The sequence below is a fragment of the Eschrichtius robustus genome, chromosome 5 (genome assembly GCF_028021215.1).
Source record: "Eschrichtius robustus isolate mEscRob2 chromosome 5, mEscRob2.pri, whole genome shotgun sequence".
NCBI classification, from domain to species: Eukaryota; Metazoa; Chordata; class Mammalia; order Artiodactyla; family Eschrichtiidae; genus Eschrichtius; species Eschrichtius robustus.
This window is the reverse complement of record NC_090828.1, coordinates 70,113,328-70,257,506: the sequence shown is the minus strand read 5'-3', so window position 1 is coordinate 70,257,506 and position 144,179 is coordinate 70,113,328. Positions and strand designations below refer to the sequence as shown.

The 144,179-nt window shown below is 37.4% G+C and overlaps 2 protein-coding genes and 1 pseudogene across 4 annotated transcripts; 1 reads left to right on the top strand and 2 right to left on the bottom strand.

Annotated features, from left to right (window-relative positions):
* Positions 1–21,083: 21,083 nt before the first annotated feature.
* LOC137764905 (securin-like) lies at positions 21,084–21,705 on the top strand (annotated as a pseudogene).
* A 3,247-nt stretch (positions 21,706–24,952) lies between these two features.
* Positions 24,953–29,918, bottom strand: GCG (glucagon). Its single transcript, XM_068543964.1, has 4 exons — positions 29,827–29,918; positions 28,205–28,366; positions 26,427–26,564; positions 24,953–25,100 (listed from the first exon to the last, which is right to left on the bottom strand). The coding sequence occupies exons 1-4, from the start codon at positions 29,916–29,918 to the stop codon at positions 24,953–24,955; spliced, it is 540 nt and encodes a 179-aa protein (XP_068400065.1).
* Positions 29,919–46,867: 16,949 nt separating this feature from the next.
* FAP (fibroblast activation protein alpha) lies at positions 46,868–119,391 on the bottom strand. Of its 3 annotated transcripts, XM_068544997.1 has the most exons (27): positions 119,316–119,391; positions 117,860–118,041; positions 117,442–117,526; positions 101,811–101,909; positions 100,754–100,848; positions 99,765–99,839; positions 98,134–98,186; positions 94,726–94,798; positions 93,900–94,020; positions 92,845–92,999; positions 90,720–90,823; positions 88,430–88,565; positions 84,781–84,825; positions 78,653–78,757; positions 78,484–78,554; positions 75,645–75,698; positions 73,886–74,010; positions 69,955–70,002; positions 64,739–64,837; positions 64,198–64,267; positions 63,260–63,454; positions 57,741–57,795; positions 50,730–50,829; positions 49,604–49,668; positions 49,030–49,102; positions 48,694–48,767; positions 46,868–47,270 (listed from the first exon to the last, which is right to left on the bottom strand). In XM_068544997.1, exons 2-27 carry the CDS (start codon positions 117,863–117,865, stop codon positions 47,169–47,171), a joined length of 2,283 nt encoding a protein of 760 aa, XP_068401098.1. In that variant the 5' UTR covers positions 117,866–118,041; positions 119,316–119,391; the 3' UTR covers positions 46,868–47,168. The 3 variants fall into 3 exon arrangements, with proteins under 3 accessions (XP_068401098.1, XP_068401099.1, XP_068401100.1); XM_068544998.1 differs by lacking the exon at positions 119,316–119,391 and having other exon boundaries at positions 117,775–117,860; XM_068544999.1 differs by lacking the exons at positions 46,868–47,270; positions 48,694–48,767; positions 49,030–49,102; ... (1 more) ...; positions 50,730–50,829; positions 119,316–119,391 and adding an exon at positions 51,815–52,027 and having other exon boundaries at positions 117,860–118,125.
* Between the last annotated feature and the right edge of the window lie 24,788 nt (positions 119,392–144,179).

Sequence of the window (144,179 nt, the reverse complement as noted above, 5' to 3'; positions counted from 1 at the left end):
AAATTTGTTTATTAGTTCTAACAGTTTTTTAGTTGAGTCTTTAGGATTTTCTATATATAATATTATGTTTTCTGCAAATAGAGACAATTTTACTTCTTTCTTTCCAATCTGAATGACTTTTATATCTTTTTCTTGCATAATTGCTCTGGCTAGGACTTCCAATATGATGTTGAATAAACGTAGTGAGAGTGTGCATCCTCCAGGGATGATCACAAACATTTCCTAGATGTATATTAAATTAGAAGGCTGACCCTCAGGCAGCTGCTTTCAAAGTCTGCAGGTGGACCCCTTTTACAGAAAGACTGGGAAATGGGCATTTTTCCTTGCTCCCTCTGTGCTGAGCCCTGGAGAGATAGCTGCAGTGAGTGCTTGCCTGTCCCTTAAGAAGTGTTTCTTTGTTTGCTGTAGTCTTGAGGGTCTCAAGGACGCAAGCCTCATTGGCTTTCAGAGCTAGGTGTTTGGGGACGCATCTCTTGGGTGGGAGTCTTAAAAATTGGAGCACTAGATGTGGGGTCTAAATCATTCACTCCTCAGGGAGAAGCTGGGAGTTGGGAGTGCCCTCAGGATTGTATATGCTGTACGAGGGGTGAGGTTTATGGCGAGAGTGTGTCTCAGCCTTTCCTACCCAATTCAATGTTGGTATACGTCATTCACTCGATGTGTAGGGTTTCTGGATTTCTTTCAGAGGTAATTTCTCTGCGTGTAGCTATACTTTCTGCATGTCCATGGGAAGAGGGCAGTTCAGGAGCCTCCTATGTCATCATCTTGGTCGACCTCCTCCTTATTCTTTTATTTTAAATGAATTAAAATAAATATGTACAAATTTCTGTTTTAATTTTGAATATGTTGAATATTAATAGATATAACCTAAATAAACAAAAGCTCTTTGGCATAGTCAATAATTTTTAAAAGAGTAAAGGGGCCTTGAGACCAGAAAGTTTGAGACCCACTAATTTTTAACACTTACTAGAAGGTGAAGACCTGCTCTCAGTGAAAGGTTGAAAGGTTGGACCTGTACAAAAGAAGTCGAGGTGGAGAAGCTTTCTGGAGACTGTGACCTACAACTTGAGACAATGTCTCCACAGGAATAGAAGGGAACATATGGAGAAAAAGTATCACAAAGTAACTTTTTGAGCTATAGGAGGCTTCTTTGAATACTGAAAGAATATTTCTATGAAAAATTGGTCAATAAATCAATCTGTATGTATAGATATAAAGAAAATGATATACCTTTGCAATCTCCATGAAGTCTATTTGTTTTAAAGATTTAGAAGTTTTTTTTCTGATTGTGAAAGCAATACACGTTCGCTGTAGAAAATACAGAAAATTCTGAAAAGTGTTAAGAAAATATGAATTAGTTGCAATTCTACCTCTTAGACAGAATGAGTTGGCATATATTCTATTTCCTTCTGTCTCTATTTTTAAATTGTTATATGTATAATTTCAGATCTACTATATTTACTTAACCTTCTATTATGAGCATTTTCTCATTTGACAATCATTTGAAATCACTATATGTAGTGGAGCAAAATATTCCACTGAGATAATACAATAATTTATTTAGCCCATCTGCTACAGTTGTACATGAGGAGTTATTTTTCTCCTTTTATAAAGAATATTTGAATGTGTCCCTCTCTATGTAATCATTTATTCTGTACACACACACACACACACACACACACACATACACACACACACACTTGCACAGGCCAAGAACTCTGCATATGTTCTTATCTACATCACTGGTTCAAAAGCATTCGTTATACTTAAGGGAATAAATATTGCAAAGATGTAATCTCCTCCAAAATTAACTTCTAAATTTACTGTCAAAATTATTGTTAATTCCAATAAAAGTGCCAGTAATTTTTTAAAGACAGTGAAATGATTCCAAATTTCATGTGGATAAATTAATGGATTAAAAAGATTTTGAAATTGAAGACACAGTTGAAGAGTAATGGTGGTGATAAAAGATATTAAAATGTATTGTAAAACTAAAGTAATTAAAACAGCATGGTGTTGTAATAAGAATTGACAGGTAAAATAATAAAATTGCCTGGAAACATGTGTAGCACATATAGAAATTTAGTATATGATTAAAGATAGTATTACAAATAAGTAATGACGCAATGAACACTCAATAAATGGTACAAAAAAACTATCAACTCTTTGAAAAACAATAGACAAAAACAAAAAGCAAATCCCATTTCTAAAAAGCTAGTTTGAGATCAAATTAGAAGGAAAGATGTAGAATGCCATCTAGTGGTGAAATAGGTAACTGCATACATATTGCTTAACGTGGCATCTGTTGGCAGAAATTTAAAACAAAAAAGGGACCAAAGGGAGCAGAGGTACATGACAACAGGGCAGCTGTGCTGCAGCCACTTGGATGGGGAAGGAGGGCTTGTTCCCAGAACTGCAAGGGCTGCTTTGCAGATTTTCCCCAAGTTTCCTTACTACAACTTAGATGGATTGACTGAAAGCCTGGAGGCAGAGCCAGTATGGACATTGTTGCATACGTGGAGCTTGTATCTGGGGTCAATGAGGGGAACTGAAGCCTCCGTTAATTCCAGGAACTATGCAGCCACATGAGCCACAAGCTCAGAGCAAGCTCTGGACCTCCATCAAGCACCACAATCCAGAGAACAGGTTCTGGGAATGTGTTCTTATTCAAAACTATAATTACTGGCAGGTTCTACTCTCATATGTGAATTTCCAACCAGCACACTTTTACTCAAATTGTTCTTTTGTTTCATCGTGTTACTTTAAAAAAAGTATGGCAGGTTGGCATGCTTGTTTATGTGAATGTCTGCCACTGTAATTTCTTACATGTTAACTTAGGATCACTATATAGGATACTATTTATAATATTCTCCGAAACAGTAAAATCATCTTATCAGTATTGACAAAACTTTCTTTAAATTTGTGAAGTATGAGGTATAAGCCTTTTTATTAATGAATAATTCACTTCCCTCGAGTCTCCATTTGTTTCAAATTTCTCTTTGGTCAAGAGATGAGCTCCTAGATTAAAGATGAGCCTGGAAGTCCCCTCCATTGGCATTTAGGATTTAGACATGGAAGAACTGGATCAGTCTGAAAGCTTAAAATTCAGGAGCTTTTGGAGACCATTAATGAAACTGGAGGAACAGAAAGAGAAGTGGAAGGGATGAAGCTCAAAGAAGCAACAATAGGAGATGAATGAAGCTCCACTTTGCTCCCACTCCTGGCTCCGTAGCTCCCAACAAACATCTCTGCCCTTCGCTCAGCTTGGACGTTCAGTTCCTACTTGGATTCCTTATATTCCTAATATCCTTCAGAGGAACACTTCCTTTTGCTAAAACAAGTGTCAGTATGTTTTTCTGTCCCTTGGATTTAAAACTGTACCATATGGGACATCCCTGGTGGTTCCTGTGGGTAAGACCCTGCGCTCCCAGTGCAGAGGGCTCAGGTTCGCTCCCTGGTCAGGGAACTAGATCCCACATGTGTGCCGCAGCTAAGACCCGGCGCAGCCAAAAAAAAAAAAAAAAAAAAAAAAAAACACACACAACAACAACAAAAACTGTACCACACTAATGCTTTCGAAAGGACACACTTGATCTATATCTTTCAATGGTGGCTCATTACCATTGCATAAAAGTCCAAATTCTTCAGCATGGTTATGAGGCCTCTCATGATCCCTCAAGCCTCATCACTGACTTTCTCTTGTTCTCTCCTTTTCCCCATCCACCTTTCACCCTCCTCTGCTGCCCTCCAAGCTCCAGCCATACGCTAAGACTCTCATTTCCCATACCATGGCATTCTATCCGCCTCTCGGCCAGGCTCTTCCCTCTCCATGAAATACTCTCCACCACCCTCTCCCCCAGCAGCTCCCATTTATCCTTCAGATCCCAGCTTAGGCATCATTCCCTCCGGAAATCCTCGTAGGTCCCCTCAAACTGGGTTGGTTACTCCTCCTAAGTTTGCACCATGCCCCTAACCCCATTATAGCTTTTATCCCTTGACAGCAAAATGGCCTATTTATTTGTCTCCCCCAGGTGACTCTAAGTTCCATGAGGGAAGGACAGAGTTTACCTCACTGTTGCATCCTAATGCCTTGTACATAACCTGGAATACAGTCAACACTCAAATATTTGTTCAATGAACAAATGAACATACATAGAGAACTGTATCTGTTACTTCAGTGCGAAACACTGAGGCCCAAGTGAGCCGTGAAGCTTTTCAGAGCACAGTGTCCAATTGGTCTAATTTCTGCTCCGATGAGGTTCTGTACATTTTTCATAACATTTTAAAGAGCTACCGCTTCAGATTTCAAAACCAGACAAATACTTCTAACATATGCAACTTTCTCTTATGTTAAATGAAAGCTAAATGCACGTGAATCAATGTAAGGATTATCTGTATTTTGTGGACATGGGTGGTCCAGACACCCACGAGGAGATAAATAAATGTTTGAGGTGAGTCCTTCAATGATTTTTACAAACGATGCCAATTTGGCAAGCTTGGCCGGGCCCTACCAGTATGAGGAACCATGATTTTGGTATGATGTTGGGGAATTTGTGGCTTCCATCTGCTGGTTATCTCACAAAATGTGGAGCTGAGAAAAATCACATACTGATTAAATCATAGAATCCCACACTTGGAAGGGACTTCATGAGATGATCTGGGCCCGCCTCCTGAAGGTCAATGCATAAATCATCTTGTGCAGATGGCTGTTTATACTATTTTTAAAGCTCTTTAAGGATGGAGATTACACAGCTTCCCTTGGTAGTCTGATCTTCATGGTCAAGAACTTCCTTTTTTAAAAGCCCAGCTTCTCACTGCAGTTTGGCCCATTTCCTCTTTTTCTCAGCTCTCTGTGAATATGGAGAGTACAAGATCAACCTTTCCTGCTAAGTATCTCGGGCTCACACTCTATACACCCACAATTAATTATTAAGATTTATGCTACCCACCCCCCCAAGCTACACAGTTGCAATTCGTTTATTTTTCAGAAGACTTATTTTTTTCCCTCTACAATGATTTTTGTAATTAAGATTTTTCTCCTTAGAGTCTATTCTGTACCTCACTATATAAAACTGGTAATGGCATTTCTTCTCAAATCCAAATCAGCTGTAAATAAACAGCAAAGTTTTCTTCTTATCTTACCCCAGCATCGTATTTGCTGTTTAAATTACAGCATTTCCTTTTTGTTTCTGGCATAGATTATGTTCCACGATAAATCTCAAGCCTTTTACTGTCAAACTGCTATTTTTTATATGTCATATCTGTATAATTTGTCTTGGGTTTTGTGGTAGGCTAACGAATGTCCCCCCAAAGATGTCCACATCCTGATCCCCAGAACCTGTGACTATGTTACCTTACATGGAAAAGGGGACTTTGCAGATGCTATTAAATTAAAGGTCTTGAAAGGCAGAGGTTATCCTGGATTATCCAGTTGGACCCAAGGTAATCACAAGCGCGCTTATAAAAGGGAGATAGGAGGGTAAGGCGACAAAAAAGATATGACGGGAGCAGAGATTGGAGAGAGACACTTTGAAGACAGAGGAAGAGTCAGGAATGCAGAGGAATGCAGGCAGCCTTTAAGAAGTTGGAAGAAGCGAGGGAACAGAGTTTTCCCTAGAGCCCCTGGAAGGAGTGTGGCCCTGCCAATACCTGGATTTCAGCCTATTGAAACCCATTTTGGGCTTCTGAACTGCAGAAGTGTAAGATAATAAATTCACGTTGCAATGAGCAACTAAGTTTGAGGTAGTTTGTTACAGCAGCAGTAAGAAACTAATACAGCTTTATTCATGAAAATATCTGTGCTTGTCTTGAACTTCATGGTTTTACTTAGCAGACCACTTTTGGATTCATAACGGTTATTTAGTATTATGTTCCCACCACCCAAAGCCACAACAAAACTAGTGGGTATTTACTAGACTATTGATAACCTTAACTTCTTATTAACTGTTTTAAAATAATTTATGTAATAGAAGATTCCATTTATTAAAAGGGTTCTATGTGCCAGGGACTACAGCGTGAGCTTGGAATGTGCTGTCTCACTTAACGAGGTAGGGAATATTATCCTCATTTTATTCACCGATAGAGCTGACATTCAAGCCTCAGTGTGCCTCATTTTAAACCCATCTTCTCTCAACTCCACCACATTGACCTGCCACTGCTTTCTGCTCCATTTCTCTAGCTGGGGTATAAAATTGTTAAGAATGTGAAGCACCATGAATTTTCTAGGAAGATGTGTTACTCTAAATGTAACTTTCTTGAAAAAAAAAAAAGAAAAAGCTAGTTCCCTAGAAATGCCATGCGTTTGTTCCAGACGTCAGATAGAAATGATTTCAAACATCAAATGAAATGATAATTATTGGAAAAGTGAGAGGGATCACTCAAAAACATTAGAGGGGAAGGCAAGAACTCTCTCTGTCTTGGCAGGAACATGTGATTTCCCTGGGGAAACAGCATTTGTAAAGAGAAAAACTTCAGAATTAGTTTCAAGCAAAGTTATTGTTTAAACTCATATTCTGCCCTATGAAAGTCTCTGAACTCGTGTTGTTCTTCAGTCGTTGTTTTTGGTCACCTACATAATTTGACATGTTAGGTTATGAAGGGTGGTATTTTATCTCTGTGGCCTGTTCCTTCTCTTACTTCTCTCTGTTTGAAAGAGAAGAGAGTGCAATTTCATTTGAATAGCAACCTTCCCCAATTCTGCTTTCCATGTGGTCTGCCCAGGCTGGGAGGGAGGAGATACAAATTTCTTCTCAAGTCATCTCATCTTAACAAACCAACCAACAAATATTCAATCAACCAACAACCACTCCTTAGTTCTACTAACCAGCCCTCTCTCCTCCTTTTTCCATCTGAACAACTGGTAAGTTTTCTCCATTCTATATAAAACATTATGCAAAGATAGCATTAAATCCCACCCCTCTTCCAACCATACTGTTCCTATGTCCTTCTTATGTATAAACGTTACAGCTGTTCCTACCCTTTTCCTTTCGGGCAAAACTTGAAAGACCACAGTGGTTTATACTTGGGGTCTGCACCCCTCATTTTCTTGTCTCTTCTTAATCCACTATAATTCTGTTGCTCCATTACTCTTTGGTGGGACAAGTTTCAGTGGGTTCTCACGGGGTAGGGGTGGGTGTAGAATTCAGCTGGATATCTTTTCTATGTTCCAACTAAACCCACTGTTTTCTCTCCAGTTTCTGAAACCTGCTCCTCAGCCAGTATGTACCCTTTAGTGAAGAACACCACCTAGATGCCAAACCAGAAATCTAGAATGCAACTCTATTCTGTCTTCTTATATTCATGCCACCTCCTTAAGATTTTGCCTACATCTTCCTTTCTATTCACTATCAGTTCTTCAATTCAAGTTTTCATCATTTTTCAACTGAATTACTGAAATTCTCTTCAACCTGCTGCTTCCCTCTAATCTTTAAAGTTGTTTTATGAGATTCCAGTTCATTCTTGATAAAAGAAGAAAAAGGAAAACAGAAGGCATTGCTCATGTGTAGGAAACATAGATATCTGTGTCAAAAGCCAAAGACATCCAGAGCAATAAGATGGCCAAAGGAAGAATGGAAGAAAATAAGGAAAGAAATTGAAATTAGACAGAAGATGTGGGCTAAAATGTGAGGGTCGCAGTGACTGCTCTAAAATACATGTGAGCTAGTGTGCTCCTAAACACGCCTGTGTCCTGGAATATTACATCTAACTGGGCATGAGTAGATGAAATATAGTCTATGTATGCGTATATTATGCAGTGAGAGTTGTTAAGGTGATGAGAGGAGGTCAGTTTATAGAAGTGTAATCAGAATCACCAGCCATGGCTACAAAATAATAGATTATTGTTATTATTATTTATTTTTATCATTATTTTGTCTTTATGGGTATTTTATTGAGAAGTTGGAACACAATAGCCTTTCCTTCTCATTCTCTTTCCTTATCATCGTTTCATCTATAAGTTATTGTGATACTTTTAAGACATTTAAGAAAATATGAAGACTAGTGAACACCAATATACTCACCACCAACCCTAAAATATAAACTTCCAAATTCCATAACAATTGAAGTACTATGCTCAATCTCTGCTTCTTTCCCTTGACTCTTAACCAGAGGTAACCCACTATTTTAAATTAGTATTCTTTCATTCCCACATGTATTCACTTTTATGTCCAAATACAATGGCTCTCACTCACCTGATGTAGCATCTCAGCCACTCCACCCAATCGCTGAAGATAAAAACTTAGGAGTAATCCTTAATTCATCACTTTTTCTCATCTTGTGGAATAATGCTGTGGGCTCGTACACTGGGGAGTAACAATAATGCACATTTCTTCCCAAATCCATGTTCAGTGTGAGATTGGCCATAGTGGGGGTACTCACTCCATGAACACTGGCAATAACTACAAATCAGGTGTTGCCTCCTCATCCCCCTCCCACCCCCTGAGAATGGACCGTTAAACATTTACCAACATGTTACTGTTCATCTCAGAGGTGACAATTTTGGTTGTGAAGGAGATGCCAGTGGGGGTGGAAGGAATAACAGGGGAACAGGGTCTCTCATGGATGCATCAGGAGGGAAGAAAGGCTGTAATCTAGGACACTGAGCAGGGAACACAGCAGCCAGAAGTCCCTGACCTTGAGATCTAAGCAGGTCAAACTAGGGGTGTTTTGAGGAAGCACCTTATTATGGCTAGTATGGTTTCGAATACATTGTTTGGCTTGACATTGAGGTGAATGATGTTTAGTGCTGCCAGGCAGTTGGCAGGAGACTTACGGTTTTGCAAGTGTTTTGATAGAGGCATGGTTCTCGGGGCAAGCAGTTAGTTATTTCAGAAAAACAGTATTCTACAGGGTCCTCTAAGCTGACCAACTGGAGGCATTTTTGCAACTCAGCCTCCAGGCTGATAGTCATCACAACCATCTCCCTCCTGGTGGGGAGGTGATGCGGGGAAGGGTGGGATCCTAATGTCCAGTGAGGTTGAGGTGTGTTGACTGAGGTGCTGTCATCTCCAATGGTGAGCTCTTGGGCTGGGGTGACATCCTCTGAGGCGCTGGTGTCTTGGGGGTGGTGAAGGCCAACTTGGGGGAAGGTGACTTTCCTGGGTGGGACACATGAAGGAGTGGCTGGCTGGTGTCAAGTTCTAAGTATATACGCTAGAGGCCTATCTCAGGATGAGATTACAAGTACAGGATCTACTGCTAGTTGAGCAGACCTCAGTGAGCTCTGTAGGATCCTCAGGGGCACCTTGCAAAGGAGTGTGTGATGTCTATGACAGAGCTTTGTGTGGACGCCATCCATGATGCATGTAGCTTCTGGGCATATTGACAGGCTAATTGTAGGAACATTTTGTGGATGGCAGCTTTACAATCCAGAGATCGCCCTGTTAAGACTATATAGTAGAACCATTAGGGCACAAACCTGCCAGCCAGATGGGTCTGATTTGATTACACTGGGAGGCCGTTCTGCCTGGGATATCATTTGAAGCATGGTATAAGGTGGGAGCAGCTCATTTAAGTATGGCTTCCATTGGAGCCATTTAATGTAGAAGGAGGTGAGCTCTGAGTCAGAATCCACTCCTGGTGGCACACTGGCCAAAGCCCTTCCAACGGGGCCTGTCACTCAGCCATCCTCCTGTGCAGTTGTTCACCTGGCTGGTATTCCCACACATCTCCTGGGACAGGATTAGGCCTGCGGGGTCCACTAGCAAGTCTATCATCCAGGCTGTACACAATTAAGAGCAATAACCATAACAAAGGAGAGTATTTGCATTGGACTAGCTTGCTGGGGCCTCCTTCAGAGCAAGTAATCTGGATACTGATCAAAGGTAGAGTTGCTTTGGATCAGTAGGTTGTTTCCTCCTCCCCGAAGGTGCTGTAGTGACCTGGATTCCAGGGTTCCTTTATGGATTTCACTTCCTAATGTGACAGGCATCCATTAGGCAGAGGGCCTGTGTTCTTCTCTCTGAGACCCACACAGTTATTCGCTAGTGGCTTCTGGAGCTATAATTTCCATCTCTTGTAAACTTTTTGATGAATTTGGTTTACTTAACCAAATTTTATTACCTGAGTAGTGAGGAAGAGCCAGTGGCCTGAACTTCATGTCTGGTACTGGGCCATCATCTGGGCCAATGATATCTGTATAATCATGATTTCTAAACAGTTTTGTTCCCTTGGTTTCTCTGTTATAAGAGGGTCATATTGCACAATCCACCCTCAGTTGGGTTGCCAGTATGTGGAAGATGGCGAGATTATTGAAAAGTCAAAATGACAAGGGAAGCATTTATCTGTAAGCAGACTTGAATGACCTCCTCTCTGCTATGGAGGGAGTGAGAGTTCCCTGTAAGTACCAGTAGGGAAGTCTTTGGAGAAGACTGTCAGTGATGTGAGGGATTTGGAGACTTGGAGGCCAGGAGTTAAGTAGTATGAGAGCTTGGGGTAATAATTTTGTCTATTTGGGTGATCATTTATTGTTTAAAAGCTTGAGGAACATGTCTTTGAGTAGGCCATTGTACCTCTCTATAAGTCTGGTCACTTGGGGTCAGTAAGCTAGGTGGAAATTCCGTAAGATTCCATGTTCTGGATGGATCTTAGCTAGATGTAGGACATGACTGAACAGCTTGGGAAGTGAAATGGTACCTTGATCTGACTCTACAATGTCTGGTGGGTCAAAGTGAGTGAGTACCTGCTTAAGAAGGAGATTACATGATGGGAAGCAGCATTTCAGGAGGAAGCAGCCAGTAGGAGTCTGCCCCCTAATAGTGTCCCCTAACACTACGTTGCTTGTCCAACACATGGACCAGGGAGTTACAGCGGCTTTCGAGAAATATTATTTATGATGTCACACTTTCCTCAGGCAGTAAAGGTGAGTGATGAATCAGGAACAACCTTGTGACAATTTTGGAAGGACTATAACATCTACAAAGCCATAAAAAACCTTGACTTTGCTTGGAGTGAGGTTACGGCCATCACCATGAATGGGGTTTGGAAGAACCTTTGCCCACAGCTTGTTCATGATTTTTGTGGATTTAGGAAGGTGGATGACGAGTCCAAAGAGGTCTTCAGCAACTTAGTGACCCTCAGCAAGAAGCTGGAGCTAGATCTGCAAGAGGACGACTTCACTGAAATCCGTGCTGTGCAAGACGAGGAGCTTACTGATGAAGACCTGATGGAATTGGAGGCCCAGAGAAAGGACGAAGAGAGACAAGAGGAAGAAGAAGTAATTGAAGAACTGAAGAGATTCACAATGCAGGAAATGGCAAGGGGATTTTGTTTATTTGATGAGGCACTGTTAGTTCTTGAGGCACAGGACCCGAATGTAGAACAGTACATGAAGGTTGCAGCAGCCGTTCAGAATGCAATCCAGTGCTACCGTGTCATCTATGATGAGAAAAAAAGAGCTACTACCCAGACATCACTGGATCGTTTTTTCAGGAGGGCAGATAGGATTGAATCCAGCAAGGAACCAGACCCTGTGCCATCAACGTTCAGGCCTGAGTGAAATTGCAGCTTGCCCTCCGTCTCCTATTGCTGACGATCCTTCAGCTCTACCATCTCCCACCTCCCTTCCCTCCTCCAGTCAGTAACTCTTCTCGCCTGTTCACTCCATGCCAGCCCCTGTATGCCAGCTGTTGTTCTGTACTACTGTACTTTTCAAGGTACTGTACTGTAAGATTAAAAATGTTTTCTTTATTTTTTGTTTGTTTATTTTTTATGTATTATTTGGGTGAAAAGTATTATAAACCTATTACAGTACAGTACTATATAGCCGATTGTGTTAGTTGGGTACCTAGGCTAGCTTTGTTGGACTACGAACAAATTGGAGTTACGAACACACTCTCGGAACGGAACTCATTCGTATGTAGGGGACTTACTATAGCCACAGTGGTGGTGTCATACCTACTAGCTCCAGGAGAGGGCGGTGGCCGTCAAATAAAAATCAGTTGCCATAGCAGTAGGGTCTACCGCCCCAGGGAACACGCCCCCACCTGGGAGCCTCCCAGAGTTTTGTTTGAGAGCAAAGGGGGCAATTACCTGCCACCATTTTGTCTAGAACCGGGTGTGCCTATTTGCCCAGTCAGTCACTACCTGATGCCCTGATGTGATGTGGTCCCATTCTGCTAGTGGGTATGGTATCTCTGGAGGAATAGTTGTTTCCAGGGCTATGTCTGGTACTCTGGGGTGTGGCTCATGTGGGGCCTTGGAACAGGTGTGTAACTTGGATAAAGAGTCTGCAATGCTATTATAATGTGCTTCTGGTGTTTGTTTATGTGTCTGTGTGTGTGTGTGTGTGTGTGCGCGCGTGTGCAGAGATATATAAGTGACCACAATCGACATGTGTGAGCTGGCTATCTCCAGATAGAGGCATCCCAGAGAAGCTTTCCTTGAATCATGAAATTACCCTTTTGCCAGTGTCCAGGCCAGGCTGTGAACCCCCTGACGGCAGCCCAGGAGTCAGTAAAAATGCATGTCCTTAAGAGTCTCTCTCCTAGCAGTTTCAGAATTATTATATGAGGGTTCAGAACAGGCCTTCCCAAGATGTGCTACTTTGGCATGTGGATTATTTTGAGCTAAAGGCAGGGGAGACCCTATAGGCTCAAGAGAAACTACTGTCCCTCCCTTAACTACCTAGAAGAATTTAGATTGGAGATTTTCCCCAGTAAAAGAGTTATTATCAAGAATCTCTCATGCATGTGGGGTTCCTGCATGTATGAAATGAAATTTGATTTTCTTCTGTTAATCTAATGTTAATTTAATTTTAGACCAGCCAGAAGAAACTAGAAGAGCAAAGGAAAGTCTTTTTCTTCCCCAACAATTACGCTAATACTACTGGAAACAAACTTATCTTTATGAACTGAAACTCATTCTTCTTCTTTTTTAATGGCTATACAGTTCCCTATTTCATGGATGTATCTTGATTCATTCAACTAGTATCATATGGGTATTCAGGTTATTTCTAATTTTTTACAATGAATAATCAATATCCACAAAGAGTAACCTTGTACGTAAGTAGATTTTTATTTTATTTTTTTAATATATTTATTTATTTATTTTAAAAATAAATTTATTTATTTATTTTTGGCCGTGTTGGGTCTTTGTTGCTGTGCACGGGCTTTCTCTAGCTGCCATGAGCGGGGGCTACTCTTCGTTGTGGTGCGCAGGCTTCTCATTGTTGTGGCTTCTCTTACTGCGGAGCACGCGCTCTAGTCGTGCAGGCTTCAGTAGTTGTGGCAAGTGGGCTCAGTAGTTGTGGCTTGCGGGCTCTAGAGCGCAGGCTCAGTAGCTGTGGTGCACGGGTTTAGTTGCTCCGTGGCATGTGGGATCTTCCCCAGCCAGGGCACGAACCTGTGTCCCTTGCTTTGGCAGGCAGATTCTTAACCACTGTGCCACCAGGGAAGCCCTAGATTTTTATTTTTAAGTGTGTATCTTTAGGGTAAATTTCTAGAACTGGGGCTGCTGAGGAAAAGGGCAAATGTCTAAGTAGTTTTGGTATATTGTCAAATACTCCTCCAGAACGGGTAATGACATTTTGTATGCTCATCTGCAGCGTTTGAAAGGTTCTGTGTACCCACATCCTTGTCAACAGAGTGTATTGCCAAGCTTTTGAGTTAGAACTAATATCTTAATATAGTTTTATTTTGTTTTATTCATGTAGATTTTGCATATTTAAATTTATTTATTAAGGCACAATTTATACACAGTGAACTGCATAGATCTTAAGTGCACATTTTGCCGACGTCTGATAAACGTGCATTTCCACGTAACCCACATCTTAATCAAGAAATAGAACATTTCCGTCATTTTCATTTTCTAGGAAGCTCTCTGGTGTCCATTCTACTCAGAACTCCTCACCTCCCTCCCCAGAGGCAGCCATTAAGCTATTCTACCACCGTTGCTTAGTCTGTGCTGCTCTTAAGCTTCTTATAATAGAATCAAGTAGTATGTTCTATTTTGTATTTGGCTACTTTTGTGTAACATATTATTTGTGAGATTAATCATCTTGTTGCATGTATTATCATAATAATTTGTCCTTTTTATTGCTGTGTAATATTTCTTTGTATGAATATACCAGTTTTTCTGTCCATTCTTCTGTTGAGGGACATTTGGGTTTCCAATATTTCGGCTATTAGGAAAGCTACTAGAACATCTTTGTTCAAATCATATACATACAAATACACATTTTTTTAATGGCTATGCAGTTTGTCCATTTTGTCAAAGTAAGTTGATTCATTCAACCAGTATCCTATGGATAGATGTATGAGTATTTAAGTTGTTTATAATAACGTTTCTTTTGGTAATATATATAGGGTACATATATGTTTAACTTTATAACAAATTGCCAAACTGTTTTCCTGTGTGCTCATCTCATTTTAGACTATCATCCAGAATATAAGAGACTTCCAGTGCCATATCTTTGCCACCATTTAGGCTGCTGGTTTTTACAAATTTGATATAAATGTGTAATGCATTAATTCCATTTTATTAAAATTTTATATGCAGCATGTGTGGAGATGATAATTTTTTTTCTTTTTAGATCTCTTAATATGGTACATTACATTAACAGATTTTCTAATATAGAGCCCCCTTGATAATTTTGGAATAAATTTCATTTAATCATAGTGTATTAATATTTTTAATATGTGTTGAATTCTATTTGCTGGGATTTTTAGGATTTTAAAATCAACGTCATAAATGAAATAGCTCACAATTTTCTGGGTTTTTTCTTCTATCTTTATCAAGCTTAAGTATCAATGTTACACTCACTTTATAAAAAGAATTAGAACATTGGTCTTCTCCTTTTCTCCCCTTAGCCTCTGAAATAGGTTATGAAGTATCGTAATTACCAACTTCTTTGAAAGTTTGATAGAAGTTCCACGCAAAACCATCTGGACCCAGTGACTTTTTTAAAAAAATAAATTAATTTATTTAATTTATTTATTATTTTTGGCTGTGTTGGGTCTTTGTTTCTGCGTGCGGGCTTTCTCTAGTTGCGGCAATTGGAGGCTACTTTTCATTGCAGTGTGCAGGCTTCTCACTGCGGTGGCTTCTCTTGTTGAGAAGCACGGGCTCTAGGCACGCGGGCTTCAGTAGTTGCAACACATGGGCTCAGTAGTTGTGGTGCATGGGCTTAGTTGCTCCGTGTCATGTGGGATCTTCCCAGACCAGGGATCGAACCCGTGTCCCCTGCATTGGCAGGTGGGCTCTTAACCATTGCACCACCAGGGAAGTCCCTAGACCTGGTGACTTTTTATGAGATGATTCTTTGATATTTTTGTCCATTTCTTCTATGGAAATTGGTTTATTTAAGGTTTTTTTACCTCTACTAATGTCAATTTTTAAAATTACATTTTCTTTCAAACTTCATCACTCTCTTCTAGGTTTTCAAATACATTTTATTCTAATAAATCATAGACATTTTCAATAGTCTCATATTTGTTTTAATTTCATTTGTTTCAGTGGTTGTTTCCAAACTCATTTCATTTTATATATTGTTGTTTCTTCTTATTCCTTGTTTGTACTGTAATATTTCTTTTATATATTGCTAGATTAGATTCATCAATGTTTTATATAGGATTTTTTTACCTATGTTCAGTCAGATTGATCTATTGTGTTCCTTTTCTGTAAAATCTTTGTCAGATTTTTGTATCAAGGTTATCCTGGTCTCATAAAATGAGGTGGGAAATGTTTTATATTTGTTCCTTATTTTGAAGAATTTATGTAATATTGGTGTTTTTTCTTCCTTAAATGTTTAGAAGAATTCACCTGTTAAGCCATCTGGGCCTGGAGTCCTTTTCTGGAAAAGTTTTTAAAATAACAGATCCAATTTTCATAATAGACAGAGGACTATTAAGATTTTCCTATTATTTGTGTCTATTTAAGTAACATTTTAAAAAAGAATTTGTCCACTTTATCTAATTGTCAGATTTACCAGGCACAGAATTTTATGTACTATATACTTATTATCAATATATTGTCTGTAAGATCTTTAGAGATGTCCCCTTTTATTATAGGTATTGGTAATTTTTCCTCTTTTTGTCCTTGCCTAGTCTTGCTAGGGATTTATTAATTTTATTAATCTACTCAAAGAACTAACTTTTGGCCTTGTTAATTTTTAGTGCCAATTTTTATCAATTTCATTATTTTCTTCTAGTTTTTTTTAAAAAAATTCCTTTCTTTTACTTTCTGAAATTTGCTGTCCTTTTCCCCCCAGCTTTTGGAGGTAAAAGCTTAGGCTATTGATTTCCAAACTTTCTTCTTTCCTAACAAATACATTTAAAGCAATGTTTTATTCTTAAATACAGCTTTAGTTGTATCTTTCATTTGTATTTATCTTATTTTCATTATAGTACAGTTCAAAAGTATTTTTTGATTTCCTTTATGATGTCTTTGACTGATGGGTTATTTAGAAGTGATTGCCTAGTTTCAAGCAGTTGCGAATTTTTAAGCTATCTTTTGTTTTTGATTTTTAACTTAATTCCACTACGGTCTGAATGATTCCAATCTTCAAAATTTGTACAATTATTTGTATAATTAAGGTTGTCTTTGTGGCCGACAATGTGGTCAATTTTTGTGACTTTTCCATTCCATTTTGAAGAACATGTATCCTCTTTCATCAGAATTCATATTTCAATTTAGATCTATAAGATCTACCTTACTGATTATGTTGTTTAGGTCTCTGTATCCTAATTTTTTTCTTCTCTGACTCTATCTTGAGTTAAGAGAGGAGAGTTTAGATTTCTTTTTATCAGTGTATTTCTGACTATTGCTTCTTGAATCTCATGTAGTTTCTGCTTTATGAAAGTGGTTGATGTGTTATTGGGTGCATAAATATTAACAGCTTTTATAGATCTTCATTATGATTCAGAACACTCAGCATTTTAAAGTGTCCTTCTTTTCCTTAATATTTTTTTGCTGGAGTTTTAACTTTTGGTGCCAATAGTTCAACCCCTGCTTTCTTTTATATTTATATCTGCCTGGTTCATTCAACATGACTGCTTTATAATCTTATCCCCATTATTTAATCTTAGTTCTATAATTAAAGATATAAAATGCTTGTATGAGTCTTATCTAAATGTTCTACAGTAATCTTTGTTGGGTGTTTTACTTTTATCACATTGAATTCAGAGGGAGTCCAGGGTTTTGCAAACCTGCTTGGACTTAGGCCAATGAAACTTCAAACTACAAAGGTGGCACTCAGTAAAATGTGGCTTGGGCATCTCAACCCTGACTGTGGTAAGGCACCTTTTGATTCTAATTTCATACGTATATTCATTCTTTTACCTTTCCTTACTAATATAATCCTGTTTTGTATGGGCTGCAACATATTCATCTGAAAGACAAAATTCCCTAGCCTTCCTTGTAGCCAGGATGAGGTCATGAGACACATTTCTGGCCAAAAACAAAATCAAAATTCTTCTGGAGATTCCTGGGAATGTTTTGCTGTTTCAAAAATTGTGCATTCCCTTCCTGATTGTCAGTTCTCCTTCTAGATAGTTATTCTCATTTTCCTCCTCTTCTTCTTCCTCTTTATCCTCCTACCCATCCTTTTTTTCCTCTTTATCTTCCCTAAAACATGGACAGGAAACTGGGAGATGGATCAGTCATTTTTCAAATTTGAGGTGACTGTGAGAGGAAAGCCATTTGCTAATGATGGCAAAGCAGAAGGATAAAGAACAGGTGTTATTGCTGATATGCTTACTTTTGGACTTCCTGCTTCTGGACTTCTTGTTTTGTAAAAAATATATATCCCCCTATTTAGTTCAGTCTCTGTGATTGGGTTTGTATTACACACAGGTAAACATAATATGTAACTAATACATTCAACTTCATTTCTAGGCCTGCAGTCCCCATCCTTAGCTTTATTTCCCACCGCCGTCCCTTAGTTTGCCTTTTAAACCTAAGGGAAGATTAATCTCTGATTTTGACCTTTGGCATTATTTTGGGCTTGACTCACATTTGCTGTTTTATGCTTCCCTTTTCCATTCACTCCAGCGAGGTGTCAGTTTCCTTAGCTGCCTACCTCCTCTCTTTTGTATCCCTGGTTCTGAAGGCTGCTGCTTAACTGGAGTGGGCATGGAGGTGTTCTCAAGCTTTTGACTTGGTGTCACAAGAACACATATCTGTTTAGTTTCTAAACCGAACTTCAGTTCCAAATGGAGCCTGTTATGTCACCTGTGATACATTGGTATCAGAGTAAAGGCAACAATTTGCATAAAAGAAACCATGGTGGACATTGTAGAACAACCTTTTTTTTTTTTTAATAAATTTATTTACTTATTTATTATTTGTTTTTGGCTGCATTGTGCCTTTGTTGTGGCATGCGGGCTTTCTCTAGTCGTGGTAAGCGGGGGCTACTCTTCGTTTCGGTGCGCAGGCTTCTCATTGTGGTGTCTTCTCTTGTTGCGGAGCGTGGGATCCTCATTGCGGTGGCTTCTCTTGTTGCGGAGTGTGGGATCCTCATTGCGGTGGCTTCTCTTGTTGCGGAGCACGGGCTCTAGGCACGCGAGCTTCAGTAGTTGCAGCACGTGGGCTCAGTAGTTGTGGCTCGTGGGCTCTAGAGTGCAGGCTCAGTAGTTGTGGTGCACGGGTTTAGTTGCTCCGTGGCATGTGGGATCTTCCTGGACCAGGGATAAATCCCGTGTCCCCTGCACTGGGAGGCAGATTCTTAACCACTGCGCCAGCAGGGAAGTCCCATAGAATAGCCTTGAGCTTGTTAGCTCAGAACTGTGAAAAATACAGTACATTGATCTTATCAGTTGAATGCCTTAACAATCCACAAAGCCATCGCCTACCTAAAACGTCAAGCAAATATACGAACAAAAACCCTACTCAGAAAGAACTTGTGCAGCCTACGAGCCTTCCCCTTTCAGATGCTTTGGAGGAAAACATGTTAGTTTTGGTTCTGGAGAAGCTGACTGACATCATCTTGATACATACAAAGGTAACTTCTGCCCTGAGCAGCTCCATAATAATGATCTTAGGATGGATACTTCAGGATCCTATTATTACTGAGAACTCATTGTAAGACAAATACAGAGTTATAAACAAAGGCTTCTGAAAGCTATGGTGGTGATTAGGCACTTTTACTCTAATTTTTTCTCATGAAAAATTTAGGCCCAGGCAGCTTAAATTACCTGCTCAGGCTCCCACAGCTGGCACTAAACCTACTTAGATAATGCTAATCTTAAGTTTTCTATACAGATCAGGAAAAGCTTGTCATTATGTAAATGGGTGAGAGGATTATTACAGATATTACAGATATTACTCCTTTCGGTCAAAGTATATAAGTAATTTATAAACTTTAGAAACTTATTGGTTGGTAATTGGGAAATTCTGGCTTACAGGCACTTTAGAGATAGAGAAAGAGGATCCAACTCAAATTGATGTCAGCATCATTTTGGCATAATACATTCCTCCTTTCTGTCCCCTTTTTAACAACTAAAAACCAGCATCCATTTGTGAACAAAAGTACGTCTGTAGAGTTGTGGGATCGAGCACCATATGTCAAGGGACCTGGAAGGAGTCTCTCCCAACTGTGCATCTGGCAAAAGGAAGACAGACCTTTGTACAGTCTGCGAACCAGCAGGAGCTGGTGGACCTGCCCCGACACCCCTTGGCGGCAGTTGAGGAAAACCTGGAGAGTGTTGACTTGGGCAGCCATCCAAGATAAGAGAGACTTCGTAGAGGTCTAGCCTTCCTGAGGGGCTATTCCAACACTCCATTGGAGCAAAAACAAAAACAAAAAATAAAACCAAATTTGGATGCTTTGGAGAGGGTGAGAGGAACCACCCAGCTCTGTCCCTCCCCCAAGGTGACACAGCGCAGGGCTGAACTAACTGGTGACAACCTCTCTTGGGGGAGAAAAGGTGAGTGGTGAATGAGTGCCAGGCTACCCCAGCTGTGTGGGAAGCTACTGGAGAAACCCATTTCTCTCCAGCAGTACCCACAGTACTGAGGGGAGGACATCCATGACTGGAGGATGAGAGGAGATGAGGAGAGAGGCAGATAAGAATATCAAAGGGCATTAGAGAGTCCTGCTGACTGCTTTCAGGACTCCAAAGGAAGCCCACCTGCGAGAATGCCCCCCATCAGAACTGCAGGCATCCTCAATGCCCCAATTACTAAACACACACCTCGCCCCACTCTTCTGCTGGCTCCTTGTGTGGGCTCCCAAGTGTGGAAAATGGAGTGCGCTCAGAAGATCAGACCGAAGTCTGTGCGCAAGGGAGAAATCACAAACTTGAGCTGTAGCGCTACTTTTTGGAAAAAAGAGATAGGTTTTCAGCAGCTCACCTGGTGAGTAGTGAGAACCAGAGAAGGCATAAAAGCTTAAGAATTCTGCCACAAGAGGGAGCAAGAATTGTGGAGTTGGTGTATCCATACAAGGTCAGAGAAACCCCAGATATAATAGGACAAAGGATCAATGTATCTCACCTGACGGGAACTAGTAAAGATTTGTGGGTGATTCTGCTACTTCAAATGTAAAATCAGCAATGCAGAACTCCAAAAACATGAAGAATCAAGGAAATTTGTCATCATCAAAAGATAACAATAATCTCCAATTACCAAACTCAAAGACATGGAATTTTGCAATTTACTCAATGAAGAATTCAAAATAACTCAATGAGCTACAAGAAAACACAGTAAGACAATTTAACAAAATCAGGAAAACAATACATGAACAAAATGAGAAATTTAACAGAGATAGAAATCATAAAAAAGAACCAAACAGAAATTCTGGAGCTGAAGAATCTTATGAATGAAATGGAAAATGCAATAGAAAGCATCTATAGCAGAGTAGCTACCATAATTTGTTAACAAACTCATAATATAAAAAGACATAGCTTGTGATATAAAAAATATAAAAGTCAGGGAGTAGAAGTGTAGAGTTTTCATATGTGATTGAAGTTAAGTGGCTATCACATTAAAATGAACTGTTTTTTCCATAAGACGTTTTATGTAAGCCTCCTGGCAACCAGAAAACTAAAACCTAGAGTAGATTCACAAAAGATAAAGAAAAGGGAATCAGAGTGGAAAACCAAGAAAAGCAGTCAGAGCAGAAAAAAAGACTGAGTCTTGCTTAATCCAGAATGCCTACTCTGATCTTTGTTATTAAGGAAAATGGAGAACCAGGCATCCGTGTGGCTTCTAAGGAGAGACTGAGGCTGGGGTCTAGGACTTCAGTCAAAGTCTTAGATGGGAGATCTTGGTTTCAACATCACATGTTTGCAAAATGTTTGATTTTCCAACAGCCTTACCTAAAGCCACCAGAAAGTCTTTAGGAACTGTCAACAGAGCTACAAAAAAAGTCAGTAAAGACTAAGAGATGCCTCAGAGACAAACTTCTCTGCCAAAAAGATGACCAAAAGCACTGTTAAAGAAAAAGCTCTGTTCCTGCCTCAAATGATACCTATCGAGAAATAGAGACACATTTTCCCTTCAATCCTCTAGATTTTGAGGGTTTTGACCTGCCTTAAAAGCACCAAATTGGACACCTCCCCTTGAATGGAGTGTCTCTCATGATTCTCAGTGAGGAGAGGAAACTTGAAAAGCTATTATACCTTGGCCCCTCTTCACCTTTGAAGATTCCCTCTTCACCTTTGAAGATTCCCTCCTCATCAGGGGGAATCTAATCTGTTGCAGTTTCTTTCAAGCAATTTGTCAACTCTGGATGTTGAATTGCCACCTGTCTGCTCTGACTTAGATATTTAAATTTCTTATCACTTTATACTTTGTGTGTACTTTTGTATTAATAAGCAATTTTTTTGTTTAACAAGAAGAAAATGGAAAATCACTAATTTAAAATGGTAAGCAGATACAGAGGAAAAAAGAAACAATGGAATTACAAAACACCTAAAAAGCAACTAATAAATGACATTAATAAGGCCTAACATATCAATAATTACTCTAAATGTAAATGGAATAAATTCACCAACCAAAAGTCACAGAGTGTATAAAGGGATAAAAAAACAAGACCTAACCATATGCTGCCTATAGGAGGCTCACTTCAGCTTTAAGGACATACATAGGCTCAAAATGAAAGGATGGAAAAAGATAATCCTTGCAAGTGGAAACCAAAATAAAGTGGGTGTGGCTATACTTATAATAGACTTTAAGCCAATACAGTAACAAGAGACAAAGAAGGTCCTTATATAATAATTAAGGGGTCAATTTATCAAAAAGATATAACAATCATAAAAATATAGATACTCAACAGTGGAACAGCTGAATATATTAAGCAAATACTAACATACCTGAAGGGAAAAATAGACAACAATATAATGATAGCAGGGGACTTCAATATCCTACTTTCAGCAATGGATAGATCATCTAGACAGAAAATCAAGAAGGAAATGTTAGACTTGAACTATATATTAGACTAAAAGGACTTAACAGATATTTATAGAGCATTCCATCCAACAGCAGCAAAATACACATTCTTCTCAAGTGCACATAGAACATTCTCCAGGATAAGTCATATGACAGGTCACAGAATAAGTCTTAGTAGATTTAAGAAGATTGAAATCATACCAACTATCTTTTCTGATAACAATGATATGAAACTAGAAATCAACAACAAGAGGAAAGCTGGAAAGTTTATGAGCATGTGGAAACTAAACAACACACTCTTGAACAAACAATGGTTATCAGGACCTAGGGGGTGGGGAAGTTGTTATTAAAGGTTACACCTTTGCAACTAGAAGATGAGTGAGTTCTGGAGATCTGATGGGCAGTATAGGGATTATAGTCAATAATACAGTATTACATACTTCAAAATTGCTAGGAGACTAGATCTTAAATGTTCTCACTACAGAAAAGAAATGATAATTGTGTGACCTGACAGAGGAGATAGCTAAAGCTCTGGTGGTAATCATATGGCAATATATAAATGTAAATAGACATGTTCACCATAAACAAACACAATGTTATGTGTTTATTATATCTCAATAATAAAAGAGAGAAAGAGAGTTGGCAATACTGTCTCTATACAGCAAAGAAATGTCTCTGACACGGCAATCAGCATCAGACTGGCCCAAGATACTGGACACTGCAGGACAGGGAGATAAGAGTATAGGCTATGACAGAAAAATTTAAATGCCTGCAGGTGCCAGGCAAGTAAGATGTATAAATAAAGTGGACTGGGGAAAGTGGCTACCTGTGTACATTATCTGGTTGTGAATGTATAACATGCACAGGTGTGTGTGTGTGTGTGTGTGTGTGTGTGTGTGTGTGTAGGGGGCACAATAGTGAGCTGAAAAGCATGTGACCGTTCAGAAGAAGGCAGCTGGCTCTCAGCTTCAGAAGAGATTTGTTTTGTGGGTCTAATATTTCCTGAGGACCTAACTTTTCAAGAAATGTAAGAAGTCAACATTTTAATGTAAAATACCTTGATTTTTCAATGTTGGCTAAAAACGTTAAAGCACTGTGTAACAACTTAAAACATGAAACCACGGCTGGGCATCAGATTTGGCTTATGGGCTACCAGCTTAGGAAGCAGGGGTATTTGGAAGGAGTGGGAGCACAAAGAAGAGAGAAAACAGACCATGGTGAAGAAGCTTGACATTTTTATTTAGTCTATCTTTTATATATCGAAAGCTGAGCATTTTTATGACAAAAGTTTCAAGAAGAAAGTTCTCTTTCAGTTTCACAACTGTGGCTACCAGCCCTTCCCTTATTCTATTATTATAATGCAGATATGTTGTGATTGGAGTAATTTATATATACAGACTATATCATAGAACAACAGTTTCATTGCTAAGTGTAAGCAGGTTAGGGTACTTCATCCAAAATAAGAAGAAAATAAGAGAATTCTGCATATTTTTTATTTTAAAGCTGACATTTTAGCACTATTTTGACAATGGTTTATTTATTTATGATCTTTTGGTTACACAATATTAAAAGGAAATTCATTTATTGGCATGCAAAGCAATATGGCTTTAGAATACACCTCTTAAATTTACAGATCTTAAAATTTCAAACATCCCACATGGCTGGCAGGTGATGTTGTGAAGATGATCTTGAGTAATGACACACTTACTTCCTGGAGATTAAAAACAAAGAGAAAATGACTTAACGTAGTATAATACACAGATGATATAGTTAACTTATCCAGGAAATATTTCAATGATTTATTTTGATCAAAGTTATTTATGTCTTTTCATCTTATTGATCCCTTTGTCTTTTGGACTTTTCAAATATTTACATTTGAAGATGGCTTATCCTAAAGTGACCCTATCAAGAAACATAAAGTGGGGCTTCCCTGGTGGCACAGTGGTTAAGAATCCGCATGCCAATGCAGGGGACACGGGTTCGAGCCCTGGTCCAGGAAGATCCCACATGCCACGGAGCAACTAGGCCCGTGAGCCACAACTACTGAGCCTGCGCGTCTGGAGCCTGTGCTCCGCAACGGGAGAGGCCGCGACAGTGAGAGGCCCGCGCATCGCGATGAAGAGTGGCACCCGCTCGCCGCAACTGGAGAAAGCCCTCGCACAGAAACGAAGACCCAACACAGCCAAAAATAAATAAATAAATAAATAAATTTAAAAAAAAGAAATATAAAGTGTATGAATAATTATAAAAAAAAAGCAATTACAACCTACCAAGATAAGTGGTTAATTTTGGCATTTAAAGTTTTACTGCTATGCTTATTACATTAAGTATTTAATACCATATATACTGGTATTTTACTTTGTGCTAAAATTTCAACATACATAGCAATTTGCAATGTGTTCCGAATGCCTTGTCCCTTATTGACACTCAGGAAATGTGTTTGGAATAAATGAGTGAATGGATAAAATTGTAATGACAGAAAACAAATATAATAATGTACTCTTGAATGATTCATAATTTTGATTATATACCAAGAGAGTAAAGACTCTCTCCCCACATAGGAACAACCTGTAGCAGTATGATAATGTTTATGAAAGTGTTGAAGGTTTTCAGAATGAACTAAAATAAATCACCTGTCAGTAATTTTTGTCTGAAGCAACCAGTTTATAAAGTCTCGGGTGGCAAGATTATCGAGAACCGTGTTCATCTCATCAGAGAAAGAGCCATCGGCGTGTCTGCGGCGGAGTTCTTCAACGATGGTGACTTCCTCTGGGAAACTGAGAAAAAGAGAGGTAAAATCAGTACTTGGTTAAACATTTCAAATAAATGTTTATTGGTTGCCTATCACTGGTAACATGTGTAAGCATTACTGACAAAACCATATGTTTCTATTTACAGAGGGCTTATCACAAAAAGCCTCATAGAAACTTGCATATCAGAAAGGGAATTAGGTAGAATAGCACAGAGCTGGGACCTGAAACTAAGGCCTTTTCCATATTCCAGCTGCTTCAAAGATTTTAGTGTATTGCCAACACAGAAGTTATTATTGAGACTATTAATTTGTTTATAATTCATAAAAATATATTCTAGCCTGTAAAACTAGTGATTATCAAAACAGCCTTGCCAAGTGCTGTATTAAGGGATTAAACCTTAGTCTATATCAGATTTTCTCTTCGATTGATTTATTTAGCAGAATTTTTGGTATCCCTTTAAAACACTGTAAAATAGTCTCAAGTGTAAGTGACTATTTTCCCACTGATTTTGTAAATTTGATTGTTAATGTTTTAAAAATCAGCAGCGATACTAGTTCCCTTTTGCCTCGACAGCTCTTTAAAGTCTCACTAAAAATAAAAATAGAGTGGAACATGAATTTCCTGCTTCTCATAATTCAAATGTCAATCAAAATGATCACAAGAAAATGGGATGGTTCAGGGGTCTGTTTGGTGGTGGTAAAATCCAAGAAAGTACCTAAAGGTCTTGGGCGTATTTTCAGCTGTGATAATTTAATGGTTATCTTTATGACAGTCCCATAAAAAATGGGCACATTGTTAAATATATAGATGTTTCCACATATCTGTATTTTGAATGTCATTTCATTAAACGTCTTAAGTTTAATTCCTTTCAGTCTTTATCACATTTTTACCTCAATACTCACTAACACAATGCTTACTAACACATAAATTATGTAAATATTTAAAGTGAAACTAAGTTTTCTGCATTATTTCTTCTTTTCCCTTATCCCTAGTTTTCCTGGACAGTCCTAGTTTCAGCTTATTTTCCTGGTATAGTTATCAAAAGCACTCTGTTTATTCTCAAAAGTGTCCTGGACTGGCAAATTAATGCCCTAATTATAATACAACTATAATGGGGGATAAAAAAGTAACCTGTTTGACTCTATTATTAATACTTGCTAACAGAGATAAAACAGACGAGACTTTTGTAAATTGTCTCCCACCAACAGGAGTTATTTCTTTACTCTGTGAGACTATACTAATGGCTTCCGTAATGCAGATCCATATATAGATAACCGTATTCTAAGTTTTTCACATCAAGCAAAAAAAAAAAAAGAAGAAGAAAAGTTAAGTAAGAATGTACAGACTTACTCTCGCCTTCCTCGGCCTTTCACCAGCCAAGCAATGAATTCCTTGGCAGCTTGGCCTTCCAGATAAGAACTTACATCACTGGTAAAGGTCCCTTCAGCATGTCTCTCAAATTCATCATGACGTTTGGCAATGTTATTCCTGAAAGAAATGTGAAAGTTAAATTGAAGATCTGTCTCTTTAGCAATATGGTTCTCACCTATAAGCAAGCAGTGGCAGCTTTGGGTTCGGGATTCTGTGTGGCTTTGAGAGATGAGGGTGGGTAGAGGACTTGTCTGGAAGCTACATTAATTATCTGGAGTGAAGGTTGATGGGGGGCTAATAAAAATTATGGGAGGCTAAGCTCCCTCACTCCACCTAGTGACCCATTTTCACCTGCCCTGCTTATCTGTGCCATTGACTATTAAAGCAGCATTTTCTTCAGTCTCAATGTATGGGGACTATCCACTGTGCTATGCTACCTGCAAACAAAACAGCAGCTTGTCATTAGTACATACGGGGTCAGAGTTAGTTAACTGAATCATGGGAAAGCAAAGGAGCATCTCAAAATGTCATCAAAAGACCACATGATATTGGATTAAAGGAAATGTGTGATGGGCTGGCAGTGAGGAAAGCTAAGAAGATGACCCCGTATCACCCTCAAATGTGTACAGAGTGCTCTGTGGAGGTGGTTGACCAGATAGATGGTCAGTTGTTCCATCATATATTAGCCCTGGAAGGTTTCATCTTAAACACAACAGAAACTGCCTGGGAGCTAGGATTGTTTTACATTAGTTTACCAAGTCGTGGCATTCTCTTTCTAGAAATGAAGACAGTTGTTTGCATTTTTTCAAATATGTGATTTCTCCCATTTCACCAATGGCCCCATCTGTAATCCTTAACGAGGACTTCTCTCAGTGTCTTCTCTGACCATGACCGCCATCTTTCCTGTACTCTCCAGTTTAAGGATTTTTGGTCAACAGCTCTCTTTTATTCTTCCCGCTGGCTAGTTTCTCTCTGTCCCCCTTCTCCATTCTATCCAGACAAATTTATTCCCTTTTCCTGATTTTTAGATTCCTTCAGCTACTTTGTCTGCATAACTCCCTTCCCCTTGTGGGTCACCCTCCAAAGAAATTGTGAAATTCCACCATCCCTGTGAAACCCTTGCGGCTGATTTCGTCCAGTAGCCTGGATGCAGCAAAAAAACCCTCGAAACTGTCAAAGGAAGTCCAGCATTAAAATGTATGCCTTGCGATAGGCTTGTGTTCTTATATACCTTCTTCTCTCTTTATGCTGTGCAGCTAGGCTGTAATTTTAAATGTGTATCTTGGATTGTATTCTACAAGAAAAAGACTGCATCTGTTTCCATTCCTTACCATGACTAACTTGGCTAGAGGATACTTTGTGATCATAGTCATGAGTTTGAATCCTACAAGGGAATGTTGAATCTGCTCTTATCTTTTGGTCAGGGATTAGATTTCTAATCTTGCAGGTCCATAAAAGTCAGCTTTCAATTTTACAGGAAAATGGGCATGAGAGTGAATATTGCTAAGACCACAGTTGGGAAAATTTAAATTCTATGTCCCATTGGAGGGTGGGTAAGAGTTTTGGAGGGATGAGGGGTGGGACATTCAGAGGCACATTAGGAAGGATAACATCACCAACCTTGAAAATCATCAAAATTGAAAGAGCTTATGGGCACTATTTGATATGCACGATAACTTAAGAAAGTCAGGAGGAATTTTAGACATATTTAAGTAATACATTTGTGTGCAAATTTCTGATCAGGTTCAGACTCTTACTTATTCCTCTTGGTGTTCATCAACCACTGCACAAAATCCTGGGCACGCCTGGAGTCCAGATACTTGCTGTAGTCACTGGTGAACGTGCCCTGTGAGTGGCGCTTGTCTTCATTCATCTGATCTGGATCATTGAGCGGGTCGGTCTGGGGAGCTGGGAATGATCTGTGAAGAAGAGTGATTGGTGCAATTAAATCTCTCCTCAAGAGTAGATTCACTTGAGAAGCAGCTTCTCTACAAAATACAGAACCACATGAAGTTGGAAGGCAGGTTCCTTGAGTATTTCAGTTGGCAGTTCAGAAAGACCTTAATTTGCCATGGGAATCCCATGGTTTTACCAGAGTTGAATGCACTCCGATTTGGAATTCTAGCAATTGATTTTTCGACTGGCTTCTTTTTTCTGAAATAGGATTAAATAAATCTTTTTTTAACAATTTCATCTACTCGTAATTATGTTAATAATGCCAGAAGAGAGCAACGCCTTGAATATTTTAAAAGAGTGAAGAATACCAAACCGTTTTTTTTGGGGCAGCAGATTTATGTTCCGAATTCTGTTTTGCATATATTAGTATAAAAAAGTAGCTCCATTACCTGGCTATGTGGTAGCTAATGGTGAAGGAAAGACAATTAAAAATTCGAAGAAAGGCAAGAAAAAGCCCACTTGCTAATTTGAAACTGTGTAGTGGATAATCCACATGCCAGTAATCAACAGTTGGTTGGCACGGTTATGTGGGGAAATATTCAATATGATTAAAACTCAAAAATAGAAATGAGATACTATTTTTACCTATCAAATTAGCAAGGATTAAATACCGAGGAGGATATTGTGAGAGGAGTATTTCTATAATGCTGATGGGAGTGTGCATGTGTATGACTTTTCTGGAAAGCAAGTTGGCAAGATAAAAAACTTAAGCTCATTCAGATCCTTTGACATGATTATTTTACTACTAGAAATAAATCCTCAGAAAAATAGTAAGAAATGTAGGAAGAAATGTTATTTGCAGCATTCTTTGTGGGAAAATTTGAAGAACCCTTACATACTCAATAGAGCAGGAGTAGCTAAATAAATATTGTATATTTATGAGGTGAAATAGTATGTAGCCATTAAATACCATACACTTAATAGATATTTGTAATGATATAATAAAAATAAGCTAACAATACAATGCTAAGAGACAGAACATAATACAAAGCTGTAACTGATCGGGATATATTTATACACAGTACATGCATATTTTCTATAATGAACATGTATGACTTTTACAATTAGTAAGAAACAGTGTTAATTTTTAGAAAGGAATAAAAGAGGAAAAGTTGGTGTGAATAATTAAAATGACCTACTCTGCAGTGTGAGTAATGAATGAACGGGGAGTATTAGCTGAAGATTTCAAAGAGCTATAATTTCCCATGTAACATATTTTTCAACATTGCCCTCCCCTTCGGTTATGAAACAACATACTCTGATCTGTACTCTAGAAAAGCCTTTATCACAATGATACTTTAAACATTTGAAAATTCTGCAGAGTATTTACTCCAAATTACTGAGACCTATTTATTAATCACAGTTATCTCGGGCTGTATTCTAACCATAGTGCTATGTTAGTTCAAGTCTAAAGATTTAATACCTGGATTTCTCCTCTGTGTCCTGAAGGGAACGTTGCCAGCTGCCTTGGACCAGCATTACAAGCAATCCAGCCACAAAGTAAATGCTTTTCATTTTTGCTGCCTGTTGGAACACAGAGTCAAGGGAAAGAGACCCTCAACCATATTTAAACCAGTCAGACTAAATTAGTTCAATTTTGACTAAGTAAATATTATAAATAGAACAAAAAGCTAGTCATCAATTTTATTCTGATTATATTTCTAGTAATTTTAAATATTAGATTATATTTTTCCTGCAGTTCTTTTTTTTTTTTTGGTGGTTAGAAAGAATACAAAAGATGTGTAGCACTATGAAGCTTTTTCATTAGTGTAGGACACTTCTGTTAATGGTTAGAAGGCTCACTTCCAGACTTGAAATTAAAAATGTCCACGATAAACATTGAAAATACCCACTGTAGATGATATGCTACATATGGTTAGCCTGAATGGCGCCTTATCCGTAATGCCACCCTCTTCACTATCAGTCTGGCTTTCAATTAATAGTCCTTCACTTCCAAGCATTTACATTATACTGCATTTCAACCATCTTAAAGCAGCCTCAGGCTACAACTTGGCATACCAGCTGTCGGTTCAGATGTATTATTCATTTATATTTTAAATAGTGTAACTTGGTCTAGACTTTGTAATTATAAAGCGGCCAACAGATTTGAGGTATTTTAGGGTGCTTTGACCTGTTCTAAATTAAAGGGAAAAAAAATCATTTTATAGACAAGCAATTTGCAACAAGAACTAATGCTTCTGGCAACTTGAACAATCACAACTAAGAAACTAAGAGATCACTGTCATAAAGAAAATTAATGCTTGCTTCTGAAGTCTTGGAAGTCCCCTGGTTGTTTTATAATTGGACTGAGTCCAGGACGTGTCATTCACTGCTAGTGACACCCTAGACCAGGTTGTAGAATACCTCGCATCACAAGCAGATGCCTCATGAAGCCATGGGATGCCAAGGACATCATGATGCAGTGTGGATGGGCGGGGTGGGACCAACATGAATGTGGCCAGAATGTCCCCGCAGGACAAGCACCCCTATTTTCTGAATGAAAACCTCAAGTCCAGTGTTTGTCATGAACTTCCCTCTGCTACTTTCAACCGACCGTGTTTACTTTGAGAAGTGGGGATTTCAATCCAAGTTTGATCATGCTTATCCATAAAATATTTGAATGAGTATTTTTAGCAAATGGCATTTGGTTTGAAATAAGTATTTTATAAATATTATCATTTTAAACTATCAGTCTTTTCTTTAACATCTTAGCCATACTTACTCTCTGTCTTTGGCACTAAAACATGGAGACTGTAATACCTGCGTGATATTTTTTTTCCTTTGAAATGTTAACTCTTTTTAGATTAAGAGGTCAGTTAGACAAAGCAACACAATAGGCATTACATATTCATCCTTCTTCATTCATCAACATTCAATTACTAATTTGGCATTTTGCTGTGCTTCAGTTTATCTGGTTGGCAAACTTTGGAAACCTTGCCAAATATATAGGCAGGGTCTTCTGATTATAATTTTTAATGATAAATTTATGCTTTCAGAAACTTAAAAATTAAAGCAAGCATTTCTCTTTAGGATTACGTCATTGTTGGAAAGTCAATTGAGAACTGTAATTCCTTCCACACAATGTCCCTAACGGTTTTACAGTATCTTCTATGATGTCCTCTGGAGGCAGATATGGAGCAGGTGGTTTTCTGCCCCTGAGAGAGCTGGTAGAAGAAACAACCATACAGAAGAGAATGCTCGAAGTCCTCTCCAGGCAACAGAATGAGCTCTACTGAAAGAAGTAACTGATTTTTAAAATTGTATTTATTCATTGTGCAAAAGTCAACAGAATTGTGAAAAATTTAAGAATAAGGTTGTTTGAATACCACGACTTGAGAAAGCAAATATTTGCATTATTTTGGTATCAAAATCTTATTCAATAAGAGAAGACTTTCCAATTACTTCCCCACCCCTGCTTTAGGCAGCCTACAGAAAGAATCTGCAGTTTTATAAGAACCTTACATTTCCACTCAAATTTAAAAGGAGATATGGTACCAATAGTATTTCCTGAATAGAAAGTCTTTTAGAAAGATTAATCTTTGACCTAGGCAAGGTGACATACAGCGTATCCCTAAATATATTGGTGCTTTAGGCCAAATACTTTTAAAACTGGCTAGATCATTTCCTCTCACAGGTGTTAATTAGTGTGTGGAAAAGAAACCATACCACGTAATCATTTACCCATTGAGGATCTTCATAAAAGTGTTCTTTGTCCTTGAGAGCTTAAGTAGGTACTTTAGAACATCTGATTTTCTTTTTTAATGGTATTTACTATAATTTCATTTTGGAATGTAAACATTTTAGATATTTTGTTTATTACTATTGGTCCTCAATACATAGTAAGTAATTATTAATCTATGCTTTTACTCAGCTCCATCCACAGAATTCCCAGTAATCGATGATATTTGCTCTCTGCACAAAATATGCTATGTCCTATTTACAAAGAGCTGATTTCATGGACTTTGATTTTTTGATAGCCTTATCAGCCTTATTTGAATATTTGAATGATGATGTTAATTCTGCTCTTTTGGAAAACCATATGTTTTCATTGGTAAGGAGCAATTGCTGTTATAACCTCTCTAATGGACACATTTCTGCTGAATTTAAAAGACTCCTTCTGTTCACAATAGTACACACATTTATCAAATCCAAAGAAAAATATTTGTTTTTCAGAATGTTACCACTTATTTTTAAAATGCAGTTCTCATAACAGTTAAATCTTGTAGTTAAGTGCATTGATTTGAATCTTTGTTTTTCTTTCTATTTTGTATCTTTGCCTTGAATTATTTCTTCAACTCACTTTGCGGCTACAGTATGTTGAAGTTTATGTAAATGCATTTTATATCACTTTTTCATCTCAACTCTGCCCTGTGTATTATAGTAATAAAGTATAAGATGAAAAAACAGCACTATAATTCATAATACTTTGCCCCCTTATGAATACTTAACTGGACCCCAAACAAGATTTTCAGTCTTACAATCTGTCAGTATTAATCTTACCTTCTGACACCAGGAGGTGGGACAGAGCAGGTGGAGAGAGAGCGAGCCCTCTTTTTGGGACTTTGGTGTGCAGTGTCCTGAGCTCTGTAGTTCTGCACCGAAGCGCACTGCTTTTATATCCTCTCCAGTGTTGTTTAGCCTCACAGATATTACGCTGACAATATAAATTTTTCATCTGTGAATAATGGGTTTTTGTTACAAACAATTTCACTCGCTCACTCACTTTGCTCATCTGCATTCTACGTTTATATTGGGTGGGAAGTCAGAGACCAGGAAACTTTTTATTTACTCTTGTCTTTTTTTTTTTTTTTTTTTGCTGAGAATGATGGAAAGGGCAGCTTGGAGATTCACCTTTCACTCTTGATCAGGCATGAAAATCACTTAAGTACTCTAAAGTGAATTTTTATGCTGCAGACAAAAGAACGTGAAATTACATAGTCCGTGGCCAACCCACTTTGAGCATAGCCTTATTCGAGGGTCTTATAAGCCCCTCTTTGCTATTTAGTTACGATGAATTTATCTTAGTATAATAATCTATTCATCCTTTCATCTACCCAAATAATAAATCACTCACTCAAAACATACTTATTAAGAATCTTACACTATACGAAATTAATTTGTATTAATTACTGTATTTCTTACTGTATTATTTTGTTGGGGAAGTTTAAAGAATATCAGTTAAGACCTAATGTGTCCTGTTGTTAAAAATGGGATTCAGGAAGAAAGGATAAAGCAAAGTGAGGATTAAACATCCAAGATAGGTGATGGTAATAAGACAGGGTCTAGTATTTCGTTTTCCTTCTAATGGATATTTAAAGGCTAACTCTGCTGATAAGAGAGTTGGACACTGATTTACAAAAGAATGAGTTACTATGTATACTGTCATATTTACTGAGCTTTGTGATCTGCCACTTAGGACTTCAGTGACCTATGGGATTTAGCAGATATGAGTCTGGTCACCTTAGAGAAAGAGAAAAATGGGAAAGATCTGGACAGACAGCATGACGACAGTGTTGGTGTAATTAGATTTTAGTTTGGCTGCTATCAACAAGCTGTGTGGCCTCAGTCAAGTCACATACTCTCTTTATGCCTCAGCTTCCTGTTTGGAAATGAGAGTGTTCGTTAAATGACTCTTCTAAAATAAAAATTTGTTTTCATTTGACCAAATCATTGCAACGTGTGTTAACTAGATTCCAATATTCTAATATAATCGACTGCATGGTGAAACTTGCACAGAAGTAAATCATTGAGATAACTGTAGAAACATTCCCAATGAATTTAAACTGTTCACTTTGTGGATTGGACCCACTGTTGGATGTAGAGCTATTTAAAGGCCATAGAGATCAGTTCTCTGTGAAACTGGGGGACCTCAGGAAGAAGTATTTGTGCTGGTGATTACTGATGGTATGTCATTAATGTTAGCCTTGCTATTCAAAGTGTGGTCCAAGGACCAGCACCACTTGGGAGTTTGCCAGAAATGCAGACTCTCAGGCCCAAGCCCAGACTTAGTAAGTAATTTGCATTTTACCAAGATTCCCAGGCAATTCATATGCATATTAAAGTTTGAGAAGCACAACTGTGTAAAATACATATCTCATTTTCTTCACCTTCTCCCCGTGCTGGCTCGTGTTTTGACCTGAGGACGGCTTTCACCAGCAGAGGGGGTGAAAGAGCAGAGAACTGTGGCACACCTCGGGGCTGTCTGGATTAACAATTAACGCATGCTGTAATGATTTGAAAGTGTGGATTAGTTTACTATATGATCAAATTGTTCTTCCCTCTGGCCTCAATCCTCATGAGTATATTGGTTGTATTTTTATTAAATTGTTTGGCATTCAGTTCTATTTTTTTCCCTTTGCCTGTTTGAGTAGATGTTTCTTCCCCTCTTTCTCTGCCCCTGTCAGTCTGTCTGTCTGTCTTTCCTTTGCAGAGGCTACTTGTTTGTGGGAGCAGCCTGAAGAAGGGGGCTGTGCAATGACGTATATAAGGGCGTTAACGTGGCACCTGGCATCTCAGTAAATGCCCTCTCCCAATATATCACGAAAAAATTTCTTTTTTTCCCTCCACTCCGCTTGCTTTCTATTATTTCAGAAGTGACTATCTCGAGTTTTTTCAGGAAATTTCCTCTAGCGCCATCTCCAGCCCAACAACCCTGATTCTTGGGGGTCCCCAATACCATTAATGATAAGCGTTCTGAGAGTGCAGAAGCACTAAGAGTGCCACTGAATAAGGCACTGCTCTCCTCCCTTGGAAGGGGAAATCAGGCACCCTAACAGACATGGTGTCGTCAGAAATTAAGACAAACAACAAGTGCAACTTGGACTAGTGGATCTTCTTGCAATGACTGTCCCAGCATCAACATCCACCTGGCCTTCAGTTTCCATCATCGCACTCATTCAGTTATTTAGACGTGAGGCAGGGAAAGTGGTGGCCCTGCATTTATATAACTAGTATTAAAAAGCTTGTCTGGGAGCAGGGAAGTTCTGGGAGAAGTCATCTGGAGTTCTCCCATCAGGCTGTGTGGCGGCACCTGAGGTATGGCCACGTGATAGCTATGATATGCCTTCCGGAAAGGTCAATTTGACTCGATAAAGGTAATTTAAAACATGACTATTATATGGAGTGGAGTGCAAAAATGTGCATCAAATTTTAAGGTGAAATAAGTTCCTACTCAAAGCTCTCTTACTTTCTTTGCAGGGCCGCGTGCTTGGCTTAATGTCCTACTCTCACCATCTTGAAATTCTTAATAATTTTTGAACAAGGACTCCACATTTTTGTTTTTTACTTGGCCGCACAAATTAAGTAGCAGATTCTGCTTAGGACCTCACCTCACAAGATCCTAGGGTGCGGGGGTTTTGCACGTTTATTTTCCTCAGCTGTTCAGGAAACTTGAGTTGAAATGCTTGAGAATGGCAAAGATCCAGGTTCACAGTGCACTCTGGTAGCAAGACTATGGTCGAGGGGAACGCTCGTGCATTGCTGATGGGATTACAACATATCACAACACGTTCGGGGCACAATTTGGCAACATTAACAAAATTACAAATACCTATCACCCTTGGCCTAGTAAGGCTAAAGCACCATTCTGGAAATTTATCCCATCTATATTCCTACCTATATATGTAATGATGTAGGTAAAAGTTTCTTCATTGCAGCCTATGAATAGTAGTAACAGGTTGGACCCAATCCAAGGGGCCATGGATAGAGCAGTTTTTATAAAAAGAATGAGGAACCTATTTATTCGCCAATATGGAAAGTCTCTAAGATATGTTGTTAGGTGAAAATAGGAAGGTGTATTATGGATATACAGTAGGTTGCCTTCTGTGTTAGGAGAGGGAAGGGGACAAATGTATGTTTATTTACTCATCACTGTGTTTAAAAAAATTGGAAGAATGCACAAGAGATTAATAAAAGCGCTTACCTGTAGGAGGCAGTGTGGAGCTGTGGGCTAGACAGGAACAGAGTACAAAGAATACTTCTTAATATATATTTGTTATGCCGTCTGGAATTTTTTACCATTTCATTTCATTATTTATTCAAAACGCTTAAAAATGCAATTTAAAAAGGGATGAAAGCTTAAACTTTAAAGCTAACTGTACAGCTACACTTTGACCTAGTAATTCCACTTCTAGGTGTTTTACCCAAAAGAAATGAAAACGTATATCCACGAAAAGACACGTATAAAAATGTTCACAACAGCTTTATTTACAACAGCTACAAACTGGGAAGAACCAAACTATCCATCAGCAGAAGAAAAAATAGACAAATTGTGGTATGGAATTCATATAATGGAATCCTACTGAACAATAACAGATATTGGCAGCAATATGGATGAATTTCACAGATATGATGCTGAATCAAAGAAGGTGGACACAAAACACTGCATACAGTATGAATCCATTCATAGACGTTGCAGAAGCAAAGCTAAGGTTAAATAAAACGCAGAACTGTGGTTGTCTCTTGGAAGAGGAAGATAGTCTGGGGGTAACTTTCTGGGGAGGTGGAAATATTCCATATCGTGAAAGGGGTGTGTCTCACCAAGGCATGTCCAGTTGTCAAAATAGTGCAGCTAAGATTTGTGATTTCAATTTATGTAAATTTTAACTAAAAGAAAAAAATAGTAAAATTTAAATTGGTATGGAGAAGCATGGTAGAATATTGATAATCGTTGAAATTGACTGATGAGTTATTACAATGAGGTTTTATTACGTGATTCTACTCACTTTAGACATGTTTGAAATTTTCCAAACTAAAAAGTTAAATTAAAGCTATTATAAAATAAATGTGTGGGTGGGCCATTAGCACCAATTAATCAGTTACTCTGGAAGCTAAAGAGTTTGACCCTTCAGTTACCAAGGATGAGTTAGGTAACGTAAATGAAGTTCAGAGACACGCGGGGGCAACAAAGCTTGGAGGTAAATTGGTAGCGCAGGGCCAGGCCTGGGTAAATGGAAAAAAAACTTCAAGAAGACAGGGTGTGAGAACCACCGTTCAGAGGTAGTGGAATAGTGATCACAGCTCCTTCTCAATCATTTTCAAGGCCTGTCCCTAGGGTATGCCTCCGCCCTCATGCAAGACTTAATAGTGACCACTAACACTTTCCCGATGAGTTTGAGGTCCATTTTGGTTTCTTGGAGGTAATCCTCTCCATATGCATGTTATTCCTCTTCTCCATAACAAGGATCTTCTGAAAATAACCCACGAGCCTGCAAAAGATCACCCCTCCCCACCCCCAAAAATTGTCTATAGCATGTGAGAGAAAAGTTTACATTAACTCAGGTTTGTTTTTTTTCTAACTTGGTAGAAAAAAGTAGGGAGTCACTTAACAAAATCCTTTGAAACTTTAAAAATTGAGTACATATAAGGTAATGATCAGATGCCTTTCACATCTCCTGAGTGTCTTGATGAACACAGGGGTCCAGAGGCAATAAAAGAAGAACATCCAAGGCGAGTTCTGAGTTTGCCAAAGGATGTGAGATAGATTTTTCCTGAGAGATATTTAAGAAACAGGTCATGACCCTTTCATCTGGAATGATTCCAAAGAAGCCTGCTGGGTGAGGGGAAATTCCATAATGAGATCAGCGGACAGTTTTCCCACCCTGAGGCTCTGAGACCCTGTAGACAGCCCAGCTCACAAGTCTGAGGAGGGGACCGTGCGGCATCATGGCTTTGCATATGTTGATTTTATCTCTTGCTAGATCCCTGGTATAATGAGATGTTTAAAATTGTTCTAAGTTTCAGTTGTTATTTTTATTCATAAAGGGAACAAGAAAGAGAAAGAAAACAAAATCACATTGATACAAAATAATCATATCTCATCATTTATCATCAGAATATATATTTATATGTATAAATACATATATATCATTGAATACATGTGTTATGCTTCTATTTTTCGCATATTGTGACTATAAAAAACAAACCATATGTCATTACATTTATCCAACCTCTTGCTCATCTGGAAAGACTTTTTTCCCTCAAGCTTCTAAGAGTCTTGAATGTGAACCAATTAAAACATTGCAATTTCTCAAAGGCTTCCGTAAAAAGAAGTGAAATGATATAATCATAGACTGAAGGCTAATTTATAAAGCCCTCTAGGCTATTATCATATTTTTAAGTAGAATTTTATCTAATTTAAAACAATCCATTGTTTGACTATTTTATTCTTCAAACATAGAGAATTAATTTCTACAATTTCATTTCGTAATAAATCACCCCAAATAATTTATCTCTGAACTCAGAAACAGTTCTATGGCCTCAGTACTGTGTTCTAATCCTGACTCCTTCTGACTGAAAAGTAAATTGTTTCTTTGTTGGAACACTGTCAGAGGAAGTAAAGACTGAGTTTTCACTTCCGTTTGAATAAAAATCTTTTTATCCTCATAGAGCACACCACAGTATTAACTGTGAGCCCTGTCGAATGCTGAAGAAAGGTAGATTCTCCCTTTCTTCCTCATAAATCTAGTGCATGGTCAGAAGTATCCTCCTCCATAAACACTGATCAGCTAACTCTAGAAGTCCAAGTCTGGATGTTAGATCTTTTTCTCCACCGCTTCCTCTCAACACTAAGCATAATGCATAGCAAAAAAGGCAACTCACTGAATATCTTAAATTTGGCTTTGACTTATTAAGCAGCAATTTGCATCTAATGTTTTTCTGGACAGTTGTCCTACGTAAATGTATCATTTAGGACAGTTGACATTAATGAAAACAATCAAGTATAAATTATAATGTCAGGGCAACGTTTGACTCAGCACATGGATGAAAGCGTAAAGCCATTCATTTCAGTGGGTAGCACGTTATACCAACCACCCGATGAGGTGATTGCTTTTTTACATTTTCACCTGTGATTCATATATTGGTTTAGTTATAGGCAACCAATGTAGAAAATATTTGAGGAGCAAGTCCTCTAAGATAATTGAGATAGCTACCATTTATTAATGCCTCCAAAAAGCAAAACGCTCTGAATATATTATTGTTTCATCCTCGTAATATACAGTGAGTTAAATTTTTTTCCTCCATTTTACAAATAACGGGGCAGGGGCTTAGAACAGGCAATCAAGTTGCTTAAAGCCGCATCTGGATCTGAATCCAGATCATGCTGCCTTTCTAGAGGAAAGCTCTACAAAGCAGTGGTGGGAATCCCGGCAGAATCTCCTAACCTCCTCAGAATCTGCCTTGACTTCTGCCTGAATCCATTCACAGCGGCCAGATGGCTAAGATAGCAAGAGGACTAAAAAATAAACAATTGGCAATTCCAGGTATTTTATAGTTTAGCTTTTATTTTAAAAGTGTATGATTTTTGGTTTATTCACAGTGTTGTATAACCATCACCACTGTCTACTTCCAGAACCTTTTCATTACTCTCAAAAGAAACCCTGTACCATTAGCAGTTATTCCCCACTGCCCCTTTCCCAGCCCTTGACAACCACTGAAGTACTTTCTTTCTGTATATTTGCCTATTCTGTGCACATATCATATAAATGGAATTGCTCAATACATGCATGTAACTTCTTTTACTTAGCATAATATTTTCAAAGTTCATCAGTGTTGTAGCATGAATCAGTACATCATTGTGTTTTATGATTGCATACTATTCCATTATATGTATACATAACATTTTTGTTTATTCATCAATTGATGAACACTTGGTCTGTTTCCACTTTTGAGCTACTGTGAATAATGCTGCTATAAATAATTGTCTGGACTATGCTTTTAATTCCCTTAGGTAAAGTAGAATTCTAGAAGAATTCTAAAGAAGAATTCTAGAAGTAGAATTGATGGGTTATGTTTAGCTTATCAAGAGACTGCCAGAGTGCTTTCTAAAGTGACTGTGGAGATTCCATTTTTGAAGAATCAGATCCATGAGTTTTGGAGATGTCACCCAATTGACTTTTCACCCTTTCCAACAGCTACAGATTTCACTTTCTGATGAAGAAGCTGGAACATTGAAAGAACATAGGATTGAGAGCAGAGTAAGGGAATGAGACAGGTCTTGGCAAAAAGAGTTTGTTCTTATAGTTTTCTCTAGATTGATGTGAAAACAGAATGCGAGGAGCAAAGAAGGAGGCAGCCTGAGGTTGGGTATTGGAAAGAGTCATGTTGGAAGAACTGCTATACTGAGTGCGGTTGAGCAGGAAGTTGGAAGAACAGAATTTAAGAGGCAGACAAGCGAATATCTGGTATTTCAAAAGTCTGTTTTGAATGCTCATGAGGTGTAAGGTATGACTCAGGGGGTGAAGTCTATGGGTTTTCTCTCTTCCACAACCAGAGGTGTGATGCAGTGAATGACAAGTGGTTAAATAAGTATAACAAATTTTAATTTTTTCTTTAATTGAGAATAAAAATATTCCTTTTATTGGCAATGAGGATGGATCAAAATAAATATTTATAAAGCACCCAAGAGCCTAATTTCCTAAAATATACTCTTCTTTTAGATTAAAAACTTGAGTCTACTGATTCTAGAAAGGGTGCCATAATTATCATAGATTACTTATGCTGAAAATCTTTACAAATAGAGTTTTTAAAACTAGATTTTTAAAAAAATTATTAAGATTAAATTCACATAACAAAACCAAACTGTTTAAAGTGAACAATTCAGTGGTATTTAATACATTCACAATGTTGTGTAACCACCAACTCCATCTAGTACCAAAACATTTCAATCACTGCAAAAGAAAATATGCCTTCTCCATTAAGCAGTTTCTTCTCATCCTCAGGAAACTACCAATCTGTATTCTGTCTTGTGGACTTACTTATTCTGGATATTTCAAATACATGGAATCATACAGTAGCCTTTTGTGTCTGGGCGTCTTTCACTTAGCTTGTTTCCGAGCATCTATCACATTGTAGCATCTATCAGTACTTCTTTTTATGGCTGAATAATATTCTTTATATGTATATACCACAATTTGTTCATCCATTCACCCATTGATGGACGTTTGTGCTGTTTCCACCCTTTGACTATTGTGAATCAGTGCTGCTATGAACATGTATGCCTATACATGTATTTGTTTGAGAAACTGTTTTCAGTTCTTTTGGGTTACAACTAGAAGTGAATTGCTGGGTTGTATAGTAATTCTATACTCATTTCCTGAAAGGGTGAGATCTGTTTCCACTGTGAGATCACACATAAGGATTCTAGTTTCATAGGCCTTCCTATCGGCAAAATGTGGGAATACATTCAGCAAATGTTTATCAAGCTCCTTCTACCTTATTCCAAAGTCTGTCAAGGCCCTGGGTGCAGAGAGGTGAAAAGACAGATAGGGTCACTCCTTATAGAGAGCTTATATTTGAGTGGGAGAACTAAGTACCAAGCACATATCTAAATAAACATGCTTTATAGTGCTATCAAGTTATAAGTTGGTTATAAGTGCTATTAAGCAAACAAAATTAGATATTGCGGTTGGAAGTCTCTGCCCGTGGAAGAAGCAACATTAAATCCAGTGACCATTAAAGCTAGAGAAGTTCTCTCTAAAGTGGTGACACCTGGGCTGAGACCTCGATGGGCAAGGACAGAGCCAAATGAAAGTGTGAGAAATCCACATTCGAGGCCCTGAAACAGAAATAAGCTTGGTCTGCACAAAAAACCAGGAAGGAGACCAGTGGGGCTGGAGTTTGGAGGGCAGCGGGTGGAGGTAGAGCCAGAGAAGAAGGACCCGTGTGGTGCTTTGTAGGTTGTTTTGTGAAGCTGGGTGAGGGAACTGTCCGTGTCCTTCAAGCACACATTTCCTTGGTGGCCTGTCTTCCCCCAAGGTGTTTCCACTACTACTGTCAAATATTGACAATATTACTATTGTCAAATGATTCGTTCAGGGTCGATGAGTTTCCTCATCGTACTGGTTCTTCTTAAAAGGCCACATTGTTTCAGAAAAAGACAGAGATTCATTTTTAAGTGATGGATGATTCTGATACTTCTACTAAACTCACTGATATGGGCAAGAAATGATTGGCTTCAGATTAAACTATTAATTTCTTGAGAATTAATTTACTGAAAATGCCAACTAAAAAGTTGGTTTACTTTATGTATCTAGGCAGACCCCTACAAAATACTTACTATATGCCAGACACTATGAGCTCTATGAATAACAACTAATTTCAACCTCCAAATAATGCTATGGGATAGGAACTATTATTATTCCCCATTTCACATATAAGAAAACCGAAGCAGAAAGAATGTATGAACACTCACCAAAGTTACACAGCTAGTACGTTGCTGAGCTGGGATTGAAACCACGTAGTCTAGCTTTAGTATCTGTGCCCTTACCTGTTACAATCCACTGCCTTTAAAATAACTTATAATGAACATATTATATTTAAAAGAGCTGGCACGTGAGCGATCTTGTATTTCATTTGAAAGGGAGGCCTTTGCAATATTGCAAAGTATTGCTTTAATCTTCTAAAGAAAATGAGAGAGCAGCATTGTCTCCTGTCGGTGTATAAAAGTACTTGCATGTAGTAAAGCATCATCTCTTACAGCTGGAAATTTAGCGAAGTGTCAGTGTGATACAAGCAAATTTTATGACCTACCTAAAATTTTCTATTATGTCCATGAATATCTGAAAGGATGTTTCAATAACAAACTGAATCATGAGTGAATGAATAGTAGCTTTTTAGCAAATGAATAACGTTTATGTCCTTTTAAATGATTTGTTAAGACATTTATTTCAAAAATTCACCCTCTTTAACAATGAGAAAAATTCCTACCCCCAATAAATCATGGCTATGCTCCTGCCTTTGCTTGTCAATGACCAGTAATTATGAAAGTAGGAACATGAGTTGTCAAACCATGGCAGCATGACCTCGGCTTGATTATGCCTCCCTCTTATGAACGTGATATGGACTCTGTATAACCACAGAGCAAAGGCTGTACCGCTGCACCAACGAATATTTGTTAAATCATGTATTGTCAAAGCCATTTTTAAAGTGAGTACAGTAAGTAATGGGGTATTAATTTGAGGCCAATAGAATGAAATCATACTGCTCTAGCTTGCCAACGACATACCTGTGTGTCAAAAAGAAGTGTCTGTGACCAGCATGCTAGTATTGCGTGCCAATAATCTGAGCAGGTGGTCAGTAGAGACTTTTGCTAGGAGCCAGATCTTTTTCCCCATGAATAGCTTGGTAAGGTCCAGGCACTCATTTCTCCCTGAATTAGAAATTATTTCACTTCAGATTGCTAGGGTACCTGTTCATAAAGCCAAGGAAGTGTTTTTAGCAGTTCTTTCACAAGCAGAGAATGACTTACTGTGTTCAGAATTTTTTAATCTGTTTTATTAGATAAACTCAAAATATCTACTTTACTGGATACATTTAAAATATCTGTTAGGTGCCTTCTTTCTTCTTTACAAACAGGATAATTGAAAATGTTGTTTTGGTGGAATCTTCTCAGAAGACCACATAATCACCATTTAAATTAGCCCTACTTCATTTCACATTTGCTTATTTTACTGTTGTTTCCCAGAACTGTATTTTTTTTTTTTACAATTAGAACATCTGAATTTTAATTACATTACCATCAAGAAGCTCATTAAAGTCACTTAATTGGCAACATTTCAAAAAAAACCTTAGCTGGGTTTAATATATTTTAAAGAGTTACTGTCAAAGTATAATTTCACCATTACAAACAGCTTGGCAACAACATTTGCATAAAGATCTGTCAGTTTCTGAAAAATGCTCAAATGTTGGGAAAATCAGATTCGTTAAGTTGCCTTTACTGAAACAGTCTAGAAATGGAGAACTTGTCACATACATTCATCTTTGTAACCCCTGCAGTACCCAGAATACTGCCATGCACAGTTCAGGTTCTCAAAAAATGTTTCTTGAAGGAAATAAATCATACATTTTATACTTTGGAGAAGATTTTTTTAAAATTTAAACCTCAATCAAAATTCCCTCATCTGTGTTAAATTTAACAAGATACCCATTTTTTTGCTGCTTTTTTCTCATTCACTCTGACAAATATTTGATGATCATTTGGAATTTTGAAACCTTTAAAAATAGCTCTAAGGCCAGCATTGCAGGGTTGAAGTTTGAGGTTATTTTGAAATGGCATCATTTTTTATGGTTTTCCTCTTACACCTACTAGAATCTCACCCCCGGAGTACTGATGTCATTTGAACTTGCATTGTAGTTACTCACATTCATATCTCATCTTTACAAGCCTTAAGCTCTGCCCACAGATATGCATACTGTTTAACATACATGTCTTCTGCGGGGGAGGGTCACCTATAGTACCTGAGTCAGTGGCTTGCAATTGCATTTGTTGAATGAATGCATGAAAATCCCTAGTTTGCGATATGTGAAGGATGATTCTACCCTGCAGCATGAATTAGGATGTTGGGACAACCTCCTCCCCAAATCACATATGAAAGAATAAAATGTGGCAAAGGATAGTTATTATTATAATTCACTTCCTACAAATGGAAAAGGTAAGACGTTTAATTATCCCTTTTAGTTTCGTATTTTCTACTAAAATCTTTGTACTTTATGTACCTCTTATTTTCCAAGCCAAAAGAAAAATCTAGTAAAGCTGTACAAAATGTGAACGTTAAAAAAAAAAATTAAAAAACAACCCTGCCACTCTAGTTGCTGCCTTGCTCTGCACTATATCCTCAAAGCCTTGTCAGGTATACAGACAGCCTCAATAAATGGTTGTTGAATGGATGAATAAGTACATAAACACACACTGATAGTCCTGAGGAGCGCCTGAGGGGTCAGGGGAGGCTGCATCAACGGTGATGTAGAAAACCCGAGTCTTCCATGAAGACAGAGTCGTTCAATCATTCACTGGTTGGCGAGCTTCTACCATATGCTGTGTTCCAAGATATGGTCTGTGAAGATTCCTCTAGGATAGCACCAACGAATAGCACTTTCTGTGATGATGAAAATGTTCTACATAGAATATCTACAATGTTATTTTACAGACCATGGAGAATCCCTGGAAGTTTCTACTTGGGAAAATGACGCAGTTATATCTGTCTTGTAGGAGTTGCCTCTGCGGCAGTGGGAACCAAGGCCTGAGGCTGGAGACCACTTCTTGCACATTGATATTAAACACCAGATTTGCATATTCCTCAAAGGCAGAAGATAAGTCGGGGTAACAAGACTTCCTTATTATACAAATAATAATTACAAAATTGCCCTGCTGTCTCCCTTAACAGAGTGTTAGAAAAGGACTGTTGGCTCGTCTCCCCTTCCTAGCTGGAGAGAGCGAATGGGGCGAAAATTATGCAGAAATCTCCTGGGTTTGCTTCACAGGCCGCTCCATGTGGAACAGAAAAGGAGAGTAGTGCTTCCCTCTGACCCTGAGGGCATCAGCAGTTGTATAGATGTGCAGAGGAGGGGCTGTGGCCAGTCCTGAATCTGTGAGGGTGTTGCCCGGGCTCCCTGACCTCCACCAAGTACCCTTCCTGACAGGTGAGGTGGGTGGGTGGGACTCTGTGGCCTGAATGGGAGCATGATTTCAAAAAGTCATAGGAGAAAGAGTGCTGGACTGAGAAAGGTCTGAAAACTCTAGAAGAGTCTGTGGTGTATGGCCTTTGAGGTCCCTGCCTGCTGTAAGTTTCCATGCCTGGACTGGTTCTTCTAGTTATACAGCATGACAGAAGGTGTGAGGGTCTTCTACCTGACACTGGGAAGAATCAAACCAAGGATGGGGAAAAATCATCCAGGGCAACTGAATGCTGGGAACCATGTCAATGGAAAGTCCCCTCGGCAGTGGCTTCATGATACTTTCAGCATTCATTTAAGACATCTTCTGGTGACCTGGTGTGGATCTTCTTAATTCTGTGGCCATCACAGAGATGGCGTACTGCCTGTGTTTCTAATTGATGGGGACAGTTATTGACAGAGCATTGCCTTTGGGACTGCTGGCATTATGGCTCTTTTTTTTTTTTTTTTTCTTTTCCAAAATAAACCCTATAACATAGAACTAAAACCCCAGAATAATCTCACAGATGTAACATTTTCCTTCTCCAGCTGTTGATGTCCATTTTTATCTAATTTTTTGTTTTATTTAGTTTGCTGTGGCTTAGCAATCAGAAAACAGTTAACCATTACTCATTCTAAAAAGGGATCCAAAATAGGAACATTTCCAAATTTGAAGCATTTCTTAAAAGAGCCTGGATCCAAAATTCTGACTTTATCTTTATCAAATGCTTTTGGCAATGTTGAAGAAATCTTCTGGGAGAAATTTAATAAACATTTCTTGGAGGGACAGCACAGAGTGCAAACGTCAGGGTGCCTCTACACAGTGCATTGCCAACCTGATTTCTGAACAATGCTTTTGCACACTCTGAGCTGTGGTTTCCAGCATTTGGAGTTCTAATTACAAAAACCCAAAACTGCTTCTAGATTCTTCTCCTCCATGACCACCCTAGTATTATTCAAGCACTTGCCTAACATAAGCATTTCTTTCTCTGATAGAAACTGGAACCTGAAATTAATGCACACAGAGAAATTCATAGCATTTTAACTTCTGACTTTATTCTTTTTCCCTCAAACGAACAGGTGATAAAACACTGCCTGTGTCCAAAGCAAAAGGTATACCGCCTCCTTTTCTCTTCTTTCACAGAGTGCCAGAAAATGTAAACAATATTTAGGTTGAACTTCTGAGTCCTCTGAATTTTCTGTCAGCCTTCAGAACAACATTCGTTTGTTTGTTTATACCAACATTTAACAGCATAAAGAGTAAAACAAGCAAACAGTCTGAGGCATTTATAGGAAGTGTTCAGATTGTGATACAGTCTTGTATCTGCATCGTTTTTACTCTGACGAAGAAAAACATTGCTTTAGGAAGTGGGTCATGTGGGTGTATAAGTGCTTCGTAGACAGGCCGGATATGCCATGGTTCTGGTCTGAGTACCACTGAAACACAAAGGGAAGAAACCTATTTTATTCCTGCAGACACGCAATGCAACCAGCTTCGGCTTTTTGTGCTCTCAGGACCTGATAATTTTTCTAATATTATGGCTGGAATTCTACCTAAGAACACCTGCATAAATAAAATAGGTTACAGATAAACATTTAGAACAGGATGATTTAAAGCCTTTTCATTAACCTTCACTACTGTTTCATATTTTTCAAACTTCTATTTGAGATCTCAGTGGCTGAACTTCCACAGCGGCCAGCATCCTGGGTTCCAGAGCTGGGGTGTTAGGTCAGTTACTTTGCTTCTCTGGAGCTTGGTTTCCTCATTTGAAAAATGAGGGGGTTGGATTTGGTTTTCTCTAAGGCTCCTTCTAGCTCAAAAATTCCATGAAGCTAATTCCTATCTGTGGCAGAAAATTCACAATATATATAACTGTAAACACCCTCCATAGGAGTTAAAAATAGTATCATTAAAAAAAAAAAAACAGGGAGATGGTATTACAAATTTAAACTTTATTGCTGGACAGTTGCCAGTAAGATTATTGTTTTCACTGAATAAAGGTGGCTAGTGGTTATTGATGTAATGCTATATACTTATGAGTTGAATTTACTTTGGGAGTCACAATTTCAAAAATGGGTGAAAGGGGTAAAAAAAAAGATCAGAAAAATCTCGCCTCACCCTCTTTAAATTATTTTAAGAAACCAAATTTCCAAAAGATGGGGGTTTCCTTTTCTAGGTGCTTGGGCAACATAAGTAAGTGAGGGAGAATTTATGTTCCCTGAAGAGGGGGAACACTGGCCACCAGGAATTGTCTCCCTTGCTTTGGCTTTTGCCTTATTTTCCTCTCTGTTTCCATTTCCCATTCTTCATGCATCTGGATCTCACAGCTAGCTCATTTATTCATTTACTCAGTAAAAATATGACCTTCTGTGATGGGCCGGTCACACGCCAGGCACTGAGAACACAGAGATGGAAGGATTCTCTAATTGTGGAGCCGCGTGATTTCAGGGAGCCTCTAAGGTCTCACAACATTCTGCGATTGCTTCTTGCTAAATAAACAGAATCTTCTAGCTTCTTTGAGCCTCTCAGATTTTACAGGGACTCTACGCACATAGCTACACTTAATACGTAGGACCACAGAACTATTGGATGTTTGAGCTAGAAGATCCTCTAATCTTGTGGATGCCTTTATTTTATATATGACTCAACTGGGATCAGCAGAGGTGACATGGTTTGCCTAGTGTCCTTCAGGGAGTTCATGAAAAATCCAAGAGTTATTTGCTAATGTCCTGTCTACTCTACCTTACAGCCTCCTTGTCAGGTTTTAGTGTTAAAAAAAAAAAAAAAAAAAAAAAGAAGAGTCCTCCTTTTGGCTTAGGGTTCTAAGGCCATGAACATGAGTAAAACAAAATTATGTACCATTGCCTGGAAATCCACTTGTGCATTAACCAGAGCTTTAGCAATCTGTGCTGAGTTTTGAAAGTGCACATTATCTGCAACAAAGAGAGAGAGTTAAAGTGCTGTTAAATACCAGAAAGCACGGAGTGACAATGTACCGCCTGGAAATGAGCACCAACAATTATCTAGTCATGCAGTTGACATTGTCAGCAGTGAGTAATCACACTCGCTTCTGGAAATGTCCCTGACTCTTAGGTATTGACCCTGAGCACAGGCATAGGAGGATGCTTAATGTTTCTTAAACAAAGTGATGCTGGCTCAGTATTTTTATGTGTAAGAGTCTTGCTTAAACCTCACCATCTGCTGTTCCGTGGATGAGAAGATAGTCTACATTTCTGAAATATTCTGCTCTTGCCATCACAGTTGAATTCTGGAAAAGGGGAAAAATTAACATTTTAGTTGCTGCAAGTTCTAATAGAAGACTAGCTAAATCATTGTGCAATGGACTTAGCACCAATACTGAAATTATGTATTGCTTTGGTTGATAAATATTTAAGAGTCAGAGCAACACATTTTCATCGTCATTTGCATTACTTCCATCTGATTCTTAGTTTGAAAAACTGAAAGTTTATGTGTCATATGTTACATATGAGTGAGACCTTAGGCATAAATGATGCCCGCTCAAGCTGTGTAGGAGTAGGGGGTGGGGAGGAGGATGAGGAAAAGGGAAGTTAGGGAAAGAGGATGGGGAAAGAAAAAATAGAATCCAAAAGGAGTCAATTCCTTTTTAGTGAGGTGTTTTGCAGCTGACAAAAGATCATCATACTTGCTTTGGGGACCCAGCAAAACTGTAAACTCTGAATGACTGCTTTACAATTATTTAGCACGTTTGAAATAAATTAATGACCTAAATCAAACAGAAAATGCTTACTTTATAATGCTCGAGATTATCATCCTTTGTTGGGAGGCCCATGAACCGCTCTGTGTAGATAGATGCTGTAAAATATATGAGCATATGAGTATGTTGTTTGCATGTGATATGTGTCATTTCATTAACCAACCAGACCCCCCCCCCCACTCCGAGTTTGATAACTGCTCCTCAATTTCCCAGGTGGAGCTGCCGAGGAAGGTTCTTGCTTCCCTTTACTGTAACGCTCCACCCAAGTCATTCGCTCTGCAAGTTGCCTCAGTAGGGCTGGAGAAGCAATGCAGGAGAAGACTGTGGAAACAGGAGCAGCTAACGATAGAAAGGGCTGCTCTTAAGCTTTTTCACTTCTACCCAAAGTTCTTCAGTTGGGAGAATGTTGAGCTAGGAATGACCTCATTATATTTTAAAAGAAATCACAAATGCAGCCACCTCTAGTACCTTTATTGGTGTCTTAATTAATTTGGGATGGAACTATGTCCCCCAAGTCCTCCTCGAAAACACACACACACACACACACACGTTTTTCTCTGAATGGAGATTCCCTACAAGTCACAGTTGTCTCATTTCCACCACAACACAGGGAAGAGGATCTGATGAAAGCTAATTTTCGTGCATTTATTAGAGTTATTTCCAAATAATCATCCTGCATTGATGTTCATCATAAAAATAGGCACACACGGAAGGTGGACTTCTTGAACAAATTTTTCTTTCTTTGATTTCTAGAGCAATGTAACAGGCAGCTGCAAACTGTGGCGTGGCGGTGATTTGCTTGGTCCCGTCCTGACTTTCCCTAAGATGTGCTTAAAAGCTAGTTCAGCTGCACCTGTGTGTCTGTGAAAACATAGCGTTAACTCTGATTTTCCAGATTTGGTTCATCAGGGGGCACACGGCTTCTGGAAGAGAATAACTTACACTGGGTTTTGGAAGAGTCCTTCCGCGTCTTAAAATCGCTCTGATTATTGCAACGTGGTTATAATGAATCATATAAACAATCTCATTTATAGATTATATTTTTCCCAGTGATGCTGCGGTGAATTTTACTGCATAATTTGTTTTCCTAGCAACCTTAAATATAGAGTAATTATGTGTTAAATGTTTTCGCAGCAACATTTATGAAATGTTTCCATACCGTAATATTCCCAGCTGGAGACTGGAGCCACCGCTATTCCACATTTGAAAAGACCACTTCCTGAAGCAAGGGCCAGCGACGAAACATAACCTCCGTAGGACTATAGAGACATTGTTACAAGTCAGTCCCAGATTGACTCGCATAAACTCTCTAAGGTATTTGTAGAGCAATTCTACTCACAATAAGTGCTGATGGGAGCTGGGGAATATGGATAGGGTAGATTAAATGTCTATCTTGCACTCTTGGTAGCAAACTCCACCAGACATGACAACAGTGTCAGCTTAGTCAGTTACAAATACTTGGTGTGCTGATCCGAACATGGTGCGGGCAGTTTAAGAGATACAATAATTGCAATTTTTCTGCAAAATTCTTCCCCCCCACCCCCACCATGTTTTTCCAACCAGGACCTTGCTATGGCATAAACAGGATTTTTACTTTAAAAAAATGCACAAAAAAGAAGATCATTCCCCAAAAGTAAAAGCACGATACTTCCCACAAAGTGCAAAAAACTCCTGTGAGGCAGCACTTATGTCTGTATATTTACTCACTTATTTTCATCACAGAACAGCAAGGGAAGGACACAAGAACCTTTTGAGTAGTTTAAGACACGGCCAGAGTTTGTGTATAAGGTAGTGTTCCGTATTCTGTTTTGAGGATTTCTGGCATAGCAGCTCAAAGGAGGAAAAGCCACTGGTGTCTTTAAAAATCTTACATGCTCCCCTCCCCAACTTAATGGAAAAATAAAGTAATACAAAAGGGGATACAAATTGCAGAGTCTGGAGTAGGCTTAGCACTCATCAATTTTCTTCCCCAGGGAACTGGTAGGTGATTCAGAGATGTGACCCTCATAACAGAAGGAGATGTGTGCCTGTGTCACTTGGAAATTTGAACACTTTCCTAAAAATGAAGACATGAACAGAGCGTCACAGTAAAGCTCATCTCTCCCTGGAAGGCAGATTTGGTCTGTGTTAACCTGCTGGGAGAGAGATGCTTCCTCTAGGAACATGGATTAAGCAGTGTTCTGGGACATGGACCCTCCTCCCCCCTCCCCGCCACCCCAAGTGTGCGTGCTAGATTAGGAAGTGACTCTCGGTGCTTATTCTTACCCCAACACAGGAACGTCCTTACAAATCAAAAGAGGACAGTGTGACTCTCTAAGGGTGTGCCTTGCTTTTAGGACTTTATTGCCACAGACTTCTGGGAATCATTTGCCCTCCGGTCAGGAGAGATCGTATCATCCTTTGTTACAGAAAAGTCAGTCTTGAGAGAGGGTGAAAGAGAGAATGGGAGTGAGAGCCCTGCAGAACAAGGGAGAGACAGGAGACAGACGTGGTGAAATCAGGCAGCAGGTCAGTGGCCTGGGTCTAGTCTTAATCCGTGAAATACATGGCCTGAGGGAATAAGCTAAACCATCTTGCTGAATTCAATTGTTAGAGAAAGAATGCTAACTAACTAGTTTACATACAGTCTTATGTTTCCAACTCTGGGGAATCTTATTGAGGACCCTTGGCTACAAAACACAGACTAAAAGTGGCAGCTCCAATTATACCATGGCCTCCTTTCATTATACTTGCAGGAGAACTAAAATGTGTCTTAATAGAGGAAAAATATATTTTAAAATAGAAGGAACATGTGGGTTTAAAAATCATTTTGATAAGTGCAAATTCTCTATCAGGATCAAACTTTCACTTAAAACATAAAAATAATCTGTTTTGATTAGCAGGTTAGCAACAACTATTACTGAAACAAAAGATTTCTTCTTCCTTCTTAATTTTTGATTTAAACGAAAGTAGAGTAAGCTTGAGTCCTTTAGAAATATGATTACTGTTTATGGTTTTATTGGAAAAGTGTGATCACTGCAAATTATAATACTGGGTTCTGCTTCTCCTCTCCTATGCCCCAGAACAGAAAATAGCATGGAGTGACATTCGAAATCAAAGCATTTGCATATAGTAAAAAGGGTTTTGAACACTTCCGTCCAAAATCTTAGGAATTATAAAAATATTAATTTGTATCTATTCAGTGATTAGCTAATAGGGCAGTATGTAAATAAAATTGTCATGCTTTCAACATGAATACAAATTGCCTCTAGGAATTTGTAAAAGCAAACTAGTGTAGCAGCAGCACAATAAAAGAAGGTGTACTTGAAATTCTCAGGCAGCTTAGAAAAGCTGTTTCTATTGTAGAAATAAAGAGAAAAAAACCCACCCGAGCTGACTTTTTTCTGCTCTCCCATGGGTGGGGCTCCAAGGCAGAGTGGGTGGCTGCAGAAAGAAAAGAACCCACGGAGCAGATTGGCCATGAGAATTCTAGAATTTTGTCCTTTGCACTTAGATGCCTTGCCATTTTGTTTAAATGAAGGATATCTTTAAAAACATTCTTAGAAGGGCACAGAATTTTGAGGGATTTATGGAATAGTACTCTGATGGGAGCTATAATGCAGATTGGAACATTTCACCTACAGACAATAATAATAACTAGCTAATGTTTGTATGGCCAAGGTCATTGCAACAGTCTTTGTGGTCCCACAGGCTCTGTGTCCTTTCTCTCCCCCCTCCCACCTCCCCTTGCTCACTGGCTCTCTTGATGTTCTTTGAACTCTCCAAGCATAATCTAGCCCCAGGACTTCTGCAAATGCTGCCACCCTCTGCCTGGAATTCTCTATCCCCAGAAATTGGTATGGCTCACTCCCTCCCATTTGAAGTCTTAACTCAAAAAAAAAAAAAGCCTCACCTGTCCTTCTAATCTAAAATTGCTCCAATCCTGTATGATGCTCCTTGCTCCTTTCTTGCTTGGTTTTGCTTTTCTCCATTGCACTGATCATCGTTTAACATCCTATATATGTTATTTATTTATCTTCCTTATTGCCTTTCTCCCCAGCCATTCCCAACTCGATAAAGGTAGAGATTTTTGTCTGTCTGGTTAATGAATGTCTCCCTAGCACTGACAATACAATCAGAAACACAGTGGGAATGGAATAAATATTTGTTTAATATATGACTTTCCTATTAACTCATCTAACTCTCACACTGACTTGATGAGGAAATTATTGTTGCATTTCGTGATGAGGAAACTGAGGCTCAGGATAAATTTAGAGTAAGCGGTGGAGCTGGGACTCAACTGCAGGATGCCTGCCGACAAGACACTTCCTCTATATCCTTACATTAGGGCAACCTCTTTGGGAAGTTTTAAGTTCAGAGTCTAATATAGTTTCATTAGAGGTGCATTTGTCCTACTTTTACATCGTTGATCACACGTAGCAATTCAAATTGCTTATAATTAGTCACTGGAAGAGAAGGGAGCTAAGATTAAATCACGAACTAATGCTTATTCAACACCACCTGGCTAGGTCTATATTAACAAAGCAAAGCCCATAAATGAGGTTGTTATTCTAATAATTTAGGCAAAACCCCTGCTGCTCTTCAATTGTCAGAATAATTGCTTCAATTTTTCTTCATATAAATTAAGGTTGTTTAACCTCAGCACTATTGACTTTTTGGGCTGGATAATTCTTTTTTGTTGGGTGCTGTCCTGCGCATTGTGGGATATTTAACAGCATCTCTGGCCTCTACCCACTAGACGCTAGTAGCATTCCCCTAGTTCTGACAACCAACGGCGTCTCCAGACATTGCCAAATGTCCCCTAAGGGGCAAAATTGCCCAGGTCAGAACCAGTGTCATAACAGACACTTCCTAGGCATAGTGCTGTGTGCATAGTGGACGTCTAAGAGGAAGCTTAAAAACAGGCTACTGGACTTTAATTTGTGTGCCAGAAAAATGAAAGTGTAAGATAAAAAGATAAAAATGCCTTCTCTCCCCTTCTTAATCTGGATAATGGAGGGAAATGTAAGATTTGCAACTCATTGACCAATTGACCAAAGAAAAAAAATTGCGTGGCTAGCTTTAGAGTATTTCTCAGACCACTAAGGTATCTAATACTTCATAGAAACAGGTACTTACGGAACACAGTGATAGCTAAACAAACCCACATGGTCATTCTCAACGTCTTTCTCTTTCCCTTCTCCAATTTCCCATAGGTCTCTGCTTATTATACTATAAAAGAGCACTCAGAGCTATGACCTATTCCTGCCCCCTTCTTCACTGCCTAAATTCAGGCCCCTGGTATTTGTTGCCATTATCACTGCTCTCTTAGCCCTTTGGACCACTCTCTCCCCCAACATCAGGCTACTCTTCATTCTGCAGCCAGGAGTATCTTTCTAAGGCTCCAATTCCACTCCCTATTGACTTCAAGACCACCACTAAGAGAGGTACCCATGGAATCAAATACTTTTTGGTAATACTGTATTAAACAAAGTTTAACAGGATTCTTTACTATAGGGGCTATATACACTATTATATAGACTTCATAGTTTACCAAATTATTAGACCAGAGAACATTTCCCCCAAATTTCCTGATACTAACATGACACATTTGGGGGAACATTGACTTACAGGATTAAATTCAGTTTAAACAGCATCATAGATATGTGAGATGGCCAATATTGCGCTAAACATTTGAGAAACAAAGTTGAAGAAAGACAAAGTCCATTCCTTGATTCTTGTGAGAGCAAACAATGCACAAACAAGATAAAGCATGGCAGTTCCTATAAAAGTAGTATAAAGAGCTATTGGAGCACAAAAAGTCATATCTGAGTTGGGTCTTAAAGAACAAGTAGGAATTTTGTGTTTTGGAGAGAGGAAGACATGGGGAATGGGAGAAGAGGCCGGGCATTGCAGGTGTCGGAAACAGGACTGATCAACACACGGGAAAAAGGAAGCACAGAATAAGACAAATTATTCATAAAGTGTGGGGAGAAGTGGAAGGAGAGAGACTGGAAAAGTAGGTTGCAACCAGATTGCCAAGGGCCTTGCATGCAAGGAAATGTATTTGGGCACTAGGCTGAGGTCAACATGTAGCCCTAGAAAATATGTAAGCAAAAAGGCAACATGGTAAGAATCGTGTTTTGGAACAATAACTTCATTAGCAACATTGGAGTTTGTGAGACCGAAGCAAGGAGGCTAGTTAAGAAGCAACTGGAATAGTTAAACCTGTACCACCCAACCTATGGTCCACGTAAGTGGACCCTCAGGCTCCACCCTGGAGTACTGGTCGGGGGTGGGGGGGGGGTTGCCTGGAAACTGTTTTAACACGTTCTCCAGGTGATGCTTATGCAAGCTAAAGCTTGAGAAGCTCTGATTTAGGTTACATATAAAGAAACTTGAACTAAAGCAATGTCAGTGGGGATGATGAGAATAGACTCAAATGTTTGAAGGCAGAACTGATAGAATTTTACTAATCAACAGAGTATTGGAGTCAGGGAGCAGGGGAAGCTGAAAATAGCTCTGAACTTACTAATTTGGGTGACTAGGTGTGTGGTGAGGTCCTTATTGAAGATGAAGCCTTGTTTTAAAGTAGACTATAATACGTTTAACTTGGGCAAGTTAAGCTTGAGGCCTCTGTAAGACATTTGGGAAATAGGATCAGTAGCCATTTGAAACGTGGAGCTCAGAAGAGAGAGGAGGGGGCTGGTGGCAGGCATCACCATCTTTGAAACCACGTGGGTATCCCCAAGGAAGTGAAGAACAACAAGAATCAAGACCAGACCCAGAAAAACACTGACATTTAAGGAATGGAGTGTAATGATCACAGAAACATAGAAAAATAAGAAGAGAAACATGTCACAGAGACATGGATAAAGCTCACTCTCCTTCACATGATGAGTGGGTTTCTTAAATCATCCCACACACATGGTTCTCTACCAAACCACTTATACCTAGAATGTTCTAGAAGTGAAGTTAAAAGGTGGCTTTCGGTCATTTCAAAGCCTGAAGTGAAAGCAAAGTGAAACTCTAAGAGAAATGTTAATATTATATGTAAGTGTTCAGTTCGAAATGTGAATCTTTCAAGGGTTTACTTTAGGAAATTTCATAAAAATGGATGGTAAGAAAGGTCTTCTCTGAAATATTTCACTATAAAAAGATTTCATTTATTTCCACCCATTTGAATTCCATTCTGTTTAGATACTTAACATTTGATAGTTTTAAGAAGGACCAAATGGCTTGAAGTAACAACTTTCCACAAATTCATAACAGTTCTTCATCTGGTCACTGAACTGAGAGATGAGTGGAATCCTGCAGATTCCCTTCAATATTGGGTTTCATTCCCTCCATCTTGTGCAGGCCGCGCTCAGAGAAAACAGCCAAGAAAAACAACCCAAGCACAAATGGCTGCAAATTGACTTGCAAATGTACAAATTCAGACCAAAAAGTGAAACAGGAAATCTTCTTTGAAGGGTAATTATCATAATTTATAATGGGCAAATCTAAACTCTTTCCCATATTTCTCTAAACTTTCCAGTGACTTCATTGCCCGTGACTGATAAATGTTGCCACTTCCTTTTAATGTGTGTTTAAAAAACCTGTGCAGCTCTTCAAACGTGGGAAATTATCTCCATGATCTATAACTAGTAATAAATAATTATTTCTCTCCAGTTAGCACAAATTAACATTACGTCTGGTAGAAGAATTTGATTACAAGAAAAAAAAAAAAGAAAAGAATCAAAACAGCCAAGATATAAGTAGGATAGGCTAGGTCCTAGGAAATTTATATTGTGAAAGTTTCTATAATTTCAAACTTTATCTTAGCTTTTCATGAAAATGAAGTGATGACATATAAAAGAAAAGAAATATATTAACCCTAAAATAACAAAGGAAATTAAAGTTCTGATGAATATGGCTCAGTTCAGTATACTCTAATACCAGAAATTAAGTGAAAATGTGTCGATTATGAGCTAATTTGCTATACAGGGAAGAAACTAAATGATTGAAAAAAAAGGAACAAACACTTAAAGCCACCACTTTGAAGCCCAGATTATCCAAATTGACTGTTTCCATTGACAGATTAAATTATGTTGCAACATTAACATTTCATGAGAAACCTTATAGGCGAACACTTTAGAGAATGATGATTGCTGAACCAAATAACAGGCATAAAACATATAAAACAACTCACCCAGCCCCATATGGCTATTCTTTTTTCATCAATGAAACCCATTTCTATGAATTTTCTAAAGTAAAAGAAACAAATTTTTAGAATTTTAAGTGCGTACACATGACATTTACTTCATTACACAAGCATAGTTAATCCAAAGATTTAATAGAAACGCTACATTTTCTTTGTTTAAACACTTGCATAATAAGGCTGCATTTACAAATAGTTAAAAGAATATTATCATGCTTACTGCAAGGGATAAAAGGATCCTTTAGACTCTCTGGTACATCTATTGAGTAATACTTTCAGGGCTGTAAGGCCTCCTACCCTAACTGTGCTGGTGAGTTCCTTGGGACTCAGGTTAAGAGACGGGCTCATATTCAGCAAACGAGAATAGACTGGAAGGGGAAAATGTTTTTTAATGCAGTGAACAAGCAAATGGTTAACTCAGGTTCTAACACTACAGCCACATGTTTTTGAGTTTACTATTAAATGCACTTAAGATATTTTAAAGAAAAAAAAAAGAGACACTGGCTCATAGTAACACCAGAAGTAATAGCACCATGACTAGGGCCAAATTTCCAAATCTCCAGCTTTTGGGGAAAAGGGTTTCATTATTGCTGTTTTAAAATTTATTAATTTCTTATGATTCTGTTTGCTTAGATGTTAATGTAAAAGAATTTCAACCTAAAATGGGACTGAAGAATATAAATGAAAAATTGCACACATGTACCCTCAGGACTGAGAGACTGATTTCCATATATGCCTGATCTCCAGGAAACTGGTAATTTTGAAGTTTTCTTAAATGATAGGGAGTTGGTCAGGGGTTGCCTCATATCAACCTTGGGAAGTTTTGCTTATGGTTTCCAGAGGCGTGAACAAGAAATGACCCAAGTTGGGTTGGTTTCTCAAAATATGCTGACTTGAGCTTTGTTTGTAGGACGGGACTGCTTTTGTCTGCCCAGGGAGTAGTCAAAGCTGGTCTCTGTTTGTTTTGATTCTAATGGACTCTCACTGAACTCTCCCCTCTTTCATTCCCTCCCTATAAACACAGCCTTCCCCAAACCCTCAATGGATGGGCCTATAGCTTGCTACAGTTTGTGAGTCCAGAATTTCAATTCCTCTGCTATTCCTGAATAAACTCATTTTTTGACAATTTTGAGCTTGCCTTGTTTTAACCTTTTATGTAGGTTGACATGCATTATAGTCACTGTCTCATTTTTGGTCACATCCATCCATGGAAAAATATCCATCCCTCTCCCATTTCACACTTAGGTACCCTCAGTTCATCATGGTTTGGACAATTGTATGCATCTTTCAGGATATGAACATTATTCATTCAATTTCCCTCACAGGAGAGCCTCCATTTAAAAATGAGTTTGAAAATAAATCTATCCTTAGGAGCAAGGGACCATGCTGAAGGACAACCTTCAAAAAGTCCTGGGAAGCCCTCAGAAATCTAACTACGTCATTGGTACAAAAAGAGGGTGTTTTAGGCTAATTTATTCCATGCTTCCTTGATGGCTGGTGTTCTAGAGCAATTGTGATTTATTTGGGGAACGTTTTAATAAAAACTCAAGAAACTCTTAGAGAAGCAGAAGCAGTGGAAGAAAACAGCAAAGTGGATGAGCCATTCTAGAGGCCTGGATGGGACAGTGAAGGAAAAGAGGGGAAGAGACAAAAGTGACACTCATGACCCCAGAAAAATACTATTTTTTTGGCTGCCTTAAGTGACGTTAATGCCCTTTCTCATTCTTCTCTGGAACTAGGACCGAGTGATTTGCATTAGTTCAATAATGGAATTTCTTAAAGGGATTTCACAGCAACCATTTTGCTCGTTGCATGGATTCAAAATGCATGTTTCTGATGCATAGAGGAGTTGGGCAGATGCCCGGCACAAACAGATGGGAAGAAGCCCCGTCAGTCACAGCTTACTCGACACTGATTCTGAGGGACACTCAAGAGTCTACAGGGGAGAAACGCAGTAGCAAACGGAAAGTTGCTACCTGTGTTGATGCTTGGTCACAGTAAAGTAGAGAAAACGGGCAGCAAATTGTGGCATTTCGGCAATTCTCCCCCAAACTTCAAAAGCCAAGTGAAAGAAAAGAAGGTTCACTTTCTGTGTCAAAAAAATAATCTTGCTGCTAGTGCTTGAAGCCAGTTCTGAGCCATAAAATCAATCGTGATTTTATGATCTCCCAGAAGCTAGCAATCATATTGCCTTGCATCTGGGGTAAAAGCAAATAACAGGTGATACATGGGAACAGGAAATTCTTAACAGCTCCCTTCCTAGGTTTATTCCGAAAGGATGACATTTACAGGAAATGATAGTGCAATAGTTAACATGGAAATGAAACATTAACACTTACTGTGGAAGGACTAGGTTAAAGGTTAGCTAGATAATCTGAGACCAACAAGCCTCTATAAAATTTACCTCCAAATTCTGAAGACCTTCCAGGAGGGTTATCAGAGATACTGTTGACAATGTGGTTAAATCAACAAAATGTTAATAGCAAGTGAAAAAGCATTTTTTCTAATTTTGGAGGCTGGACTGGACTTCACAACTTTTCTCTCATAAAAATGCCCTAAATCTAAGGCCAGTTCGAAATCTTAGTAATCAATTACTATTATTCTATTTTGGAAATGTTCTTATTGATACCATGTATAACAGTATGATATATTTTTTTCTCGTATAATCCTTCTTTACCGCTAACCCTGAAGTTATATAAAATTTCAAAATTGTGGGAACGTCAAAAATGCCAAACCTACCCTAAATAAGCAGATTTGATCGTATAACTACTGAAATTTTAAGGGTCTCACGTATGAACCACTTGCAGAGGAGCCTGAAGAAAGCAGGTCTCAGTTTTACTTAAGCTTTGACCTCACAAGCATATCCTTTGGGGCTTTGTCTTATGTATAGACAAAATTTGTGCGGTTGTAGGGTCTCTCTTTTTTTCCGGCTTTGCTTTGCTTGGGTCTGTTTCTTGACCCTGACTAGTATTTACTGTGGTTTCCAAATATGTACTTATGATTTTTTTTGGTATATAAAAAATTGAGCCAGATTGCATTTCATAAGAGATCCCAGGGAAAAATTTCATTCTTTGAGGGGAGGTAATTTGAGGACTACCATAGAGGAATTACAATCCCAATTCCTCAAGTCAGACATTCAGTGTCTGATTCCTAAAACACTTCTCAGGAAGATATGTGATTGAATTATTTCTAGAATTATCACTATAAGTCTATTCTTTTAGCTTTTGTTTTCTCAAAGCATAGGGTTTCAAGGCTTCCCTTTCCCTTTTGCAGAATAATGGTTTCAAGCAAAGCCAAGGCCAGTCCCCACTGGCATCTCCACTGCTGTATATGTGCTTTGCCATACAGCTGCCTGTGTTCACTAAGGTGAATACAAAAAGTTCCATCTAATAGCCATGTTCCCTTGAGTGCATGTGGTTTATTCACTCTTCAAAAACTGTAAGTGCACTGAATGTTGAGATTGTAAATTGCACAATTTTATACAGAGTATTGTAATAGCATATACTAATATTTCATCTGTTCTTGAATGGCTGAGTCAATGAGTGAACATATGCCTGATCTATAGTAGGAAGACATTCTTCAGGTTCCATCCTAAAAATGGCTCAGAGAAGGTAAACGTAGCCAATTACCGCCTCTGGTCCATCTTCTTTTCCATTCTAAATGCCAAAGGCATTTATATTATTGTGAAAATCAATAGAATTTGTGGCTTCGTGTCCTATATGTTAGACTCCAGAAATAACAATTTTTGTTAAGGTCTATACATGGGTTTCATGTTTAAATTTTCATTTCATCCAAGGAAAAACATTAAGAAGCTATCAGTTCTATCTGTTCTGTTTCTTGAGGTCTTCCTCTTAAATTTGAATGCTGCATTTTTCGTGGTAAATAAATGCACAAAAATATAATGATGTATGATGTTAATGATGATTGTTTTTTAACCAGTGCCAAAGCAAACCACTTTTTAGCTCTACTAACTTTGGAAAGTTGAATTACAAACCATAATTTACATCTCTGTCTTTTGATGTTGTCCCAGGATTACATGTCCTTGGTGCTTATTGCATGGTTTAAATACAAATAAATGTGACCCGACCCACAATGCCAAAAACAATACCATGAAGAATTAAGTCTATAATGCTGACAATTGTGTTAATATTCTTAAGGCGTACCACAGTCTTTACATAAACGATTGAATCTCAGAGTTTTTCTTTGAACTATCTTTTCTATGACTCTCCATCAGGCCGAAGACTCCCTCAAAAAAGTTAAAATAGTGGAAAGGCCAAAAATCTGGATCAGTAAGAAAGACGGAGCCTCCTAGAAGTTAGGTGTGAATGATGCCTACAGATTGTATAGTGTTATTTAATAATTTATTTATCAAATTTTCTGATTTTACTCAAATAGACTTTGTTTTTAACTGAATGTTTTAGGTGTAAGTGTGTCTATTACTGTTCACAGAATGAAAGAAAAATTTGAAAGCATATGGGTTATGATTACTTTTCTATTTAAAAAAAATAATTACTTGTGAGTCTAAATTCTGCTTTGATTAGAGACAAAAAAATACAGAAAAGTGTTGTCTGGGCCTGGCGCCTTGTTGTTAAATATAATCTGTGTTGTGTGTGCTGCATTGAACTCAATAACTGCTAATGATATTAAGATGATAAAAGAAACATACTAATTAATTTTCTAAATTGCTCTTTGCTGTGAAACAGTGTTTGACCTTTAGACATCACTCATGCACATATATCCATGACTAAGAGTACAGTCAGCCTGTGTTAGCTTTTACATTTACAAACTACTATTCTCCAACTTCACCTACTCACATCATAATAACAGAAACCCAACAACTGTACAGAAATATCCAGAAGAATCCTGCACAGTGTTTCCAAATTAGGAACAATTTTGGTGACTCTATTCTTTTTGTTTCAGGAAGAGATGATTGAGCCATAAATTGTGGTTGAGAATGTAGTTGGGAAGAAGAACTCAGATTATAAATCTCTTTCCCCTAAATGTTTTTGTAAATTTCTATTATGTAAAAGAAATTTTTTGTCGAATGAAAATAGGAAAACACATTCTTGCTAAAATAGCTAGTTTAATTACGAAAGAATGCTAATATCTATAAGTATATAGTGCTGATGAAATCTTGAGCCATTTCTAAATTTATGAGGTAGAATCCACAAGGCTTGAGCAAATTCAGATGTCTGGCTTCCTACAGACCATCCCTAGAGTTATACAAATTTTTCTGCTAATTGTGAGCCATGGTAATGAAAGTCTGTTAGAATGACTGAAACATGGAAAGAGAGTGTTTATCATCTTTCACCATAAATCATTTTTCTTCTCTCTTCCGTGAATAATTTTTTCTTATATTGGGTAAAAATATCACTTTAAGGTTAATGATAGCTTTAGATGAAGTCAGGAAAATAGACAAAAAGATTTAAGACATTAAGGATGGAGAACCCCGAGAATGACTGCATGACTTTTGCTGACATCAGTTTCTGTTTGAATGAGAAGGCGCTCACCTGACAGCTGTGATCTGGTCCTCAACTTCATAAACACCCAGCTTTCGATACACTGCATACAGAAGTTTGTCACCTTGGAAAGCTGTTCCTCGACCATCCACCAAGGCAATGACTATCCCTTCCTTACTTGCAAGATACGATATCCAACTAATAGCGAATACAGACCTTACACTCTGACTGCAGGGACCACCATACCTAAAGAAAAAAGAAAAAGATAGAATCTCTGATTCCTTTGTGAAACTCAACTTCCCATCATGGCCAAGAATTGCCTTTAGTATTTCCCAGTACATTTGTATGATAAAATTTCAATAACAGTGGCATTAGAACTGGCTCAAAATCAAGAGAGGACCAGGCTTTTCCCAGAGGTTTGCTACAAGGAAGTTGTTTTGGGACACAGCCTCTCCTATTCCCCAAAACGGATACATCTAGGGTTGGCATTTCAAGGAATATGTGTGGGTTTTTCGTCATTTCTGCCACCTGCCACTTGCTAAAAGCAGGCATAAGATATACTAAAAAAAATGCATGGTGTTTTAAGCAAATTGTGTGTAGGTCAGCACTGATTTTGGGTGTGATTCCACAAAATGTATTCCATTCCCTTATTTCATTTCTAACTCAATTACATAAGATGTTAAGATGATTTACAATATTTTTTGGCTGCAATTTCTCTATCTCAAAGGTATTCTGACACATTAGGCAATTTGCCATACAAAGGAAATTCAAAACAGTAAATGCAAGCAAGTCCATCTAAAAATCTCAAAACTTTCTCAGGCTCTTTTAAATAGCCATATTTTATTTACTCTGATTAGTTGGGGAATATATAAAAACAGCATCAATAGGAACTGTTACAGAGGAGAATGGTTCATTCTATCTCACAAATGTGTATTTAATCCAACATATTTTCAGTAAATAGTTTTTAAACCAAAGAAAATATTACATACACTTGAATTAACAAGGGATACTTCTTTGATCTGTCAAACTGAGGAGGAAGAATCATCTTGTACCATAAAGCTTGAAAAACAAAAACAGAGAAAAATCTTCGTTCCACTACACTCATAGCATTATTTATTTTCTTTAATAACAATATATAACATAAAATCAATTTATAACTAGTAAATTGTTAAGAACAAAGACTATGTTTTACTTGATTTTTATTACATATTTTTGTCCAATTTACAAATTGCTAGAAATGTTGAACTATTATTTTTCTAGAAACACACATTTTAAAATTAAAATTAGATAAACTCTTTTAAAAAGTATCAGTGTTGAAATGGAGCTATAGAAAAGTATAAGATCAACCTATACACAAACATATGGAAGATATTTCATAAAAATTTAATGTGACAGTAAGATTTTTAAAATTAAGATCCTGTAATATTGTAGAGTTTGGATTATAATATATACCCGGCAATTTTGTTTTAAAAAAGCAAGATAAGTGTTCAGCTTCATATCTATTCATGAGAAATCTTTAAAAGATCTTACTAATATCATCCACTTCAAGTTTCTTAATTTCCTCTTTAGGCAGCTGGATATTTTTCAAAGCATTTTCCAATTCCTTATTTTCTTCCAGGATTTTAAGTTCTGAAAAAAACATAAAATGTTCATTTTTAATTAATAGAAATTCTATTGGAAAATTCTTTCTTAAAAAGTCTTTGGCTTTACTATGGATGAAACTGAAACTGTATAAGGATTGCTTAAGGAGTTTCGTATTGACAAGGATATTTTTAATCCAGCCTTTAAAGCAGGGATGAGCTTATGAAGGACATCAGTCATTGTCTCTTAAACGGACCCTGATGGCATCAAAATACATTTTGAGCAGAATCACAGAAGTAACAATGTTTATTCAGCCACATTTTCCTGTTTTTAACTTTTTTTTTATAACATGAAGCCATGACCTGAGTAGGTGACATTTAAAAAAAATTATTTTTACTGAAAAGGTGGTAGAAGCAAAATCTATATTGCTGAAACCTCAAATTTAAAATAATTAAGTATGTATTATAGTTACAAAGTTTGTTTTAAAATCTTCAATGTGTAAGGTCAAATATTAATTCTGTGATTTTTTTATATCTATTTCTTTCTTAAACTTTTCCTGCTGTACTTGCTTAATATAGGATATTCTTCCTTTTTTTTTTCTTTTTGTAATTGAATTACTGTGCATCCTATTCCTTCAAATCCTTTCTTTCAAGGTAGTTACATATCTTAAAAGAACAGCAGTATATACACACTATGATTTCTGTCTTTCACCTTAAAAGATCTCCTAAAAAACTGCTGTTTATCTTTGAGCTTAGTTATGTTTCACACTTTAATTTTTGTAACTGAACAAATATATTGATCTCCTGATGCTGTAGATCAGTGATACATTTGAATGGGTTCCTAGCAGTAGAGGACTTTTTGTAAGCTTTGTTTTGACCTGGATAGATATTAGGTATCGTCTAGAGAGAAGTTAGATTTTTGTATAGTAAGTGGAGTTTGTGGCTTTATTTTTTAAAAGAGGGTCTGGATGACTTCTGAGATATGTCAGTCCTGTGGTCTCCTTGTTTTTGTGCCTTTTTAAAAAAGTGGTCCTTGAAGATGGGGAGCTGGGGGTAGTACTTGTAACTACACTAAGTTTGCCAAACCACTTCCCTTGTAACTCTCAGTTTTCATATACTCATGGCATTTTGCTCCAAAGTGTTATATTTAATCTTAGAACAAGTATAGATGTTTTGGTACGAGTTGTATAAGATACATAATACATTTCATTTTAACTTTGGACAATCCATTAGGAAAGAGATACTTGTGGCAACTTAAAAGTTAAAACTAGAAAAAGGGATAGCAGGGGGAGGGGAGAAAGATAAATTAGGAGTTTGGGATTAACATATACACACAACTGTATATAAAATAGATAAACAACAAGGACCCTACTGTATAGCACAGAGAACTATATTCAATATATTATAATAACCTATAATGGAAAAGAATCTGAGAAAGAATATGTATATATGTATAGCTGAGTCACTTTGCTGTACGCTGAAACTAACGCAACATTGTAAATTAACTATAATTCAATTTAAAAAGTTAAAACAAAAAAGAAAATAAAATGAATACTCAGTTATAACTACAATGGAGCCAGCTCTTCCTTCTCCTTGTGTGGGTTCTGAGTGTGGAACTGTCAAGGATAAAGGGAATCTATGTGGAGTAAGCACAAAGAATGGCTGCAATATTTATTTATGTAGACCATGTTTATCATTCTGTAGACAGATACTGGAAGTCAGAGACAACACGCAGGTGTTGCCTCGTTGGGTTGACCTTGATTCCTTTTCTATTCTGTTCCTAGCTACTGAAATTTTCTGATTCATGACTTACTGAAATGACAAGTTGAATGGAAAATCTTATTAAAGCTTCTACAGTCCAGGGTTGCATTTTTACGGATAGTAAATGTGCAATTTTCCCACCCCTTGGAGGCAAAATGGAACTTCACAGGGCTGTGAGGAGAGGGAGGGGTGGCAATTGGACTTCTCTACGTGGCTCTGCGTTAGCAATGTATAATGTGGCAAGGAGTGCTACAGCCCAGACTGTACCTTTTGCCTTCTTTCACTCATCATTGTATACTCAGCACTCAGCATGCTCAGTACCAAGTGCATGATATGTAGTATGTGCTCTCCAAATGTTTGAAGACTCTTCATTACAATGAAATCAAGTGGTAAGAATGATGGATCATATATGAGATTTTTGTTTAAATCACATTAACTATGACATATTGTTCATTGATTAAATTATGTGAAGAATCTGCAGAAAATCTGATAAATAAGGTTATTCAATCAGTTAGGTAATTTTAATGAAGATCTGCTCTGCCCGAAGCAACTAAGCCTCAGCTGGGCCCTCCATGTCAAGTGCCAACTCTTCTGGGTTTTTATAGCATCTGGTTCAAGTACTATCTGTTATTTTCCAATGACTTTACCCCACTTTGCAGAGAAAATGAAGCCATTGCACTGTTTTCTACAAACTTTCATATAATTACATCGGTAATTTCCTCATTCTCTCTCATCACAATGCTGGAGATTAATCTCCTCACCTGTCTCTGTACTGCACTTTGCCCACCTTCTCAGCGACCTCCCTCCTTTATGCCTTCAACCCCTTTTGGTCTCCAAATTTCTTCCATCAGCATTCAACCATGCTCAAATGTTTGTGAGCTTTCAAAAACTAACTTAAACCTCTATCAATCTCTTCCAGTCATTATTCCACCTCTTTGCTCATCAGTCAGATCTACTGAAAATAGTCTCTTTTTAGTTATTTACCTCCTATGTAGACCTAAATTTGCTTCAGTCTGGCCTCTACCTCCACTGCTCCAAGGAAACTTCTCTGACCAAGCTAATAATGCTCATCCTTATTTCGCTAAGCTCATTGATTTAGAGCAGGTCTTGCTTCACTCTCTGAAGCACTTGACACAGATAAGCACTCTCTTTTTCTTGAGATCCTCTCTTCCCCTGCCTTTCATGACGCCATACTCTCAAGGTTGTCCTCCTTCCTGTTCCCCCTGGGTCTCCTTTACAGGTTCATTTTTCGCTTTCCATTTCTTGTGTTGGTATTCTGCACAGTTTTACTCTAGGCTCACTTTCCACTACCCTTGCCCACCCTCATTTTCCCCACTCTGCTGCATCATCCATTTCCATGGACTTAGTAACCTTAGTAACCATTCATTCCATAAATGAATGACTTCATGATGATTACCTTCAGTTCAAAGCAATCCTCCAACATCCAGATCCAAAACTATGTCACTCCAGGACAGCTCTTCTTAGTTATATGCCATCAGTACCTCAAACTCAACACTGGAAACAAAATTCATCATCTCTCCAAAATGTTCTCTCCACTGTGAATCCCATCTTTCAGTAAAAAGCATCAATACCAACCCACTTGAGCAAGCTAGACATCCAAACAGCATCAATCCCTCCTTTATATTTATGAGTCTTAAAGTCGATGTAGCTATCATTAGGAAACATTTCCTAAGCCCCCTACCCCAGATGAGGTGCCCTGCTTATATGTTTTTATGCTATCTCTATTTCCCCTATCTTAATACCTTACCCCACTGTCTTGTAACTGCCCATTCACACGTTTGCATTTCCCACTGATCTATAACCTCCTTGAGGATAGGGACCATTTCTAACCCAGTATCTGTTCATTTTAAGGATCTAGTATCTAGTACAGAGTCTGTTTTAATGTAATAGTGCTTAATAAATATCTATTGAATGAAAATTTGGGGCACGAAATGCAATGGAAAATGGCTGAGAAAACTAGAACTAAATAGAAGAAATAACATCTGCTCTAACAAGCAACTCCAAAACTTATTTGGGAATTTATTAAAAACACAGATTCCCTAGCCCAATATAAGACCTACTGAACTGGAATTTCTGGGGGTGGCCTGAGAATCTGTATTTATAATAAACCTCTCTGGAGAATTTCATCTTGAGGCAAGTTTGCAGAACTGTGCTGTAGAAGAATTTGCATTATGTTTTGAGAGTTAGAAAACATATAAATACATGACATATATGAGACTGACATGAACACTGTCCCTATTTTGTAAGTATTGGGTGAAGTAACAAGGCTTTGTAAGCAGTACAGAAATTTGTATCTGGCAGGAATATGAGAAGGATAGTAAGAAAGTAGAAACTCATTAAAAAAAAGGAAGCTGACCTTTATTTTGCGGTCATGATAAAATGCAAATTATACATTTATGGTGACTTCCATTAAAACCAAAACTTACAAGTTCCTAACTATTCTTGCTTTAAAATTTCTCTCACTGCAGGTTGAAATGAGAAATACAATCTATTATTCCTAAAAGTATTTCATTATTAGACACAAGGTAAAAAAAACCCCAAACTTCAAACTGAAACTAAATTCACAGTGTCATTATTACAATGCCTGTCCTGTCCTGAGCTCCTGAATCTACTCTGTTTTTCCTCATTGCCTTATTTTCACCTATACTTAGGCCATTGAGCTGGCAGCCAAACTAATTCCAAAGCAGAGTGCTGAAGTCCCTCGACTCCATCAACTTCAACCCTATAATGTTTAATAGTAAATCAAAAGATAACAGAGAACCGCAGGAAGAGTCTCAGGGCAGTTATACACTTTGATATCTCCGCTGAGAGCAAAAACGGTCATCTTTGAGCTGTGAACTATTTTGAACCAATATCACAAATGCGGGATGGAGGAGCTCTGTCTTGATAGAAATTGAAAATGGAAAGAGCCTCCAAATTTCAGGGCTCTCATACGTGGCAACAGTGTGATGTAGCTGTTAAAACAAAAAAGCTAGCGTGATAGTCACCCTCTGCTTCGAACTGGAGTTATATCTGGAACTCTTCTCCAGTTTGGGATGTTACCAAAAAACCAGGTCTTCTTATTTGGGAGGGAGATTGTTCTAAAAATCTTAAGGTTCCTTCCAATTCTAAGCTTCTGTGTTTTTGATAAGGGTGATTGGGGAAGACAGGATTAATCCCTCTTATATATTTGCATTAAGCCAGGTTCTTACTGCAAATAATTATTAAATTTCATATGATCAGGTTTGACTCAAAGAATAGGCTGATCTATATAATCATAAGCTATACAATAAGAGAATCCATCACTGTTCCCCTTGTTGGCGTGGGGAAACTGTCTTGCTTCCTCTAGTGTCATAAGAGTCCAGGATTTCTTAGGACAAGACAACAGCGTGGGAGAGAGAGTACCTTGATCAGTGTGGCCATCATGAAGGGTGGATATTGGGAGGCCTGGGCCTGTGCATAGGATGAAAACAAAAACATGGGTTAGTTTTAAAATAACATTTAGTTTTCAACAAGAACTTCTGGTAGTATTTGTGATTACTGTCAAGCTCAATTACCTCTTTTAATTCTGCAACTATTTTTTTTTCTCCCATAGAGAAGTAAGCATCACCTTTTAAGTTACATTGAAAGAACACATGAGACCAGAGCCCAATCAAAGGACAGACATAAGAGAAGAGTTGCCTGTGCACTTTTCCAAGAGCGATCCTAAATAATTAAGATCTAATTACACAAATGGGTCCCAGAAGCTGCAGTGATAAATGGCCTTCTGGGAAGATATGCTGTATGGGCCAGTTTTAGCTGTGTTTTTATTATCAAATAACCTTCTCCAGTACCTAGAATGTATTTTCAATCTGGCTTCTTGGTTTGATGTTCAGTTTATTTTGGTAAGTAGAACCCAGCATCTTTTTTTCTTTCATTTAATTACTATATGCAGAAATACATTTATATAGAAAATATTTCCTGTTCAAATATGCTGTGACGGGTCATATTCCCCACGAAACAGACCCAGAAGGAGTTTTGTGCACCAAAAGTTTATCTGGGGTGCGGTGTTGACCTCAGCCAACCCCACTGGGAGCTCTGGAGATGTATGGCCCACAGAGCTGTCTTGAATGGGGCCAACTGAGCTGGCTTTTAGACCCCAGAATGAAGTGGTAATTGGCTGTGGCCTGGGATGAGAGCAATCTCGGGGGTGGGAGTGGGGGGCCCAGCTGTGAGGTGTCAGCCAGCAGCCCTCTCAGCAGCTGGAGAAATGAGTGATTCAGACCTGAAGATGGGACGTCCGGGTGGCAAATCACTGTCCACCATATATTCCAACATGGAATTCAGGTTCTCGGTGCAGAAATTGGCCCTTTTAACAAAACCTACAAATATTAAACATGATCACTTACTGGAACTATAGAATAAATAATACCTGGAAATACATTTTTGAAGGGTAAATTTGCTCAGGCAGCCAAGGAGTTAAAAGCAACAAACATGGAGGTTGGGAGATGTTCATTTGCACTCCTGATGCTTCCTCCTCTGTGGCGGGAGTGCCATTAGAGCATCCTTGGTCCCAAGCAAGGAGAGGGGGAATGACCTATGTGGTAAGTCCTGAGAAAACCAGAGTATGAGTAGCTCCTTCTTCTACCTTGTTCCTGGCGTCTTTCAGCCTGCAGAGAACAGGACTGTTTTGATCTGTTCCAGTGCTGTAAGTGTGACAGTGGCCGGCCCCATGGGCGAAGCCAGTGGCTATCTAGTGGTACCCATATTTGTGTGAGTAATTGTAATTCTGGGGCACAGTATTAGGAAGCTTCACACCTTAGCCACATTTTCCAATTAACCTTTACAGGTAATAAAGCTAATATTGATTTCCTGCCTGACTCCTCAGTCTAACCTGAGAGCGAGGAGAAGCGATATTGTTTATTAGGCTCCCTCAAAAACCAGCAGTTCTTTACGGTGTGGAGTCTCATAATTTTACAGAATTTAATTTCAGAGGTTTTCATTTTGGTTAGCTTTTCTTCAACGTTATTAAAAGGGACAAATACACATTATATTTTTTGTTAGAATGTAAGGCCATGAGACATGAATCTGAATTTCTAGACTTTAGTCAATCAACATTGACCTTATGCAATTTTCATGTGTGTGCAGTTCCAATAGAGACAACTGGCATATATATCTCTTTTGCCCAAACTATGAGGCAAACTAATGACTAACTGCCCTTGACACAAGTGGTCTGAGGGTGTGATCCAAGTGGCATAAGCATCCTTTGCATTGCTTTTGTTCCATCAGCATCATCAGTATGATTTTACCTATTTCAAAATCCTATTATCTGGGATTTACTCACCACCCCTTTTGGAGAGTTTGAAGTTACATAATGAAGCTTTACTCTTAGTCCTAAAGGGAAAGATTTCAAGGTTTTTCCTATGATGGTGCAGTGACTCATTTTACTGGAGCTTCAAAAACACCAGACGATGTGATGCTTCCCACACAGTATATTTTTTGCTAAATGGGAAATTACCATACTGCCGAGGAAGAGTGAGTGTGGAAAAGTCAGGCGATTCAAGTTCTAGAAAGGAGTCTTTCACCAACTTTTGATGAGAGCTTAGTCTTTGATTCCTTACTCTTCAGGGGGCACTTAGGCTCAAGTAGATCTCAGGAAAACAAAGTGATATAAAAAGTGGTATAGTGCTTTCAAAAAGCATTAAAGCACTGTACAAATGCAGAATGCATATAAATATAAATGCATGTTTCTATGTGTAGGGTCACTGATGTCTTTATCAGTAAATATATCAGCATAAAAATGATGTTTTGGGTACACTTTGCAAAAGGCAGCAATGTTTTGATCTTCCCTAGAACCTATGTTCATTCTGCAAACCTTCAATGTCTATAATGCACTAATCATTCTTTTTGGACTTATGAATATAAAGATGAAAGGAAAGCAGATTCTACCTTCAGAGAGAAAATAGACAACCAGATGACTCAGGACAGTTAGTTCAATGATACTATGTGCCTGGCATGTAAGCTTTCAATATATGCTGCATAAACACATAGCTTGGGATGAAAAATGTTGCATATAACTTGAGAGGGACATTTAATGTATACCTTGAAATGCCATAACCACAATCAGCACATATGGTCATGAACAACAATCTTTTGACTTTTCAGAGATGCCACTGACCAAACCTTTTGTGAAAATGTTGTATTAAACTGACATCTTGTGCCATCTTGAAGGGAGCATTTGGATTAAAATGCTTACTCATTTCCAAGGCTGGGGCTGAGGTTTTGGGCCCAGGTGATTGGACTGAGGAAGTGGCATGTCAGGGTGGTCTTCCATCTGGGAAGTAAAGGAGACCTCAGGGTCCTCTACAGCTGAGCAGGGATCTCAATCAGTCAAAGATTCTATTTATTCTCTGAGCTGCCCACCGGAATATGTGGAGTTGATGCCAGAAACAGGAGAGTGGCATATGTTTTGTAATAACCCCCTTTGTTTTCTGTCCCCCCTCAACTCCCATGGAAACTCAGGGATTAATGGGAATAGGGGGGCGGTGTCGGGACAGAGAATGGAGGGGTAGATATTTTACAGATCAGTTTTCCTAATCCCCATGATGACTACCAAGGTCCTAATGTATCTCATTGATCTACTGATTGCCTAACCCAACTTTACTACGTGTCCAAGATATAGATGAAAGGTTACACATAAAATGAAATTATCTGGATAGAAATTGTTTGCTAAATGGACATATAGCCTAAACATCCAGGAAATGTCTAGTATATTTTATTACTTGTTTATTTTATACTTGAATGAATTACTTATCATGTTTCCCAAATTTAGAAAGAAGATACTAGGTGACAAAAGCTCATTTTCCATCTGCATTGAAGCTATAGGTCAAAGAATTGCTGGCCTCCAAGGCAAAGAGCTCAGGTTTCTTTCCCTGGCTATAGGAGACTGACATTTCTGCAGGTAAATGGGGCTGAAGTCCAGCAACCATTTTATCAGAGGACATTTCTTTTTATGATATTGTTTTGGCAATACAACATCATGGTGCTGTGGCACTTGGTGGGTAAGAGGTTGGGATTTACAGCCAAGGGACTCTTGCTCCCATCTGGCTCTCATGCTTACCAGCAGTGTGGACCTTTAACAAAAGGTCTGTTTCCTCAACTACAAAAAATGGAGATAATAATTCCTTCCTATCCTCCTTACATTTTTCCCCATAAGCATTAGATAAGATAACCTAGATAAGTTCCTCACATATAACAGGTGCTCAGTAACCTGTAGCTAAGGTTTGATCAGATAGTGATGACGAGGACAAAGAAAGTGGCAGAGGAGGGTAGAGAATGCGTTAGGTCCATTACCTACCGTAGCAGACGAGGACATAGTACTTGGCATAGTCGCTGAAACTTGCTGTGTAATATTGGCACCTTTTTCTCCTTAGATGGCAAGTAATGCACTTCTTGCTTGGAGGATAGCTTCCAATGCTAATTCTAGAGGAAAATGAAAATAAAACTAAGCTGAAATTTTGAGATTGTATTTATCAAAATGTACTACTCCATGTAAAATGACTAATTTACATATTGACATCAAACTCACTCTATTTTTCTGTTGCCAATATCGTTTAAAGTAAAGGGGGAATCACAGGATTTTGATCTGTCTGATTTTCAGTCCATCGTTGCCTGAATAGGCACAGACTTTGAGAGAGAAGCCCTCTGTGGTTTTCCTGCGGTGGGAGAAATATCTAACACCTCGAATGGGAGCCAAGTAGTCACTTCTCCTAACCATCACTTTCTTACACTTTACAAAGTGGTTGAGAATGCATAGTTCTTCCACGTCCCGTCTTTCTTCCTGTGTTCCCACGGCAAAAGATACAATGAAGATCTGACAGTATCACCAAAAAAAGGGGTCCCTGTCCTTATATATCTAGAAGGGGAAATTAGTAATTAGCCAATTGCAAATAAGAAACATGGTTCTATGTAGCTCCTGTGGCTTTCATTTTATTTGGCAGGAAATTTGGGCTCATGGAAGCTCTTCCTGGAAATGTTCCCTCCACACATTCCTACACAAGCCAACCTGTACTTACCAAGTTTGGGCCCACTCTCTGGGTGACTGGCTTTAACAAACTGCCTCCCAGACTTTACCCCAAACACTCAGAGTCTCATTTGGGGATGACCAGGTGGAATTATGCCAGGATGGAGGCACAGTTGGAGTCCTGCTGTGGTAGTAAGGTTACCTGTGGCCACTGCAGGGTTCCTTCCGCTGCTGCCCCTGACCTTGCCTTGGGCATGTTAGAGGGTGGCCAGAGCCATTGCTATCATCAGAGAGAGAGTCTTCTCAACAGATGAGAAGCCATGATCCAGGAGGGAACAGAGGAATGCAGCAGAGGGAAAAATTTCTTATTTTCTCAGCTACAGTTAGTAGTATTCATGTTCATATTTTGGTGTGATCTTGGAAAACATTAGGTAGGCAGTTAACAGTAAGGGGTCAAGGTCAGCATGCCCAGGTATAAATCCTGGCTCCAACAATATCACCAACCTCATAGAGTTGTTGTGGGGATTAAATGAAATTACATATGTAAAGCAGATAAAAATGTGCCTATCGCAGACCGCCAGCCCATGGTAGCTATTGTTTTTGTTTCCACATCCAGAAGGGGCTTTAAAGGGCACCATTCCAGTCACCAAGGGGGCCAGTGGACTAACTTAAACACTAATTTAGGGACAGAGTTGAATTCTTTCCAATCATAATAGGCTTATGACAAAGCGAGTCACATTAAAAGAAAGCACACATTATGGGAATAAATACAATGCCTGATACACAGTAGGAAAATGAATTTCCTCAATTACCTCTAAATTTAGTTGAAATGTTTAGTACCATGTTTATATCAGCATTAAAATTTCTTGATTTTTCTTTTTGAAAACAAACATTTTGAGTCAGCTAATATGTTGGGGGGTGTATATTTTTATACTGATGTGGTGTACAACAGTCTGAATATTTTATTTTAGTTCACAAATTAATTTTATTACATTTCAGCTTTTTAAAATATTCTATACATTCTGAGGACTCTGACAGATTTTTATTTAAATTTCAATATATAAAAATACTAGAATAAATTGATATAAATTACCTATAGATATTTCGTCTTCCAGGGTAGCCTTCAAATTCATTGCTAGAATAAAACCTGAAAATATATTCAGAAGTTATTAAATAAGCATTGATGACTAAATGGGGATAGAATTGTTAATACTAGTACTAATATAGTCCAATGTTCATTTATGAAACAATTAATTGGCACTTATGTACACAAATCCCTGCTGTTCATACCTCTGAATTTTGTGTTCTTACTCTGACTTTATAAATTATAATTCATATATAAATATATTTATAGCTACATAAAATATACTTATAAATATGTTTATAAATTATAAATTATAGGAGAAATATTAAATTATGTTGAGTACTCTTTTTTCTTGTATGTATATTATACTCTGATGCATTAGTTATGAGTCACACAAAATAAACTAGGATGTTTGATTAATATCAGCCCTTTCATTTCCATAATTAACAGCTTACTGATTTTTTTATGCTATACTATTTAATCTTGTCTACGATTCCGAACATCTTTAAAACTTAGTTTACAGAAGCACTGACAGTAGATAACTTTTCTATAAATCAGGAAACTCGTCCACCCAGGGATACCACACAAACGGCCATGTGAATTTACCCAGAAGCAGAACAAGTCACAAGAGAACACACTTGTTACTTAAGTATCTGGGTCCTAGTTTTAACCTGTTTTACTATAGCCACGAAGTGGGAAATCCAATTTAGTGGCATGATTTTCACTCCTCTGTGAGTTCATCTGAATATCACAAAGTAACTGACTTTTAATTTTTTATTTTTATTTTTAGGACGAGCTCTATTATTAGAGTGTTAAAAGTTTGGAATAACCTAGGTTTGGTTACTAATTTTTAATTCTCAGAACTTTTTATTAACCCAGGTACTTGTATATCCTCACTGAAATAAAAACCTTGTATGCTAACACATATATATGGAATCTAAGGAAAAAAAAAAAAAGGTCATGAAGAACCTAGTGGCAAGACGGGAATAAAGACACAGACCTACTAGAGAATGGACTTGAGGATATGGGGAGGGGGAGGGGTGAGATGTGACAGGGTGAGAGAGTGGCATGGACATATATACACTACCAAATGTAAAATAGATAGCTAGTGGGAAGCAGCCGCATAGCACAGGGAGATCAGCTCGGTGCTTTGTGACCACCTAGAGGGGTGGGATAGGGAGGGTGGGAGGGAGGGAGATGCAAGAGGGAAGAGATATGGGAACATATGTATACGTATAACTGATTCACTTTGTTATAAAGCAGAAACTAACACACCATTGTAAAGCAATTATACTCCAATAAAGATGTTTAAAAAAAAAAAAAAAAAAAAAAACCTTGTAATTCCCAGTAAAAGGAAAAAACAACAGAATACACCCCACTCCTAGTATTAATTTTACCTTTTAAACCAGCATTCTTCTAAATGTCTTTACTGACTTCACAGGACTCCAAACAACACTTATACTTGCCTTTCCCACATTACCTCAAACTACCTGTGAATAAACTATTCAGTAGCTTTTCCAAACAGCCTCCTGAAGTTTTCTTGTCATGTCAAAGTTTCCACAGTTGTCTTTATCTCTAACACTTAGAACAGAGTCTACTTTCCCTTTTTCCTTTTCCTTTTCCCTCACAGCCACTGACCCACCAGTGCTGTTCAGCCTCTCTCTTCACTGTCTGTCTACTCTTCCTTTCATTCATTTGACAGTAGTGTGCCAGGCACTATATGCCAAGTTCCAAAGATGCAAAAAAAGGAGGCATAGTTTTCCCTTGGAGTCCACATTTCATGGCCACTTTTCTAGTTCAGTCCTCTGTCACCTCAGGCCTAGATTATGACCATACCTGGGTCTTCCTGCTTTCAGTTTTCCCCTACCTCCTAAACATATTATTTCTGAACTGTCCCATTTGTTTTTATCTTGTCACTCCTCTTACACGGGCGGTTTTAATGGCTCCCCCATGTAATGTCCAAACTCCTTTGCCGACAGTTCAAAGAATTCCATGGATTAGCAATAGGTTTCTAAAGAGTTTTCATCCAGTGAGGCTGGACTAATGATCCCCCTCTTTTGCTCTTAGAATTCCAGCTAATGGCACGCAGGTTACAAGAGAGTACCCTGGATTTAGACTTTATTAAAAATAAGGGAAAGGAACTGCACATTCTTGATTAGAGATGTTTGATCATAAATGCTGATTTTAAGAAGATTTATTTAGACAGTACGCAGGATGGACTGAAAAGGAAAGACCTGGAAGGAAGAAGCCCCATGTTGAGGTTAATAATAAGAACCTTAGATTTAATGTGTTTTAGGTTTAAATCCTAGTTCTGCCACTATGTAGCTTTGGCCAAGTTAATTAAATTTCCAAGTATCAGTTTTCTCATCTGTAAAACTGGGATCATCATTTCTACTTTACAGTACATTGTACACAACAATCACTCAATAAATAATAGCTGTTATAGATAATAATCTTAAACTTATATAACAGTGAATCACTACAAGAACATTTCTATATCAAGGGGCTGTCATCATGGACTTCTGAATCTTGCTTATTGCTTCAAGTGCTGGGGGGAAATCTATCTTTAGAACCAGTTACTATTTTAAAATTTTTATACCTTTAATGTAATTATATACCAAGTACCAGAAGAGAAATAACCACCTACTAAATCTTCTTTCCAAAAGGAAATCATGTTGACTAGTTATTAAAGAATGTGCAATCTTAATGAAACCACAGTTGTCTGAACTAAACTATAGAATAAGTAACAAAAATGCTCTTAACTGAAAGAACTGGTGCCGTATCCTTTGTATGTCCATCAGTGCCAATTAAAACCTGAATGGTGCATCAAGCTTCATGCAATACTTACAGTGAATCCTGTGTTACTCTGAATATATTTATGGCCTCCCACTTGCCACTTGTAATTTGAATAGCATTTTCCTATAAAAAGACAAACATTATGTTGTGTGAAGCTGAGCGTTATTTGAGCAACCTCAAGTGAATGATCTTTGAGGAGATAAATCTTGGAAGGAACATACCACAGTGTCTTTGATATAGTGAATATGTTTGTAGCCATTCTTGTCGCTAAATATTTTGTAGTATGAAATGGCATCATAGCTGAAAGCTGGTGTTGAAACAAAGAACTGAAAGAAATGAACAGAGGTTATGTTCAGAAGACAAACCAAACTATAGATTCTTTAAAGCCATGTGTGGTTATAATTATCGGGACCAGAATGCCTTGCCTCCTCTCCTTCCGTCACTCACACCTGAAATTCCATTCTTTCAGATGGACAGCTTTTCTGGTGCTTCTAACAAGCACTTACATATTCCAACTACTACTTAATTGCTACTACATACCCGTGGGCTTATATTGTTTAGTTTGATTGAATTTCTATGTTCTGAGATTATGTGATTTGAAATAGAGTTAAACGAATCACTAATGAATGTTGATGTTTAACCAAGTCAATCTTCAAAATGTGGCTTTTGACCAAAGTGACCCTTCTGAAGCTCTTTTAACTCTTGATTTGTCTGATGTCAAGCACCTAATGCTAATGCTACAATAAAGACATTTTAAAGATTAAAATATCATGACCTGCTAGCCACAGTTTTTAATGGCAAGAAGAGACTTCTGGACTTGAGAGAAAAATGTAACGCACGACAAGCCAACAGGAGGATTACTCCTTGAACTCAGGGAGCAGAGCAGACCTCATTGCTCATCTCTGACCTCTTCCCAGGGCCCATGCTCTCCGCCTGCTGGGAATTTCGGATGACCTAAGGAGTCCCTGCCACAGGTCTAGTGTGACCTGAACAGAGCAAGCCACACCTCAGCATCCTGAAAGGTACAGATAACTAAAGTCCTGCAAATGTCCTCACACCAAATTTTAGCTAGTAATTTCTCCCTTAAAAAAAGAGACTCATTTTACATCTGTTGGTTTCCTTTTTTCCCGGTCATTGGGTTGGGGAAGGATGGTAATGTGATGAAAGTGTCCCATGAGGAAAGAGCTATTCCACATCACACGGAGCAGAGCAGAGTAGATATTCCTACAAGTTATCCCAAACCAGCTCTCTTAGCTGGAGTGCTTCCGCATGACAGCAAACCAAGACTTTCAGATTCTTTAAAACTGCCCAAGCAACAACAACCAAAAGACTACTGGTATCTTTTAGCTACAAACACCTATTTTGCTGATACCATCTTGCTGGGACCCACTTTTGAGCAAAAAGAAAGCAAAGGAAGTAGCTGTAGGCCTCTTTAATGATGGTCCTACCTGTGATTTGATACTTGATGCTTTTTGATAAAAGTCATGATTAGAATTTCATGTTAGTAAAATGCAACTTATTTGATGTGGTGTCGGTGGGGTCTAAATAGTGTTCCCCTAAATTCTTTTCAACCCAACCTCAGAAGATAACTGTTGTGGACTGAATGTTTGTGTGCCCCCAAAATTCATGTGTTGAAACCCAACCCCCCAGTAGGATAGCATTTGGTATTAGGAGGTGGGGCCTTTGGGAGGTAATTAGGATTAGATGAAGTCATAAGGTAGAACCCTCACGAATGGGATTAGTACCCTTACAAGAATCACCAGAGAGAGTGCTGCCTCCGCTCTGCTCTCCGCCATTGAGGATACAACAAGAAGTTGACGGTTTGCAACCCAGAAGAGAGCTCTCACCAGAACCTGACCCTGCTGGCGTACTCATCTCAGACTTCCAGCCTCCAGATATGTGAGAAATAATTTTCTGTTGTTTATAAGCCACTCAGTCTACGGTACGTTGTTATAGCAGCTCAAATGGACAAAGACAATGACCGTATTTGAAAATAGGGTCTTTGCAGATGTAATCAAGGTAAGAACTGAGATGCAATCATAGTGGATTAGAGTGGGCCCTATATCCAATGACTCGTGTCCTCATAAGAAGAGATGTGGACTCAGAGAGACCCAGGGAAGAAAGTCATATGAAGACGGAAGCAGGGATTGGAGCTGGTGGAGCTCTAGCCAAGGAAGTCCAAGGATTGCCAGGGGCCACCAGAAGCTGAAAGAGGTGAGGAAGGATTCTTCCCTGGAGACTTCAAAGTATGGCCCTGCTAACCCCTTGACTTTGGACTTCTAGCCTCCAGAATGATGAATTTTTGTTGTTTTAAGCCAAATCTGTGGTAATTTGTTACAGCAACTCTAGGGAACTAATATAGTGTCTTAAGTCTTATCTATTTGGCATAGAATTGATGTTTTTAACAAAATGTAAAATGGAATAATGAGAAACTGCTGTCTCCGTACGTGATTCCTTTATTAGTTTCATTAATAATAAGACCAGCCCTGGTAGGATTTTGTGTATTGAGACTCAGTGAAATTGAGAGCCAAGAGGCCCTGGAATAGGAAATTCTGATTTGCAATTTTGCCAATGGAATTTCATTAGCATAGGTCTGACAAATCACTGTTTCATTTTAGAATGAGGCTTTACCCTCTTAGCCAAATGATTACTTACTAGTAACCACTTTACAGTGTCTCCCTCTCCCCCCCCAAGATGAAAGACAAAAGCTGGCTCTCCATTGTCTTAACCACTACAGTGGAACTGGGGTCACAAAATATTATAAGGTGCCCTAGTAAAAAAATACTCTCTTTACATCTGCAGTTAGGGAACTCTAAAAAAAAGATTTACTTCTAGATTAAAACTGAAAACTTCATTTTCATTGAAAATAAAAAACAAGAGGGCAGAGTATTATGTTTTAAGATATTAGAATTGGGCAAACAGGAAGAATATTTTTGCTAGGCAAAGACTGTTATCTTCTCCCCTTTTATTGCAGACATCCAAGACAGCTGCTTTAGATGAGCAGGTAACTTGGGTGAGGTAAAGAGAGTGTGAAATATTTCCGCCTTCACCTTGCCAGAGTGAGGTCCATAATGCATCCTGAGTTAAGTCCCTCTCGAGGCAGGTCACGCCTGGGCCCTAGATAAGCCCATGTCACTAGGTGGGCCTCAGTTTTAACAAGGCCTCTTCACAGGTCCCTTTATCATGTTTAGATGTGCTGATAAATTCCTCACCTCTACGTGCAAAGCCACTTAAAACATTTTTCTTGGAAGGTAAGGTTATTTACCACCAGTTAATTTCTTGCCACAGTTGGTAAATAACCTGAGGAACTACTTATCTAAGGCTGGTGCCTAAACTGAGTCCACATGCAGTCAAAAGCACGGACTTTCAAGCATCAAGTAGAACATCCATTTTTCCGAGCCAAAGGATTTTGCCAGCCGCCTAAAGGAAGTGTGGCGTGTTGCTTAATTACTTTAAAATAATTTAAATGTGGCTTTGCAATCCAAGCATTATGTTTTCAGTGTTTGTTCTTCACATTTTAGTAATTAAATATTAGATTCTTTGATTAAATCTTCCTTTTTGTCTGTTCTCCACAGGGTTAAAAAATATATACATATTCAAAGTGAATTTGTTGTTGTTATTTTTCTAATCAAATGCCAAAGAAGAAGTTGGGGTACTTCCCCCAAATTAAGACACAATATCTCATGCAGGAGGAAAGGAAAGTGACAAGTAAAGTTCTCAAGAAACTATTTGCTAGTTCCGTGCCTGAAACTAACATGTCAACTACTTTTAGCAAGTCATTTAATCTCACATTTCTAATTCATAGGTGATCTCCAAAGGTCTTTTTCAGTTTAAATCTCTTTGATAAATACTAAAGGAACAACTCCTCTAAAATTGCTCTTTAAATTTATATTAATATGACTAGCCTGTACACCTTATCCAAAACCTTCATAAATATTATTTGAACAAATGTCTGAAAGACAAACATTTCTAGGTTATTTCTGGGCAATTTTATTAAACCACTGGTTTCATTATAGGTCAAAGGAAGCTATGCAGCATATTACCACACATGAGTTATGACTAAATAAAGTCATGAGTTCAAAAGATGTGTCAGAACTTATAAAATCTAATGACTGACCTCTTGAAAGCAGTTGCCTTGGGGAAGTGTGAACTTACTCTTGAAAGCTACCATTTCAAAAAAATTTGACAATTCCTCTTCTGATATTCAGAAAGTTTACTGACTATTGGATACATTTGAAGAGATTGAGATTAGTACACAAGAAAAATAATTTTCCCAATAGAATTCTAAAGCTACAGGTATTAAAATGATCTAGTGCAAAATCATATGTTGCAGATACATATTTCACTTATTCACTAGATTTATTTTGGCATGACTTTTGATTTAATGTGGAGACATCGTCTTCCCTCAAAGGACACATATGTGCTTCCACTGAGGGTATTTAAAACAATATTCTAAAGCTTTAGAAGGCAATTAATTAATTAATTCACCCATTCATCCAGCTATTGTTTGCTGAGATTGCAAGGCTGGTGCTATACAAACTATAAAAATTGATAAGATACAATTGTTTTCCTCGAGATGCTTATACATAGGAGATTTCAAAAGGTGCATTGTAAAATATTTCAGTGTGCTTTGAATGGTGGCACTATTTTCAGAATAAATGTGTATGGATTCTTAGATCATGTCTTTGATAAGGTTGTTGGTATCATTGTTTATCTATTTGTAAAATCACATCATTCATGTTACTTTATGGAATCTCTAGTTATACTATCTTCATGGAGAACACAGATAAAGGACATATTCAAGTATTCTTTCTTCCCTCATTCTTTACAGGAAATCTCTATAATGGCAGTAAACTCGTAAATTAATTTTTTCCCTTTCTTCAAGTTTTCAAATGCTGATCTAGGAATTATCTTTCTGGAAGGTGAGCTTCTGATTGACCAAGAATCCAAACAAATTAGAAAATCCTGTTCTTTCACTGACTACTTCTCATTTTTCCTGTGTTATTTAGTACAGCGTCGAAGAGTGAATTAAATAGGATTTTCAGGACTTCCCTGGTGGTCCAGTGGTTAAGACTCTGTGCTCTCAGTGCAGGGGGCCCAGGTTGCATGCTGCAACTAAGAGCCCGCATACTGCAGTGAAAAAGATCCTGTGTGCCACAACTAAGTCCCAGTGCAGCCAAATAAATAAATAAATATTAAAAATAAAATAAAATAGGATCTTCCTTTTTTTCTGAATTACACACTTATCCTTGTTACCTTGTTATTTTAGAATGCAATGTACATTTACTTATACAATTAATAAAGTAATAACTATTCTCTAGTTAATGAATAAAACTGAAGTATCTTTAACTGAAGACAGAAAGTAGATATATGTAAGCTAAAATTGCTGACTCCAGGAAAGTATGCGGAAAAGAATTTTTACTATCTGAAGATTTTTACTTCACTTCACATCCCATCTTAATTTAAAGTTTTACAAGACATCATCTTAGAATTGACTTCTGAATTCTTTATCATCCCTTGTCTTGGGTTAATGTGTTAAACTAGTTCTTAAGAATTTCTTTTTTCTATGTATGTGTCCAAATCTCAGAAGAAGTAGCCTTTTTATCCCACCCAAATGCTAGTTGAATTCAACCACATGTGTGTGGTAAATGGAGTATCCACACAGCATTCACTTATTATCTGTCCTATTTTGTATTCTTCATATAGGATATAAGATACAAGTGATATTTTCCTAAAACATGATTTATTTCTACACAAAAAATCCTTATAAATCACTGAATAAAACTATGCAAAAAAGTCCAGATATATGTGATCACAAACCATAACAGAACGCACACTTTCCAATTGGATACCACTTTACTTAAAAACTAGAATGAATATGCATATATATGAAATACATCTAATCATTTTAATTTATATAAAATTTAATAAGCGGTAGGTTGTCTCTAAACCAAGGATACCCAATGTAATTATTTTCCTTGGATTCAAATGGCTAATAATTATTCAGATTATTTTAAGCAAATCAGGGATTGTGTTCTCTTTTGAAAAATGATCTTTATTGTATTTTTAAAGAGGTAATATTAATTATGGTTACCAGAGAGTTGATTGAAAAAGTTAAGTTTGGAACATGAGGTATATGATTTGTTAGATTTGTTGATTTGAATAGAATTCTAAATATATACACATTAAAAATTGTCTGGCACAAAATTGCTGAAGGGATCACTACCTTTGTGTTTTTTACCTTGATATTTTTCTATAAAAGCAAGTAGTGCCAGTTTGGATACATTTCAAATACTCCTTTGATAGCTGAGAATTTCATTAAAAGATAAGGAAAAGATAGCAATCATACTCCACCATCCCATCCAGTTCTGCTTTCTTCTATATGTTCCTGGGTCTAAAAGAAAAAAAAGATCAAATAAATCATAGTGTTAGGAGGAGTTTTCCCTAAATATAATCTGGACATTTGAACAAGTTAAGCTGCCTGGTTGGAGTATATTATTGCTAGTCAACTAACTTCACACTTGAGTTTAAGATGACTATATTCAAAATCTAATACAACAACACCATTGCATACACAAGGATGATCTAAGGGCTGTATCTTATTTCAAACCATTCATAATTCTGGTTAAATTTTCCATAAGGCAGTGACTGGAATTATGACAATATCTATGGAGGCCTAGCACAAGCCAAACACTTGGTGTCATGTAGGTAAAAAGGCATTTCACAGTGGAGTTTAGGTTAATTTTTTTCTTTTCTCAATCTTATGAAGCAGCTAGAAATCTTAAAATTTGCACTGAATCTTATTTTGGTATATATTTTAGCATAGTACAATCAATCATTCATTGAACAAATATTTAATAAGCCTAAAAAAATGAATAGACTTTTCTAGACAATTAGAGGAAAAACATTCTAGATAGAACGAAAAGCATAGAGACAAGGCCAGCTTACAAAACCACAGGTGGCTCAGTATGGCTGAATGGAGGGTGACTGTGGGAAAGAGAAGATGAGAGAATGTAGAGGGATCAGCAAGATTGTAGAGAAAATTGTATTCCACCCTAGGAAACGTGGATTTCTCCTGTAGGTAAATCCTTTGAAAGACTTCAGAATCACAATTTGAAAAATATAATTGGGAACATGATACAGAGAATGGATTAAGTGGGTAAGATAGAGGGAAGCACAAAGATCCATTAGAAGGCTACTGTAATGTTGGAAAAAGGATGCTGAAGACCCAAATCTAGGTAGCGGCAGTGAGGGTGGAGCAGAGAAGATGTAGCCAGAGATACATAAAAGTTCAAATCCTTAGAATGAATTTGTAGGGCAAGTGGTAATTGAAAACCTCTAGTATTAGATAAAAATCACCTAGGAGAATAATAGGGAGTTGTGACAGAGACTGTAGGATAATTAGCAACCATTTCCTGTTTTTGCTAGGACTTCAGGTAGGCTACATTTTCCAGGCCCCCTTCCAGTTGGATGTGGTCATGTGATAAGTTCTAACCCGGGGTATGTGAGCAGAAGTGACTCATGCTGTTTCTACACTTAATCTATAAAACCCTCTCATACATGATCCTCCATTCTTTTTCCATCCGCCCTCTCCCGCCCCCACCCCCACCCCGCGGGATGTTGATGACCAGGTTTGAATAACCTTGAATACCCTTAGAAGCCACTAGATGAAGATAGCAGAAATGTCATCAACCTGTGTTCCTGAATGACTCCGTGAAGCAGGGCACCCCATCCCATACCCTCACCATTCCCCACTTACCTGGACTCACTATTAGATGGTTACATGAATGTGCAAAAAATTTCTATTGTATTAACCCACTGAATTTTTGGAGGGGTTTTGTTGTTATTGTTATAGCAGTTAGCCTATCTTGCAAATACATTAACTTGGAAAATAATAAGATTTCTAGAGAAGTCAGAAGAGGAAGAGCTGGAAAGGAAAAGAACAGTCAGTAAAGTAGAAAGAGAACCACGAGAGAGTACTGTCAAAAAAAGCAAGGGAATAATAAATTTTAAAAACACAGTTTGGATTTTCTCTTACAAGGATAGGCCAGTGTCTCAGAGAGAACAAGTTAAGACAAGACTTAATAAAGTAAAACTTTTTTGATTCATTATTTCTAGCTATTAAGATAAAATTAATTTTAATTCCCTTTTCAGAGAAGAAAGAATACTATGATGTTTCTCCCCCAAACTACAAATTTCTTAATAAATCTTATTAATCTAGTTATATTAAGCAATTATTGCCAGTTTCCTTTGCCTCTTTGTTTTGGGTATGACTCCCAACATGAATAAAGTGTTGCCAAGTCACTTAACCTTAAATGTTATTTGTTTTCAAAACAAAACACACACACACACACCCCGGTCATGAGTATGGTTACTGGAAAATTCAACCCTGTTTTTCTTAAATCTGAAAATATGTTCCAGGAACTTACCAGACTATTTTGAAACAGAGGTTGTTTTGAAATTCTAAGGTTATTCAAACCTGGTATTCTAAACTTAATCACTGATTTTGGCCATAAAACTAAAGCTTATATTCCAGGGAATTCCACATCTCATTGAATGAGCATCTTATATGTTCTGTCAGTTTGGATTAAGTTGTCTCAGACTTGATAAATTAGAATTTCAAATTCCAAAGCAATCACAGTTTTAAATGCCTAGTTTTAAGAGCTAAAAATTGTATCTAAATGACCAATCTTATAGTTTTAAACTAGCAAAATTAAAGCAATAATTCCTAGTATCTAGATTCAATGAAAACGTTAAAGATATATTCACCCAAAGCTGACTAATAAGACCAATGGCTTTTAATTAACTAGAACAATCAAGTTTATTCTTTTTTTTTTTTTTTTGCCTATGATACTGCATTAAAGCCAAAAAATCTTTCTGCTTTGTATATCAAACTATAAATAAGATAAAAATCAGCTCTAGCATATTCCATCAAAATTAGTCAAGCTTCTTATAGACACAGTAGTGATTTAAAAATATTTTTAGCCTGAGTAATGTTGACTATTATAGTCCTGATATACTTCCAAACAGATTCATATGACTTTTTTCTTGCAAAACATAATGTCCTAATTTCTAGATGGAATTTAGTGTTTTACTTTGATTGCTTTGTGCTTTTTTTCTTCCTTTATAAAATAGGTTTATTCTATATTTGGTTTAATGAAACATTTCTTCATAATTAGATGTCTCATGAAACGTACCCATAAAATTTCCTATTTAAAGAAAACATTTTGTGTTTCTTAGTCTCTAATATGAGTACTTATGAACAGGCTTATTTTGAAGCTTTTCGATTGGTGAAGTAGTTTTCTGACTCATTAATTCAACAGATTATGTTTAGATTTGAGCAATAAAAACAATTAAAACTCAACAATAAATCTGTGCCTAGTTTTTAAGTTTTTTCTCCCTAAAATTAGCACAGTATTTGAGCACTCTTCTAAGATAACAGATAGCAAGATAATTTGATCTGTTTCATGTCATTCTTAGTTATCTACTTTTGATTTTCAAATGGGAGTATTTGGCTTTCCTTTGATCATATTTGTTTACTTTGGAGTTTTTATTTTTCAGTTTTGACATTGAATAGAACATGTTACCATTTGCATTTTTTCTCTAATTCTTTTGAATAGGACACATCTATTTCCTTAATGGACCCATCTTATCTTTTCATCTTCATTATTTTGCCTTTTTTGACTGCCAATCTTAAAATCTTAAAAGGATGGATTTCTATACTAATTCAAAACCAGATACCTGATTTTCCCAGTATTACACTGTTTCATTTAGTCTTTTTCTCTATTCAGTTTCAATGCTAAAGTCTTTCAAGAAAACAAAAGGTATCTTATTTATTTAATAAAAATAATGAACCTTTTAAAAGAGAGTGTTTTTTTGCAATCGGGAGTTGAATGCAATAATTCTGCTTTATAATTTAAAATGTTAGCTATGAATAAGTCACCACTCTTGTACTTTCATCTTCAGAAACACACCTCTGTGGTTTTAATACAACTTACCTTTGGACAGCTCCATGTCTTCCAGTCTTCCCTGAAATCACATATAGATAAGACTGAAACATTCTGGATTCTTTTCAGCCACTGCAAACATATTCGCTCGTCAGTAACCCATGTAAGCCAACTGAAATAATAATCACTGCAAACAAATCAAAACAGACAGTCACAACCATAAATCAATATCACATTCAAATAATTTCTTAATTTGTGCATTCTAAAGGATGTATTTTATTACTCTGAAATATTTATTCCATAGATAAGGAAGGCAAAACATTCCTTTCTCTGCAGAGAAAGTTTAAATATACCTGCTGACTTTTAAAGAATATCTATAAGAGAGTTCATTCATCTAATAGAATTATTTTACACTTGAGTTTTCTCCCAGGTGGGATTTTTATATCTCAGGAAAAAATGTAAGACAGAAGGCCAAAGCTACTGGTCAATCTAGAGGAGAAAAAGCATTAAACTGGCTATTTTCCCATAGCTAAACTCAACTTTTCACTTCTTAACTAGTTGAAAGAGAGCTATGTGGGTAAAAGATAGGCAGGCTTGTGTTGGAAGCCGAGTTTTAGCTGTGGCCATGGTCAGGGGTTGAAATTCGGGTTAATAAAATGGAGATGATGTATGCAAAGTAACTCAAACAGTGCTTGGCACAAAGTGGATGTCAATGAAAGGCAGCAATGGTTACTTGGCTCTGAGGGTGAACTTGTAGTTAAGAGAACAACAATGTAAATGAACCACAGAATGTTGGACATTAATATAAAAGGAATCACAGAGCTAGAAGGGGTCTCTGGCTCAGATTCTGGCTTTATCTCCTACTATTTATACTACCTTAGGCTAATTACTTAACATATCCATGCCTCTGTTTCTATATAAAATGGGAATAATAATCGTACCAATTTTAAAGCTTTCTGTAAAGATCTACTGAGAACGCTTAAAGCGCTTACAAACTATGCTCACTACATAGTGAGTGCTCAAAAAAATGTTAGCGGGCTTCCCTGGTGGCGCAGTGGTTGAGAATCTGCCTGCCAATGCAGGGGACACGGGTTCGAGCCCTGGTCTGGGAAGATCCCACATGCCGCGGAGCAACTAGGCCCGGGAGCCACAACTACTGAGCCTGTGCGTCTGGAGCCTGTGCTCCGCGACAAGAGAGGCCGCGATAGAGAGAGGCCCGCGCACCGCGATGAAGAGTGGCCCCCGCTTGCCACAACTGGAGAAAGCCCTCGCACAGAAACGAAGACCCAACACAGCCAAAAATAAATAAATAAATAAAAATAAATGTACTAAAAAAAAAAAAAAAAGTTAGCTATTGCTATTGTATTGTTAGTATTTTACAGATGCTTAAACAAGCCTCATGACTCCTTACATGATGCTCTTCCTATCATTCTGCTTGCATCCTAAGGAGAATGACACATTAAAAAACCAGATGTATTCAGTCACGTTTTCATCAACTAGATTAGGGTGGGGAATAATGGATAATTTAAAAAATTAAAGCCATTTTTGATTATCTGAGAGTGGATTCATCTTGGCAAAGCCCAGCAGAGGCCTCTGATGAAGTTTTTTTCCTATTAGTGATCAATCATCTGGCCCCGGCTGACTTTCCTTCCCGAGGCAGGAGGAGAGGAGTCAAGCCTTGGCCTGATAGGGTGTGGGAAGGGGTAAGGAGGACCACCAGGCAGGGCTTGGGGACCCCTCCCCTTTACCCACTTCAACCTGAATGACCAGGACTAATCAGACAAGATGTACATAGGGCACCATGCTGGGGAAGTGAGAATGCTTCTGTCCCCGTCTGCCTGCAGTTAATCCCAAAACAGATAATTCTACAACCAGACCGTTTCGAATAGACTGCATCCTAGTGAAAAACGCTAATAGTTGGAGAGGGTTGGCGTGTCTTCTCCTGTTCGTCATACACGTGTGATAAGCATGATCTACAAACCCTGGGAGAAAGTAGGTCAGAATTGAAAGAAGCCAGGGTGGGGGTATATATGAATTTTACTACCTCTCTGTTTGTCTCTAGCTTACACTCACACATCCAGAAGTAGCACTTAGACTGACCACCATGGTCATCTTTACACGTGTGAAAAGGGCTAATATTTTCAAATCAATTTAAGAAACTTATTTGTGAATTTCAGTTTTTGTTATATATTTAGCTGGGCATGCTAATTTTATGTATGTATTTATTTTTGCTGTAGCATATACATCATAAACTCATTAGAAAAGAAATGTAAACCTTGATGCAGGAATTTCAGTGTTAAAATTCAGTTTGAGAAGTGGGAAGCAACGGAGATTAATATACCTTGAGGCTATCATTGCTGGAATTGGCACTTCTCTGGGACCTACATGCTCAGGATAAGTGCCATCAACAATAAAGATCCGAACAATGGGGTTCTTAGCTCCAGCCTGTGAAGAAAATGGAGATATATAAGCTCATAAAATTCTAATTATCACCAACATTTTAAAGACAGTTTAGGAATTTAGGTATATTTTTATAAGCTAACAATGTTAGGTATATTATTGTTGAAAACATTCTAATTAGAACATGACCACGAATTTCACTGCAGTGCAATTACAAATATTGTGCAACCAGAGTGAAAACACATAGTCTAAGTGATCAGTGAGGGAGCTTTGATTCATAGGGAACAACATTTGGGCTATAAAAATGCAGTTCCGTAAGTGATATTCTCTTTTCTGACTTTTAAGACAGATATTTCCCATTATTATTGTTATTAGGATAATTATAATAATATTTCTTCATATGCCAAGGGGAGTGCTGAGGGGGATTGATTTTGGGAAGGGAGGGGAAAGAATAGATAATGAAAGATACCTTTTGCTTTTACCCTGTAATTTGGTCTAGGACAATTACCAGACAGTCTCCTAGCTGGTTACATTATTACTGCTATCAATACTCCCAAATTAGGAAAATTCCACCTCAAAATAAAGTGTCATGGGATTTACGCTGTTCTTGCTTTGTGCTTTACGTGCTAGTATATGCCCTAGATTTACATGACAGTATAGTTCATGCCCAGACATCTTCTTAGAGTTCTGTTATTTTACCACAGAAAAAGAGAATCTTATAACTGTCAAACAATTTAAATCCACAGAATTTAGATATATAGCCATAAATGGCTCCATGCTGTTTGGCTTTATCTAAGAAATTGTCCAGGCTCTCCTCACACCTTCCTGTTTCACTCTGAGGTTTAGGTGGGGCTTTCTGCTTCTTTCGAGTTGTCTCACTTCTCAGTTCAGTGTCAGATGTTTCAGCAACTTCAGCCTTCAAAGAAACATGAGAATTTGGGTCCTGACTTCTCTGTCAGTGTGAGTTACTACTCAGTTCTGGATTTCTTCATCTCTTCCTGCACCCTACAACCTTCTAAAGATCCAAGTTCTTTTACATCTTTTGGGTTCCAAGTATCATACCTCTCACTTCCAAACATCTCAGCTTTCAGACTTTATATACAACCCCTGAGGGGTCTGTTACCTAAGCACTCATCTCCTACCCATTGCCTTTTCTCAAAAGACTTTTAACATAAATTTTAGACTATCTGGAATTTCTATTTCTCTCGCTATGGCCACTTTGACTTGCTTTGGAATCCACTTGTGTGTATGCATATCCATCCCGTCTTTGTCACATATAGGGACCCATTGGCTCCATCTATGACAGTGTTCCCCTTGGCAAGGGAAAACAATAGTGACTTAAGAACAAAGAGCTAAATTCTAAAATCACTTCCACTCCTTGTGCAAGAGGAGAATTTATGATTTGATGCCCTTTCAGATTTCCTGTCTAAATTAAATTAGGATACGACGTTTCTCCACCATGACCTGGCCATTCTTCTTTTGCATACAGGTTGACTCTCTTGAGACATGGGACTGCATGTGAAGTATGTAAGCTAAGGATTCTAGTATATTTATATGAGAAACTTAGGGCTTATACCATGTCTAATTCCCTCAAAGAAGGACCTAGGCTCATAAACTTAACCTACCATGTATGTCCAGAAAAGACCATAACTCAGGCTTACTTCGACCCGACAGGAACACCACATTCAACATTTTAATTTCTCATTCAACTTTGAATTTACATGAGAATTCAAGAGGGAATTGCAAAACAGAACTTTACCCGAATTTGGAGCATGAAATATGAAAAAAATTAAAATTAAGTTAAGCTTGTTTTTCCTCCATGATCTAGACCATATGTTTTTCAAAGATTCTGCAATGGATTTTGCAAAGACTACTTCATCCAGCCCAACCAGATGTCCAAAGCAACAGATGTCCACATAAATAATAGAGCACAGTACAATGTTTGCCTTACAATGCACAAGGATAAGAAGCTCTCCAAACTTGTTGATCCCACCTCTATTCATGGTATTGGTTGCTCATTTTGACACCAGGGAAGTGGAAGCATCTGCTAAAAGTATTCCACATACCTTTGGGTATGGAATATTTATTGTTCTAGGATATTGTTCATCGCCATAATAGGAATAGGCAATAACTGGTATCTCTGTATCATTAAATTCTGCATATGCCAAAAATTTTCCATTAGGAGACCACCAGAGAGCATATTTTGTAGCAAGCATTTCCTCTGAAAAATAAACACTACCATATTAATTACTATGACAGTGTACTGTTAAAATCATCATAAATACTTCAAAATACATTGTATATAGCCATTTATTAACTGAAATAATTTATTTAATGTGGATGTGACATATGCCATGCTTTGGCTATCAAAAGATAAATGATCTAGGTTTAGAGGAATAGTTTAACTTAATACCCCATATCAAACATCAATTAGTCTTCTGGGGAATTGACATTAATCAGAAATGTAATTTTTAAAATAAATAGTAAACATCTCAACAATAATTAATTTTCCCTTTTGGGGCCGCTTCTGATTTTTACAGTCATCTAAAGTAGCCAAAACAAGGAGAACTGTACTTATACTACAGAGTGACATAAATTTGAAAGTTGACTTTCTCTCCTGGGAATATTTTTTAAAAAACCAGTTAATTCAGTTATATACATTTTTAATAAAGGCAAGGACTAGAAGACCTTTTAAAGTCCAGTTAATTCCTAGATACTACATGACCCAGAAAGAGGACAAAATTCATGAACGCATCAAGAACCGAGAATATTTTCCTGCAAAATAATACAGACAGTTGTTTAGTTTTGGAAAAAAGGTTTATTTTGCAAGAAAAAAACAAACCCGAGAAAATGTACTAACACAGCATCTAAGGACCATATACTTCTTGGAATATAAATTATTACTACTACTTTATAATGCTCATGAAAATAAATTCTACAAGTCAGATGACAAGATTTTGTTCTTTCAGAATTTGCACGTCCTGTTCATAACCTGATAACAGCTTTCAGAAATGCCACCATTCATCTCAGTAACATACCACTCATCTAAACGTTACTAAACGTGTGCAATTATTTTCAATTAAAAGCCTAACGGCAGCAATAAAAAAAGAATACAGCGTACCTTCATAAACCCAGTCTGGGATTCCATTAAATATTTTATTTTCTTTTCCATTATATGTTATTTGAAAAGGTGGGTCTTCTGGTCTTTGTTTCAGATAGATATTGTTTTGATAGACATATGCCTAGAAGTGGTGGTAAGTTAGTTAACAAGGAGAAATTTCATAAGAAATACAATAAAACCTGCATATTTGTGTTAATTATTCACCTAATACTTTTAAAAAGAGTGATAATCCAGATGCAAAAAGCTTCATAACTAAGATATCATTTTAATAGGTCAAGAAACCCCAACGAACTTACGTTAACATTATGATTTTTAACATAACATAAAAATTATGATTTTAAAGTCTATATATTCAATAGAGAATAAAGTCTACTATTATATTCGTTGCCTTTATTACCTAAATAAATAATTGTGTATATTGACAGAAAGTCAAATAAATCTCTGAATATTAATAGCTAGCCAGATCTAATCTTTATTTAGAGTCCTTAAATAAGAGCTTGGACAAAATTTCATGTTGTCTGAAGCTAGTCTGGGAAACTTGTGAAAACCATATTTTTCCTGAGCTTTCTGGCACAACGCATTCTGGCTGAGTATAAGGATAAAGTTTTTGACTGCGATATTTAAAGAAGTCTATCCATGAGCTTGAGATTTTACGGAATTCTCAGATGGGTTTCAATTTATCAAAACTCTTCCCGTTTTTAACCACTTAAAATAGTCATAAATGTATTTTTTTTTTCTTTCAGGCATGGAAATTTAACAAAGGCCAAAATCAAATGGCTCCTCTTTTATTTGAATGATTAAACACTTCTATAATTTAAACATTTACTAATTTACTCCCAACAGGCGACCAGCATAAATACTGAATTGGACGAGGAAGCTCATTTCTTCTTATAAACTCTCTAGAAGAAAAGAAAGAAAATAAATAAATACACTTTGCTGTTCAATGCAAATAACGGGTATAAAAAGAAAAAAATAAACAAACAATAAACATAAAGCATCATCGTTTCTGCTTCTTCAAACCTAATGGAAAAAATGTGACAACATGGGACAGAGGACATGGGGTAGTAGTTGGAATTCTTCACTAGTTACTTACAGGTCATTTAACTTCTGACCTTTTATATTGAGGTGAGTGGATTAAAGGGTTATAGACTGAAAAAGTGGGAATACCTCCAGAAATTACCTAATGGAACCCCCCTCATCTTATAGAAAGTAAACTTGAGGTTAGAGAAATGATACGACTCTTTAAACATCATATTGCTAGCTCTTGGAAGACCCCTCATTAAACTCAAGCCTTTTAACCCTCAGGACTGTAAAATGTGTACACACCAGGCTGAGATGGTTGCTGAAGTGCCTTCCAGCTCTGAAATTCTATAATTGTGCTGAAGTTTAATATGTACTCTTCCACATTTTCATTCACAACCGCCATCTCTGTGAATGCATATGCATTTCAAATTTTTGAAAATAAGATGCCATTTGACAATCTCCCCAGGGATCTGACTTGAAATCAGAAAAGGAAAGGAACATCTGATCTCAAGCTAAACTGAAAAAACAGATCATATACTGGGCAGTATGCCTTAAGCTTGAAAGTCCTCCACTCCACCCATGGGGAAATTTCAAATATATTATTGACCAAAAATCTCACTTTGATGCTTAGAGTTGCCCTGCAAATACTCAATCGACTGACTTGCACTGTGGAGTTTCTACAGTTCTTCGGCAAGAATGTGTTCAGATTTTTATAAGTGTTAAAGAGTTGTAGGATGCCGTGCTTAAGTTTTGACTATTATTTTCTTGAAGACTGTATGAATAGTTTCATCAAGAATGCTTTTGTGGAGATGCAAAACAAGACCTGCCTCCAAAGTATACTGTGAGGAGCCTGAAGGAAGACTCCTTGTCTCCCCCCTCCAAAAAATATCTCTCCAACTTGGACCTAACATATGCTTGATATTTCTACTTTTCCCATTCTTCTAAATTTTGGACACCTGTGAAGACTTGCAACGCACGTTACCTTGATTTAACTTATTAGGTCATGAAGTATGAGGCCTAGCGACCAATGAGGGAAATGGCACTAGACAGATCAGCTTTGATAGGAGAAAGAGTGATGGCCCCGGAGGAAGGAGACTATTGGTGCTGCAGTGGGAATCCTGATTGCTGGAGGGCAGTTTATGAGCACCAGGCCCCTGGGAAGTCTGGAACAGATCAACATATGAGGGCACAGGCAAAAGAATGTCCCAGAAGAGAAGACATTCATCCCTGGTTTACAATTCTCTCTCAAACCAGTGTCCACATTACCTTTGACATTGTAACACTGCCTTAGGTTTCCATATACCAAGGAATCATCTATGCAAGCATGCAGACAGCACCAAGCTGAAAATCTCAGTGCACAGTTTCTTCGTGGCAGGCAGGTCACCACAGCTGCCATTGTCTGTGTTTTACAGTATGAGAGAAAGCGGAGGAGCGTGCTTTACAAAGGCTGTCATCCCCTCAGTAATCCTTCCCTTGCTTGAAATCAGAATTATCTTCATTTTCTCTATGGTAGATTTTTTATAAACCTTTTGGAGGCACATAGAAGACTTGGAATGAGTGATATTCAGTCTTGCCTTGAATCTCAACAAATTTGTCATTCTTCACTCCTTAAATTATGGTATATTTACCTGATAAAAAACCAATCTGGCAAATTAGATAGTTGTGCAAGAAAAAAACAAACAAAATAGTGGTTTGATTAAATTCACTGTACAAAAGCTAAATATTTAAAATGATTCTAGGCCATAAAGCTTATACAAACCATGATTGAAATATTAGTATTGTCATCTCCTTTTGGAGTGCTGTTTAATTTGGTGAACCTCAACATAGGTAGGATGTGGAGAATTTCAAAATGAATAAAAGAAAAACAAAGAAATGATTAAAGCCTTAAGAAATTCTACTGAAAGAGTAAGGTTTCCACTTCACTAGTCTAAATGTTTCTTGAGAATAGGGTTGGCACCTCAAGCTCATTTGTGTCTCCCCACATATGCTTTTCACATAGTAGGTGCTCAATAAACACTTCTTGAATTTGGTAACAATGTGGATATAGAGAAAAAGACTCAGAGTGCATTAGATGGATTTAGAGTCTACGTTACATAGCAGTTCCTATTTCTTAATTTGACAGTTTAAGAAGATCAGGGTTATTCTTTTCTGAACATTTAAAAGAAGTAGAAAGATAAAGTTTTTTTAAATTTTTGTGTTCTTACTAGACAAAAGGGGAAATAGACCATAAGATTTTTCAGTACCTCTTCAAGCCATACAATTATTTTCACTTTTATATAACAGCAAATAGGATATCACATTAAGATGAGTAATTTAACCAATTCATTGTCCATACTTAGTCAGAAAGATTTTTCTAAAGTGCAAATCTGATCATGTCATTTCCCATTTAAAACCGTTCAGTGATTCCCTATTGTCATCAGAATGAGATCTAAACTCTTCTTAATGGTTTCCTCATTATTATTTGGCCCATGATTTCTGGCCTCAACTCCTTCCCAAACTTACACCACCTCCTACTAGTAAGCATGCCCTCCTCCAATTTCAACTCAACTGACCTACTTTGAGTTTCCCAAACACTTCGTGCTTTCATTTCCCTTTGGGCCTTTACATGTTGTTCTTTCTGCCAGGAATTCTCTCCCTCAGCTCTTTGCCTACCTACTCATTCATTTAATTTTTTTTCTTTTAAACTGTAAATATTTCAAATAATTAAACATAAAGATAAAGAAAATAATATAATAGATGACAATTTAGCATCTAAATTTAAAAGATATTATCATTTTACATTTTAAAAAACAATTCGTTTAAAATTAATTAAATTTAAATTAAATGCTGCATCTCCCTCCCTTCTGCTTCCTTGCAATGAAGGAGCCCCCTCTCCCCAACATTGTGTATCATTCCCATGCATTTTTGGTACTTTTATAAATATGTGTACTTTTATAAATTATATATTTATAATTTGGTGTTCAAAGGTAGGAAAAGTAAAACTATAGAGTGTATAAAAATGTAAGATATTAGTCAAATAAAAAGAGGTGAATATTCCAAAGGAGTATTTCTTTGAATTTCTTAAGTTGTATAGGTATACATATATTGTAAAGAAGTAAGAAATTAAGACCAGAAACAAGAGAACACAGTCTTAATCTCAAATCAGAGTCTGGAGTGAAAAAGTCTCTATATGAGACTTAAGTAGTGTTAATAAAAAGACATGAAGTTTTACCCATTTGTAAGACGGTAGATGTGATACGTTGCTGTGTAAGAGTATCTCCAAAGCTGTCAGGAAGAAGAGGCAAAGACAAATCATGATTCTTAAAAAGCTCAGGTCAATAATGTATAATCATAGGTCACTCAATTCAAGCTTCAGAATTATAAAAGGACTATTTTCACAAGGCACTAGGAAAGACATGTTTCAATTCTAAATGAGTCTCATTTAGAGAGTTTTACTGGGGACTTTTGTGCTGTTCGTCCAAATTCCAGAACTAATCTCAGCAGTGATTCAACCCTCACTCCATAAAAAGCATATCCAAAGACATTTCTTAACATAAAAAGCTTTTCTCTGACACACTCTACCCTAAAAAATGTTCCCTTTATGCTTTACCTTGATTGAAGTAAAACCACTATAATTTCCAAGTCCCATAAAGATTACCCTGCACCTGGGTAATTATTATGATAATAACCCTTTAAAATTGGGTGAAGAGAAGTTATTCGACATATAGTTTTGTTGCAAAATGCTTGCTTTTCTTTGAGCATAGTTTTTTAAAATAGTAGAGACTGAAAAAATAAATAAGAGATATATAGCGTATAATTCCTCCAGAAAAAAACTGCTCGTTTCTCATTAAGTTTATTTGTGCTGTGGTTAGTGAATAAAGCAAGTATTATTTTGGATTTTGTTTCCTAAAGGGCTTTCAAACTTTTGGCAAAGAAGCTCCAGTGGATTGAAACATATCTTTCTGAAGATTGCAGGTGACCAAGACCTGGTCCGTTGGAAAATAATCTGCTGTCTGAACAATGGGGGAGGGGCAAGCTTGACTTTTCATTCTGTGTATTAAGGGAGCTTTGCATCTCAAGTAGAATATGAAAAATGGCAGTTAAAACAAAAGGTTCTTGATCTAAGAGTAACTATTAGAAGTTGAATTTGATAGTAAATTCTTCTTCCCTTTTACCAGCATAAGTAGAAAAAATAAGGTGATTATCTTCCATCCACAACTTCATTCAGGAGGGGGAAATTAAGTAAGGCTAAATAGTCCAGCTATGTGGGATTCTCCTACACTAGGCTACCAGGGTTAATTTATATATATATATATATATATATATATATATATATATATATATATATATATATATATATATATATATATATATGTAAATATATTAATATACTGACTGTGGAGAAAAGGGAACCCTCTTGCACTGTTGGTGGGAATGTAAATTGATACAGCCACTATGGAGAACAGTACAGAGGTTCCTTAAAAAGCAAGTGAATTAAATAAGGTATATCTTGATTTTTCCATTTTCAATAATAATAAATATCAACAAGGTTAAAATATGTGAGAATTGACTAATGATTTATGATACCAAATAACTTTTTTCTGATGAATATCAGTGCCCCCAAAATAAGTTTTTCCCTTAAGATGAAAGTAGTTTCTACTACTTGATGATAACCAGACAAGAATGTCAAATTCTGAATTATTTGTATATGTTTCTGCTATGCTTTGGGGGCTCAGCTAGAATTGCATCAATTTCTTGAATATTTAGAGATAAAGACAGACCCTTGCTTCCTCTTACTTTTATAAACCAATCTGTGGGCTAGTAGGAGATACAATCAGATAAACCCAATTAAATAGTCAATACCTTTGAATAATCACTTTCTAGATATGCAAATTGTCGATCAGGTGATAAACCATAATTTGAAGCATTCACACTTTTCTGAAATTATGAAGAAGTTGATTAGAATACAGAAAAAATAACAGAGCCATATAAATTTGTAGTTCTAAAAGAATATTGTATCATCCATATACTCCCACATAAACATTCAAAGCAATGTTTTAAAAGTTTAAGTAGTACCTACTGTATACAAAGAAATTTACTACACATTAGGGGATGAGGATGTGATAAATAGGATATACTTTGTGATTTCAAGAAGCTTATAATAGTAAACTTCTAAATAAATAACGTTACAATTCAGAAAATTTTATAAAAGAGATATAGCATTGCAAAAGCGTTAAATAGCAAGTGACTGAATGCAAATGATAAGATGGTTTGTTGCACAGAGAAGGAGAAATATCAGCTGAGCTTGACTGTAAACAATTACCAGGCTCTTGAAGGTAGAGAAAGTAGGAGGTCTGAGAGTCCAGGAGGACAGAAGAACATGTGCCTATATATCATAGGACCAGTCACTGAGCCTTTATTAGGTACTGTCCTAAGCACTTTCAAATGTTACTTCATTTAATTCTTATACTAACCCAAAGAAGTATTATTATTCCTACTTTACAGAGGAAGAACCTGAGGCATGGTGAGGATGGAATAATGTGGAATCTTACCCAAGGCTCCATAACTAGTAAATGACAGAGCCAGGATTTGAACCTCAGTTTGCCTGACTCTAAGAACTGAGTTTGTACATTTTATCTCATAGGATACCTGTTCCACAGAGGAAGAAAAATGCTAGGTGATTTGAGCAGGCAAGGACAGTAATCTAGTGTGACTAGAAAAGAGAATGGGAAGATAACTGTGGTGGAGGATGGAGCTGAGAAGGCAGGTTGGGTCCAGATCAGGTGCTCAGTGTTCAGACTCTGTTCTTTGGGCAGAGGTTTCTGAGGAGGAAGATGATGGAGGATACATACCATGGTGGCATTACTCAAAATAGTGTATGATTCTCCTGTTTCAATATTATAAAATACTATATTATTATCTGTAGATTGACGAAGATATTCTTGTCCTTGAAACAAGAAGGAAAACAAAACTTGAAATGAGCTCCCTTAACAGGAAATACATTTATAACAAAGAGAAACCTCTCTTATTTCACATACTGACTTTCTTTTTCCTCTCTGTCTGGTACATATCGCCTTGTCAAATTTAAAATATGATAGTAAGTTGATGGTGGAAGGGAGGAAAGGGTTGTTTTTCTGCATTACACAAAAATGCCATATTTGCTAGTAGGAGCCTTATTCTAACCAGTTCAGGGTGCTTAGGAGTAAATTTGGATTTTCTCTGTGTTACAAAGAGAATAAACCAGTTTAAAATTGTATGTTTCTTCTGCAATAAAAAAATATATATTCCATTTAGGCTGTGTTCGACTTAGTTTAAAACCTATTTTATATGCTTTTATTTTCTAAAGAGAAAATGAAAATATTCCATTTTATTTAGTGGCACTTTAGATATAAATTATATATAATATAAACAATTTAGTTGCTCTTACCACTTGTTTGATTAGACTCATTTGACAACATACTATTTTGAAAAACTATATGTAAATATCAATTTTATGAACCTTAAAGTATTTGTCTTCAAGTTAGGATTTGTTCATTTCTCAGATTATCTAGATTAACAATGCAATTTTTCTTTTGGTAAAATTCTCATGACTTCTTCTAAATAGGTGCTTATTTCCCATTCTGAAAAGCTATATCATATAATCAGCTTATTCTAACAATGCATTCTCAGATTTTACTGTTCTGCTAAAGCTACTACTGTTTTGGCATCATTACTATTGGGCAAACCCTGTCTAAATAGTTCTGTGAAAAAATGTTTTGTTGGCCACTTGACTTATCTAAATCATTGCTGATTTTATCCATTTCAACTAAGATGGCTTATGTTACCATAGAGAATTGTTGGCAATAAAAATAAAAACCAAAAATCAGACATTTAAAAAAACCCCAAGAGGTAAAGAAATAATTCACTTACCTGAAATCCAGTTTGGAAAAAATGTTTTATAAGAAAATGTCCCATTTAAAATATCCTTCAGTGTGAGTGCTCTTGTTGTACTTCCTTCAGATTTATGAACTTTGGGGGAGGAGGAAACATATTATTACTTAAAAGAAGATGAATAACTCAAACGTCTCTCATCTGTTATTCCTCATATAATGAAAAGATCTGCCATTGCTAAATCCTTGTTTAACTCTTGTCTTAATAGCTCTGAGTATTATTTCCTTTTTGATAGACAAGCTAATGAGGCTTAGAGAAGTAGTTTGGTTGCCTGGAAAGGAACACTGGTGGGAAAATCTCGAGGAGTGTGAAGGGGACCATGCTGAGCAGCAGGGACATTATTCTTCAGACAGTGAAGAATTTTCAGAGGTTTTTAAGAAGGAAGATGAGATGAGGTTCCAATAACTCTAGGTCTTGAAAAGCTGGGATTGCAGACCATGCAGGTTTGACTAAAAACTTAGCCTTTTAAGCAGTTCATTGTAGTTCCTCACATATGCTAGGTTTGGATTTCTACTGATTTATCAGTGATATATTTTAGCATCCCAATTGGTCAGATGACATCATCCAGAATCCTTACCTTCAGACATCTCAAGAGAGGCATTAATGAAGGTAGATAATTTCTTATCCTGGCTAGGGGTTTTTATAAAGAGAAAATGGACCAGAAGAAAAGAAAACCACATCATCTATACAAATGATCTTGAAAATTCCAAGAGTAGAGGTTTTCCATATAAAAACTAACCTAAAGTAGCTCACAAACCACAAGCAAATTTCACCTGTATTTGAACCCTCCAAAACAATTTTATGTTTCAAACATGATTTCCATTATCAGAACAAATTCATTATAGAGCCCTGAAACAGTCAGATATACCAGAAACTGTGGCAACCAACTTCCAATCCTTCTTCAATCCATATTCCTGTTCTCCATCCCTCCCACCTTACCCCTTCTCCAGGCCATCACTTACAGAACCAAAACTTAGAAAAGTGTCCTATACCTTGAATAGCATATATGAATCTGGTATTTGTTCATGTAAAAATAAAACTGTCAAAGATGAGCTTAAATTTATATCTTCCTGCTAAACACTTCCACAGCTTTCTATGACTCTTAAGATAAAGACCAAAAATGTTAGTCTGGACTATAGGCCCTAGCTGGTCTGGAATGGTCTACCTCTCCAGCCCCTTCTTGCTCCACTCTCACTACTTTGTAGACTCCAAACATGCTGGGCTTTTTGTTTCTCAAATACTAATTTCTTTCTCCAGGGCTACTGAAACTCTTCCCACCCTCTCCCTTCTCCTTATAACTTTTCTTCAGCCTTTAGTGCTTAATATAAGTGCCACTTTCTCTGGGAAGCCCTTCCTGATCCCCTGGTTTAGGTCTGGTTCCCTTGTTATACATTACCATAGGCCAGGTTCCCTTTTTAAAGAACATTTGTCTTGGTTTGTAACCTTGTATGTATTTGAGCGATTATTTTATTCATATTTCTTCACCTCCCACTGTATTCTCAAAACAGTCCATAAGGCCAGAGACCATGTCTAAGTTTTGCTCACCACCACATCCCTAGTGTCTAGCACATAATAGGCATTTAATAAATACTTGTTGAATGAATGAATACATGAAATGAAGGATTGATGGGTGGATGGATGAGATTTGTGCCCTCTTCTTTACAGAATGGTTCTACTACTAATTTCCTATATGACTTTATAAGTTAATCTCTGGCATCACAGCTTGCTCATCTATAATATAAAGGACTGGACTAGAAAATGCTGATAATACCTTCCAATTTTACTACATTAGGTTTTGAAATTTGAGACACAACATGCTCTATTAACCTTATAGTCACATAAATGTACTGCCATGTGATAAGGTCAAATTGACCAACTGGATAATAGCATCTTCTGCAGTTTTAACTGATTCACACTGATGTATGTATGCTCCACACTTTTGATTAGGACCATGAGTTATTTTCTTAATTTACTAAAAATTATCCTGGTAGCTATAAGAACATAAATGGCTGATGAACCCCTATGCAACGAGGCACTAAATACTTAATAACATTAGATTATTCTAATAATCATCTTTGTACAGGTTCTTTGCATCCTAAGTAAGGTTGTACATGCCATACAATTATTCATAATGAAAGTGCTTCTATTTAATTAAATGGTCTTGTGCAAAATTCATACCACTGATTTTATAATTCCCATTCTATGAAAAAAATACTACCATTTTACTGCAACAGCATTAGTATAATTGCTAAGTATTTTAATTCAATTTTATTTAACTCTCTTAAGAGCAAATTGCTATCTGTTTCTAATATAGTCAAGGGGAAATTCTAACACTATTTACAATGGAAATTATTTTCCTTTTGAGATATATTTAATTTGTATCCTCACAACCCTGAACATATAGATGAAAAAAATTGTAATTTACAGAATTCCTTTATTGTGAATACCAAGAAACTAGGTAATTGTTTTTCTTTAAACTTTTTTCAATATTAATTCAATAAATGAACATAATCTTGGTGATATCTTTTTTTGTCTACCATAAATAATGGTTTGATTATGGCTAATGACTTATATAACAGTTTTTCCTACTTAAGTATCCTTGCATATAATTTTCCTTACTTGCAATTATGTTTAATTGAGAAATTCTTAGCTATAACTAATCTTCATTTTTATAGAAGGTTAAATTAAGTGAGCTAATTCAACTGAAACGTTTAGCTCTATGCTTGGCAGTCAATAAATGTTAGCTTTTGTTTTTGTCATAGCTTATCAGTAGTCTCCAAATAAATATTTTTGATCATTGTTTCTCCAACTAATTTGACCACTGGGACTTTTTTTTTTAATATCTACTAAAATCACAGTATGGGTAATGCAGTTTCAGATTAAGCTATTAGTATATATAATTAAGGTTAACTTTTATTCTAATACAATGGAATTCATCAGTTATACTTAGAACATCTTGGTCATCCTAGGACTCCATAAGTGAAATAGTCCAATTATGATCATAAATAGGGTTAGTACTAATATCCCACATACGGATAAATAAAATTTATAAAAAACAAGAGTTTCAAATTATTTTAAAAATTCCTACTCATTTTCCTCTTTTAACATTAATAATCATGCTGATCCTTATCAGATTTCCCAAAAAGATTTCAAGGGTTAGTTATTTACTCTTTTTCACCTCTAATTTAGATTATCCTCAAAAGTTACATGAGATTATATTACTTCCCAGTTAGTCATTTATTTTAAATGGGTGCATAGTAGCTATAAATACCAATGATCTATATAGAGAACTTAACATATGTCATATTATAACTCAATATCTATAAAGCAATTTAAATATATAGTAATTGTACTACTAATTACTGTAATGATAATAAGCCCCACCAGCACCAATGAAGTGATAAGGGCATATACAGAACACATCTAGAAGAGCCAGCTGTCTTTATGCGGAAATAGGCTTGTGGCACAGATTTGGGGTAGGTGATTATTCCTAACCTCACATGGGCTCAGAAGGTGTGATTATCCTGGCGTCAGGCTGGACTCAGAGTGATACCATATCAAATGGGGAGAATTTAAATTAGGCATTCTTTTCTTCCTGCTGAAAATGACCACATGTTCATAAATGCAATAGAGTAATGTATCTGCTCTAAGACGATGCTTTAGGTCACATATTAAGGGTTATAAGACATGTACTTAGAATTTCCAATCCAAGTTCTGGTTCTTTGTACCAGCCAGGACAGTGCTCGGCATACAGTGGAAGCATGATAAATATTTGTTGAATGAAAAAATAAATCAGCTGGACAGATTTTATTTTAGTTTGTTTTCACTAATTCTCCCCCAAAGATACACCTGCCCTTACTCTTTATCCTCCTATCCATGTTGTAAATTTCATGTATAATTCTACCTGGACATGCCATCATTTAAATATGTATCAAAATTTTGTCCTTGGAGTTAGCTGGAGTGCTTGTTTGAAAAGCAAGATTCCTAGTCCTTATCTCAAATCTACTGCTTCAGAATCTCTGGGGATAAGGCCCTGAGTTTCCGTTTTTACCAAGCCCCACAGGTGATTCTTCTGCAAAGAATTCAAATTTAGTGATTTCACTGAATCTATTGTACTTGGTTCAATGTTCTCCTGTGCCTGTCGGTGGAATTGCTCCTTGCTTATAAACCCCTGGTAGGTGGATGGGTCAGGCCTGCATAGCAATTCACGCTTCATGGACAGACTCCCCACAGCTAATGTTAATCACGGCTTTCAAGGAATGTTAATGGTCGCCTGTAACGTTTATGTCCCTAGTCAGTCCTCTTGCTCACTGTCTAGATGGACTCTTCTTTAGGTACATTCCCTCCGCTGATCCTTGAGCAGTGGAGAAAGGGCAAAGGGACTGATTCTGCCCCAGATTAGATTTAAACAAGATAACAGGGAAAGCACTGGTAGGGGAAGGGGTTATTGTTTTCTAGTGTTTTGAATGTGTGTGTGTGTATGTATGCATGTGTGTGTGTGTTTCTGTGTGAATCAGTATAAAATGCATCTCTATGGCATCAATCACACTAAACAAGTTCTAGTCACCTGAAAAGTATTCCACTAATAATTACTGAATGAATACGTGGATTTTCATGCCTTTTTCCAAATAATGTTTTAATGTTGAATTATAATCTTTTGATTATTTTGGAAGTTTCGTTTTGGCATCTATAATTTTTAAACTCTAAGTAGCTGAGCAGAAGTAGAAAAGAATTCTGAGAGCATCTCTCTCTTCCATACGTAACTGACACTCACGTAACACTTAATTCTTGATAATGCCCCTATAGTCAATTTGGCCCATCTTTAGCACAGTTATTTATACACTGCAAAACACTCCGATTTACTATAGTTTAATTATTTGCGTTTTCAACGTTTTAAAGCACAGCTGGAAATAATTTCAATTATGAATCCAAGAAATGACAATTCACAGAAATGATTCCCAAGTAAATAATGATTCACTATTCTCCTAATTCTTTCTTAAAACTTTGTATTTATTCTTTATTAGGGTTCTATTTCTATTTCTGCCATTTAATTTTCTAGTCCTAGAAAATTGCAAATAAGTATCAGAACAGAGACATCTGATGTCAGCTCTAATATTCATCATAAATTAAATGAGAAAATATGGTTTATTAAGTGCGCACACAAACGGCTGGCAGGTCTTTTTGTTCTCACTTTCATACTTGTTTTGGAACTGATGCTTATGAAGCCACCTCAATGAAAGTGACATGGGCTCCCAGGCACACTGCACCTGTCTCTCTGCTGGCTCTGCAAAGATGCTGTCCTCAAATAGGCAATGTCTCCAGCCATTGCATCTGCTCATGTTTGTTTTTGGAGTGAGCACCACAGGGGCAAATGTCGGAGATACTTGGTTGGGAAATAAACTATTTAAAACTAATATTATATTTGGGCAAAGACTGACAACTTTGAAAAAAATGGAACTGAGGTAGCTTTAGACCAGTAATAAGTGTTATAATTTACTAAGTTCTAATAAGTACCAAGCACTCTGCATGCATGGTCCCGTGAAATACTCACAGCAACTCTCTAAGTACTATTATTAACACCATTTTACAGATTAGGAAATGGAAATTAGAGAGTTAAAGTAACTTGCCTAATACATAACAGAGCTGGGGTTTAAATCCAGCTCCATCTAATTTTAGAGACTGGGCACTTTACCACTACCTTTTGATTTAAAGTGAAAGCATACGTGTAATAAAACAAGACAAAACAAACACAAAAATAAGGTCAAGAACCAAGCAACACACAAGGGGGGTTGAATAATTATACCTCAAAATGAACGTTAAGAGAAAATGAGACAATTTGAGTTTTGTCAAAGCAAAGAGGTCGCTATAAGCTTTCAATGTCTCACTGAAGAATGTAGTAGCTCTCAGTTCTGAAAGAATTTCCCATGGTTCTCTCTACAGACAACACTGATCAACATATGTTATTCAAAGGTATTGTCAGGTTTAAGTTCATTTTGTGTACTATGTTATTGTTGTGCTATGTTAATTAGGGCTATTTTTTTCGTGATCTCTGAAGCAGTAAAGGTCATAGGGTATGGTCAACATAATGCACAAGAACATGGTAGTAAATGCCAAATATTTTGGTGACCCTGAAGATGAAAATAAACCTTATCTATATCTGAAGGCCCACTCAGTCTCCTTTGCCAGCTCATCTTCCTCTAATCTCTGCTTTAAATTGTGGTGTGGCTTATATTAGTTTTACTTGGGACCTCAGAAAGTGTCACCTTCCTCTACCATTTAATTCTCCCAGGGTTTCTATCACATATTCTTAGCTGGCTCACACCCACCCCCACTGCCACCCCTCACCCCTCACTGGATTTCTTCTCTGAGATCCAGACGATATATTAAACTTCCTCTTTAACACCTCCACCTGCATATCTCACAGGCACTTCAAAATCAGTATGTCTAATAGGTAACTAATGAGAACCTACTGTATAGCACAGGGAATTCTACTCAGTGCTCTCTGGTGACCTAAATGGAAGGAAATCTAAAAAAGAGTGGATAGATGTATATGTATAACTGATTCACGTTGCTGTACAGCAAAACTAACACAACACTGTAAAGCAACTATACTCCGATAAAAATTAATTTTAAAAAATCAGCATGTCTAAAGCTAAGAAAAAAGGAATTCCATGCTGTCCCTCCAGGTTTCTCCAAGTCAATGCGACTATCGTCCATGTAGTTCCTCAATTCAAATACCTGGGAGTTTTCCTTGACCTCCCTCTTCTTTTACTGTCTTTGTCCAGCACCCAGGTTTGACAATTCTATCTCCAAAATCTCTCTCAACTCTCTGCACTTCTACTGAACCTCCAAGGCCAAGCCATTTCTCACTAGGTAGGCTGTAATGGATACCTATTTGCTACACCTGTAATTTCATTCCTAGTATTTCATTGTGGTTTTGAAATACATTTTCCTGATGACTAATGATGTTGAGTCTCTTTTCATGAGCTTATTGGTCACTTTTATATCTTCTTTGGGGGAAATGTCTATCCTTTGTCTATTTTTTGAATTTGCTTATTTGCCTTTTATTATTGATTTGTAAGAGCTTTTTAAAAAAGTATTCTGGATGCAAGTCACATATCAGATGTATGTATGTGCAAACATTTTCCCCCCATTTTGTGGGTAGTCTTTTCACTTCCTTGATGATAGCCTTTGCAACCGAAGTGTTAAATTTCAAAGAAGTCCAATTTATGTATTTTTTCCTTTGTTGCTTGTGCATTGGGTCGTATCTAAGAAACCACTGCCTAATCCAAGGACAAGAAGATTTATTCCTAGGTTTTGTTTTTAAGTGTTTTATAGTTTTAGCTCTTACATTTAGGTCTTTGATACATTTTGAGTTAACTTTTACGTATGGTGTGAGGAAGTGGGTCCAACATCATTTTTTGCATGTTGATATCCAGTTGTCCATTTGTTGAAAAGACTTTCTCCATTAAATGGCTATGGCATCCTTATTGAAAATCAGTTAACCATAAATGTAAGGCTTTTAGACTTATTTCTGGGCTCTCAGTTATATTTGATTGATCTATATGTCTATCCTTTTTTAAAAATTAATTAATTAATTAATTAATTAATTTTTGGCTGTGTTGGGTTTTTGTTGCTACGCTCAGGCTTTCTCTAGTTGCGGCGAGTGGGGGCTTCTCTTGTTGCAGAGCACGGGCTCTAGGCGCATGGGTTTCAGTAGTTGTGATACGCGAGCTCAGTAGTTGTGGCTCGCAGGCTCTGGAGCGCAGGCTCAGTAGTTGTGGTGCACAGGCTTAGCTGCTCCATGGCATGTGGGATCTTCCCAGACCAGGGCTCAAACCTGTGTTCCCTGCACTGGCAGGTGGATTCTTAACCACTGCGCCACCAGGGAAGTCCCTATATGTCTATCCTTATGCCAGTATCACACGGTTTTGATTATGTAAGCTTTGTAGTAAGTTTTGAAATAAGGAAGTGTGATTTCTCCAACTTTGTTCTTCATTTTCAATATAGCTATTATGGATCCCTTGCATTTCCATACAAATTTTGGAATCAGCTTGTCGATTTCTGCAAAAAAAAAAAGTCATCTGGGATTTGGATAGGGATTGCATTTAATCTGCAGATAAATTTGGGGAGTATTGCCATCTTAAACATACTGTTTTCTGATCTATAAATATAGGATCTCTTTCCATTTATTTATATCTTTTTTGTATTGTTTATTGGTAATGTATAGAAATCCAATTGATTTTTTATATATTGATCTTGTGTTTTGCAAATTTTCTCAACTTGTTTATTAGTCCCAATATTTTTTAGTGAGTTCCTTAGGATTTTCTATAAACAATGTCATCTGCAAATAGAGATAATTTTACTTTTTCCTTTCCAGTCTGGATACTTTTTATTTCTTTTCCTTATCTAATTGCCCTGGTTACAACCACCAATAAAATATTAAACAGAAGTAAGAGCAGGCATGCTGTCTTGTTCTTGATCTTAGGGGAAGAGCACTGAATCTTTCACCAGTGTGATGTTAGCTGTGAGGTTTTTGTGGATGCCCTTTATCAGATAGAGGAAATTCCTCCTATTTCTAGTCTGCTGAGTGTTTTTACAATGAGAGGGTGCTCTGTTTTGTTAAATACTTTTTCTGTGTCTATTGAAATGACCATGTAGTGTTTGTCCTTTTTTCTATTAATATAGCTTATTATAGTAATTGATTTTTGGATATTAAACCTTGCATTCTTGGGATAAACCTCACTTGGTCTTGGTGAATAGTCCTTTTTATACATTGCTGGATTTGGCTTGTTAGTATTATGTTGAGGGTTTTTCCATTTATATTCATAATAAATATTGGTCTGTAACTACTATTGGTCTGTAACTTCTTTTCTTGTAATGTTTTTGAATATTTTTGGTATCACAGCAATACTGGCCTTACAGCATGAGTTGAGAAGTGTTCTCCTTTAGTTTTTGGAAGAGTTTGTGAAGGATTGGTAATAATTCTTAAAAAGTTTGGTAGAGTTTACCAGTGAAGTCAGCTGTGCTTGGGGTTTTCTTTGCAGGAAGTTAAAAATCACTAAATCAATTTCTTCAGTTGTTATAGTTCTATTCAGGTTTTCTATTTATTCTTGAGTGAATTGTGGTAGTTCGTATCTTTCTAGAAATTTGTTCTTTTCTTCTAAGTTATCTGATTTTTTGACAGTCTTTCTATCCTGTTCCTTTGAGTCCTATCATATCAGTTTTTCTACCAAGTATAAAAACCATAATCAGTTTCAAAAAAAATTTTAATTTAGATGCTAAGCAACCCTATTTATTTATTATTAGCAGGAATAAAGGTTAATAAAGATTATAAATTATTCTGTTTTTACTACATAATTTTTGTTAATTCACAAGGATACTGAAATGAAAAATAAATTCTTCGCTCTCTATATAATAACCAATAAGTAAGTAAAAGACTGATTAGTATTGATTATCCCATGGAAATATTATTTTAATTTATGCCTAACATGTTGCTAGATTTTAAGGCTCAGTTTGACTGTCTCTGGTTCTTAAGAACCTTTAGCCTTGATTCTACCTCCCCTATTTGAGCTTTAGAACATGTTTTTCTCAAGGTCTATATATGACTAGATATTCTTGTGTAAGTTGTAACAATTCGCTTTGGAAATCAGAGACAGGTAAACTCCTCTGCATAATGGGAGTCATCCAAAGACTTGGATTATTTTCTAAATTATTTAGAATTTGACAAAACTCAAAGAATTTCCCAAGATTCATCATCTGTGATTTTAAAATCCAAGTGCAAAGTAGAGAAATATAATCTGCAAGGTTGATGTGTTTACACTCAACTCAAAAGCTCTGTTATGTCCATGAACTTTCTGAAACTTTTCCTCAGCACTTTAGACTTCCCCATATTTCCTCCAAAAGAACAGTGAATAAATAAGCTTAAAACTCTTAAGATATTTGAGGGAATCTGTTTCACAGTTCTGAATGTTGATACTGGGAAAATTTTAAGCCTTAAAAACATATTCACATCTCCTTTGATGATAATTTGGTCTCACAAATATCTTATTTTATAAAAAGTGATTGTTGAGGTTATAATAGTAGTAATAGTAACAATAATGATAATAATAATAACAATGGTTTCTGCCTAAAATGTAGACATTCTAAATGATATTTATTCTTATAAAATATTGATTTATATTCTGTCTAAATCATCTGTGACTTCAGATATCTTCTGAAATAAATTATATAAGGAATTACTTACCTAAGTAAGCAATCACTATAAATTTTATATATGTGTGTACAGTCATAAGTACATATGTACATATGTATTTTCCTGTGTTCATTTGTTTACATAATTTTGGCCTCACAGCTATCAATCTCCTTCTGATTCCCTGAACTTCCCAAATATACTTTCCTGCTTCAGAGCCTTTGTATCTTCTTTTCGCTCTGCATTGAGGGTCTAGCCCCCAGCTTGTGTCCTTCCGTCCTTAAGGTCTTGGCTCAAATATCATCTCAGAGAAGCCTTCCTTGACCACTTCTGTTATGAACTGAATTGTGTCCCCCCAAAATACATAAATTGAAGCTCTAACCCTCAATGGAACTGTATTTGTAGATAGGTCCTTTAACAAGGTAATTAAGATTACATAAGACCATAATGGTGGAGCCCTAATCTGATAGAACTGGTGGTGCCCTTATTGGAAGAGGAAGAGACACCAGGAGTGCACATGCACAGAGGAAAAGCCATATGAGGACAAAACAAGAAGGCAGCCATCTACAAGCCAAGGAGAGAAGCCTCCAGAAAAACTAAACCTGACTATACCTTGATCTTGGACTTCCAGCCTCCAGAACTGTGAGAATATAAATTTCTGTTGTTTAAGCCACCCAGTCTGTGATATTTTGTCATGGCAGCCCTAGATGTCTAACACAGCCTCCACTCCAGTTGTTTTCTGTAGCACTTTTACGAATGTGAAATACTCTATTAATTCACTTACTTACTTGTTTATTATCAGACTGTCCTTTCCTAAGGCCAGAGACCTTGTCATTCATACCTTATACCTGTGCCTGGTATTTAGAAGGTGCTCAATAAATAATTCGTTGAACAAATAACCAAAGTATCCAGGATTACAGTGGACTGGGCATTGTGGATATGGATAACTAGGGATGCTAATCTCTGTTTTCTCATATTTAGTAGATAGCTATTTTTAATCTCAGGAAGAATACTATAGCTTCTTCAGTCCAAAGGTTAAAAATCCAAGTGTTTATAGGAGTCAAGCAGATGTTGTAAGTGAATATGGTACCTTGTGTAAATAAAATAGAAAGTATTGTCTGTTTTCTATTTTCTAGCGGGGTATGTAGCAAACTGGAGAATTCATTGTCAATCTAAAGACAACTGCTTCTCAGCCGACTATTACCTTGGGCCCAATGTTGCCAGATCTAATATTTAAAAAGAAGCCAAAAGTGTACATTTTTATGTGAAATCTTCTGATTTTAAAAAGTTGACAACTAATACAAATTTGTATAAAACACTGCAGGCCAAAACCACCACCAACAACAACAACGAAAAAAAACAATAAAAGAAAAAGTGTGCAAAGGTAGACAGGAGGACTTCAGGGAGATCTGAGGCTAGGCTAACGATGGTTCTCCTTTCACAGCAGGTACTAGAGGCTCTGCCCAGGAGAACTTGGATTTCTCCACACTACATAATCTCCCTCTTCTTTCTCTCTCACTCAGTCTTATTCTGCACCCTCACCCACCTCAGCTTCCTTTATCATATCTCTTCCTTTCTTCAGTCTTGCTTTTGCCTCAGAGCTGCCAGTATCCTTTATGAGGGCCTTGCACACAAAATTTCTGAAAAAATATTTGTTTTTGATCCAAGGAGGTGGGGGATAGGAACAGGGATGCTGCCCAGGGATAAGTACTCCCTACTCTCAGACTTAAGAAGAGCATTGTTGAAATCAAAATACATCACACAGAAGGCCTAGTTGCCATCTTTGTGTGCTAGGATGGAGAGCACAATAAAATGGTAGCTACCATTTATTAAGCTGCTACAAAATGTTAGAAATCTTAGAAAAAAATTGTTAGTGTTTATTGAGTGCTTGCTTTATTGAGTGCTTGCTTATCACCATGTAGGGAACTCTATACTCAGTAGAAATCAAGAAAAGTGCAGATAGCTCCCACAATTCCTTTCACAAAGGTCCAGGAATTCAGAAACTATAAATCATGAAGCAAGGCCATACAGAATTTACTTGCAAAATTCTGTAGCTTCTGTTACTTTCCAATTCTAGTTTTTTGTTTGTTTGGTTTTTGTTTTGTCACCTCTGTATATCTCTTGAAACAAAAAGTCCTGTGTTTATCCTTGGGGTTGGCAAAAATGAGGAAAAGGTGAGGAGCTTAGTTTCCACTCTTGGTTTGGTTGCATCTCTACACAGGAAGAGGAGTGATGCTTGGGAAGAAGAATCTCAAGAGGAAAAAATAGAGCTAGGAGAAGAGAAAGGGAATCGGTTGAAGGAGTAGGCTGAGGCCAAGGAGGATGGCCTGGGTCTAAGGGGTGGAAACTCATATGTGTTTCCCATTTGGTGAAAATAAAAATGGGAAAACTTGGCAGTTCCAAACAAAGTTGTCTGTTATTTTTATTATTATGTGAGTGAGCTAAACGAATCGTTCTCATTTCACCATTCCATTGCCCTATTTGTTCCTAAAATCCTGCCTAATTCCTCCAAAGCTCTTTTCATCCAGAGATTGGTGTTCCTGGGACCTGCTCCCTCCTTGGAAAAGCCCCTCTCTCTTCTTTCACTTAGACTCAGTGGTTTAAGTGAGCCAGTGGTCTAAGTGAACTCCTGATCTCATATTGGCGGTGATGACTGAGCATCCATACTGGGTTCTTACCATGCTTTCAGAGGACAGTCTAAATTGCAGTACCTTTGTTTCCCCAACTAGCACAATGATGGGCAGGTGGAACTCAGTTGAGTGGGACTAACTAGTGGGACTTCATTTGTTAATATATCAATAAATGAATGAGTGTTTCATAAGAGGGTCTTTAAGTTTCTCAAAGGAAGACTGTTCTTATGCTAGCACATAAATCCTGGGTTAGGAATACGAGGGCACTTAAGGCAAATGTGAGGTAATCGGATTTCTGATGAAGTGTGAAAAGAAGGCTAAAGAGAAGCTTATTTGGCTCTGAATTTTCCATTCTTCCTTCCCCTTTCTCCTTCCCTTCTCCTGCCTTGCCACCTCAGATCCTCCCTCACCAGCCACTGGGCAGATGTGAGACTGAGAACTGGACCTGAAGTTCCACACTGGGGATGGCTGAGGAGCAGGGTGTGAGGAGAAAAGAGGGAAGTCATCAGGGCACACTTCACATCAGGGCTGCCTGGACCACTGACACGAGGCAAGAAGAGTTTCAACCCTGGTCCTGCTCAGGAAAGTAGATAAATGAATAGTCCCCTGTACAATTTACTTAAGTGACATTCTGGTAAGTTCTTCAGCAAATTTAGAATAGAAAAAGAATGGTATTATGGAAAAAAATAGTTCTCAGCTTTTTTTTGATTTTCTGTTGCTGAAAGAGTACTAAAATTTCATCTGGGACTTCCCTGGCAGTGCAGTGGTTAAGAATCTGCCTGCCAATGCAGGGGACACGGGTTCGATCCCTGGTCCGGGAAGATCCCACATGCCGTGGAGCAACTAAGCCCGTGTGCCACAACTACTGAGCCTGCACTCTAGAGCCCGCAAGCCACAAATACTGAAGCCCGCGTGCCTAGAGCCCGTGCGCCGCAACAAGAGAAGCCACCGCAATGAGAAGCCCTCGCACCACAAGGAAGAGTAACCCCCGCTCGCTGCAACCAGAGAAAGCCCACGCGCAGCGAAAAAAACCCAATGCAGCCTTAAATAAATAAATAAATAAATATTAAATTACTTCAAAAAAACTTATAATAAATAAATAATAAAATTTCATCTGAAGCTTAAACTGATTATTTCACTCTATCTGAAAATTACTTTGCTCTGAGAATCTCCCGTTGGTTGAAACAGAAAACCAGCTTATAAAGAACATAGGACTTTTATAATATATGTAGATTATAACATATATCTATGTTAAACTTGGGGAGAGGGTAAGCATTGGGATTATATATAATTAGACAAATATCTACGAGTGTGTATACTTATATACTATAACTGTAGTATATTTCTTATTAGAAATTATGACTCTAACTCCAAAGTGCAAATGCAACCCATCCTTGCCTGTAGACAAGGTGCAGGCTCACCATAAAATCCACACACTTTTGTTCTCAGAACATTTGTTTCTGATGCAGCAAAGTGTCCATTTCAAGTATTGGGGGGTTTTCTTTAAAATTCAGGAACTAATTTTGAATGTATTAACATCCAAAGTGTCAATAGGAACTAATTTACTACCTGACAATTGCTGGTGTGAGGAAAATATGGCCCCCAAACGAGGAAAGACAACAGCCTGAAAATAATTTTAACCTGAAAAAAATATAAAGAATGTGAACTCAGTCTGTCTCAACAGCCTCAGAATAATCTTGTGCTAGCAGAGAGGAATGAGGACTGAAAATCAACACTGAAGATACAAAAACATTGCCTTCATTTTATTGGTTAACCTCTTCTTTTTGTAATTCTGTGAAAATCCCATGAGCATTTTGAATTTTTCAAAATATTTGTCTATATTTCATTTTTTAAAGCAACAAATCATTCAGGACTCATACTTTCTTTAGCTAAAGGCTGGTCATTGATCTTCCTTTACTGTCAGTTAGCTTTTAACCAAAGATATTTTCCACTTTAGCTATCATAAGATTTTAATATTTGCTGGTACAAACTTTTTTCCTTTCCCTAGACCCCAAGGCAGAAGACCTGTTATTATTGTACGTTTTTCCTGTTTTAGAACTTGAGCTTCTTTTCAGAGTTTCATAAAAATCTATTTCTCTAATATCACTGAAATATTTATAGACAAGAGTCTTAATTTAAATCCAAACTAGCCCCCAAAATCAGTCTCCCAAGTTTTAGCAAAGTGAGATCAATCTTAATCTAAGCTTTTCTAAAAAAGATAAATTTATAACTAAACATAACACTTGCTTAATAATATTTAGTCTTCTAACTTGATTTTCTTGGCTACTGCATCTAGAACAACAATTTCACTTTTTCTATGCAGCTATTCTCGAGATCTCTATTCTTGACTGCCTCCCTAAATTTTTGGAAAGACTCATAATAAAAATTTCCATAGGTTCTGTTTTAACTTTTCCATTCTTACTCATCTTTACTTTCCATGAGGCAATCCAATAACGAAAGCAATGTTAGTTAAAAATATTGTCTCTAAAGGCCTGTCAAAGCTTGGAATTTAGCACATACTTTGCAGAGATGTAGGGGTGATATAGAAGAGCACTCAGGTTTTTCTATTGCTGAAATACTACTGGAAACCTCTTCCTACCCAAGCCTTAAATTCCTCAGTATTTCTGGTTGCTCAACAACATATCTGGGAGCTTCTAAGTCTTCTTAGAAATAACAGATTTACTTTGGAAAATAAGCACTTAGGAAATGTTCGATCACTTGTGACCAAGCACTAGTGCATTTTCCGAACTATTCTAGGCAGACAGAGCAAATTAGAGAAAATTCTTACCTCTTGAAGGACGTAAGACAATGCACATCACCAATAAGGCAAGCACAGCAGAAGTGGCAACTCCAAGTACAATTTTTAACCATGTCTACATAAAATAAAGAAAATTAGGCATATAAATGGTTTCTGCTAAATAGTAGAATTGGCAAGCTTTTGTTTACACCTAAATCCCCTTTCTCCCTCCCCATAAAGCTTTTGATTGTCTTCCACTGATCTGGCTATAATTGCTGGAATTCTTCCAGCTCTGCAAGGAGAAATGTTTCTACAGTATATTTAGAACAAATTTCCCAATCCCAGCCCACTCCAGGAAGTACATACTTATGTACAAATCCTCACCTTCTATACGATAGAAAACTCTGATCGCGCTCAATTCAGCCAGCCCCCATGCTTTTAGCAAGTATCTGAGGCTGCATATACTAACCTTCATTTTTTCCAGATGTTTTTGAAAGTTAGCTAATTCTGACTTCAGAGCGTGGGTCACCGGATCTGTGAAAACCGTTGAAAGAAGTAAGTCTGTCTTCGTAGTTGGAAGCCGAAGCTAGGGCAAGGGTTTTTTTTTCTTTCCACAGACTTTTGAATACCGTGCCAAATTTCAAAAGATTTCTGTAAAATCAGAAACAGATTTTGGGGGCGTTCTTGGCCTTGAAATGAACTGTGAGTGGCTCAAGGGAGGTTTTATAGCGTTCTCATCCTTGTAAATTCTACACCAACATCTGCTTACGTTGCCACACGGAAGTGTTTTTTTTAAATTATTTTTTACAAGTTTAGGTTTTTGTTTCATTTTCTTCTAGAAATCACTTACAGATCACATTGGCAAGTCATTGGGTTTTGGATAACCTTTCTATTTGCAACCAAAAGAAGAATTTAGAATAATATAAATTCCAGGTGTGCACAGTACACATATATCTCATTTTTAGCAGAGGAAGAAAATTAAAGTCACATAAGATTTTGTGAGAAAGACACCACATTATTGCAATTTCTTTTCTTCCTCTGGGAGATTATGAGGTACTGCAGACAGAAATGTTTTTCTTTCAGCACAATTTCTTTGTCCATATAGCACCATATGCACTTTCAGTAAATACAGAAGTTTAAAAATTCAACTGTCTAAACCCACGACTGCTTTACTTTAAAGAAATAAAATGCCATCTGGTGAAATTTAGGATGGGTTAGGTGTGTATGCACAGGCCAGAAAGATGGAAAGATCAGTAAGAATAATTTACCAGCAGACCTTTGAAAGAATGAAAATGGCTTTGCAAAAGTGATATTTTTGCTTCCCTCTCAGAATAGCTTCTGAGAGAGGAGAACAGTTAGTAATTATAAAGCCTTTAAAATAAATAAAAAAGCATTTGAAAAGAGAAGTAAGTTGTATGTACAGTTTCATTTTGGCTAAATTTACATAAATCCAAAGCAATCGGTCAACTTGACATCAGTAAAATGGTAGTCTGAATTAAAACACACACACACACACACACACACACACACACACACACACCAGTTTCTTGGAGTATATTGGCTGGTTCAATGCAATTCATTTGGATAGATTCTGTTGTTCCACATAAATACAGTTGTTAACCTACTGTCTTTTAGTTCTTCCACTAATGGTTTTCTTCTTTGGACATTTGTAATGGTCTCAACCTGACTAAAACAAACTTCATGGTGAGCTTTCATGGATTTTTCATGAAAAGTAATGAGGAAATGTTCCTGAAATCTTTTGCTGTTTGCTTTATTCAACTGGTCTGATTACCATGGGAGGCTTTCTCCAGCACAGAGCAGGACGGTGGCTTATGAACTTCCTCTTAGACATTCTCCAGACATCCCTCCCTGAATTCCAGCCTTATGAAAATTCTGTTGAGGAAAATGAGTCATTAAGCACTTACTGGCAGAGAGATGTGACCACCCTGAGTTGGAGAGGAGCCCCTCCGTCCTTTCCAGTTGATGGGGCCAGCTCTTTACAAACTGAAGCAATCATTAAGATAAACATCCAAATTATGCTATATGCTTGTAGGCATCTCCGTGTGATTGTGAGATCCTCAAATCCAAGATAAAAGCCACCAGCCAGGTCCCAAGTCAGCTGCTCCCATGTGGGTCCTCTTGGATTGATTGCCTTCTTTGGAAAATTCATGCAACGTGTTCTCAGAAGTTCTGTCCCAGCCTGCCAAAGCCCCAAAGTCCACAAGTACTTTTTAGTGAGTTATTCCCACGACTTTACATCTTGAAGAGAAACTGACTATAATACATGATTAGGGCGTGATTAAAATGGTTGCTCTTGGCTTTAGCAATTAAAAATGCACTGACGTGCGACTGGTTTGAGTACCACTTAGGACTGCAGTCAAGTGTAGGTGTCTGCAAGAAAATCATTTTGACTGGATCTAAGGAGAAATCAGGGTGCTTTAAGAGGGAGAAATTTAAATTGAAACTGTTAGTGAGAAGGAAAATTCTAGTCTAAAACACATTTCTTTAGTTTTGTTTGTTTTTTCCTTGGATGGTTGGGTGATTCAAACTGCAGCTTCTGGAAAATTCTGACCGGTTTGAATGGTTTCAAGAAAAATGAGACTGACTGCAGAAATAAAGATGTCAAGGTTTTTTCCATCTGATTCCATGAGTTAGGGATACATTGCTTATAACAGAACTGCAAATGTCCATCCCTTTGAGATAATGTGTAAGTGCTCTAATTTTCATCCAAACAAGTACTCCCACAAAAAAATTTAGATTCTTTTAATATTATAACATCTTCGATGACTTTTTCTCCTTTTAGAGTCAAAATGAAAATGCTTATACTAACATTTTTTAAACATTGAGGAAACTGACTACTATTCTTATTTTATACAGTTAGTTAATATCTAGTCAACATTTTTGTTGGGAAAACAAATATAAATAAGCCACAGTCTGCATCTTCAGGAAGCTTACATTCTTCTACAAGCTTGGCAAGTAAGTCCTTACATATCTGATTCTTTTCCCTCTCTGGAGCTCTTGCTGAGAATGAGCCTGAAGCTAGGTTTGTGCTTAGTAGAAAATAACTTACTTTTCTGGGTTTGTTGACTGCTGCACGGACTCAGAGGAGAGACAGAAAGTAAACATGGCTCATGTTTGTGATTCTTAATTCAAGTCCTATTTTTGCCAAGACTGGGACTTTTCTCAGAAAGCAACTCTGGATCTATTCATTGCTGCAAAAATAGAAAGTATGACTTTGGCCTGTAAACAATTAAGAGCAAGAATTAGGATAGTAGTGGCTCAAGTGAGCTTTTTCCAGAGATGGACCTTATAAGGCTTAATTTAGAATATGATTGCATTTTAGTAAGCCCACTGGATAAGTTAACTATAACATAATTCCTTAGCTTGCTAAGAGAGCTTTCTAGAACTATTTAGTAATAGCCACTGTGTGTCTGCCAAAAATGATTTTGATTTAGATGTTTTCCCAGAAAATACGTTCAGCTATATATTCCTACAGTGTGAAGGTTAAGATGATGCTGAAAGCATAAATAAGGATGTTGTATTTTTAATTGGGGGTAGGGAAATAAAGAAAGAGACATGCATTCATTAACCAAAAGCTAAAATAGATTATTTAAGGTTGAGTGATACTCTAAAATAAAAATTTGCTCCAAAGAAGGCCATGCCTGCCCATTTGATTCCTCAGATTTGGTAAAAATTTCCTGTCAACTGTTTTATACAAAGTGCTTTAATACATTTCATTTAACTCATACCAAAACTCATTTTAAGGATTACGAAATGGAGCCCTGAAAAATTAGGTAACTTGCCCAAGATTCCAACAGGAACCAATGTTACTATGTTATATTGCTTCTTTGTGATAATTCCTGAAGCGGATTCCAAAGGAATAAATATGTTTTTAAAAATAAATAAATAAAAATTTTAATTAACATCTCATTGATTTTCTTTTGAAAGACATCTTAAGGGGGTGATGGTAAAATAATTACAGCTAAAATATGCATAATCCTCACATCTTCAGAGGACATTGTTACACATGACTCAAAAGACCACAGTCTTACTCTGCAGGGACTGTGTCCAAAATGTTAACTTGGTTAGAGTTTTATTAGAATTGAGGTCTAATAATCAGAGCAGTAGTTATATAGTACCTGGGGTTAGAAGGTCTTCCTCCAGGGACTTGTTTAAATTAAGGGATTCATCAGAATACCCAACATCAAAGATATTTGAGACCTAAGCTAAGAAAAGCTAAGATTGGGACTTCCCTGGTGGCGCAGTGGTTAAGAATCTGCCTTCCAATGCAAGGGATGCTGGTTCGATCCCTGGTCAGGGAACTAGATCCCACATGCATGCTGCAACTAAGAGTTCGCATGCCACAACTGAGGACGGCACGACCCGCAACTAAGACCTGGCACAACCTAAATAAATAAATAAAATAACTAATAATAATAATAATAAAAAGAAGAGCTAAGATTGTCAAAGCTCATAGTAACTATCGCATAGTTGTAGATCTGGAAGACGTGACATAACAGCATCAATGAAAAACGATACAGCTTAAACTACTTTTGAATCTGATCTGTTTTCTAAAACCCCAGTTGTTACAAGAGGGAGAATATGAAGCAACATGCCTCCTAGTTTGTAACTGATACCTACTTTCTTAATAGATGTTATAATTAGATGCCAGTGGTTTACTATCCTCTAATAATTAGCGCAAGTTCTCCTTAGTGGCCCAGAGAGTTAACAGTCAAGTTGGATTAGAAAAGAAACAGCAGGGAAACAACCTGTTTCTTTGGGTGTTTTGATGCAGTTTAAAAATGCAAATATTGGACTTCCCTGGTGGCGCACTTGTTAAGAATCCGCCTGCCAATGCAGGGGACATGGGCTCGAGACCTGGTCCAGGAAGATCCCATAAGCAGTGGAGCAACTAAGCCCGTGTGCCACAACTACTGAGCCTGCGCTCTAGAGCCCGCAAGCTGCAACTACTGAGTCCGTGTGCTGCAACTACTGAAGCCTGCGTGCCTAGAGCCTGTGCTTTGCAACAAGAGAAGCCACCACAATAAGAAGCCTGCACACCACAACGAAGAGTAGCCCCCCTTCACCGCAACTAGAGAAAGCCTGCACGCAGCAATGAAGACCCAACACAGCCAAAAATAAATAAAATAAAATAAATAAATATAAAAAAATAAAAAATAAAAATGCAAATATTACATTTCCTTAGAAGTAGTTAATCAATAGACTTGATCATATTAAATAGTTTAAATGGAATGTGTAAGCGTTTTATATACTTTGATAAAACTTATTAAAGACACTGCTATTTCACTAGTATTTTAGAGTAGAGAACATTACTACTAATAGCTAATGTTTATTGAACACTTTTATTAATCCTGACCTTTTTCTAAGCACGGTAGCTGTACTCTCTCATTTCATCTTCAGAACATTAGTACCACTATGATCTTCATTTGAAACATAAGGACATGGACGCACAGAAAATTTAAGTAACTCCCTCACAGTCATATAGCTTACGACTATGTGTTCATGAGTGATGTGGGCAGTAGCAATGGCACATGAACCCAAACAGTCTTATTCTATAACACGATTTGATTGGTCCATGTTTAAGTTTCTGCCAGGAGGGTGTATATAGGTATAGTGATGGGATGTGTAATCGAGACTGGATCTAGGAGGAGGTAAAGCAGGAGGAAGATATTAGATGGGCTAATAAGCTGGATATCTTGATGAGGCCAGTGATAGAATAGGAAGTAAAGAAGTTGTTCCCAGAAAGGAGCAGGTTTCAGTTTAAGATTTCAGTTCAAAGTGCTGACGAGGTCTAGGGTGTGGATACAGAAGTAGTGACTGAGGAGGAGGAAAGAAGTGAAGGTACCTAGAGATATAAATAGTTGTCAAAACAGTGAGAGGCAAGGGAGTCATTTGAGATGTATATCTGGGAACTTAATTTACCTCAAATTATGGCAATACTTGTGGAGGGGGAAGAAATACACTGACTCACATTCTAAACTCTTTATAAAAGAGTTGGAGAGATTCCCAGATCAAACTGGTAGAATGAACATGTACATCAATTTCTTTGCCTTCTGAAACACCATTAAACTGATTGCAAAAGGAAGACAAGGATAAGGCATGTAACAATGGAGAGATGGAGAGAGTATCACCAGTGGATAAAGCAGAGCAGAAATAGCAACTCCCTGGGACACATCTAGAAAGAAACCTGCATGGAACAGTTCCAGAATTGAAATGGCATTTACCACTGAGGGTAGGAGAGAGAAATGGTGCTGGACAAAAGGAGGCTAGTTAGATATCCATATACGGACTCTTCATCTCTGGATGCAAAGCAATCTGCAGCTGAGCATTTACCCCAGGCAAAAAACAAAAGATTAAATTTTAAGAGATATTAAACTACTGTTGTGGAGTACCAGAGGAGCCAGCTGGGAGTCAGTGCAACAAAGTAAATTCAGTCCTCCAGCTCAAGGGCTTCCTGACCTCTTATCCTTAAACAAAACCCACCAGCTGACAAGCCCCACCTGCATACCAGGGTCTCTCCATTCTTCCCTCATTCTTATGTCTGCTACAAAAACCAAGAATCAGTAAACAAGGATAATATTTTTTTTTAAAAAAAGAAGAATCCAAACCTTAAAACATGAAAGAAAAGTAAAGACACTAAGAAGGACAAGTAGGAAAAAAAAAAAAGACACTCAAGAAAAATAGAAAAAAATGACCAGGAAGATAATTATGAGAACAGAGGACAACCTTTAAAAAAGCTTGAAAAAAAAAAAAAAAAAAAAAAAAAAGCTTGAATTCAGCGATCCCATTTCTGGCTCATATCCAAAGGAAGTGAAGACAGGATATTAAAGAGATATCTGCCCTCCCATGTTCATTGCAGCATTATTCACAATAGCCAAAATATGGAAACAACCTAAGTGTCCATCAATAGATGAGTAGATAAGGAATTCTGGTATACATATACAATGGAATATTATTCAGCCATGAGAAAGAAGGGATCCTGCCATTTGTAACAACATGGATGGATCTGGGAGGCATTATGCGAGGTGAAATAAACTAGACAAAGAAAGACAAATATGTCATGTTAACATTTACATATAAAATCTTAAAAAAAATGTCAAACTCATAAACACAGAGTAGAAAAGTGGTTGCTGGGGGAAATAGGGGGAGCTTGGTAAAGGGTACAAACTTTCAGCTATAAGCTGAATAAGGTCTGAGGATCTAATGTAAAGCATGGTGATTACAGGTGATAACACTGTATTGTACAAACAAAAGTTGCTAAGAGAGAAGAACTTAAATATTCTTACAAAAAATGTGAGGTGATGAATGTATTAATTAACTCAAGGGGGGGTTCCTTTCATAATGTATATGTATATCACCACGATTTATACCTTAAATATCTTGCAATTTTACTTGTCAATTATACCCCAATAAAGGTAAAATTTAAAAAAAATTAAAAAGCTTGAATTAGTATCCTCACTGTGATTCAATAAGATATTGCCACAATTTAGACAACAGGTTATGATAAAGTAATATTTAAAAAAACTCTTACATATTGAAAATACGACTGCCAAATTTTTAAAAATCGATATAGGTTTTGGGAAATGAAATTGAAGAAACCTCTCAGAACAGAAAGACGAAGATGGATAATATGATGAAAAAGGTAAGACACATAGAATATAAACTCAGAAAGTCCAACATCCAATTAGTAGGAGTTTGAGAAAGAAATGTCAAAGAAAGCAGAGGGAAAAGTATTATTATAGAATGAAGGCAAGAGAATTTCCCAAAGATGAAGAAGAAAATACATCTTCTGGGCCTACAAAATGCCCAGGGCAAAATATGAGAAAAAACTCATACAAAGACATATAACTGTGAACTTCTAAAATATTAATTACAAAAAGAAAATTCTAAATTCTTCCAGAGAGAAAAAATTGCCTGCAAAAGAAGCAAGATATAGACTGACCACAAATTTACCATCTGCCAACTAGATGCTGCAGAACAAAGGTATAATGTTTTTAAAGTTCTGAGAGAAAATGCTTGTCATGCTAGAATCTACTTAGTCAAGATAGGAGTCAAATATGAGGGCAAAATAAAGATAGTTTCAGATGTATGAAAACTCAGAAAGCTTACACCCCAGATATCCTTTCTTAGGAAGGAACTTGAGGGTGTATTTCAGCAAAATGAGGCATTAAAGTACTGAAGTCATCATTCAGGGGAGAGAAAAGCTGAGCCAAGAAAGAAAGAATCTGGTCTTTGAAAACCCGATGCTAGCATTGTGTGAACCCCTGTCTCCAGTCTTTTCTTAAGACAGATCTATTCCTTTGCATAACTATTTTTTTCTAAGTTTGAATTGTTTTTCATGCCACTTGTAAATAGGAGTCCCAATAGTCACACAACTGATGGAAGTAATTGATGGTATGTAAAAGTAGGATCTTAGAAACATTCTCAACTAAGCAGCATGAGAAGTTCTGTTAGACCCACAGAGAAAGAAACGTAATCCTGCTAAACTACTTAGCTCAAAAGCAATACTTACCTAGTCACAATAGTTTGAGTGTTTATTGGTTTTACATTTTTACAATTCATGTGGACAAATCACAAAAGACTATTTTGTAGTCAGAAATTATTGATCAAAATGATTTATTTATTATTTATATGTTAATAAAATTAAATGTATAGCTAACAAAGTCGGAAAGTGGAAGGGGGGTGAAGAAACACGGATAGATGGACAGGAAAACACATGCCCTCATCTCCCAAAGCAGGCAGTCAAGAGATCTCATCCATGATGAACAGAATAAGAATTGGAAGTACACATAACTGTCCCTGCCATGTCATCTCCAAATGGTATTGAGGGCACAGTGTAGGAAGGGAATATTTACCTTAGTAGAAATATAGAGCCACCTGATTTTTCATATTGTTTCAGAAAGTTTAAAAGATAAATCTGAAAATTCATATGATGAATTAGCAGGTCTTCTTCACTAAGTAGTCTCATACGGTAGGTGACATTTGTGGATTTGCCTGGGTAAACTGCCTGTTTCTACCATTTACCTATTTTTTTCTATTGTGCTATGGAGCAAATGTGTCTGGCAGATGGTGTAGGGAAAGATTATGATAGCAAAGTAAGATTTATGGATGAGAAAATAGGAAAGGCATTACCAACATGGGCTCAAGTTTTTGCTTGTGTCACCTTCTCAATGAGGCTGAATCACTCCCTTAAAATTGACCCCTTCAACCTCCAGTTTTTCTTAGCTTACTCTTCTTTTTTTCCATAGATTTTGCCACTTCCCAATATCCTGGAATATGTATGTATGTATTATTTTTACTGCTTATTCCTCTTTACCACACATACTATCTCCATTTTTGGCTTGTTTCACTCATATAGCCCAAGGACATAGGAACAATTCTTGGTGTAAAGTAAGTGCTTAATAAATATTGTTATCTGAATGAATGCATGAAGAAGAATATAGAGGATTTGGTGCTCACTGGCTGCTCACTGTGGGCCCAAGCTAGATATGGCTCAAAGAGAGCACCTCCAGGTGTGACCAGTAAAGGGCCAAGCTCATGATTATTAAACAATCAGATATTAACAACTGTTATCTTAACAATTATCGCTTAATACTTGTGTTACTATTTCAGGGTGCCTTTCAACATGAATTGCAGTTTAGTTCATTATAACATGGAGAATTAGTAATAGGAGATTTTACTGCAGATATTCAGTTATTTTTTCCTGAGAAATGAGGAAAGATTACCAACTATGTATGAGAAGTATCTGTTTTATGGATTAGTAAAGTGAGAATTAGTTGAACTTCATGTCTACTTCCTTTTGACATTCTAATTAGTGAAATTTCAATTAATACGTAATCTAATCAATTCTGTGTTCCACTCTGATAATTTTTCTAATGTTGACCTGAAATAAATAGACTGCCAGATATTTCTCCAGCAAAGAGGGGTTTATTCGGGATCAGCAGAGAATTGCTATTTGGGGTCTGTGACCATGATGAGCCAAGTGCAAGTTCCCCTGCATAGCAAGCGAAGGAGAATGCTTTATAGGGAGGAAAAGGAAGTTGAGAGGGCTGTAGTAAACAAAGAGTCCATAGCTTTTCATTGGCTGAGTCCTCGCCAGGAAAGAAGAGTACTTTTTCTTCTTCTTGTTGGGCTCTGCTATCCTTGAAGGGCGTGAGAGCTCCCTCTTCTGGTCTCCCAATTGTATTGAGGTTTCTGTTTATTCATATTTTACATCTCCCCCTTTTGATCAAGATCTTTCTCTGAGGGACTCCCCTAGCAGTCCAGTGGTTAGGACTTCGAGCTTCCACTGCAGGGGGCACAGGTTCTGTTCCTAGTCAGGGATATATCGCATGGCACAGCCAAAAAAAAATCTTTCTCTGAATGCATTGCTTATCAACAGTTAGGTTTTCTGGTTTCAGTGACCTTTTATCTTTTACTGTCAGGAAGGACATTTCCTAGGTATAATATCTTATATATCATACCTAGTGTCCAGATTAGAAAACTATTAAGGTCACATTAGAGAAACAAGGGGGAGTAGGAAGGAGAACTCCCAGGCATTTTTTATCTCAAGTCCATATGCTATCAAGATCATAGACACTGGAGATCATCTGAAGCATTATGTCATCATCAAAGTTTTGGCAACAAACTTCCAACATGCCTAGTCTGGATATTTTAGGAAAGCTGTCTTATCAGATGTCATCTACTTCAATTCTCTGAAATCTTTACTTTTAGGTCACCAGATGATGATCTAGTCAGTGTTTGGTTCTTTCTTTAGGTGTGTCTTGTGAATCCAAAAGTCTATTCCTTGGAGTTTGACAGCACAAGGGTTGGTTAGTAGTACCTGATAGGGGCCTTTTGAGAAAGGTTGAAGAGAGGTATTCTGGAAGTGCCTTTTCCAGTAGATGAATCTCCAGGTTGCAAGGTATGATGCTTAAGGTCTTCATCTCCCAAGGGCACACTGTGAAATTTTTGCTCTACCAAAGCATGATTATTTTTATTAAAAGCAACTAGGCCTTTGCAATATTAGAATATATCTCCTTTTAACAGTCGTGTGTCAAAAAAAGCAGGAGCCAAGTTCACTGGGCATCCCGTGACTGTATCAAAGGGTGAGAATTTGTAAGTTCCGAAAGGGGTGGATCTGAGATTTAGAAGGACCAATGGCAATGCTTTTGGCCAAGGTATTTGGAGGGCTTTGACCAATTCTGCCAATTGAGTTTTTTTAATAATGTCGTTAATGCATTCAGCTAAACCAGAGGATTGGGGGTAGTAATCATGGAAAGATGTCCAGATCAGACTTCAGGATTTGTGAGGAATTAGGCCTCTCAGTAAAAGCCCAAGGCATTACTGTGCAGGTGAATTATTTTTCTTCTCAAGTGAAGGCAAAAATGTATTGGCTAGCTTCACCAACTGTAATACTAGAGAATGCGCTGCATAATCAGTTACAGTAAAGAATTTACTTCTGGTGGGAATGGATGTTAGTAATGTATGAGAGTTAGAAAAACAGGGTGTCAAGGGATAGCACTGTTGTTTATTGCTTGGAGGTCCTGGACAAACCTCCACCTTTGGCCCTTAATTTTTCTCACAGGTAAGAAAATGGGGCTAGTATGAGGGTTAATGAGGCCTTGAGCCTTGTAATCTTTTGTTATGGGCTTTCTGCCTTATAGGATTTCTTTACTTATAGGGTATTGATAATTTGGGGAAGAGGTCTTGAGGATTCTATTTGAAACTTGATGGGAGGTGCACTGTGAATTTTGCCAACTTCAGTTGGAGATTTTGCTCATAAGGAAAGTGGTAGCTGATTCAATAGGGACAAAAGATCAGTGTTTTCAGAAACAGCTCTAGTACCTTCAGGGACTGGACAAATAAATAATGTCAAAGGGTTATTTAATTCACCTGGTTGATTATTTTGATGACTACTATCAAATCTCAGAATTATTTTCCACTTTTGGGAGAAAGAAATTCCAGCATGATACTTCTCTAAGAAGTCTTAGCCTAATAAATGAATAAGGAGGAAAGGGGGTGTATCTCTCAAAGGGTCTAAACAAAAGGGAATAAGTTCAGAGACAGGAACCTCTTAAGGTTCATTAGAGATCCCCACTATTTGTACTGTTTTAGTACTCCAAGACAGGGGCTGCTTTGTTGTAGTGGGGCTGAGCACCAAGAGTGTGGTTCCGATGTCATTTAGGACTGGAAGAGAGTCATCCTCAGTCTAGACAAATGTTTCTCCAAGCCAGTGAAGAAGATTGAGAAGAGCCCCTGTAGTTCCTCGGAGCCATGTCATTGAGAATCAGGAGGACATTGGAAAGGCTGGTTAGAAGGCTGAAGGTGCCTGAAGTGCTTAAATTTGTAATAATCTCTTTTTCAATGTCCTGGCTCTTTATAACAGTAGAAGAAACTAGGAAGGTTTTGTTTTGTTTAGGACCCTTCATTTGCTGCAGTTGAAGAATTTTGGCCATATTTTTTTGAGGTGACTCATCTGGAGTTTGAGAGAGCTGGTTTGCCAGATTAACTAAATCTGGAATAGGCGTAGTTTCCCATTCCATTCTGGTCCTTTTCACTAGAAGGGAAAGGTCACAGTTCAGCTCATTAATAAGCATAAAGTTAAAAGCTACCTGGGTAGAATCAGCATCTGAAAAAAAAGCCAGAATTTTCTTTAAATATAATCTGAAGTCGATTGTAAGAATCATGAACAGATTCATCAGATTCTGTGTGCAAACTTGAAATTTGTTCTAACCAACAGGCTTTGGAAAAGCCCTAAGAATGACTCCATGAAGTTGCCTGCTGATTGCTTGAGCCTGATCAAATAATAAGTTAGGGGGTTGGTCTCCCATTTGTAATTTTAGAGATCTTTCAGGATTTCCCCAATTAGTGGTTTTCATCCAATGCTGGGCTTGACCTTCACTGACAAACTTATGAACTAGCTGATAAAGTCAGAAAAACCAGGTCAACAAGTTTGAATGACTATATTAAATTCCTCAGCAAATCTGTGAGGATCTTCAGTTACTTTGGAAAAATCTTTGGCTATGGCTCGCAGTTCAGCTTTGATTCAGGGGATATAAGAAATGAAAGGTTTAGCCTCTGAACCCACAGAAGGCTTAATTTAAAAAGGACAATTTCTGACAAGTTCAGAGGAAAAGGGAGTGGGAAGAGTTTCAGAAAAGGGGAAGTCTGGCAAGAGAATGAGTATAAGGGAACTGAGGGTATAGAGGAGACGTGGGTGGTGTAGAAGGAAAGGAGGAAGATGGTGCTGGTGACTGGTGCCTCAGTTAATCTTAAAAATCTTATTTTGCAGAGAAGCAATTTTAGACTCCTGATAATGTTGAGAAGCCTTAAAATACCAATTGAAATAAGCATTCCACTAAGCTCTGGAAATTTTTGAGCTATTGCAGTCCAATTCAGTTTTAAGGATATTAAATTTAGAGATTCCAAAAGTTCTTCATAATGGCCATTGATATTCTAAATTCCCTTTGGTCAGGTTGGTCTATTTTCTTAGAAATGAACATGAGGAAAAAGCACACTTTGTAAACATAAAATTGACCAGAGACCTTGTAGGGGGACACCCTCAAAATATTTAGATAACTGGGATCCTATTCTCAGAAGTTTTTCTCTCGAGTAGAGAACAATTTTCAAACAGCTTAAACAGCTTATAGTACAAACAGCTCAATTCAAACAGCTTGCAAGCAGTACCAGCCAATTCTAAGGAAACAGCTTGGTCCCAGAAGAGTGAGGCCAAAGGCTTTTTCAGCCAGTTTCCAGAGAATAGCCCCTTCCAAATGAATAGGCCAAAGGCTGAAAACCAGCAGTTTCAGAGAAGCAGACCCTGTTCCCAAAGGAATTGGCCGAAGGCTTTTTTAGCCAGCTTCAGTTGAAACAGACTGATCTCAAAATCAAACCAAAGTGCCAAAAAGGTACTCATATACAGAACAAGGCTTTAACCAGAAAGACAAGACCTTAAAATAGATCTCAAATAAATCCCGGAGAGCTTCAAATGCAAAGGGGATGTGAGTTCTGATCCAGGAGAAAGAAGTGCTTTCAAACTCCAGGGATGGCAAGAAAGCAGTGAGTGACAATGGCCTCTATTGTGGGTACTGCACCTGTTTGCTAACCAACCCCAGAGCTATTGGAGGTCTTCTCTGGTCCCAGTACAGGTCAACATTTTGGTAGCTGGAAATATTTTATTTGGAGATAAATAGACTGCCAGATATTTCTATCTGGCAGTCTATTTATCTCCAAATAAAATATTTCCAGCTACCAAATGAACCAAATAAAATATTTCCAGCTACCTGAATGAACCAAAGATAGGTTCATTCAGGATCAGTAGACAACTGTAATTCAGGATCTGCAACAATGTAAGCCACATGCAAGTCCCCGCACAGCAAAAGAAGAACTCTTTTACAGAGGGGAAAAGGAAGTTGGGAGGGCTCTAGTAAACAAAGAGTCCGTGGCTTTTCATTGGCCGAGCCCTTGTCAGGAAAGAAGAGAAGGCTTTCTTCTTCCAGCTAGGCTCCGCTATCCTCCAGGGCATGAGAGCTCCCCCTTGTGGTTCCCCAACTGTACTTAATTGAGGTTTCTGTTTATTACTTTTTTTACATCAGCAACTTGTAGTTTAAAATATATACATATAATAGTATCAGAATATTATAATTAATTATAAGAGCAATCATTTGATCAAATTCTAGAGATAGAGAAAAAAGTCTGAGGGGTTCATGTGCCACATTTGTGGGACTTTAAAAACGTTTTTTTATTGAGGTATAGTTGATGTACAATATTATATAAGTTTCAGGTGTACAACACAGTGATTCACAATTATTAAAGGTTATGCTCCATTTATAGTTATCATAAAATATTGGCTACATTCCCTGTGCTGTTCCATGCTCATGGTGGATGATTTGGTGTAACAATCAATTTGAATGGCAAGGCTTAGCTGATGTGGTCAAGGAGTTGTATGGGAGCCTGTAGGATCCAAAAAGACTGTGGGCTGTCTGGACCATCTGGTGGCTAAGGGATTGTGCTTTTCCTCTAATTGGCACAAACTCTGGTGCAGCAAATTCTCCCTTTCTTGCTGCCTCCTCAGAGCTCATACTGATGAACTGTCACAGGGGAGGAAGTTGTGAAGAAGGATGAAGGAAACAGCAGGCAGGAGAGAGGAAAAGCAGATGGTGGACTCTGTGGAAACACTCAGTCCGGTCAGGCATGAATTTGCTGTCCTATAATGTGATGCCACAACTGGTTACACTGAGGCATGAGCGCAAAGCCACAATTTCTCTCTTGGCGAACACTGAAGGTCAGAGAAATTACTTTTGTTGTGATACGGAGGCATGGCCTTTTATTCTGTTGTTACCCTGTTCCTACTGTAATAGGAAAAAGGAACAACAACATTGCCTTCTCCCGTATAAACTCCCATTTCCTGATGGAAGGTAAAAGAAGAAAATCCCCTTTGTTGAAAACAGGAGGGGCCATGCTTGACTGCATGAGGACTTGCTCTAGTTTGCTTTTATTCAAATAAAATATCCAGTGTGCGTTACTAGATATTTTCAAACGTATTCTTACAGCCCGAAGTACTAGTTATGCCAGAATCTCCTTATCCCTATGATTCACACAATTTGTCCCTCGCTAAATGTAGGGTCCCTCCTTTGAAAAATCCATAGTCACTGACCTCTGGGTGCCATTACAGTATCAGCCTAGTGGTAAGCCTAATATTTCATAGAAGCACAGAGACTTCTATGGTTTCAGTATTTCTAACATGGTCATATCTTAGTTATAGACGAGATAAAAATACCCAGAAAAAAATATTTTTTCATAATACTTCAGGAAAATATCCACTTGCTCTAAAATTCTTTTCTACTACCCCTCTGAATGTTTCCAGGACCAAAGAGGCAGCAAGGTTTTTGAGGAAAAGACACATTGTCGACCTTGTGTAAGAGTTTATCCAATCTTGAATTTGGGGGCTAGAAAAGATTTGCAGGACACAAAACACTTTTAATCATTATTTTGCTACACTCTATTTAACAATTAGGTAATAGAATACTCCAGACATTAAACCAGTCACAAAAACTTTGGTAAGAGAAAAAAATCAGATGGAGAATCAAGAACTAAGTACCTCATCCTATTTAGAGGACTTGAGGTAGAGGGGCGGGGAGGGGAAAATGATGGGAATGATGCCTTCCTTCTTCCACTTCCCTAGATCATAATGGTCTTCGCTGTAACAATAATCTGTTGATTATGACTTGGTGAGATCTGGAAGAAAGCCATCCGAAGTGCTGTGCAGAACAAACTGTCATTAACCTGGATGAGTGTGTGTGTGCATGTGTGTGTAAGACAGAGATATGAAGTCATCCAAGAAGGCTAAAGGAGGAATAGTAACAGCCAACAATCTCCAGGAGAATAAAATCAGATGTTTGCGAGTCACAGATCTCCGTGTGGCAGACAAGCCCACGTTTTAAGACAAGGGGGATCTTGATTTCCCCCTTCAACAGGATTGATTTCCCCTTTCTCATGCTTTGACCCAGTGCTGATTCATCCCAGTTTTGACCATACCCTTTACTCAGTTGTCAATTTGGCCTTTGGGAGACAAAAGATACAGGAAAAAAAATAAAGATAATGGAAGTGAATAGACATATAGAGAGGAAGGGTCAGAGAGGGCTCTGGCCTTGTTCACCTGAAGGTAAGTCTAGTTTAGTACACGGATGTCAATCAAAGCGTGCCTCCTGCTTTTTCCTCCCTTCACTTCAAACAGTGCCTATAATCTTGCTTTTGTAGAATAAAGATTACTTTATCTTCTCTCTTCACCTGTGTTCCCTGGAAACAGATTCTGAGATGGAGAGATGCAAGCAGGGTTTGTTTTAGGGGTGAGATCGAGAGCAGAAAGATCTCTCAGCAGATCCACCAGTAGGCAAGTGAAGAGGGCAGGATGGGGCAGTGGGAGAGGCTGGCCAGAAGTGCAATTGCAAAGGAAGCCTCATTATATGGGGACCTCAGGAGCTTGGATGGCCCTTCACAGTGGTCCCAAATGAAGTAAGGGAGGAGAGACTTGTGTTCCCTCATTCATCAGTCACTGGGTTCAGGCCACCCCAAAAGGGCATAACCTTAGGGGAGAATGTTCCCAGGGCCTAGGGTAGTACCAAGTGAGGGAGGCAGCCATGGGCTCTCGGGAGCCATATTCCCAGGGCTGGGCTTGGGGGTATCCCTGCTCTGAAGAGGGGATCTGAGCAGAGAACTATGGTGTCCATTATGTTCTCTCACAAGTAATTGTTTTACCAGCTATAAAAATATGCAAAACCAGGAAGATAAGACTTTGGAGAATTAAGAGAAAATAAGAGAATTCAAAGTTGGATAGTAACTTGCAAGGAGAAGATCGGAACTTCACGTTTAAACTGAATTTTATCCATGTCCTTCTTAAAAAATAAAATGTCTAAAATGACACTATCCACTATAGTGACAACTAGCCACATGTGTCGATTGAGCCCTTGAAATATGGCAAGTCCAAATCGAGATGTACTAGAAGTGTAAAATACACACAACATTTTGGAGACTTAGTAGGAAAAAAATAATGTGAAATATCTTATTAATAATTTTTACATTGATAACATCAATATAATATTTTTACTGTACTGAGTTAAATAAAATGTTATTAAAATTAATCTCACCTGTTTAACTTTTCAATGCAGCTATTGGCAAATTTTAAATTAATTATGTGTATCATATGTGTATTGGACAGAGCTGGTCCAGAATAACCTGAAATCCTGACAAAGTGTCATGATCTCAAAGTCACAGCCTAAGACAGAGAAGCACTGGAAAGGGCCACAGAATGGGGAGTGCAGAAACCATCTTCCCCCGTTATCAGAAATTCATTTCCCACAGCCGCATAGCACAGGGAGATGAGCTCGGTGCTTCGTGACCACCTAGAGGGGTGGGATAGGGAGGGTGGGAGGGAGACGCAAGAGGGAGGGGATATGGGGATATATGTATATGTGTAGCTGATTCACTGTGTTATACAGCAGAAACTAACACACCATTGTAAAGCAATTATACTCCGATAAAGATGTTAAAAAGTAAATAAATAAATAGATTAAATAAATAAACAAATAAAAGAAATTCATTTCCCTGGCCTTACTAAAACGGGAACCCCAAAGCGCCTTATTTAGCTCTTGAGAGACCAAGATAGCACCTGGGTCATATAACCCGTTGGGCCTCACTTGTAGAGTGGGAATGGATGGAGGAAGTAAGCAAGATTCATTATGCCGGAACCAGAGCCTCTGGCAAGTAAAAGGTTTTGCTTTATTCACAAACCAACAGATTCTGACTCATTTCAAACCTTTTCCTCAGGACAAAGGAAGTGTATCTACCACAGCTCAGTGACCAGTTTGGGTGGACCAGGGAACAGCTGGAGCCCAGTGAGCAAGCTCCTGGATGTAGTGAAGCAATTACTCCATATGCCAGGAACACGACCACATGTGGCACTAGATGACGACCAAACAGAACTGAGTCACACCGGGAGCAAAAATAAGGTAATGTAAAGAAGTGACTTGTATTTGTTTCTGTCACCAACTGTGCAGCCCTTTTGTACTGATCTTGTTGATTGCCATCAATTCTGTGCCAGCCGTGTTTTCCCCAGCTCGTGATTTTATTTCAACATCATCCAGAACCACTCATTTCTCTCCCTCTCACTGCCAAAGACCGGGTCCAGATTTTCATCACCTCAGCCCGAATGACTGCAACCAGCTCCTTCCTTAATCTTTCTCCTTCCAAGTTTTCTCTCTTCAGTATGATTTAGCCTGTTAACTCCTTGTAGACCATCTTTTCTAAAACACGTCACTCCACTGCGCAAAAAACTAGAATGACTTCATTTGTATTGGTCACCCAGTCAAACCCAAGCTCAGTCTGGCATTCCAATAGATGTGCAAAACACATTCATTTCTCTTCTTCCTTCTTCCTCATTACCTCCGTTTGTAATGTATTTCCTACTCCTTCCCTTTTAAAATTATTTTAAAGAACTATGAACATCTATTATACACAAGGCATTATTCAAATTCCTTATTTGCTCTAATTCAGAAGCTTTTCTCAATCCCTGGCTTTTCAGAACTCTACAATACCTATAATTTGTATACCACACAATTGTTGTATACTCATATTTTTCCTGATAATTTTGTGCCTATAATCTTTGAACTCTCAACCTATTTGTTAACTCCCCAAGGTCAGAGATTGCTCCTTATACTTCAAATCAGGAAAGGACATTAATATTTATTGAACGCCTTCTTTGTGTCAGTCACTGTAAAATGTGTTCAACATTTGTTATCTGCAATTTCTCTGTATCCACTTTTCCTTGTATGTGTGCTTTCCCTTCACTGTTTCCGTATTTCCCTGCCAGACTGCCCCAGTGCCTGACGCCAAATAACACCGACTCAAGTAAGAAGCAGATTTACTGGTGTTCTGGGACAATGACGGTAGAATTTCCACCGGTAATTTCTACTTGGGCTGCAGCCTCCTGCCTTGCTTCTGGGATTCCCTCTCTCTTCAACATTTTCTCCCTTCCTCTTTAGCTCCTTCAAAACGATTCTGTTTTATGCAAAACATTTAAGCTATTTCTTTGACTCATTACCAATGCCGTAAGAAGGTCTCATCTTCAAAAATAAGCACACACATTAGCGGGGGCGTTCTAAAACCAAGGTAGTTCTCTCTCTCAGAGTTATTCTGCGAGTTTTAGTTATTTAAAAAAATATATCATACACACATTTTCTCGTTTCATCCTCTCAACAACTCATTTCATGGTCTTTCATGTAAGATAGGAAATTGGGGTTCAGTTATTGGTATTATAAAGCTGATTGTTTGGATTCCGAAAATGAAATTATTTAGTGATAAAATACATTCTGTCCTGTTTCTAAATTTTTTGGTTAGAGAATTGGTCAGATGCATTTGAATCATTTCCTATGTGAAACTCAATGCTTTTATATAAGAGAACATAGTTGGATATTTGAAAATTATAACTTCTTATGACTAATTCTCATATTCCTTTAGATATTACTGTATGAGTCTGAGTTCAATCTAGTTGGAGAAACCACAGAGTAATTTGAACAGGCAAATTTTAATATAAATAATTATTAACTACGATGGGATTGGAGTAACAGAGCATTAGCTAAGAAGAAGTAAAAAGAACCCTAAAGAATATTGAAATAGCAGACATATGAAGCAGCCACTTCCCTTGGGGCTGAGACAGGGCACCCAAGGCTGATTCAGACCTTATCGGATAGGGCAATTGCAGGTTACTGAAAGCAAGGAAGTTGCCATGGTGCCACCAGAACTTGCCAGAAGTCTGTCTACCTTTTGGAGCATGCTGGAAATGTGCTCTCTGAGGACCAGGGAAAGCTGTTCAATGGGAGGTATCTTACTGGAGGTGCTCTACACAAAACTGCCTGGGAATATGCGGTTGCTGGTCACTGAGTGCTGTGGGCTGCCATGCAAGACCCTGGTGCTGGAGAAAGCCATGTGTACTGCAGGAACTGGATGCTGGAGAAGCCACTCAGGCTGCCAAAGCCTGGACCAGGAAACAAAACCGTTTCTTTCTGCACTGCCTCTCCAGCACCCTCTACAGGCAAACTTTAATGTCATGCCAACAGGCAAAGCAAAAATGTTTAAAGGGCCCAGATGCATCTTTAGGGAGCAGATAAAAAGGTTGAATTTGGAGCTAAAAGGCAATAAATTGATAATTGTCACTGTTATTTTCTGATATTCCAGGGACTAAAAATGTTAGTATGGATATTCACAAAAATACCCCACCTCCCAATGCACACTTCCAAGGTGGAAAAACCATTTGTGGTTCAGGCATCCATCAAGCCTAGCATAATGAAGGGAGAAAAAGAAATGAACACAGTAAAACAATACTGATTTACATTAAAAGGAAGAGACTGGGAGAAGGAGTAGGGAAGATAAAAAGTAGTACAGGATGATATAGGCAGATAATTTTGAGGAGTTTTGAAAAGAGAAAAAGAGTTGGTGAAGTAGTTCTCATGTATAATGTTTTTGTTCTCACATATAATGTAGAATGTTCTCATATATAATGTGTTTCTTTGGGAAACAGAGTTTAAAAGATTTGAAGATATTTTTATAATATGCAATTTCCATTTGGATTTCTTTTTTGCATGCCAGAAAAAATATTTAAATTAATTTTTCATTAGTCTGGCTGTTGATGTTAGGTTTCTTGTAATACAATTTCATGCTGAGAAAAGCTATAAACAGAACCAGCTATATTTGGGTCACACTGAGCATAACATTTTAAAGCTTTGTGAGTCCATCAGATTTTTAAACATTCAGATGTTTTTCCTTTTACACACCAAGAATAAACATAACAAAACTTAGTCTAATATACTGCACATAAATATTTATTAAATTATTATTTCTATATTTATTATTTCCAATTAGGTTAGTCCTGATACTGTGTGGCAATCTTCTTCTGTTTCTAATTAGTCAGTTTGCCTTCATCAAAGCATGTTTAAAAATCTTCACTACTTTCTTTATGTCCCCAACGTCCATCCTCAAATCCCAAACCCAACTCAGCAGATAGCCTAGTGATTGATGCCAGGAGAATAATTCCATCAGCCTCCTACTTCTGTACCTTTACTCTAAGCTGTATCTTTTATTCATATTTATGTTTCTCCTGCTTCAGAAGCAGCAGCAACTATCCTTCCACCAAACTTAGTCTTTTCTGTGCTCATGGTTTCATCCTATTCCTTCTTCCCACACATTTTGTTTCAACAATTATGCCCTCATCTCTCCCTCTTGAATCTTGACTCTCTCCTTCTTTCTTTTTTTTTTTATAATACTACTTTTAAATTTATTTATTTATTTATTTATGGCTGTGTTGGGTCTTCGTTTCTGTGTGAGGGCTTTCTCTAGTTGTGGCAAGTGGGGGCCACTCTTCATCGCGGTGCGCGGGCCTCTCACTATCGCGGCCTCTCTTGTTGCGGAGCACAGGCTCCAGACGCACAGGCTCAGTAGTTGTGGCTCACGGGTCCAGTTGCTCTGCGGCATGTGGGACCTTCCCAGACCAGGGCTCGAACCCGTGTCCCCTGCATTGGCAGGCAGACTCTCAACCACTGCGCCACTAGGGAAGCCCTCTCCTTGTTTCTTGACTCTAACTCCTTTGCCTGTACACAGACTTGAAACTTTGGATTCCCTTTCAAAATTTTTCCCTCATCTCTTTCCTTCTTTTGATTTATTTTTTTACAATTCCCATTTAAAGATCATCTATTTACATCCATTTCTTCACCTCCCCAAATTCACTCTTTGTTGAAGAATATCTACCAAGCTCACTTGGTATAGGTCAGTTTTCCTTAGCCCAAACACATAGTGCAGTCAAATTGAGCACTCATTACAAAGCTTTTTAAAGAACATTTTTTAAGTATCCTAATCATTGGATATGGTGATTAAAGATGTACATGGCATCAACTATCCATCCCTCCATCCACCATCTTGGTTCCAGAGAAAACTATGATTGTCTAGGCATTCTTTTCCTCACACTGCTTATGAGGTAATGACCTTACCTGGGCCAGAAGATGACTCTGCTGGGCCAGTTGCTAAGGCCTTTGTCTTGGAGAATGTTGGAAAAGTAGGATTGTGTCTCAAGGCATCTTTTGAACAGGATGGATATGATCAGAGCACAGGCATCTTACAATTTTCCTGCTGTGTCTAGCTTCATTCAGAGAAGTCCTGACCTCTCCCCATGACTGTTACATCAAAAGTTGGCATCTTCTTTCATCAGTTTAGTCCTTTTTCAAACCGTTACAGAGGAGTTGAATCTTTTTAATACTATTTTATAATTACTTAGGTAGATAAAACGATGTTTTTAAATTAAATGTTATGTGATCTACAACACTATCTGAAAGTTATTATACGTTTTAAACCAAAAATATTTTATTCTAAACATAGTTAGAACAACTTTTCCTTTTCTAATGGGAGGTTATCTAACCATATTTGCTGGTAAAATTCTCTTTTCTAAATTGTTACATGTTCTTTTTTCTTGTCGCTATACTTTCCATCCTCGACACACACTCCCCAAGATAGGATAACCCCCAAAAGGACTTTGAGAAATCTCCTGGACACTCCACAATCCAATGCAATCTTCTGTCTTCCATCCTTGTTGGAAATAACCTCTCTTTCCCTTCTTTTATGGCACTGAATCACTGTCTTTCATATATTATTGATATTTATGAACATGGCTAATCTCTACAAGTGAATCTTAAAAGCAAAATCCTTATTCTACTCATTATGGAGTAAAAGATCCTTACTATTGGGTAAAAGATCTTGTGGGCAAGATCCTTATTTTACTAACTGTTCTCTGTGCCTAAAATACAGTACCTTACAAATAGCAGGACTTAAAAATATTTGATGAAATAAAGATGTTAAAAAAATATTTGATGAGTACATAAAGAAATAATTGGCCATTTATTAAAACTATACATATCCCTCAGTAAATTCATGTTTCCTTCTTACTTTCTCATTTCTTTGTCTACATGTTTTAACGTGGGTGTCTATTTAGCCTCTTTGCTTCTGTTTCTATTTTTTTCTTCATTTAGTTTCTATTCCCTTTTTACCTTCATTTTCTCTTCTTTTTCCTCTCGTGCTTGGAAGACACCATTTTAAATGGAATGCAACATTATTTTTATTTGTTTCTTGCAGTTATTCGAGTTTTGCATTTTATCTCAAAACAAATGAGTGATAAAAATAAAACGCTAAACTAAGTTGTTTATTACAAAATTTGGAGAACCTTAACTGATCTTTTCCCATGAAGTTAGTGGCTTTCAATAGAAAAAAATATTTAGTCTAATTAAACACAAGAAACATCAATGTTTCAGAGAAAGATTTGGGATTTATTTGTCAAATGTAATAAATGCTTTGAAAGTTATATTAAGCTGCAATTTTGAACTCAACAGGTTATTTAGCATGAATTGTGCGAAGTCAAGTCATGAAATTATAAATCTGGGTCAAATGCTAAATTTAGTAGTAGAAACCTTGGTGTGGTACTGAATTGACATTAATCTCAGGTGGGCAACCCTGTCCAAGATAACACTAAATCATTTGTTCTGGTCATTTTAGCATTATAAAAATCCTTACATCTTAGTGAATTAAGATCATTTCCATGCCTGTTAAGAGATTCAGAATGAAAGAACTAACAACCCAACAATCCATTCATCCTATGTGTGTACAATAAAATACAAGCGCTCATTAAAACAAGCAGAAGGCAGGTTTGAAGGAAATATTTAAGCTGAAATAATGCTCATCTTTGGTTCATTATTATTTTATATGTATATAACCGAATTAAACAGTTAAATTTCTTTCATAAATGTCAAAATAATGTCCAGTTTTTAAATTTCATCAAATATATTCAACTTAAATAGTGGTTCAAATGTATTCTAACAACTGCATGGTTAAATATTACTTCCTATAAACAGTCTGTTCCTCTTCTCACCTAGAATGTGGCCTTTAATTTGGATTTTAACTTATAAACTAATAGGGCTCAGCACTATCTAATGTCATCCTCAAATGAGATGCTTATGGGATGATTAATTTCCTGTAAAGAGGAACTTGGTAATACTCTGTGTAGAAAATATCTAAAAATTTTAAAGAATATCTGCAATGCTTTCCATATATATTTCATATTTTATAACCTATGACCTGAAAAAAAAAAGTTTAGAGATTTAGAAACAAATAAAAAACAACCACCATTTGTGCTGGACATAAATTACTGTTTATATGCTACAGTGGAATCTGTCTCTCTCTCTCTTTTTCATGCAATTGCTGGCCTGCTCAGTACAACATTATTATATTATTATTTTTAAAATTTGTATACAATTTTAAAGGTTACTTTCTATTTACAGTTATTACAAAATATTGGCTATATTCCCCATATTGTACAGTACATCCTTGAGCCTCTCTTACACCCAATAGTTTGTACCTCCCACTCCCCCACCCCTATATTCCACCCCCGTCCACTGCTGGTAACCAGTAGTTTGTTCTCTATAGCTGTGAGTCTGCTTCTTTTTTGTTATATGCACTAGTTTGTTGTATTTTTTGTATTCCACATATAAGTGATATCATAGTGTATTTGTTGTTCTCTGTCTGAATTATTTCATTTATCATAATGCCCTCCAAGTCCATCCATGTTGCTGCAAATGGCAAAATTTCATTCTTTTTTATAGCTGAGTAGTATTCCATTGTATATATATACACCACATCTTCTTTATCCATTCCTCTGTTGATGGACACTTAGGTTGCTTCCATTATTATATTCTTCTTGAAGATGAAGACAGACTCTAATGAAAATTGTATCTACATGACAGACCTACTTAAGTCCTACAGCCACTTAATAAAAAAGTGTTGATCTTTCTATTTATATTGATACCTATCTTTGTATTGCACCTATAGAAAATCTGGACATTAAATCCTTCCTCTAGCTACACTGCATAGCATATTCATAGCAATCATGTTTCACCACAGCAACTACTTACTTCTTGAGATAAGCCCTCTGGGCTAAACATTGAGTGTTTATAATACTCATAATCAAACATAGGTCTAAAATTTACTATTATTATGCTTTACCCACAGCTGTGCTTCTAATACTGCTTCTGCTTTTCTGGAAACTCTTACTAATATATTCTATACCTATATTATATTTGGAAATTATACAAGAAACCAAATGCATTTGACAACTACTGGGTGTGTTTCATGCAGTATCCAAAGTCTCATGACAGTTCCTCAAGGTTGTTTTTAACTTCCTATAGTCTCAAAGAGATTAAGTAACTTGCTCAAGTCACAAAGCTGGTGGGGATACAAACCCAAGTTTGTCTCACTTCATGCTCTCCCCATAAAAACAAAGATATAAAATTGTATATCTAGTATGACTAATTAAGGAGAAATTCACAAACTGAAAAAAGACAAACATTCACTTCAAATTAACTTCATAACTCTTAGAAGAAAATAAAATAATTTTCTTGTTTTTTCTTTATTGCTATGATTCACGTAATTGTTTACCAGATTTTGGAAATGAGCACTTTGTTATGCTCAGGGTGCATGAACATTACTTTCCAGGGATGTGCTCTCCGCTCTAGTTCTGAAAACATGAACTATGCTAGACGCTGGGAAGTGACACACGGATTTTGTCTTTGAAAAACAAAGGATGTCTGCTGAAAAGGTGGCAAAGAAGGACTTATACCTGTGTGGAAAGGCATCAGGGTGAGAAAGGATCAGGGTGACCAGAAAATTCTGTAGCAAGAATATTTGGTAGGGGGCTTCCTTGGTGGCGCAGTGGTTGAGAATCTGCCTGCTAATGCAGGGGACACGGGTTCGAGCCCTGGTCTGGGAAGATCCCACATGCCGCGGAGCAACTAGGCCCGTGAGCCACAATTACTGAGCCTGCGCGTCTGGAGCCTGTGCTCCGCAACGGGAGAGGCCGCGATAGTGAGAGGCCCGCGCACCGCAATGAAAAGTGGCCCCCGCTTGCCGCAACTGGAGAAAGCCCTAGCACGGAAACGAAGACCCAACATAGCAATCAATCAACTAATCAATAAATAAATCTTAAAAAAAAAAAAAAAAAAGAATATTTGGTAGGAAATAACAGTAACACCCAATAAGCAATTTACTTTGGGGCTGAATATTGCTAATTTTCTCACTTCCTATTGTTCTTTCCCATTAGCACCTAAAGGTGTTCTAGTCTTTTACAGCTTAAAAGCAACAATGACAACAAGAAACACCAAATCAATCCTCTTTGGCTTTAGGTTCAACCAACTTTAAACAAT

Excerpts from the sequence above, each read along its gene's own strand:
- GCG (XM_068543964.1), bottom strand. The coding sequence starts at position 29,918 with ATGAAAAGCATTTACTTTGTGGCTGGATTGCTTGTAATGCTGGTCCAA. Across the intron at positions 28,367-29,826 it reads GACACAGAGGAGAAATCCAG|ATCATTCCCAGCTCCCCAGA; the intron begins GTATTAAATCTT and ends TCTTCTTCACAG. Across the intron at positions 25,101-26,426 it reads AAAGGCCGAGGAAGGCGAGA|TTTCCCAGAGGAAGTCACCA; the intron begins GTAAGTCTGTAC and ends TCTTTTTCTCAG.
- FAP (XM_068544997.1), bottom strand. Across the intron at positions 57,796-63,259 it reads GACCAGATCACAGCTGTCAG|AAAATTCATAGAAATGGGTT; the intron begins GTGAGCGCCTTC and ends CTTTTACTTTAG. Across the intron at positions 49,103-49,603 it reads ATAATCTCGAGCATTATAAA|AATTCAACTGTGATGGCAAG; the intron begins GTAAGCATTTTC and ends CCCCTTTTCCAG.